This window comes from Haemaphysalis longicornis, unplaced genomic scaffold, assembly GCF_048455015.1.
Source record: "Haemaphysalis longicornis isolate Haplotype H1 unplaced genomic scaffold, Haemaphysalis longicornis Haplotype H1 scaffold_6, whole genome shotgun sequence".
Classification (NCBI taxonomy): Eukaryota; Metazoa; Arthropoda; class Arachnida; order Ixodida; family Ixodidae; genus Haemaphysalis; species Haemaphysalis longicornis.
Window position 1 is genome coordinate 208,199,078 of NW_027526407.1, and position 144,179 is coordinate 208,343,256.

Here is a 144,179-nt window from a genome sequence, read left to right on the forward strand (position 1 = left end):
CAAGCCGCTGCTGCCGTTTTGCCTTGTACACGGGACCGTGGACCCTGTCAAGCGCGTTTGGTGGCTTTTTGTTCACGGTCCCCAACACAGATGTAGTTGAAATAAAAAGATTGATTGATTGATTGATTGATTGATTGATTGATTGATTGATTGATTGAGTTTGAGTGAGTAACCCTTGAAGGAAAATAATTGATTGAGTTTGAGGGTGTTCTTTCTGTTTTGCGGAGCTACGGCTTAGCCGTACCCAAAAATAACGTCTATGTTCACGATGAGAGCTGTAGTCGCTTCTCCAGGCCTCTTGATCTATGCCATTCTGTCGGTAATTTGCCTCCTTCGTTCAATCCAAGCTTAGACAGCGGGTTACCGATCTGTTCACAAAATGTGCGCAGTACTTCTCCCCGCTGCTTGGGCACTCATGCGGCATTTCGCCATGCAATCGTTTGAAAGGGTTTCTCTGGAAAATTCTTTCCCAGAAACAGTAGAAAGAAACGAACCCTTTGCCGGGAAGGCGCCGTCCTCACCACGAAGTGTGCTTTTTCTGCGTCCGTTTTTGTGAAGCATTGCCTATCAAACCATGTTCCAGAACCAGCCCTTACGAAATTTTCGGTACGCTAGAAAAAGAAAGCTATCGTTTTTTAACACATCTAGTATGAGTATTATTTTCAGTACAGACCAAGAGAATGACGACCTGCATAGGACGAATAATATGGCTTTTTATATTTCACTAGTATCATGTATTTCACCAAAGAAAAGATCACCACCTGCGTAACGTCGCGCTCTACGTTACTTCGTCGCAGAGAGGATCTTTTGACAGCCTAAACTCTCCACATGTGAAAAGGCCAGTCTGTCAGACGAGTTGTCCGGTTCACACAATGAACGACGGTTATTTTTGTTTAGCTTCGTCTGGAGCACCACCGAAAGAGGCTTCAAAACCAGTGCTCCCAGCTCATAGACAGTGTCCTTTATGTCGTCGCTGAAGAAAACATGTGTATATTGGGAGAAACCTTACTGCTTCTCTTTTTAATGGTAAGTATCAATGAGTGGCTCCGGTGCTCGAGCGTGCTGGTCTGCCAGGACTTTCCTGGGGAATGTTTTGCTTGTACACTCGCGTTTACCCCGCAAGAAAAGGTTACCGTCGAGTGTTAGCAAAAGGGCCGTTGAAAACTGTCAAGCTTAGATGTAATTGGTTACAAAGCAAAACATTTATTTTTGCGGTTACTTGTCAGATAGGTGATCATCAAACCAATGAAAATAGATGGCCAGTGTCGCGTGCCTGCTTTTCCTGTCATCGCTCATTTTACGCGATGTTTTCGAGATATTACAACTATTTTTACCTGCAGTCCGAGAGGGGTGGAAGCGTTTTCTAAACACAGTCTTTATCACCCTAAGAGCACCCCCCCAGGAATAGGGCTGTTTCTATCAATCGACTTCATTGTTCCCATGTTTAAAAGTAATAAAATTCTTTCGTTTTTAACACTCCTCCACTTCAATACGGTGCTGTCCCCCATTTTTAAAACGCTATGTGGTTCATATAAAATCAACTTCGAGTAGCGAATTTGACAAAAATGACAAGTTAACAAGCTTTATTTTTAATCCAATCGAAAGGGTCCCACAACAGCGAACCACCACCAATTCCTAATACGGCGCATCAAGACCTGCTCTAAAATGTTACGCTTCTCTAGTGAATCATGACATATGCTCTTACCAGATGTCTATATAAAGCCATGAATAGGGGTCCGGCAACTGAGTAGCGCCAGCAAGCCGGTCGCGACCTGCAATGCGTGTAATGGTGGACATCATAACTGTGACCTCCTTCTCGCCTTCCCTTATCTGCTAACGACATCTCAGGCACGCCTGCTCTTTCTCAATAAAGGTGTGGCTCCGTCTGGTATTCCATCTGGTATTCACCCTTACTAGCATTACGTATGGTGCCTGTTAAAAACTAGCAAGGACATCCCACTTTTATGTGATTGGTACATCTTTATCGTGCTAGCAGCGATAGTGGTATTGGCGTGGATTTTTGGTGCTTAATATCGTATTTACGAAACCCTATCCACTGCGAGAGTGTGCCTGATGTTTAAGCACTCACCAAAGGTAAGCAAAATCCGACCTGGAACACATCCACCCAATCTCTCTTATCTCGTGTCTTGGTAAGACCATGGGACGTATGGTTCTTCGTCGCCCGTCTTTTGGATTTCTTTCCCTCTCAACAAATTGGCTTCCGCAAGGATGCGTCTACCCAGGACCTTCATTTTCGTCATAGAACATGACTTTTACTCTCCTCATTCTTCCTCGATCCAAGCCATGGTTGCCCGTGATGTGCGTAAAGCCTTCGATAACCTTGCCTACTATCCTGCAGTAAATATCCTTGTCGCTACCGGCTGTGAACCAAAGATCACTACATCACTGCATTACCCGCTGCGGTGGCTCAGTGGCTAGGGCATTGCGCTGCTGAGCACGAGGTCGCGAGTTCAATGCCCAGCCGCGGCAGCCGCTTTTCTGATGAAGGCGAAAAGCAAAAACGCCCTGTGTACGAGATTTCGGCGCCCGTTAAATATCCCCAGGTGGTCAAAATTTATCCGGAGCCCTCCACTACGGCGCGCCTCATCGCCTGCGTTGAGTCAAATCAATCAATTACATCACTGCATTTCTACGCGAGCGCACGGCCCCATCCCGTCTTTTTGATTCGGTTTCCGATAATTCTCCCGTCACGCGTGGTACACCGCACGGTGCTATTCTCTCACCCACCCTTTTAAACCTCGGAATAATTCCCCTATTTCGTGTTTAAGCATCGATCGGAAACCTCAAATATACATCCTGAGCAAAAGACGTTACTCTTTGGTGCACCTCTGGGTCTCCCTGGTCCGTGCGAGGTACTTTGAAGCATGGTATCGATTCAGTCACTAGTTTTTAATACAGTAGGTCTACCTCCCGAACCAGGAAAACCTGAATTGCTGCTCATTGCGATAACTAGCAATCAGCACCAACACAACAATCTCATCAATCTCATCTCATCGTGCTATTCCGCGTCGAGTTTTCGGTTTCCATGACCCATTATTCAGGCCGACGTGGCAAACTTCGTTAAAGGGTGTAACCAGCTTGCGCATTTAGTGCGCCGCATTGACAACAAGAAAGGCAGGCTGCGCGGTGATAGTCAGGCAGCTCCTACACGCCTAGTTCTGAGTAAAGTTATTTATACCGTTCCTTATGTCGCTTTGACTTCATCTCAATCTCAACATTCGTGTCGTTCACAAATAGATGGGACCGACGCCGTCTTTCGGCGACGCCCCTCAACAGGACACTAAACAGCCATGCCCTCGATCCCACGTCGTCAATTCGAGTGCTGAGAGGTGAACTCGATGTTTGTAGGTCCGCGGCCTTTTGTATCTTTTCCCTGCGTGGAAAAGCTGCCGAGACGCTACACGTATTGCGACAGATCTTCAAGAAGATCTTCGGTGCATGCAGGGACCGATTATCCATGATTCAAAGGGTTCACATGAACCGGGCCCTCCGGGCTTAGGCGGCCACCCGAGGGCTGGAAAAGAATGGCAGACTTCGTGGTTTGGTTGGAAAAAGTTTAAACGTCCTTCTGATCTCCTTTGACTCAAACAGCGATTATCCATTTTAATGGTGAATGCTTCGAAGAGGGTGTTTGTCGAATAATGTGCATAATCCTCAAGTCAGCTCACAGTTCTACAGTCTGAGGCATGCTGTGGATTCTTGTGGGCAAGCCGTGAGTTTTTTCGGGCTTGTACAGCGTATATAAGTTTTCTCTGCTGCGTCCACTCATAGCTGGGCTGTAACTACAAGCTCAGTTGAAACAAAATGCGACTGCGGTAATCCCAAGTCTCAGGCACGCGGGGATCAGCACGAGAGTATGCAGCCAAGGATATCGTAGCAGGTTCTAAAGAAATCAAAGGCGGCATGATAGAATCATCCGGGGTAATGATGAACGAGCAGAAACGAAACACAAGGGAAATTCTTTGCTGAAGGCAATGACAACGTTGCAAACCGCGCTGATTTCTGGGGTTTGGGATACAGCAGCGCTTCAACGCCACCATCAAGGCACTTCAGAGCCAAATACTGCCATTGAATGCTACCGTAAGCCTGATGAAATCGTTGTGCGGTTATGTATGCGGCTTAAAGGGACACTGAAGTGATATGTAAACATTGCGGGATTACTAGCGCAAATTCTGGTCCGGAGTCCCCAGGCCATGTTTCGACCACTCTGGTCGCGTTTACGCGATTTTATTTAGTAGAAAAATCAATTGGAAAACGCTGTCTTCATCTCTTTGCGCTCGCCCATTTTCTGTGGCGTTTTCGTGTGACGTCGGGAGGAGCCGAGCTCGCAATTGGCTGCGCTACTGCACGGCTCCCCGGCCTTCAGGCAGAGTCAGTCGGGCCAGCGTTTCGTCCGCCGGCCGCCGAAAGGTCGTCGCAATTCCTTCGCTCAGTTGAAACGAAGCCAGGACACGTTTGTGAATGGAAGAATGTGCCTTTCTTTACTTGGTTAGTTTGTACACTGTATCTAGCTCCAAGTCAAGGTCGCTTCACACAACCGCTGCCCAAGCGCACATGCGACGCTTCACTGACTGGTACGCCAGTACGAAAATATATAAGGCCTCTTGAAGGCGGGAGAAGAGACAGCGAAGTCAATATAGGTACTAAGGAAATAAAATCAACTGATATTTTTACCGTACAGCGTAAAACTAGGGTGCGGGAAGCACTTTTTTGCGCTGGGCGAACAAGCACAGCGGTCAGCAGCACGACTACGCATCTGCCAACGCTTTTCCGTCTAAGAAATGCAATTGCTAGACGTGATATATTGTGGAAACTTGGCGGATGCTTACTGCACGAGCGCAAAACAACAAATAGTCACCTAAGCTGCTTGAAATGACCAAACTAAATAAAAGTGTAAACTGGATATACAAGTGTAAACTTGTATTACCAAGGTCAGCACAGCCCGCCCCGTGGTCTAGTGGTCTAGAGCGCTGGGTATGTCATTGCAAGTGTTTTGCAATTCGCGAGTTCGAATCCCCGCGCGTGCGGGCTTCTTTTTTTATAAGTTAACTTTTTCGTTTTCCGCCGATGTTTTCTATGCTGATTTCACCTTTTTTTGGGCCCGCAACGTTCATTGCTCCACGAACTAGTTCACAGAACGCGCGCAGGCTGGCACTGGCGCGCTAGCGAGTTCTCGTTGGCGTGCTGTTGCCATCAGCACCGACTGCTTGCGGGCAGTGGGCACAGGCCAGAATCAACAGACCCTTCGCCTGGTGCGAACACGCTTTTTACGATACAGGCATGAGTGAGGCAAGCTCCAAATATGGGGGAAAAGCGCATGGCATTTGAGCGTCTGCGGGGACGCGGAGGGCGTTCATGCACTGCGTAGGACTCGGCTAGTGAATGCTACGATTCCAAGCCGTCCTGGGAGGCTTATCTTACACATTTTACAGCCTACAACATGGCAGAAGCGCGGTACGATGATTACTGAGATATTGACAATGCCCATTTAAAAACGCCATCGGTTGTGTTTTACAGAACCGAAACCGAAACCGAAACTTGTGGGCATCGTCCAATCACGGTGCTTCCTCCTCCCAACGTCACAGCTGTAGTTGGTGCGGCAGCCGCAAACCGCGCATAGTAGTTTTTCTTCTTTCACGCCGTGTAAAATAATTACCTATTTGTCAACCGGATAAACGGTGAAAAGTGGGCTAATTTGAGCCAGTCTACGCAGTGCAAGCAAAAACGGGAGCTGGACAAATCCACTTCAGTGTCCCTTTAAAAAAGAAGTTCAATGAAATTGAAAAGCTTCCGAAGAAAGCGTGGGTAAATGCTTTGTACAAAGCATGCACCCAGAGGAAGCGAAAACAATCGACACGATATAATAGCACTGAAGGCACAAACACGTCAGAGCCACAAGACGCTTCAACTAATTTCCGCAGTGAAACCTTCTTAAATTCGCAATGATTGATAATCTCCTGCACCCTCTCACAGCTCGCTTGTGCGCGTACACTTAAGTGTGCTCGCAGTTTGCTTTATTACAGATTGGAACTGCTTTAACCAAGCGCAGAGGGGTCTGCAGGCAATGTACCTTGTGAAAGGTACCCTTTTGATCTGGCTGGCACATTTCCCAACGAGCTTGTACAGTTTATTTCATTGGCGAACAATGAAGGCTGTCCTTCTGTGGCCGATATGTTGAACTTCTAATTTGCAAAAAAACTTGAAGGTTCATCCAGAGATTCTCATGCTGCCGTTAGGTTTTTTTGTGCTTGATGGTCACAAATTGCACTGGCGAACGATCATTCAGTAATCTTAAATATTAAGAATAGAATTCGACCAACGGTGACTGACAGCAGCCTCAGGGATTTGTCGCTTCTGAGCGCGGAGACGGAGATTCTTAGGAAGGTCAATGATAAAGATCTCATTAACTGTCCCAGCCAAAAGCCCAAAAACGCTTGCAGAAACGCGCATACCTTTCTTTTTTTCTTAAAGGATCAATAAAGGAGAAAACATCTTAATACCTACACACACCCCATTTAAAGGTTGAATTTCGGCGAAACGCATAAGCTATTTTCTACACTGTTTTGAAGTAGAAAATTTTCGGCACGTGTAAATTTATTCCGCAATTTATTAATAGAAAAGGCGTGTAGAATATCAATATCTTTTCTGATCTTATAAAAAACGATATTGCCAGCACAAATGTTACTGAATTGCCTGTTTAAAAGTGAACGATATGTGCATAAATGAAAATATTGTCACAAGTCGAACATAAGTCGAACACCGTTGTCATAAGTCGAACATAAGTCGCACACAAGTCGAACACCGTTGTCCTAAAGTTGAAGAAGATAATGAGAGCGCAGCCGGCGCGCGTTCTGTCTTGGCTGACTTGTAAATAGTGTGAAAATACATCGCTCCCCATCTACCGTAGTTCCTGCAGTCATTTCTCTCCTGCCTCCACGTAACAATATGTATGGTTTTCATTCGAGAGGGTTATTAACAATTTTTTTAAAATTTCGGTATCGATCTCATTTTCTACAGAAGACACATTTTCGAAAATATTTAGCTCTCGAGTGATGCAAACATTTTAATAAAACACATTTAAAATATTTGTTGTGCCTAACCAGCATATACAACAAACATAAGCCCTCTTTTTACGGAAACACTGCCGTGGGAGAGCGTAAATTTGTGTAACTGGATTAAATCACAAAATTGCCAAACGATTGCGTTTTGTTTGGTAGCGTATAGTTTCGGCGTACAGTTTCTGAAAAAGAACCACCTGTCTACTTCGGCGGTTCTCACACGCCGTAAACCAAAGCGCGCGCTGCCGAATTAGTGTAGCAAATAGAGGAAGCCACTTTTCACGAATGCGTTTCTTATTTTAGAGGGAAGACGTTGTCTAGTGAAACAGTGGTAAACTGCGCTAAGGGTTAAGACGAATGGACGAAACGCATACGGCACTTATACATAAGTGTGGTATGTATTTCTTCCTTCCGCCTTCACTTGCTGCGCAGTTTACCGTTCAGTTAGTATGAAACAACTAGCCTAACAAGTGTTAACGCCATGCCTCTTCGTCTACTGGTACAGTTCAACTCCGGTGACAATCTCTCAACGTGCTCTGCTAGAACGTAGACCCTCAGGCGGTGTTCATAAACACTCCGGAGATTCTTGGAGTAAATACGGCATTTGGTCGTTGTAGCGAATTTTAAAATGAGTGAAGTGTGAAGAATGATCAGAAGCTGGCCATCAGCACTGTTAATCCTAGTTCCATATACACTGAAATCCCGGCTGATTCTCATTTTCATTTATTTTCACTTACGCGCAGATCGTTCGCTTTTAAACAGGCAATACATTCTTGCAGGCAAAACCACTTTACAACAGAAGAAAACAAATTCACATTTCACACACTGCCATTAAATTATAGAATAAATTTACATTTTCCGAAAATTTTCTACTTCAACAAAATGTATAAAATAGGTTATACGTTCCGCAGAAATTCAATCTCGGAATGGGGCGTGTACACGTACTAAGATATTTTCTGCTTTTATTGATCTTTTAAGACAAGAAAGAAACGTATGTACGTTTCTGCTAGCGTTTTTGAGCGTTTGGCTGGGACAGTTGATGAGATCTTTATCATTGACCTTCCTAAGAATCTCCGTCGAAATCAGCAAAGCGCGATTCCAAATGGTACATTCATCATAAGCTTGAAGATAATTCTTGCAAGAACGTAACGAACATTTCTCAGTACTCACAGTCCCGCTAAATTGCAGAGCGGTACGTACAGGATGCTGATCAGGCAAGCCTTGTTCCCCTACTAGAGTACTCTCCGTAAATTCGCGGTGAACGAAAACAAAATCCAATACGGAACTGGATGTACCCAGTGGATTCTTTAGCTAATTGAACCAAAGCATGTGTAAGGATAATATCAAATGCAATATTTATTTGTTTGTTGGATTCCTAGTAACTCAGAAACCGCTCCCAGTTGGCGCCTGGGAAGTTAATGTCCTCAATAAGTAATATTTTGCTGTTTTTGAACTGCAACATGCGATCGTGTAATTTGGCAACGTAATCGATTCGGGTATCAGGTGGTCTATAAAGAGCATGCAGAATGAAGCTAAAGCCCCCAAAAATAATTTCAGACATGGGCGCACAAGCAGTGGAACGTTATTCATAAAAACTAGAATGGGGACAGAGGACCGGATGCTCTAGGATTACATCGTCGCCAATTCTGGACCCCCGCTACGCGACTAAGCTCGCGACATACTGGCAAGCCCTCCAGAGAAGGGCAATCACCGCCATTTGAGGACGGAACTTATCCGACGGCTTTCACCTCCGAACGACCTGCAAGTGCGTCAACTACTTTAGTACGAAGAGCTCGGTGACCGCAGGACGTCGCAGTTGCTGCGTCATATGCGTGCCCTCGCGGGAAACACGCGGGTCAACGACTTCGAGCCCTGCGGCTTCAGTGCCTACCGTCGCACACACAGGCCATCCTCCAGGTTCAGCACACTTCACCGGCAGACCACTTACACCAGAGAGAGGCTGGCTGTAGCTTCGAATCTTAATGAACAGCAGGAACTGGCGGCGCACATTATCAGAGCCCCCAGTGGCTGCCTGGACCGCGGCGGGTAGTTCATACCTGTTATCGTTTGACTTATAAAAGTTTATATCTATTTATCTCACCCCGGGGAACACTGACGCAGCTGCAAAACAATGTCAGCTAATTCCTACCTTGTCGCAGGAGTGAAGCCATGAGTTGAAACTTGGCATGCAAAGACCCGTATTCCAATTCGTGTGAAATTCATTCTATAGTTTCCAAAAATTCAGTTGTCAATTAAACAGTCGAATTGATCCTGTGGAACCTTCCGCAAGCAAAGAAACCTATACAGCCTGCGTCTATTTTTCGGTGCTTTGTTAGAGAGGCAAACATTTCGCTGGTATGCGTCTTTCTTGCTTTCGATACAATCCGCTTAAATATGGAAGTTGCAAGATTGTAACTGATTCAGTTGGGTAGGCATTGGTTTTTATAATATTTTTCCACGCCGTTTGCGTCTCACTATACCCGCGAGAACATTATTCATTCCGCCATGGGCAGGAACCCCCATCTTTTTGCGCACAGGCAAGGAATTGTTTTTTTTTTAACAGATTCAGAAGGACTTCAACTGCCCTGCGTTCCTCTTCGCCCGATGGAATATCCCGAAGTGTTAACTTTACTTCTTTTGAATTCGGCGATTATCAATATGCTGAAGCATACGTGCCCGTGGTGACTTCTAGGGACACAGGACCTTAAACAATATCGGGGTGTCATCACCACTTGTAGCTTCGTCTCAAGTAGACCATGAAGACACATTCCCGTATTAGAGGAGGTCAACTAAGATGCTAACTAGTCTGCCCACAAAACGATGTCGCAGAGCCAGAGATAAAATAACACAAATCGTTGTCCCACATTCAGCCATAAAGACGTCGGCCACAGAAATCTGTGCGGAAACCCCAAGCGACGTGTAGCGAATGGAAGTCTCCGCAAAGAACAACACGCTTTTCAAACACCGACAAAAAACCATTGAGCGAAAAATGGAATTTTGCCCGTCCCGAAGTAGGTTTAGCGAAAGAAGACCAGCGACTGGCTTCCGATGTGGTGATCGAGTCGATTAGCGAGGCAGCGAGCGCCCCGATCCTCATCTTCGTCTTCTCCTACTGTCGCCCCCTGCCTGAACTTCTTTATTTCTCAACACACTCCCGCCCCCGCCAAGTTGGTTAGGAGCTAGCTGGCAGCTGCACAAGAAGTGGGGAAGTCCGCGCCCCACTACGACCAGTTATCCGGTTTCGGTAACGGCGCATGATTCCACAGTATCTATGCTTGTAGGCTGGCTGGAGGATCCCGTGGAGCATTTGGCTGGATGTCTCGGTGCTGTCGACTTCTGTAGACAGCGTTGTCATTCGCGCGCGGCAGTACAAGCCCATAGCCAGCGTCGCGGGCAGCGAGCGCTTCCGGAGTTCCTGGATAAAGTGACTTAGGGGATAAAAGCGAAGATTCCGAACGTTCATATGGTCAACCGGAAAGAGACCATGGTCCTGGTTTTCAGTCGCCAGGCAGCCGCCAGGATCAAACGGGAACAGTTGATGTATACTGCCAAATTTCCAGAAAGCGTCACGGTAGCGTGATGGCATTGCCGTCGCCTCCACGTCTGATACTGCCTCCACGAGGAAATACGTGTGTTCGATCGGCGTATCCGTTATCTCAGCGAACAATAGGACTTCGCCAAACAAGGTGCAAAGGCTCGTCCCGAATCGAGTTGCGCTTGCTGAAGAAGGGGTAGTCACCATAGAAGCATCTGTTCTGCTTCGCCACGAGGATACCTCCCCACCGGGCCTTGACGAGCGTGGCCGAAGCTCGCTTCCGGCGTCGAAGCTCGCTCATGGAGCGTCGGAGGAGCAGGCGCTTCGTTGTACCCAGACGCGAGTCAATCTTCTTCACGAACGGTGTTTTTGCTGCTGAACACAATGAAAACTTATTTGACTCGTACCCGGGTTGCTGAACTGCTGGCGAAAAGAGAGATGCATCGCCGACGTAAGGGTCGCAACAGGGAAACTCGGAGGTCTCCGAAACAAGAGTCGCATCATCGAATCTAGGGCCGTGGCAGAACGGGTACGACGTCTCCGTGGCGGTAGTCAAGTCGTGAATGCGAGGGTTGCGGAAGGGCTGTAATGACGCCTCTTGACGTGAGAGCCGTGTCGGTGACGCCAGCGCTGCGGCAAGGCCGGTCAGACGTCTCGGAAACGATGGTCGTGTCAGCGACGGCGAGGTCTCGGCAGGCTCCCTCAGATTTCTCCAACTCGGAAATCTCGGCAACACCAGGGTTGGGCGGTCACAGGAGCCACTCTCCCGGGCTGAGCCCATCGGGGTCTTGCTTGGAGTTCTGAAAGGCTGCAGCACCTCCGTCGTCGTTGTCCTGTTCTTCTACCGCCGCACCAGTTATTTCCCGGACGGGCGGCACGTCACCCAAGACCACTGTCCGCCAGGCCTCCTCGGGAAGCGAGCGAATATTCGAAGTTGCGATGCGGGTGGTAAACAGGGCCGCCTGAGGTTGAAGGACGGGGCTTGCGGAAGAGTCTTGGCTCGCGGAGAAGCGTACGCGCGTTCGCAGGGCGCAGATCCGTTCATCGTAGTCGATCGCGTTCAAAATGTCCGCTTCGAAGTCGTCATCCGTCAGGTTCGCTTAAATTTCGGCGTCGAGCTGGTGAAGGCTCACCTGGTCATGCAAGATGAGGTCGAGTACATTTTGCCTATCAAGGGCCGTTGCTGCCTGACTCCGCAGCAAGGCGTCGAGGACTGTCATGGTCCCGGAGACGGTCGCTCGCAGGACATCTCGCCGAATACGAAGAGCGTTCATGGCACCAGTCGATGAAGCAAGACGCTGAGGTTGCGAATAACAAGGGAACAAGAACGGGCTTGGGCACGAGCCGAAAGGGGCGGCGGCCGAGGGCAAGGCTTCCAGGATAAAGCAGTACGAAGGTATCCAAGCCTCGCGTGCCTCGGAGCCGCTGCGCCGTCAAACGTAGATTCGCTCGTGCGCCGGTTCCCGGGTTTCACGGCACCAGAAAATGTGTAGCGAAAGAAGACCAGCGTCTGGCTTCCGATGTGGTGGTGGTGGTGGTTCCAGTGAAATGGCGCGTACCCACTCAGGGGGATTGGCCAGGAAATGGGCGCCTTACCGAAAGAAATTAGGTAATTTTTGAAGGGAAAGAAAAATTTTTAATTATTAGGAGGGATTACCAGTAGATGAGCAGAGAAATAAAAGTATGGAGATTAGAGAAATAAAGAAAAAAAAGGTAAAAACGAACACCATTTAATGAAAATTGGAAGTAAGAAACACGAAGAAAGTGGTACAGACGAAGCAGTGAGCTTGGCGCGCATATTCTTGACAAGAAAATCCAGTTAAGCTAAATGCTGTCTAGCACGGCAGACGGCCTGATTCCAGGATGAATGAGTGTAACGCACTACAAAGATCCCCGTGGCAGAATCCCAGTTCCTTCGCCCCGAATGACAAAATGTGGTGATCGAGTAGATTAGCGAGGCAGCGAGCGCCCCTATCCTCATCTTCGTCTTCTCCTACTGTCGCCCCCTGCCTGCGCTTCTTTATTTCTCAACAGTAGGCGCGCACTAAGAAAGCCCACAAAACGATATCGCAGAGCCAGAGATAAAATAACACGAATCGTTGTCCCACATCCAGCCATAAAGACGTCGGCCACAGACATCTGTGCGGAAACCCCAAGCGACGTGTAGCGAATGGAAGTCTCCGCAAAGAACAACACGCTTTTCAAACGCCGACAAAAAACCATTGAGCGAAGAATGGAATTTTCCCCGTCCCGAAGTAGGTGCTAAAGAAAATAAAGAGCATCCTGGAAATTTAAACGTGGCTGGAAGAATTTCAGATTCTATAGACATTAAGTGAAGAAAAAAACGTCTTTACGAAAAATTGAAAATCTTGTACTAAAGTTAATAATCCCCCTTCTCTAGGTGGTCGGTCTAAACTGAAGACTCTATTTCTGAAATCGAAATGGCTGACCGGGAGCTAACCAAGTTTGTTTCAGGAAAATAAGGTCGTCTGGTCTGACTTTAGAGGCAATATGGTTAGCGCTGATAAGAAGGAACGATGATTCCATTGCAGGAACCGAAGAGACATTATGGGGAAGAGATGGCCACAACAGGCGGCTCCAAAATATCATTCATTTTTTGACCTGCTTTAACTTTCCTTTGTTTCGGACATGAAGCAGCTCAACCCAAAATCGGAGACCCACTTTTTTAAATACGATAGTCCTTCTTGGGCTACTTAAACCCAGAAATTTTGGTCTGTCTGTATGTCTGTCTGTCTGTCTGTCCGTCTGTCTGTCTGTGACTCGATTCAGCCACCCGGCCAAAGTAAAATGCTGACTTACTCACAGCCACATGTACTTACAGCCACATGTACTCACAGCCACATGTAAACGTCTAAGCCCGGTTTATATGTTCATACTTGTCAACTTTGTTGAACAAGAGCAAGACATTACTCAAATATAAGACAGGAAATTAGAGCACAGGGGATATTTACAGTGTTCCTTTATTAAAAAATTCGTGGATGCTTGCTTTTTCGATAGCAAATGATATTCTACATCTACTGCAGAAAACCGCCGCCTCCTGGCGGCATATGAAAAATCACGCGGCAACAGCAACAAAAGGTTCCACTAGCTAGGTTCCACGTTCTGCTTGGAACACACGTGGAGCACGGCCACAAGGCTCCATAAACCTTCTAGTCGGCCGCCTCCATTCACGCGCGTCTCCGCCGTACTGCAGCGCTGGCATCGAGGAACCCGGCCGGTAGCAGTGGAATGCGGTAAATTCGAATCGCCTTGCGCAAACCTTTAGTGTGTTTACCTTGGAAGGAGCACGACGGTACAGGAACAACATGAGAGGTGAGCGGGAAAGCAAAGGGGGGCATTTCCTTGGCAAACGTCTGCAGAGACTATCGTCTATTGACGACATTTGCAACGAAAGGAGCAGATACGCGGCCAATTTTTTAAACATGACCGATGGACACTCCATACAATCTGAAAGGTTCGCAGAACTGATCTTACACTTTTTAGTAATGCGAAGGTCGCCGTACGGACGAGAGGAGGGCAGGCCTGTTACGACTTTGGAGGCAGTTGAGGCGCCTCCACAATGGTACTGGGACGAAGGGAGCACCAAAGCAGAAGTTGGTGATGAGTGCTGGCTGGAAGAGTCAGAAGACTGAAGGGCCGCGCTGGTATAATGGTTGGAAGATTCAGCGAAATCAACTTAGGCGCGATAAACCCCGTATCGCGGGATCAACCCCATATAAACACACGCACACATACTTATTTAAGCCTATATTTATCAGTGTTTTCACTTGTTAACTGACGATGCGCACAAATAGGCGAAAGAGAAAGGTGGCAAATCAATCATTTCAGATGGATGTCCCAAGTATAAAGATGATAGTCTGCCTTGGGCTACCTCAACGTAAAAATTTTGGTCTTTGTCTGTCTGTCTGTCTGTCCTTGGAATGAGCCCCCTGTCCAGAATATATAAAAATTCTCAAACTGGAAGTTTATATAGGCACAACTGTTCAAACTATCGCTGAAGAGGAAGACGAAGCTGGCATCAAGCTCAGCAGACGAATAGGCGAGGAAGACGAAGACGACCAAGCGAGGCGACAAGATGGCTGTGCATTGATCAGTCCTCTGTAGATAATGTAAATATATTGGTTTTTCCCAGACGACGGCCTCCTACTATTCCTCCCTGGACGTTCTTCCACAACAACCGTTCTGAACCACTAGATCTGGTAACAGACTTCATACTTGTCAGAATTGAGCAAAACGAAAACAGGCCTATTTGAGGCAAAACATCAATACGTAACTGGTACTAGGCAGTGTTCTTCTAATCAAAAATTCACCTGCGATTGATATTTGATATAACTAATATAAAATACGCGTTCAAAACAATATTTTTTCCCAAAAACACACAGACGCCGTGGCGGCATTCCACGTCGAGCAGTACGAAAAGATTCCAATACATGGGGCACGAGCACTGGAACGGCGGAAAATTGATTGACCTGGGCAAACAGCTGCCGCGCTTATCGCAATTGGAGGAGCGAGACGGGAAGAGGGGCGACAGAGGTGGCCGACGACATTTTCAGACAAGTGAGCAGATAGGCGGCCATTTGTTTTTCTCCGGGATCAAGCATTCAAAATAAAAAAAAAGCGCGCGTCCCGGGTGGTGCACGTAGATATACACCAAAAGCTCGTTATTCGGAACTTCAGAAATTTGAAATTAGGGACAATTCGAAATCTACGATCTGGTCCGGCAGTCTCCGTAGAAGTCCGTGTACAAAGACGCCCGGTAATTAGAACCAGTGTAGGTTCGGCCACGGATAATTCCAACTACGGGTCACAACCCTGGCAAGTTGGCGCCTGTCACACGTCCAGAGAAACGCGCCCTGTCGCTACACACGCGGCTGCGGGAAACGCAGGAGGAAAAATAGGGTAAAATCAAGGAGGTTAAAAATATCGACCAGAAAATGCAGATTTTTCAGAAAAACAACATGAAACACTCAGATTCCAGTATTCTGATAATAGACATATTGGAGTGACAAAAAACCGACACACAAAAATTTCACGAGTATGACAGTAATCTTACACGGCGTAGTTTTGGAAAACGCATTCTTTTCGAACTGTATCGATGGGAACACGAGTACCGTGATGCGTGTGGAGCGACGGCCTACCGATGCCAATGACGAAAAGGACGAGAACGAATCATATCACGGCCGTCCGCTCAGAAGTCATGCCTGGGTGAAATGCCGCCCGGTTTTACGAAGGTGAACGTGAGGCTGTCCGCTGCATTTGTTCCATAGACTGTCGACTTTAGGGTCGGACAAAAGACAGGCCGCCATCACGGGTTTTTTTCAAGCGTCAACGCGCACTGACGTAGTGCGTCCAAATTGCCTTGTGCTGTTATTATTGTTCTCTTTCGTTATTTGGAACTTTCATTAATTCGAACTGAAATGGCGTCCCCTTGCGGTTTGAATAATCGAGCTTTAGCTGTAGACACATCGAGCAAAGGATTGAAAATTATTATCTTTCACAGTGTTTTTCCAGGCATAAGAAAAATTGCGGCTTTCTTTTCAGCCAGCGTAAATGTCGTTTCTTTTCTTAGCACCACGATGCAGCAGTGTACGTCTGACGTACACGTGTAAAAACGGGACGCTAAAATTGTTACTTCACCGACTTCGCGTTACTCAACCCTAACACAAGGAAAATATGTAATGGCAAGGGACTGTTCTCTGGCAAAACGTACCGATTGATGTAGGGAAATAAAAAAAGGTCTTACTTTTAGTCTGCTAAAAATAGGGGCCGCGCGACTACGGTTGCCTCAATTAGGGGTGTATCAGCCCGAGTCCTCCAGCACAGACACATTTCCGACACGCTAGAAGCAGTTAGGCTTTGGAGAAGGGTGCATGGAAGTGCAAAATTAAACAGCAAAATCATCCGGCCCTCCCTTTAACGACGACAATGGTTGAACGCGAAGCTTTGTTCGTGCGAAATCGAATGGCAAATGGTCAAAGTCAAAGACGCTGCGATCAAGAGATGAAGCTGCGTGCTGGTCAAATTCGAAGCTCAACTAGTCAAAGTTTAAATCCAGAAGGCAGCCAAGGGAACCCACACAAGAAAGCTTTGCGATAAACCGGCCGTCATCGTCTTTAGACGTTGTGGTGCATGATATTTAAAGCGTACACGTGACAGCTTGCAAAACGACCGCACCATTCAGTTGTGAAACTGAGTAGAAGCGTTCGGCAACCTCCTGTTTCTCGTCCTTCAGACACTCAGGAATTGTTTTTTGAAAAACCATAGCCAGCAATCATTGCAATTCTTGTAAAACACTGCTTTTCCACGACAAACAATAACTTTCTACTATCATGCGGTATTTATTCTGTAAACGATTACCAATTACTGTAGTAAGCGTTTTTTTGTAGATTAAACACGTTTATGCCATAGTTTATGCCATATGCCACACGTTTATGAAGTTACGGAAGCGTCGTCCATCACAACTTCTGTTTTGAGGTAAATCTTGGAAGGCACCCCAAACTTTGTCTTTTGCTTGTGCACGACGCCGTTTCGTCATCATCTGCCAAAGACCGGCGCGCAGCATTCCTGGATCGGCTGCATACACCGGCTTTGTAGTTGCATTTAGCTGCACTATACTCCGCGATACGCCAAACTGCATGCAGGGGAAGGGAAATTTGCACGAAGGAACTGAAGTGCACTTCCAGCTTGACTTCCAGCTTGGCGCATTCAGCGTCGTCTGCTATTTGTAATTACTGTGTATGGGCGTAAGTCACACACATGGCATGCCTCGTAAGGGTCACCTCCACGCTGAAGATTTAACCATCTGAAAAAAGTTTTTGCGGTTATCTACGCTTTTCAAGCCGCACCGCGGCAGACCGACAGAAAGCCACGCACAACAACGCTGCGCTGACCGCCACCGGCATTCCACTGATGAGCGTTTAGCCGCGGGCGGCGCTGTTCGCTGAAGCGACGGTGGTGCCATACAACGGCCGCTCGGTCCCTATAGTGCACGCCTACTCGGCGACACAAGCTACGGCAGTTGGGTCGGGACCGTGTTTCGCTTGCGGCTTGAGCTGTCAGAATCACGCGGACTTCACTTGTTCCCACCTCATTTTCCTCAAATAATCTCCAATTTACAATCCTGTTTTTGTTTTTTATTTCGCTCGAGTAGGCGCTAGCCAGGTGCATGTTTGTCAAACTCTTCCAGAGCGGCCGGCCGCTTTGAACGACGGACACGGTACGTCTCGGTACTGTCCTGCCAAGTCGCTCAGGATTACGGTAGGGCTCTGCGCGTGCGCCGTGGCGTCCAGACAGTCGACGGTACTGTACCGGAACTGTTTTTCCTATCTGGTATGCGTAAATAAAAAAAATAAGGTCTGTTTCAAACGAGAAAGCACCGATAATTCGGTCACCGACAAGTTTGCGCACCGAAATTTCCGTGCACCGAAACGTCCGTGCACCGATATGCCGTGCACCGAAATGTCCGTGCACCTATACGTCCGTGCAGCAAAATGTGCGTGCACCGAAATATCCGAGCACCGAATTGTCTGCACCGAAACGTCCTGCACCGAAATGTCCTAGACCTAAATTTGATGAGAGAGAGTGTTGGGTCATGTGACTACGGGTGGGGACATGTTAGTTAGTAAGTAGCATCAACATTGGTTAGTTTTTGTGGCCAATCTGTGGTCCATATGAATGATGTTGAAAAGGGTTTTCTTTCGCCCTTTCTTGAACGCCCCCTTGGAGGCCTGGTTTTAGGAATCAAAACCAGAGTGTAGGGCTTTGTCCGGGGTCGGTCGGTCGGTGGAGATGGAGCTAGTTCACCATAGATCATTGCCGAACAGGACGCTGCGGGCAGAGTGACAAAGTAACCGTCATTCTGTCCTGATGTAAATACTTCGAGTAATTAGTGCAAATAAACCTAATATCCAGCAAGAAAAGCAGTCCTCATCCCTCGCCTGCTTCAAGGATCGGACGTCGGTCATCGGAGCGAGTCGAGATCGTCCACTCGGCTCGAGCATAAAAAAAACCTCATTATTTTGTTTTCATCATTCACCAAGAAGATGGAGGGGCTAAATCTCACTGTGGCCATGAGTAGTTCCGTTTTTCTGCGGAGCAAGTGGGGCCCGGTATTTTTTTGGCTGCTTCTTGGGTTTTATTGAGCGTCTCTTGCAGTTCACTGTAAACGCAAACTAGCCGGAAATGGAGTTTTAATCAAGTAATGTGCCCTGAAAAGTACTTGTAGCAAACAATGTACTCCCTAGGCCTGGTCTAAAAATGTGGACGAACCTCCATGGTAGTACCGTTGCCCATCCGTGCAGCAAAAGGGAGGATTTAGAACCACATAACACCATTTGTGAGATGGCGTTCGGTTCCTTGTATAGTACCACGTCCAAAATAAACTCCCCATCTGGGATAATCATCTCAAGCGGGCGGTCGCCATGTTAGTCTTCTGTTGTTTCCGTGTATCAGCACTTCAACCGTGGCCTAATGCTAATTAGAACGAGTAAGCAGGACGCGACGGTTGCATGCAGCTACAAACCCCATACCGTACGTATACCCGTATAGATGCTTCAGCCAGCGCGATCACAGGCAGACAGCGCGGCCGTGTTGTTTCAATCTGTTTATTTTGGCGATAGGTGTTGTCAAACTCTGCTGATAACAAAGAGACAGTTCTCGCCGTTGCAAACAATTGCAATGCTCATCTGCTTCGCTTGCTTGCGCATATATAGACGATTGAAATTCTCGTGCCAGCGCGCCAACGCACCCGACTGCAGCGACTCAACTTGCCCTGGCGGCACGACTTGCTGCCCGGATGTAAACAACCTCTGTGCAATCAACGCAGCGCGGCCGGTGACTCGGTGCGGCCGGAGCTTCAAGCCTCGCCTTGGGCCATCGTTTTTTCTTATTTGAGAAGGACTAGTAGTGCCATTTGGTGGAAAGATTTTTATGTGCCCCTGTCACACGAGGAACGGCCGCTAACATCATTTGGATACGGCGACAGCTGTGGACAGCTCGCTGGTAAGTGGTCTGTTATCAGTCGATGCGTTTGTCAAACGTTTGGATAGGGTTAACTGCGAAATACCCGTGCCGCACACATCACGTACACGCACGGGCAAAGAAAAAAGCGCACACTCGTTTTATTGTACTTGTTTGTGGCTTTTGGGGTATGCATTCGCATTTTTTTGTAGGCCGGTTTGTAACAGCGCATTTGAGATGAAATCGTTTGTCGCGCGTGGAGTCGTTTCAATGCAACGTGACGGTTACTCAGGTAGCCGAATCGCCTCCGACAGCGGTGCATCGTCGGGCCCGGACGGTGAATATTGTGGGACTCTGTCTCTCATATGCATCGAACTGCTCGTGTTCTTTTTAGTTAACTGCTCTACTTTATAATATCTATTTGTTAACGCTCCTGATGGCTTGCCTGTCCAAATACAAGTCTTTGTGTCATTTTCGTTCAAGGCTCTGACTCATTCTTAGCGCTCTTTTCGGCGAAAGCCGCAGATCAGACGGCCACCCCCTTCGAAAACTGTGCTCTGTAGATTCGGTGGGGTTGTTTGCTCGCTTGAGTCGACTCTTCACATCTAACAGCGTACCCTATTAAGGAAACGGTGACATGCGTAAAAGATGCTATGAGCCTATCGAACGATTAAATGCATATAGTGTGGACCACGACGGCGACGTGGTTCGAAACCGAAATGTTTTTATTCCCTTTCGAATGATAATGAGGGGTCTGTATACAATCGGGGCCCGTCAGTCGCCAGCTAAGGCCACGTAATTAAAAACACAAATTCATGCCCTTATGGAAGAGAACCGAGTTTGCCGTAGCATGACACAAGTCTGCCGGGCATAAAAAAGGATATCATTTTTTAGAAGAACAATGCACACACTCTTCTTTTGTTAGTAATACCTTTGTCATAATCAATAGTAAGACCATACACAAAAATTACTCGATTCATCTGACAATCGATTTTGACATGGAGCTTGCAGCTCCAAAAAGTGCACTGTGGTTTTGCGTGACGGAAACTTCTACAATCACCGTAAATTAACTAAGGCAGGTGTGTGTGGCATGCAGCGTTGGTAAGTTTGCGAGAATAGCGTTTCCATTTCAGCTGTTTTTTTGGTTGCCATGCAATCACAAGTAATTTGGTGCCATGAACGAGGTTTACGTTAGCTAACAAGGCTGTAGTAAAGGTTGCGGCTACAAATGACCTTATGCACCAATCATGCTTGTCAGCTCGGTGACACAGAATATTAAGTTGTCAGAATACGGATGACTGAGTCGCCTAGTTTATCACTACTGTAAAAAAAGAAAGTGTTTTCTGACCCAGTGAAGGACTTTCCTGTATGACTAGCTGTGTTATGACAGATGACCATACTTGATGAGACAAGCCGTAACAAATTAGCTTTGGATGTAACACCAGGAGGGAAATAGGTGCAGGTATCTGCAAGTATAACTGAAACAGTGGGTGCCCGTCCGGCATGAATTCATTATTTGCTGACATGATTTTCTTCTGCAGATCCTGATACATGATCGAGTTGAATGACTTCATAGATCTTAAGGCAGGATAGGCAGGATAGGCTGTACAAGGCAAGGCTGCATTCGGAAACCAAGTTGGCCCCTTCAGCAGAAGTGAGTATTGCCACGGCTTGCAACAGCCGTCCAGCTGGAAAAAGCTGCACTTTTTCTATGAAAGTGAGCCACCATGGTAGGGGAGAGGCAGTGTAAGGGTTTGCATCTTTAACTGCGTGCCCATTCACTTGAATAGATGCAAGCTGGCATCTTAAAGCAAGAGACAGCAGTTAACAAAATCATGCAATACCAAAGTGTTTTTCAGTCAAAAACAAAAACTAATGTATCAACCTACATGGACTTGCATTTTATCTTCACTGTCATTTAAAGTTGTGCTCGAGTATATTGTGCGGAAGTAATATCTTTTTTTATTGCTGCCAAAGCCACGACGGTTAATGTACTGTCACTTGGTTTTATGAAGCCTTTGCATTCCTAATTTAGGTACTGGAATTCGCAGGGAACCTGGCCTTACAATTTTATTACTGTACCGAATTATTAAGTTCGTTTAACCATAGTGTCTGTTTTAAATTTTACGTGTGGGGCATTTTTTTTTCTTTTTTGCTTTTTCAGGCAGATGTTCCTCTGACTCCCTGCCTGCATTCTGTGAACGGGGAAGTTAGCCTCCACATCGATGGCCAGCGTGTCTTGACTGCATCATCTTTACTGGGAGCACTGTGTACTCTGTTTGCATCGTTCTGGGTTTTCAACATTCAATATCCCAAGAAGGCACACAGAGCTCTAACATTTGTGGAACATGCCTTTTTGGACCTTGCAAGCACCAAACCACGTGTGAAGGATTTAGAACTAATTAACTTTTATCGCATCAATATCGCTCACTAATATTTGTTTTCAATCCTGTAATCATTGGATAGTAGTCAAAAAGAATTCCGTATTATATTTCTGACTTTTTCTTTTTTTCTTTTTTTACTGAAAAGGGGATATTTGATGGGCCGTTCTGTATGCTGATAATACAGCTATCTTTCAGTGAAGCAATAATATTAACAAACTAATTTAACTTGAAACAATTATCTAAATAATATTGGCAACTGGTGCGAAATGAAGCAACTAAAATTATCCAGGAAACACGAATTTCATGGCTTTTTGTTCTCACTCTAAAAAGCTGTCGCGATACCACCCATTCTGTTCTATATCAATGCAATTAACCCGTCAGACTCGGTCACTTTTCTTGGCGCATTTGTGTCTTTATCAAAACGCACTGGTATTTTCCGCAGCATATTTTTCAGTTCTTTATATTACTCATTTATCCATAGCCATCACTGCAGTCTGCCTCCTACATCATTTATCTCTTGTGCCTTTACCACCTACAAAATGCTTGTTACCTTTCAATATCAAATCGTTGCACAGCTCTCGCTCATTTCACCACAAATTGAAAAATTGTTTTGTTGTTGTAAACCACTGGAACCATTTTTTCTTCACTTTGTGTACTTAGTACTAATGCGTACTGATAAGTTCTGATAAATACTGATGCGTTCTCGATCCTCTAGTATTATATAATGATTTCACTTACCATGCGGTTGTGTTTGTGCCTATCTGTTTTTCAAGTATTTCCAGTTCTTGTATTATTATTGTTTCTACAATTTGTTCAACTAGCACACAGCTCTCGCTCATTTCACCACCCATTGTTTTTTTTGTTGTTGTTGTAAACCACTGCAACCATTTTTTTTGACTGTGTACTGAGCGCTGATGCGTACTGATAAGTTCTGATAAGTAGTGACGCGTTCTCGATCCGATAGTATTCTATAATGATTTCACTTACCATGCGGTTGTGTTTGTGCCTATCTTTGTTTTTCGCGTATTTCCAGTTCTTGTAGTAATATTGTTTCTACGGTTTGTTCAACTAGCATCGTATTGCTGTCTTCAATTCCTAACTGGCGTGTTATTTAGCAATGTACCATTTGTGATTTCCAATATGAGGTCTCCATAAGTATTTATTTCGGAACCTCCTTGTGTACACCATGTAGCATGTAAACTTGTCTGCGAAAGTTCGTTTGAAATAAACCTGAAATCAAGAAAAACCGTGTGAAATCAGTACTCCCGCAGGGAACTATAAATTCTCCCTTGTGGCCTTGAAAACCTCCTTTCAGAAGGCCTACAAAACTCCCCAAGCTTTCGTCAAACTCCATTCAAAAGAAGTAAATGCTTCCCTTGAACCTCCTAAAAACGCCCCTAAACTAACATAAGTACTTCCAAAGGGAGCCATAATAGGCTCCTATTCAACCGCCTAAAAATTCAATAAACATCACTTAAAAGCGCCCTTCAGGAAGTAAAGAATACTCCATTTTGACCTCCTCAAATTCTCCCGAACATTTCTTAACACTCCCTAAATACCTCCTTTCTATAACCTAAAAACGCCCTGTTTTGAGGAGGTAAACAAAACCTCCCTGTTCCATGTAGTAAAAAAACTCCTACAAGGAGGACCACTAGAGGACAGGCGAAAAAGAACCTCTAGGGAGTATATGGGAGGAAAAAAAGTTTAGAGTGTTGCGTTGCCGTGATAATGTGTTTCCACTTTGTATCGTCAGACATTCTCCTAACAGACATGTAAAACAGAACTGACTGCGCGCGCTCAGTGACCGTTGGCGCCGACGTGCTGCATGGCGTGTGCACCTGAAATGTAACACGAAGAACAGACCCGCGCTCGATTCCCATTGGCTGCAAGCGTGCATCCTAATAAAACACGACACGGTCCCACCGAAGTAGCATCTACAAAGAATGCGCACTCTCGACAGCAGTCTCTGCTGGTATTCAACTTCTTATTGGGTAACGTCACTTCAGCTTGGAATAGGGGTTCGCAACAAGTATCTGCAATAAGTACGATGTCTAGTTTACAATTTGTCGAGCGTCGACATGGAACAAGTTTCGACCCTTCGAGGTAACGTACCCGACAAAAATGATTTTACGTCCTTATCTCATACGAATAGGATTAGGCATTGTCTGCAACTTCTTGTAACATGGTTTTGTTCCCCATACTGGCCGAAAATGCGAACGAGTAAATGCATACTTTGAAATGTGGCGCAATTTTTTTACTTAATTTGAAGCATTCTGGTGATTTTTTTTTTTTTTTTGAGGCAGCCTTGGTAGCATATGACTTATACTCGATTCTTTCCTTTCAGGTCTTTTCACCAAAAGGTAAGCCCTATCAACGACGGTTGCCCACCCGCCCTTACTACTTGTATAAATCATTCGGTAAACCATTGTCTTTCACTGGGAACGCTGAGTAGATGCGGGGAATCGCGGGGTTCCGTCGTGTTTCCGTTGTGTTCGTAGTCGAATTTGAGGGAAATGCCAACCCACTAACTGACGGGACTGTTGCTTCCGTCACACTTCATCGGAAGAACGGAGTGAAGTGGAGTCAACCGCAGCAAGCGCTGAACTGAACGCGCGCTACCCGATTTAGATTCAAGGTTGAAGGAGAGGAAACGAGGGGAGGAGAGATGCGCAAGCGCCGAGCATGCGCCGCGAAAGCAGAAGTGCGAACGCGGGAGAAGCGAAAGCGGCGTGCACGCAGCTGGTACTAGAGAAGAAGTGGCGGGAGTATCGCGCAGCTGTGGGAAAGAGGGAAGGAGGAGAGTTGCGCATGCGCAGTGTGAGTGCGGACGCCGACGCGGGACATACCCAGACTATAAGATGGTCCGCGTCTAAAAAGCTTGTTTAAGCTGTTTTGTTTACGTTTTTTCCCCGTCGTTACGCTTTTTCATGGCGAGAATGCGTCTAAGCATAGGGGGAAAGGATCTGATATCAGGAGGAACGCCGACTTTTCCCAGGAAGTCAAATGAAAGGTTGTTGATTGGGCACCAGGTCACGCTTTTTCGAAGCCCAAGTAGACCGAAATAGTTTTCAGTTTTATCCGATTGGCAGACTATTTGGGGTCTTTTATTCTCTAGGTAACTAGAGGCTTCCGAGGAAATTTTTGTAAGACAGCGAATGAGACTCTTACATAAATTGCGCGAGGTCTGCGAACTAGCCTGTGTCGATCAGTCTTACAAGTACAGAGACATACGGTGATTTTTTTCGACATCCATGGGACGGGACTTCTTTTGCCGATGCATGCGGCGCGAGCGAGTGTGTTGAACATGTTTTAAGCAAACGTTATTTAGGTGCAAACCCAGGAAACACCTGGTAGCGCCCATAGGACCTTCAAGCTCAGCCAAGGCCAAGCAAGCACCTCGCGCTGTTTCGCGGTACCCACGGAAGCCCACCGACCGCGTTTTTCTCGCCGGCTGAAGCAAAATTGAAGACAGTGCTTTGATCGCGAAACAGACTTGACATGCGTTATCTTCCTACCCAGAGGAGAACGGCGTACCGCACGGTCCCCTATCGCATCTGGGCCTACACAGTATACTTGCAGGGCATGTATGGCTTCACGGTATGGCTTCACTTGCATTCACGGCAATCTGGATGCTGGGCTGGCGCGGCAGATGTTTCGTAATCTGGTTTTTTATTGAAAAGATGAGTCAGTGCTTGATTGTTCTTCACGTGTCAAGCCACTGACTAAGCTGAAGTAATTTTACAAAAACAATGCCAACCTGGAAATCCAGATGGTGGCACTGTTGTCCTGTGTTCTGATGTATTGCTTTCATTATTAAGTGCAGAGCACTTTATGGGCTCGCCTTGTCGTCTCATCCCGCTAACGGTCGATGTGACTGCCGGAATCAGGCGGCACGTAGCGAGATAACAGACCCAAGTAGAGCTTTCTGTACCAGGGTCAGGGAGTCACGCTGACGCGTCAAACACCACGCCGTTTAAATAGTCATAACCGTTCCAACCTCGCGAACCACTGGCGTTTTGGTCATACATCTCCCCGTTATTAAGCGCAAAGAAAGCTGCAGGTACTATTACGAGCAATATGAAAGGGAACACAGGAACGCGCAGAAAATACCCTCAGACCCAGCTGTGAGTGACACGCAGCGGTAGCCGTCGGAAACAAAGTGGAAAGGGGGACACTGTTCTAACAACTGTTCCCATTCCCGCCGTTCGTCTTATCGGCTGTCCGACGATACCATTTATCAGCGAACTGACGTAAGCTGCTGCTTTGTAGAAATGCCAGTGGGGCGGGAGTGCCAACAGTTATTTGAAGAGCGCCCTCCTTCCCCCCTTTGGTTTTCACAGCGCCATCCGCGTATCGCTCCGACTCTGTTGCGAGGCTGTTTGCCACGCGTTCCCGTGTTCCCTTTCATATTGCTCATAACAGTACATTTCAGGCACAATCTGTATATATAACCGGCAGCCCCGGCGTTTATATAGTTAGGAACGCTCGTTGGGTTGGTTTTTACGATAGTAAGCGAAAAAGCGGCCGCGCCAGAAAGAAATGCCGCGTTCGAAAAGACACAGAAAGGCTCCAGACGCACAAAAAAAAAGGCGCGTTCGAAATTCCTCAGAAAGGCTTCAGCCGCGCAAGAAAAAAAATGGCGCGTTCGAAATGACCCGAAACAGCTCCAGCATACGAAATTAAAGCAAGCGCAAAACCAACAGAACTCCCGCTGCCGACGGCGAAGTTGAAAAGGGCGAGGGTAGAATGACCCCTGCACTCAGCCGGCGGCGACGTCGCTAATACGCGTCTTCCACAAAGGCGCACTGTCGCAAAGCCGGAGAGAAAGGAAAAGCCCCGTCTCGCGGGGGCCGCTTGCGTTGGGGTGCCGGGCGGCCTCCGCTACACTATAAAGCGCAGCCCCCTCGCTGTTCGCTAATCCGCGCCGATACGAGTCATACTTTTTAAGGCGAAAGCTTCAGATGCTTCGGGGAGTGAAACCGAGGCGTCGGCATGACCTCCATATTGCCCGAAAAGTGGCCGCACTAGGCCTGGGCTTCGAACCTCGGTCCTGCAGGACGTTAACCAAATGCGCGCCCTGAGTGCCATCTCCGAGCCTGGCTTGAGCCACGAAGCAAGATAGTAGCAGAGTCCTTCAGTGCTTTTCTCGTCATGAAACTCCCTGCCAAGTTTCGTTTGGGGACGAAGGCTACCGCGAGGGGCGAAACCGCATATCGGAGAGCACCGGGAGCGTGCAGCGCGGCTGAAGAACCTGCACCCGCCTTTGGCAGCCCTTTCTTTTTGAAAGCGCGTTTTTGGTAATTACACTCTCAGTTGTTGCTGCAAAACGAAACCGGCAGGAGAGTCTTATAGTTGCAGCCCTCACGCGGAATCCGTATCAGCCAGAATGCAAGCTCAGAACTGTCGACTGATGTCTGGATTTGATTCTGAGATATTTCTCAGAAGTTCGCGCTCTTGGGAGATGTTAATTCTTTTTTTACCTTTGACCGCGCTCCTCATAGCCTTGCCTAGCTGCTGCGTTCAACCTTGAAAATAGATTTCACAGCACGATCATCGAATCTCTCGAAACGGCGCTGTTCGCTTGAATGGAATATTCAAAGCCTAAATGGCTTGGCCATGGTGCTCCGTGCTTGCATGCCGTAGGCGCCCAGGTTCCAGACATTTTCTTTGAACATGCAATGAGGTGGATACCTGCAGTGACGTGTGGAACTAATTCCTGGCACCGTGTGAAAAGCAGGGGAGACATATCGACGCGGTGCGAAAGGGCAAGTTTGCACGGGTGTACAATTATTTTTTTCCAGCTCCCTTCGGACACAGCTTCTTGAATGCTCTCCCTTTACGCATAATTGAGGTGCAGTGCAGTGTCATGGTGCGTTTATTTAAATGCCGAAAGCGGGCTTGGCATTATTGAGAGTGTTAGAAAATTGAACATGAGAGCGCGCAAGAACATTCGGTTCTTGCGCACATCAACAAGAACGAGGCACAAATAAAAAGCCTGAAAGAGCGAGTACAGAGCGTGGAAGCCGATTCCAGACCACAGCAAATCACAGAGATAAAATACGGTCTCGTTAGAGTCATACAGACACCAGTTTTAACGTAAACTTCGCTCAAATAAGCTATATAATTAGTCAAAATAATAATATTTCCTTTATTTTCCATCCTTGGAGATGGGGGAGGCAAGGAAAAAAAGCTGTATAATCATCCACGGCCAGGCCAGAGCGGCGGCGCGCGCTGTGTTGACACCAACGCGTGCGCGCACGCCTCCTCTCCAGCCGGGCCATGAATCAGCTTGACTTGCTCCCGCCCCCCCAACATAAAATACAGTATAACATGTTCAATTTTTCAGCAGTGTACAGCGTACAATAAACACACCGACAAAAAGAAAGGAGAAAACAAAAAAAATCGCGCCAATCCACCCCGTGAATGTGGTTGGAAAGCAAAGCTGTAAACGGCACCCATAACGATTACCCATGCGACGTCACTTATATTCACTCACATCGCTCTAGAAATAGCAAAACCAGAGAGAAATGAAATCCACTTAACCACACCATTTATTACTCCAAACAGATATTCTTGTTAAGGTTAAATCAATGCATGAAGCATGAACGGTGTTACGTTGAGTTATATTGGTGTAGCACAAGAGTGGAAAATTTTTTATAATATTAAAGTAAGCTCCAAACCGGTGTTAGACGATCTGTCTTCTCCGTCTCTGCGGCGCGGACGGAGGCGACAATATTTGCGGCAGAGAAAGAGGAGGAGGAAGAAATAATTCTGTTGAGATTTCTGAACGGCCCAGAGTGCAGCCCTGGGGAATGATTCCTTCTTCTGTGGGGCCCATATGCAGTCCGCGCTGCCTGTGTTCTCTCCACCCGCTGAAGCTGGGTAAGTAGAGAGGGCCTGGACAGCATCATCTCCCATTGCTCTTGTTGGGTAGTTGACGGAAAGAGAGGAGGGTGCTCAGGTCTAAAGTCTCACACCCCGGTTACGGGGCGGAGTGTTCCTACTTCTGAGCAAAATTTACATTCAGCGTCGTAGCGATTCAGATACATTAAGTGAAGACGCGTAGGCTGTGGGAAGGAGCCCGGATAGTATGAGCCGTAAGGTAGTTTTTTGTCCTCTGGAAAGCTCAGGGTAAGGCGAAGGTACGGTCTGCATCAGAAGGCGATAATGCTGGGTTATCTCCCTGAACGTGACAAGCGGGTCACTGTCCTCGTGCAGCTCCATAGCACGGGAGGTAAAAGCTCAGGCTTGTTGGGTGGGCGTATTTGTTGCCCTCCATTAAAGCGTGAGAGGGTGTCCAGATGAGCTGAATGGAACCGCTTGGGGAGTGGTTTTTTAGCACGCGCAGTGCAGGTCACGACACCCAAGCCCTCTGGTAATTCCAGTAGACTTGATGGGAATCGATGACTATACTCCGAACCCCTGATTGAGCGAGAGCCAAGATGATGGCTGCCTCTTCTGCTGCCGTCATTTCTTGGGTCCTAAGCGAGGTACACGCAAGGAGGTTGTTTCTGGAGGTAGCCACGATGATGCCGTATTGCTGCCTTCGATGTTTGGAGGCGTCTGTGTAGATAACTGCATGATCCCCACCGAGGGTGGTGTTTAGCGCTTGATCCCGTTCTTTTCGTTGACCCTCGTCATGTGAGGGGTTCATATTTCTAAGCAAAAGGAGCATGTTTAGTTTTAGTCGCCAAGAGTATGGGAGTACGTCAAGCGGAGTGACATTCTGGGCTGCCCAGCCAATCTGGTGAAGCATGCGGTTACCCATCGCAATTCTGAGTCGGACCTTCTGGTTAGAAAGATGGCCTTCTATCAGCTCTTCCACCGTGTTGAGGAGCACCGTGCTAAGCAGCCTCTGTGTGGACGCACTCATGAGAAGACCAGTGGACTGCTCGACCGCCTTTCTAATCATTATATAAAGCATCTCTATGTCTTCCTTGTCGAGAAGAAGACAGGGGGTTGACGTAAGTAACTCTCGAGAGGACAAAAGCTTCGATTGATCGAAAGGTACCGGATTCCTTTAGGCCTCGCGTCTTGGTGGCAACTCGCCTGATCATGTGTATGATTTGATTAATGGTGTTTTTGAGGTGCTGCAAGGAGACATCACTCTTGGTGTTAGCCTCGAGATGTAGGCCCAGGGTCTTGATGCTGGGGCTTGGAGTGATGGCCTGGCCATCAAGGAGTATTTGAATGTATTCCTTGCTTTGGCGTGAGGGCGGACGACAAGGTGCTGTGATTGTTTACGTGAACACTGGAGGCCACAGGCTTTAGCACATTGGCGTACTAGAAGTGAGATGTCATGCATTGGTGTGAGGTTACTTTAATTTTTGTAACTCTTAGCACATGAGCAAGGTGCGCACAGGGCCGCTAGATGCACGTTGTGGTCGCGTAACGCTTTTACGTGGAATTCAGCAAAAACGCAGGGGGTAAACCCGTAGATGTGCTTGGTGAGTACACCACCTGTCTTCCCAGTCTTCGCATGGGCTCGTAGCTAAATCGGTAACACAACGGGATCTCGCTTTGTTAGTCTATTAGTTCTAGGTTCGATTCCCGGCGGTGCCAGTAAATTCTTTTATTTGTTCGCTGGAGTTTTCTGGTGACACCAACGGTCGCGAAAGAACCCTTGGGGGGTATAGAGGTAAAAAGCTTTGCTTTAAAAAGGTGAAATGAACAATCAGCAGTCTTTGCGATAACATAAAGCGCGAAACAATCCCTGTTGCACGCGTTTTTTTTGCACAATACGAAATAAAAGAACAGTTGACTACAGAAAGAATAATATATACTATTACAATATAGGTAAGCACAGGAAAATACATGAAATGAAATAGGTAGCAATCACTTCGTTTGTAGGTTAAAGAAGGCACGCAATTCCTTGACCGTTGCCCTTTCGATAACAATGGTGTTCGTATGGCAAAAATTTAGCAATTCCGGAAGTTTCTGTTTCAACATTTGGGTTCCATAGTTTGTTCTGCAGACGTCAATTTTCCAGATTTCATTTGTTCGAGTGAGATATGGGTTAATTTTTACGGTGAGAGATGACAACTGTGTGAGAAAGTTTCTTTGTTGTTTAAGTTCTTTTTTATAAATTAAGGCTAAGCGATAGGAATAAAAGTGATATATTTTCATTATATTATGCTTAAAAAAAAGCTCGGCGAAGGGATGGTCAAAAGAGACATTAGAGATATTTCTCAAAATCTTTTTTTGCAAGACATGAATTGTTTGTAGATTTGCGATTGTAGTATTGCCCCACACAAGATGGCAATAGTTAATATGCGAGTAAAACAACGAATTATACAAAATGTTTTTTAACTTCAGTTGGCAGTATGGCCGTGTAAATGTAAGTCAATCCGACTATTCGCGATAATTTTGATTTTATATGGTTTATATGCTCTTCCCAAGTCATTTTTTCCGTGAAGATAACCCCGAGTGTTTTATAAGCAGTAACTAACTGTATGGCTGCATTGTTGTACTTAATACTATGGAAAGTAGATACATTTTTGTTTTTTGGGCGAAAAAGAATAGCTTCAGTCTTATTTGTGTTTACTTTAAGGGCATTGTACTGGGTCCATTTGCTAAGTTCAGCAAGGGTGTTGTTTGCTCTTGTAGCAAGACTAACAGGTTATGTATCAGAAAACCGTAATGTGGTGTCGTCGGCATATATAATAAATTTTGTGGTTTTGTCTATGTTAACAATGTCGTTAATGTATAAGTTGAAGAGTAATGGGCCAAGAATACCACCGTGCGGGACGCCAGATGATAAAGGTTTAACTTCTGATGAATAGCCATTAGGGCTTACGTATTGACGTCGGCTTTCAAGGTAAGATTTTAGTAACGTTAAACCAATACCGCGGAAACCGTACAATTCTAATTTCTTCGATAGTAGCGCGTGATCTAAGTAGTCAAATGCCTTTGTGTAATCTATATATATTCCTAGAGACACCTGTTCGTCTTCAAATGATTTTAGAATGAATTCCTTGTGTTCTGGTAAGGCTAACTCTGTAGAGCAGTTTTTCCGAAAGCCAAACTGTGCGAAGCTAAGTATGCTATATTTATCGCAAAAATTTTCCATTCTAGAAAGAATTACTTTCTCAAGTCCCTTTGAAAAGACGGGTAATATTGATACTGGTCTGTAATTTCCCATATCATTTTTACTTCCTTTTTTATGTACGACTGCTACTTTAGCAATTTGCATTCGTTTCGGAAACACTCCTTCTGATAGGCATAAGTTAAATATATGGGTTATAAATGGGGTTATTATTTCTAGAACGTATTTAATGGGTTTGATAGTTATCCCATCCGCATCGCCATCTTCCACCGTCTTCCCTGAGGGGAACACCATCTTCCCGGAGGGGAACCCTGAGTAGTATGCGAAGCAGCCGTGGGGTCGACTGAAGTTCCCGTTAGTTTTCAGTTCGTCGTTTCCGTTGACGTTCAGCTTCGCGTGTGCCAAACGTTCAGCTTGACGTTCAGCTTCGCGTGTCTTCGTTGTATCAGTAGCTTCTTGACGTAATTTGAATGAGTGAAGGACACAAGGCGTGTTCGTAGCACGTGCTCCCGTCTCGGTTTGTAGCGCAGTGGGAAGAGCGCCACGTACCTCCCGAGAGAGAGAGAGAGAGAGAGAGAGAGAGAGAGAGAGAGAGAAAGACTTTATTTATGGCCAGCAGGGAGTGGGAGGTCGGGATGCGCAAAGCCTCCACATCCCACCCACGTTCACGACGTCTTCGGGACTAGGCCCCGCCGGCGTCGGCGTGAGCGGTGCGCGAAAGGTACTCGGCAGATCGTCCCTTTCCCCCCGGTCTGCGACTCGCTCCGCTTCTGCCTGGCGAGAGCAGCCTCGAGCTGCTGGACGGCTAGAGTTTGTGCGGCCAGGTCCGTTGAATATACGGCACTCGTTATGGTGTCCGGCAGCCGGCCGTAGAGGTCGGCAGCTTCCACGGGGTGCACTGAACATTCCCACAGGATGTGGGCCAGAGTTGCGCGATGTTGCCCTCACACACTACACACGTCACTGGCGTACACGTCCGGGCACACGTGACGCGCGAGCGCCGGCGTGATCACTGGCTGTGTTTGTAGTTGGCGTAGTAGCACTGCCTGCTGTCGTGTTAGTTCCGGGTGGGGCGCCGGAGCGGTGCGCCGGCCAAGCCGGTACCACTCGAGCACCTCCCCGTACGTGAGGAGGGGCTCCGGGTCCCACTCCACGTCGTCGTTGTCGTCTTCGTAGTCGTTGTCTTCGCGTTGGCCTCCCTCTGTCGCGGAGCTCGGAAGTGGGGAAGAGACCGCCGCCGCGCGGTTGGTCAGACCTCGCGCGGCTGCGTCCGCCGTGACTCCCGGTCGGCCATCGCGAACTACGCCAAGAACAACGCATGTGAAAGTGCCGTGCGCGCGGTGAAGTGCAGTGCGGTGATCAGTGGAGCGGTGCCGGCCACCCACCTTCGGTGGTTCCCGGCGCACACCAACATCAGAGGCAACGTGGGCGACGGTCTCCCCAACCGTACCTCCCGTGGACGCCGCCCTGTACGTGGACGCCGCCCGGTACACCGACCGACTCGACGCCTACGTAGCGGTGGTGGTCCGCGCGGCCACGGGAGAAATATACAGCGCCTGCAGCGTCCGCGTGACGTCCGCCAGGCAGGCGGAGGAGACGGCGATCGCGCTGGCGCTGACGGATCCGCAGTGCACTACAGTGCTTAGTTACTCCCGGTCGGCCATCGCGAACTACGCCAAGAACAACGTATGTGAAAGTGCCGTGCGCGCGATGAAGTGCAGTGCGGTGATCAGTGGAGCGGTGCCGGCCACCCACCTTCGGTGGTTCCCGGCGCACACCAACATCAGAGGCAACGTGGGCGACGGTCTCCCCAACCGTACCTCCCGTTGCGGCCAGAGAGTCGTGGGATCGAAACCGGGCGCCACGTAACTATTTCTTTTTATACTGGGCTGCGCTGATGTCAGCCCAAACGCCGACGGGGATGAAGAGACGCGCATGCGCAGTAGAGTGCGGACTGCGGACAACGACAACGAGGGAGGGAGGGACACAGCCCCGAGCATGAGATGCTTCGCATCTAAAACACGACGTAAATGAGCTTGAATCGCAAAACAGGAAGCTAAACCTTGAATTTAATGGTATACCCAAGACCGATAAAGAAGACTTGGTCAGTAAAATAAACGAGATCGCCGCGCAACTCGAGGTCCCCGAACTCAGTGACAATAACCTCACTGCTGCTCACCGTTTGCCTTCAAAGCCGGACAAGATACCAGCTATCACTTTCCGTTTTTCAAGGCAATCTGTCAGACACGATTCGAAATGACGCCCGTAAGAAGCAGAGTCACTTGTCTACATTCGGGAAAACCTAACCAAACAAAGTCGGACCCTTCTGTGGGAAACCAAGCAATGGGCCCACGAAAACCACTTCCGATTTGTTTAGCACAGGAAAGGAAAGATTCGAATCAGACGACAAGAAGGCCACAATGCTATCAGCATCAAGTGCAAAGCTGACCTCACAGCGCTTGCATAACTGTTGCTGCTTACTAAGACCTTGCATACTTACAAGCTACGTGCAGCACACCGAATGATTCGCGACTGCACCTAGGGAACGGTATGTGCGGAACCATCGCCAATGTACCGGTGGGTATGTGCTACAGACCTGCAACAGTCATCATCAGTGCCTGTCTGTGCGTCTAGCAAGGTTATCTCCGGCTTGACCATTTTTTTGAAGAGACTGCTCTTCCGCGCCTCTCGCTTGGACAACTAATTGAATTAAACACCATTGGAAGTGTTAAAGGTGCGGTTTAAACGTCAACCTGCTCGAATCCTGGAGCTTCGAAGCCGCAGCCTCCCAATGCCCACCACCCCCGTTGACGCTGTTGATAAACAAGCACCACCGATACCACAGATCGTCTGCGCTGGTTCAATCCGTCAGCGCGATCCCCCATTCTTCAATGGCGAGGGTGATCATGATGCTGAGGATTGGCTGGCGACATACGAGCGGGTGAGTGCTCACAACAAGTGGGATGATCCCAAGTTAAGCAACGTCGAGTTCTATCTCCCGCAATTGGCTCACACGTGGTTTTTGAACAACGCACGTGCCTTCAAAATATGAAGCGATTTTAAAACCCGGTTCTTTGAAGCGTTTGGCAGCCCGGCTGTACACAGACTATACGCAGACTGCCCGGCTGTACGCCTCCGCGGAAGAGCTCAGACGCAGGGGGAGAATTTCATCAGCTACATCGAAGACGTTGCAGATCTGTGCCGGCGCGTCGACGTGGCCATGTCTGAAGCAGATAGGGTAAAGCATTTTTCAAAACGGCATCGATGATCACGCGTTCACTGTGTTGCTTGCCAAGGACCCGAAGGCCGTGACGGAGTTCGTGAGCCTCTGCCCAAGCTTTGATGAGCTGCGCAAGCAACGAGTCCTGGTCCGGCAATCACTGGGGACAAGTGAAGAACTCTCCGGTTCGACTTTCACTTCCGAGCAGCCTTCACTTGAGAAGAAGATAAAGGACTTCGTCCGCGAGGAGCGGCTCTGGTCGTGATGCTGTTTCTGGTGACCCTGGTCATTTGCCAGGGTCGCAAGCTGTCGGAATTCCTCGGAATGATGCCTGACTTGGGAAAGATGGGGGCGTTCGGAAGCGTCAGGGCTATATGGTAGGATAGTGTTCATGTTACAAGAAGGTTCGCGGCCGTAAAGTAAAAAGAAATGTGCAAAACGCGTTGTGCTCTCTACGGCCGTGTTGTATGTGTATATCACAAAGGGGAGTACCACGTCCCAGTTCGAATGGTCGGAAGCGATGTACATCACAAGCATGTCCCCCAACGTACGGTTGAACCTTTCAATGAGCCAGTTCATTTGGGGATGATAAGCGTTCGTGGTGCGATGCACAATGTTGCATTCGGTCAGAAGGGCTTGAACAACCTCAGAGAGGAATACACACCCCCGGTCGCTAAGCAGTTCTCTGGTGAACCGTGGCGTAGAACAAGGAAACGAAGGATAAATCCCCCGACGTCGCGCGCAACGGCAGAAGGCAACGCGGCTTTTTCGGCATAGCGCGTGAGGTGGTCCAGTGATTGCCAGAAGAAAGGGCCGTAGAGGTCAATACCGACTCGCTCGAATGGACGAGTGGGGCACGGCAAGGGCTGCAGCGTGCCAGCTGGCTTCGGAGCAGGTGTCTTGCGTTGCTGACACCCGGGGTATGCGCGAATGTACTTGCGCACGAAGGCGTACATTCCCCTACAGTAATAACTGTGGCGCAGCCCAGTATAGGTCTTCAGGACTCCTGCATGGGCGCTCTGGGGATCCGCATGGTGGGCGAAACACACCTCTTTTCGTAAGCTACGTGGCACCACTAGCAACCACATCCGGCGGTCTGATATGTAGTTACGGCGGTAGAGAGGTTGTCCCGAACAGAGAAGTGGGTAGCTTGGCGACGGATGGATCAAGACGGAATTAGTTTTGAAGGTGGCGACAAGAAGTCAACGATTGCATCAATCCATGGATCCTTCCTTTGTTGGAAGGCCACGTCGGTGAGGGTCAGCGATGACAATACGGGATCCGTTGCGTCAATGCATGTAGCATCAACAGGCACAGGGGAGTGCGAGAGTGCGTCGACATCAGAATGCTTGCGTCCGGACCGATAGATAACACGAATGTTATATTCTTGTAAATGGAGGGCCCAACGCGCCAGTCGTCCCTTGGGATGCTTTAGGGACGACAACAACACAGGGCGTGATGGTCGGTGACAACTTCAAAGGGTAGGCAATAAAGGTAGGGGCGAAACTTTGTAAGGGCCCAAATTTTCGCCGGGCATTCTTTTTTAGTAACCGTATAGTTGCGCACAGCCTTAGTGAGAGTTCTGATCGCATACGCAGCGACATTTTCGTCGCAGTTGGGCTTGCGCTGAACGAGCACGGCACCGATACCAACACCACTGGCGTCCGTGTGCACTGCAGTAGGAGCGCTGGGATCGTAGTGGCGGAGAATAGGTGATAAGGTTAGTAGACGTCGCAGGGATGTGAAGGTGTCGTCACACTCAGAAGACCACGCGGATAGACTGTTGTCGCCATTGAGCAGCCTCGTGAGTGGGGCGACGATGGAAGCAAAATTGCGAACCAAGCGCCGGAAATAAGAGCATACCATAGCCCTATGAAGCTGCGGAGGGCCTTCATTGAATTAGGCTAGGGAACGTCGGCAACGGCACGCAGTTTTTCGGGATCGGGTGACACGACGTCTTTCGAAACAACGTGGCCCAGGATGGTTTGTTTACGTGCACCAAAACGACACTTCTTGAAATTGAGCTGTAGTCCCACTGCAGTGAGACAGGTTAGTACTTGGCGCAAACGAGCAAGATGTGTTTCGAAGTCAGGAGAGAACACAACGACGTCATCTAAGTAGCAGAGGCAGATATGTCATTTGAGCCCGCGCAAGATGTTGTCCATCATTCTTGCAAACGTAGTTGGCGCGTTGCATGGTACAAAGAGCCTTGTGGATACGGTGTAGATCCTTGTGGAGACGGTGAACGGAAGAGGTAAATTCTTTCGACGAACAAAAAGGTCGGATGGCGTAAATAGAACTGGGCCATTCGGCAGGGTATCGCAAGAGGGAGCCACTAAAACTGAACTTCGCGGCGGAATATCGACATCTTCCGAAAGTACGAGTTTTGTGTCACCTGGGACGTGGCAATCCAGTCGCTTCGAAGCAGACTGACAGGGTTGTCCGTGAGGTAAGTAATGGACATCGTGGTGTGTCCAGCACGCAACGTAAGGGCGGTGAACGGAAGTGGTAAATTCTTTCGGCGAACAAAAAGGTCGGATGGCGTAAATAGAACAGGGCCATCCGTAAATCGAACAGGGTCATTTTAAATTTCCCGCGTTCCGCCCTACTGAAACGTTCCATATATACGGAATTATGGGAATACGGAGTTCATACGGATTATGCCGCCCCCAAGCACACCGAAAGTAGATTTTAGTATAAAAAACAGGGAATCATATTAGTGTGCGCTATAAAAACGTTTGGCACAGGTTTAGTGTTTTTATCTTCAATAATAAGCAAAATGACGCTCCGTATGTTTTCCGTATACTCCGTATATACGGAATTCATACGGACAATGATTTGGCGGTTCTAGTAAACTTACAGACATAAAATCGGTGTCAAATTTTTGGATAAGTATGCACTAGTTCGTTCACGTGTGTTTCTAAAAAAATATTCCGTGTTTTGTTGCGGCTTTGCGTCATTCTAGGAAAGTACTCCATATTCCCATATTTCCGTATATACGGAACTTTTCAGGAGGGCGCTGCTCCAAACCGGGTGTCTCGATGCCAACGCTGCCGTACGGCGAAGACGCGCGTGAATCGGGGTGGCCTACTTCAATATTTATAGAACCGCGTTTCCCTACTCCACGTGCGTTGCAAGCAGAACGTGAAACCTATCTAGTGGAACCTTTCGTAACTGTTGCCGTTTGATTTCTCAAAATGGCGCCAGAAGCTATCGTGGCGCGGGCGACAGCAGGCGACGGCGGAGTGAATTTTTTTTTCTGCAGTTGATGAAGTATTTAATTTCGCAAAAGTCAAGCATGTATGATTTTTTATAAAGGAAGACTGCAAATGTCACTTCTGTATTAATTTGTTGACTTATATTTTCTTAATGTCTTGTGCTTCTTCAACAACGTTGACACCGGTCTTAGACGGGTAGATTTAGCTGCGACTATATAAGACTATTGCGCAAGCATTGTTTTACTTTGGCCGGGTGGCTGAATCGAGTCACAGACAGACATATAGACAAACAGACAGACCAAAATTTCTGGGTTTAAGTAGCCCAAGAAAGACTATCGTCCTTAAAACAAGTTCATTGGAGCGAACTTGTGCTCCCCTAACAGCTCAAAGAATACGCAGGCTGTGAAGTGACATGTGCAGGCGAGTGTCGGGCAATCGAATACCACGGCATCTGCTCTGCGGACATTTATCTGTCGGCGCGAGTGATTTTCGTACCGTCGATTTACATCGGGAACATTGTAGGTCAAAGACGCTCTCCTTATCAGAATTGCGTCACGAAGTGCGGCATAAAATAAAGAATAGAACATGCGCTTCGTTTGACCCCAGATAACACAGCCGGGCGCGGCCGCGCAGTAAAAACAAAGGGTAAGGTAGCGAGATGTCCATTACACATGCCGAATTAAAGTAGAATTTTAAAATTTTAGAAAATAGGATTGTCTTCCTTTTGTGCATCGAGGTTCACAATAAAATTCAAAACGCCTGTATGAACGATAGTTACAATCAGAAATTTGGCTGACATGTAAAGGACAGTTAAAGCATTTTGAAACCGTCAGAAAGCGCAACACTGAAACAATGCCACACGAACAAAGGAAGGTTTCTTTGTCATTCTCGGCGACAGAATGTTTTCCGAGAAAGCGTTTAAGGTTCTAAACAAAAATTTCAGGCAGGTCTCGGAAAAGCCGAAGATAAAGAAGCAGGCCAGGTACCTTTTGTTGGATATGAACCTTCAGAAGCTTGCTTCGCAGGTGAAGAAAGCTAAGGGCATGGTTCTTCTCCGTGAATTGTTCTTCTCCGTGAAGACGAAGAAAGTTGACCCGCCTTTTAGAGTGATCTTTTCAGAAACGAGGAGCTGGCAAATGCTTGTGTCTTCCTACCTGCAAACGCACCTCGGAAAACTAAATGTCAACGGTTCGTTTAGGGTAAGGAATTCAGCCAGTCATCGACTACTTAAAGGTCCAGCCTGGCGGTTTTCGAGGGGCGTTGAGTATAGACGTTGAAGATCTATACTACTCCACGTACCGATCAGGTACACAATCAGGTCTTATCCTCGGTGAAGGAGCGTATAAGTGAGCATAATGACGAACAAGTCTTTAGAAATGCTTGTGGCATCTCTGTAGAAGCTTTCTTGGAACTGTTGGCCTTTTATTTGAAAGCTACTGTTGTGTCTTGGGGGTGGGGGGGGGGGGGCGGGTCAGTCGTAAGTACAACGGTCAGAGGTTTGCATAGGGTCATTTGTAGCCCCCGCATTGAGGGACATTTTCTTAGCTCGGGTGGACAGACGGTTTGGAGAGTAAGCTTACTAGTTCAGGGTTCGGTACGTGGGTTCGGTACTAGTTCAGGGTGTGGTATTTCGGTACGTGGATGATTTTTTGGTCGAATCTAACCAAAAAGTATCCCCTTCCGTGGTCAATGGTTCTGTAGACCTCTTTTAGAAGGTTGGGCTAGGCCTGAAATTCACCCTTGGGAAAACAGACTTCAGTACCTGGATTTGAATTTGAAACTTGAGAATGAATGTGTGCTGGTGTTATCAGCCGAGGTCCGTAAAGCCAATTGTGAGTTAGGCGTCGGGGCATTCCAAGTTTGTAAAACGAGGAATTACAAAGCTTGTGTTGGGTGCTGCTTTTTATGGGTCATGTGGGGATTTCTTAGCACAGGCTTTTGATGGTCAAGTGTGTCACCTCCCAGATGCCGGTTTCCCAAGCAATGTTTTAAGGTCAGTGTATGAAAAAAATGATTAGAGAAATAAAAAGAACGATGACGTTGGTACCGTTGCAGTGTTTGACGGTAGAAATCAGAGGCCGGCAGTTTTTCCCTACTTGCACAAGATGTCACATTCGTTGAAAAAAGTTGGTTCTGGGTAGAATGTGAAGGTTCTATTTACAGCACGAAACAAAGTTGGCAGGGTTTGTTCTTTGGTTTAAAAACGATTGTCCGGTGGCCATCGCGCAGGCAGGAATGAATGCAGTGTGAAACATGAAACGCAATATGTCAAGTACAATGTTGGCTCTGTTTATGTGCTTCCACGGTCTTGCGGTAAGGAGTACGTCGGATTAACGGGCAGAGGCGTAAACGTGCGCCTTAGAGAACATGAACTGTCCCTGAAAGGGGCTGTATCGTCACATCTTCCCGAACATTGCAGCAAATGCCGGCACCATGGTGGTTGCATGCCGCTTTTATGAAATACAAAGATTGTGTTCAGGCATGTGCGGCAGTTGAGAAGGGAAGTAGCTGAGGCTTTCGAATAACCCAGAGATGGGATGATGGTGTCAGTCAGGCATCTGTTGCTTTACGCGAGAAAGAGATTGCGTATCTTGGTGGTCATTGAGTTGTGCGTCCTGTGGCAGTTGATGATGTAGGCGTTTGGTTTTGTTTTTGTGGGGATTTTATGGTTGTTTGTGCTTTTTGGGTTGTTCCCATCTGATTGTAGGAGACGCATGCGTGGTCTGGTGACTGGGAGGGTATACGTTCTTTGTCTTTTCTGATTAAACTTATATGTGAGTAAGCGCTCGCCCTGTGTTCCCTTTGCTCGTGTCGCGTTTTATAGCAGCTTTTTACCTCTACCCCCAAGAGTTATTTCGCGACCGTTGGTGTCATCAGAAAACTCCGGCGAACAAATAAAACGAATTTACTTCACCGCCAGGAACCAAACCTGGAACTAACAGAGTAACAAAGCAAGAGCCCGTTGTCTTACCGATTTAGCTACGAGCCCACACGGAGACGGGGAAGACAAGTGGTGCACTCACCAAGCACAACTACGGGTTTAACCCCTGCATTCTCACTAGACGCCACGCGACAGCGATTAAAGGAAGCTCACACCAACCCATGACATCTCACTTGTAGTATGCCAATGGGCCTGTGGTTTCCAGTGCTCACGTAAAAACGTTTGAGCTCCTTGTCGTCCACCCTCACGCCAGACGATACCTCAAGGAAGACATTCAAATACTCCTTGATGGCCAGGCCATCACTCTAATAAGCCCAAGCATCAAGATCCTGGGACTACATTTTCAGGCCAACACCGAGAGTGACGTATCCTTGCAGCGCCTCAAACATAGCATCAATAAATCATACACATGATCAGGCGAGTTGCCAACAAGCAGCGAGGCCTCAAGGAATCCTATACCTTTCGATTAGCTCAAGCTTTTGTCCTCTAGAGAATCACTTACGTCAACCCCCTCTCTTCTTCTCGGCAAGGCGGACACAAAGATGCTTTATATAATGATTAGAAAGGCGGTTGAGCAGGCCATTGGTCTGCCCATGAGTTCGTCCACAGAGAGGATGCTTAGCACGGGGCTCCACAACACGGTAGAAGAGCTGATAGAAGGCCATCTTTCTATCCAGAAGCTCTGAATGAGCAGAACTGCGGCGGGTCGCCGCATCTTTCATAAGATTGGCTGGGCAGCACAGAATGTCACTCCGCTTGATGCACTCCTGGCCGTTTGGCGACAAGAAATAGAGATGCTTCTTTTGCTTATAAATATGAACCCCTCAGACGACGAGGGTCGCCGACAAGCACGGACTCAAGCGCTTAACACCACCCTCAGTAGGGATCATGCAGTTATCTACACAGACGCCTCCCAACATCGAGGGCAGCAGTACGCCATTATCGTGGCTAACTCCAGAACCAACTCCTTGGTTGTGCATCACTTAAGACCGACGACATGATGGCGGCAGAAGAGGCAGCCATCGCCTTGGCTCTGACTCAACCAGGGGTCCGTAAGGTAGTCACCAATTCCCAACAAGCCTACCTTTCGGGTTTTGTGTCCCGACCTGCACTCTGTGTGCTAAAAAACCACTCCCCGAATGGTTCCATTCAGCTCATCTGGACACCCGCTCACGCTTCCTTGGAGGGCAACGAATACGCCCACCAAGCCTGCACTTTTACCCCCGTGCTATGGAGCTGCACGAGGACAGTCACCTACTTGTCTCGTTTAGGCACATAACCCAGACAGACCCTTCTGAGACAGACTCTACCTTCGCCTTACCCTGACCTTTTCATAGAACAACAAACTACCCTACGGCTCATACAATCCCGCTCTTTCCCACGCCCGACGCGTCTTCACTTAATGCACCGGAATCGCTACGACGCTGAATGGAGATCTTGCTCAGAAGTAGGAACACTCTGCCACATAATCGGGGTGTGCGACTTTAGCCCTGAGTACCCTCCTCTTTTTCCATCAACTACCGAGCAAGAGCAATGGGATATGCTGCTTCCCAGCCCCTGTCTGCCTACCCAGCTTCATCTGGTGGACAGAGCACAGGCAGCGCGGGCTTTATATGGGCTACAGTGAAGGAACCCCACCCCTGGACCGCACTCTGGGCCGTTCATAAATCTGAATAGAAGTATTTCCTCCTCCTGTACCTCCTCGTCATCCTCCTGCTCTTGCTCCGTCTCTGCCGCCGAATTCGTCGCCTCCGTCCGCGACGGCAGAGACGGAGAAGTGAGATCGCCTAACACCACGTTTCAGCTTTAATTTTATAAAAAATGTTTCCACTCATGTGCTACACTAATACAACTCAACCAACCACCGTTCATGCATCATGCATTAATTTAACCTTACCAAGAATACCTCTTTGAAGTAATAGAGGGCGTGGTTAAGTGCACCAATCTTTGCCCCATAATCGAGTTTGTTTGTACGGTATGGGATCCACGTATCAATTCTGATATCGAGGAACTAGAAAGAGTTCAAATCTTGGCTACTCTTTTGCTTCTTAAAGATTACTCAAGGAATTTCAGTGTATCTACAGCTAAGCGCAGCCTAGGTAAGTATTCGCTTCGGCCTCCTAAGAGAGTACTCAGACTAATATTTGTTTACAATATATTTCATAAGAAAAGAGGGTATAGACAAAAGTTGTTATTTAATGCGTCCAGACTACGTTTCACTAAGGACAGATCAGTGCTGTAAAATAAAAGAAATAAGTTGTAGAACCGAATTGTTTAAGCATTTTTTCCCCAAAACTATTAGTGAACGGAATAAGTTACCCAAAAATGTTGTGACAATTATGTCTAATGATGTATTTTTGTGTTCTTTGTAGTGTGTCTTCGTTGAACATGGGGGTTTGGCTTGTCATTGTGCTTTAAGTGATATTTCTGTTCTGCCTGTATTTTTGTATGAATTTCTACTTTCTCCCCCCTCCCCCCCCCCACTATAATGCCTTGAAAAGGCGTTGAGGGTTCTATGATAAATAAATAAATAAATTTCACTTCTCTCTGGTTTCACTATTTTTAGAGAGACGTGAGTGAATTTAAGTGACGTCGCATGGGAAATCGTTGTGGGTGCTGTTTACAGCTTTGCTTTCCAAACACATTCACAGAGTGGATTGGCGCTAATGTTTTTTTAGTGTTGCGCTTTCTGAAGGTTTCAAAATGCAATTTCACGAACTAGCCCAACTCGCAATTCTGCTACATTTAAAGGCAGGGGTAACATGATTATCAACAGAGTGGAAGTAAGTATTATACGCATGGGTGATTTTCTCGTCATCGCTAATGGTTTCACCGTTATTGAATAATGAGGAGGAAGACAAGTTACTATGGAGAACGGAAGTCCAGAATTTACGAGGATTACTTTTTTGTAATGAGTGTAATTGCATACCAAAGAAAAATCCCTTGCAGAAGCCAGTATTGCCGCAAGTAAGTTGTTTTTTGGCTATCTGGAACTTGTTTACACTATCGGCATTGTCAGGGTTCTTCGTACGCCTCAGCGTACACGACAAGATAACTGAAGAATACCTCTGTTCATCCAAGGAAGTTCCTTATTTGTTCTAATATTGTTCTTATTGGAACAAATGCAAGAATTTACAACGTTTTAAAAGTACGTCACAAGAGTATGAACGTCGCCGTTGAAGTATCGTTAGCACGATTAGAATCCGGGAATGTTGTGAACGAGTGCGAGGTTTTGAGCACAGGATTGGAAAGCGTCACCCTTATGATCCGATATACCTTCTGTAGTTTCACATAAAAATCCTGCTTTTATAATATTAGAACTTACAAACATTAGGTCGAGAAGTGCGTCCAGTCGGGTGGCGTCACTTCATAGCTCTCGGCCTGTGCCAGGTTCACGACCGGATGGTGTCAGAGAAGGCCAATGAATTCCGGATGCATCTCCATACAGATCTCACATACAGATAATGTCAGATGAATCTATATTGTGATTATGAATATAACTATTGAGACTGCGCATTGGATCGACGGAGGTGCCAGGTGGGCGGTAGCAGACACGAACCATGAGATGAGCTTGTTTAAGTAAAGCTTGCACCATACCGATTCAACACCTACAGCCGCAGGCAAAACAGAGAACTCCGAGAGAGAGAGAGAAACACAGAAGTCTGACGGAAAGACTAAAGCCACACCCCCGCCTTTCCCATTCTCTCGATCATTGGAACTCGGAACGTACCCGGGTGGAGTTAACTAAGAGTCATCAACGCCTTCGTGTATCCAAGATTCGGTTATACCTACTATGTGCGGGGAAAACATTGATACTAGGGAGACAAAGCTAGAAACGTTATTGCGTAGGCTTCTTAAATTAACATTCTAAATTATGGGGTGATTAGATGGGCGGAGGGGCAGTCAGGGAGGAGAAGAAGATTCAGGAGGGGATGCATGGTGGCGTGAAGATTGACTGGAGGGCCCTTTAACAAGAATCTTTGATGTGGCGTATAGGATATACTTAATGTTACCAATAAACAGTTTATCGAAGCGCAAATACTTCAGACCCGCTGTTACGAAATGAAGTACAAGCATTCCAAATCTTTTTTCGTACCACTGGGAATAATATTCCGTAACGTTCCATTGGGATCCTTTAAACTTGGAGACGTTCTTAATAACTTTCATCTCATCGCGATAGCCTAGAAGCTTCATAATAACGGGCCGAACATGGTTATCTCGGGACCACACCAGCCTATGGCAATGTTTAATGGCAGGATAGTCTATGAGCCAGTTATGACTAAGTACTTGTGATACTTTAGCCCGGAGACTGTCACTGTTTTCGTCTTCATCTTCATTCAAGCTATGCAAGATTAAGTTGTTTTGTCCCGTGCGATTTTGGAGATCATCATTTTCTCATCTTAGTTCATTGACCATCTTGGACAGGCCTGCAAACTCGCTGCCAGATGACACCGAGGAAGCAACCGATGCAGAGATAACACAGGAGGATTGAATGAGTGGGAGGCTTAGCACAAAAAAGACGAGGACGGTGGCACACGTGACAGGTGCTACTAACAACTGAGTTCATTTCGAAAAGCACAAACATATACAGGGTGTCCCAGCTATCATGCACCAAGATTTAAAAAAAGAGCAATGGCGTTACTCGAAGAAAACCTAGTGTGTAATGTTTGCAGTACTGTGGAGAACCGTACAGTAATTTTTTCGTTAATGATATGTAACTAATTAACTGTAATTAATTATCTAACTCGAGAATTACTGTCCTAATCACTGATGTGTCAATGAGGCACTTGGAGGTACACACGAGGGGCATCTAACTGCGGTATTTTCAGCGTCGAACTAATTGCGTACTCATTTATTCTGGCTAATAAAGAAAACCCCCGAAATATGAAAGATACCACGTGACGGCGCTTCCGCGCGCATTGTACAGCAGCGTCCCCACATAGGCTGATTGAAAGCAACAGCTTCGCCTGTCACCCGCCCGATGAGACAGCGCCTCACCTTGATAATGGCATGCATTGAAGGAGCAGCAACAGCAAGATTCGGGGGGCGCGTGTCCAGATAAGGCACAAACTAGATCGCGATTTCTTCTTTCTTTCTTTTGTTTATTTCATTCTGGCTAACTCAGAGGCAGCCTGTTTGAGGGCATTGCTTTACGGTGCGCGTTTACGCACGCGGAGGCGCCGTCACGTGGTATTTTTCGTATTTCGCGGGTTTTCTTTATCAGCCAGAATAAACGAGTACGCAATTAGTTCGTCTCTAAAAATACCGCAGTTAGATGCCCCTCGTGGTTACCTACAAGTGCCTCATTGACACTTTAGTGATTAGGACAGTACTTCTCAAGTTAGATAATTAATTACCATTAATTAGTTAAGTCTCATTAACGAAAAAAATACTGCCCGCTTCTCCACAGTACTGCAAACATTATGCACTAGGTTTTCTTCGAGTTACGCCATTACTCTTTTTTTAAATCCTGGTGCATGATAGCTGGGACACCCTGTATATAACAGGCATGCACTTAAGAAAAAACAAAACGGGAAAAAGTAACATAACGGGCATCTAGCGAACATCAGAAAAAAGCATAGGAAATGCACTTTCCTTATCATCAATAGATAGCGACGCTACGCTTACGCACATGGGCCCTTTTCTTTTTATGAAAAAGGCCTCGGCAACCTCACGTGCGGTAGCATATCTGCTCCTTTCAATTATTTTTGTTTTGTCCAGATCGGGTTTACAGACTGAATCACAATCTTTACAATGGTGTGGCAAGTGCGAACCAGTTCCATTTTTCATCGACAGGGCATGTTCTCCGAGGCGGTCAATAATGCATCGGCCGGTTTGGCCGATATACACTTTACCACCAATCAGAGGGATCTCGTACACAGCGCCAATCACACACTTAATAAAAAAGGCGTGACATGCTTCTCGCATTTGTAGATGCAAAGCATCTCTTAGTCGACCCTCCATCGTCCGGCGTCAGCACCTCTCCTCCTCTCCACAACAGCTGTGATAACGCCGCTCTCTCTCTCGTCTCCTCTCCACACCACCTGTGCGCTAGCGGGCACTGCTCCTCCTCTCCACACCACCTGTGCCCTACGCGCGCTGCTCCTCCACTCCCTCTGCTCTGCAAATAAACCCCGTCCGCGCTCCGCTCAGTTGCTTCTTCGGTACTGCGCCGTCAGATGACTGGAAATGGACGCCAACGATTCCGTCAGCGAACTGGCTGGCACACCTTCAACTAGCGTCAGCCAGCACACTGTCAGGACCGCAAGCCCCTCCGAAGACAAGGCTACACAGAGGAGAGCTCACGACGCCGAACGTAAACGGCAGCGTCGAGCAGCGGATTCCTTGCTTCGAGAACGAGAAGCCGCTTTGAAACGCCAGCGGCGAGTAGCTGATCCAGATGGCGTTCGGGAACGTGACAACGCTTCGAAACGAGAACGTCGAACAGCGGATTCCTCGCTGTTAAAACGAGAAGCCGCAAAACGTTCCCCACTACTCGATAAATAAAGACGACATTTAATACGCTACTACATGTGTCTTTACTCTAGCAACCAATTAACACGCTACTACTCCAGGGCTTTGCATATCCTTAGGGTTCCCACGTGGGAAGATGGTGTAATTTTTTTTTGTGTCTCAGCTTCGGCGCTATTCTTGACCACAGCGTGGCAAGTTTCAGGGGCGCTGAAAACACAACCGGTACGTTCTAGGAAGCGACCTTTTTAAGGTTGTGTGCAACTCGGTGCGCGTACCGTGTGACTGCAGGCTTTCGCTCATTTTGCAAGTGCTCAGCATTAGCCCTTTGAGGAGCACCTTTCATTTTCTTTAGCAAACCCTCCGCCCTGGCGGTAAGGGTTGAGCACGGAAAGCCAGCAGCTTGAAGCCTGGCCATCTGATGGTCAAAATTGCTTCCCATAGCATGATCACACGATTTGTACAGGGCAGACGAAAGGCACATAGTTTCCCTCGGATTTGTGGTAAAGTGTATATCGCCCAAACCGGCCGATGCATAATGTCCGCCTCAGAGAACATGCCCTGTAGATGAAAAATGGAACTGGTTCGCACTTGCCACAACATTGTAAAGATTGTGATTTAGTCTGTAAACCCGATCTGGATAAAACAAAAATAATCGAAAAGAGCAGAGATGCAACCGGACGTGAGGCTGCCGAGGCGTTTTTCATAAAAAGAAAAGGGCCCATGTGCGTAAGTGTACCGTCGCTATCTATTTATGATATGGAAAGTGCACGTCTTCATGCTTTTTTCTGATGTTCCGCCAGATGCCCGTGATGTTACTTTTTCCCCTCCTTTCTTTTTTCTTCAGTGCATGCCTGTTATATATATGTTTGTGCTTTTTGAAGTAAACTCAGTTGTTAGTAGCGTCTCTCACGTTTCCCACCGTCCTCTTCTTTTTTGCGCTAAGCATCCCGTTCAGTATGTACCAACTAGCCCAACAGCACGTTCTGGTGATGGGATGATTCAAGTGTCGGAACACTGTGAATCCAGAGAATCCAATCTATAGCGTCGACAGTATGGTGAAAAATTTTCAATATCGAGGATATTTTTCGCCATTTGATTTTGCCCGTCAAGTAGTTTAAAAGGCATTTGCTCCACAGAGGAGTTACCATCCACCAAAGCAGCGTTTGCTTCATTCTTAGAACGCGTCGTGGCTCCCTGAGCATTCCAATCATTGCTGCTTGAAGCCTTGATTTAGTGGGAGCAGGTTTAGGGGTTCCAGGATTTAGTTCGGCATCCCCGCTCAGGAGAAGGCGACGTAAACTATATATGGCGCGAGAGCAAACAGACAAAATCGTGTGGGCAGGACAGCAGCAGCCAACACCGATTGTCTTAGCGAAAACACTTGGCATGATCAAGATAAAATACCTGCCGAATAAAAGAAAAGTGGTTACGCATACTGCCGGGGCTGCTGCAGCCTAGCCCACTGACGAGGAAGATCACATCCGGAGGTTTTATACTTTTCCTCGATGACGTAACAGAATAGTGCCGGTCGATAATTGGCTGGTCGAGGTGGTCTTCCGCATATAACACTCCGGCCAAGCAGCTGCAGGGCACACCACGGTAAGCACGCACGTGACAGAGCAGTCCGTGCGGCAATGGTTGGTGATGGGCGTGAATTTCTCAATGAACGCAGCAGTGGCCTGCACATGATCGGAGCGGGTCGATACACAGGAGTAATGATTCAGAGCCGTCAGGAATCCGAAAACCTGCAGAATAATGGGAACTGAAAGCGCAAATTAGACACAGACAAAGAAAGGAGACAACAGGACGAGCGCTGCTACCAACAAAATATATATTAAAAAAACTCACAATTTATACATGTCACGCTTTCCACTTGCATACCATCACACATGCGCAGAGACACTCATAGGTCTGAGATAGGGATAGGTCTGAGATAACATAGTTCTTTTCGAGGAAGGGTTAATCGGCAAGAATAAAGATAGGTTAACCAGAGAAATTATGGAAGCTGAAAAAATAGATAGGTTGCAGTCTCAATGCGTGAGCACACCATCTGTATTCCTTTTACAAAAAGAACTATGTATCTCAGACGATTATTAGTGTCTCTGCGCATGTGTGGCGGTATGCAAGTGGAAAGCATGACATAAATTGTGGGTTTTTTCCAAATATATTTTGTTGGCAGTAGCGCTGGTCCTGTTGTCTCGTTTCTTTGTCTGTGTCTAATTTGCGCTTTCAGTTCCATTATGCATCACCAACAGGCCCAAACCATGACCCTTTTGGACTGCATAATAAAGTCGAAGCGGTTAAGCATAGAGGTGGCGCTGCTGCAGCCTACCCAAGTTGACGCAAAGTCACGGAGCAAGAATATATCTTATTCTTGCTCCGTACGTAAAGGCCAAGGCAGCACGCCCCGGCCATTCCGGAACGGGTCGTGTGCAAAGCGGCTCCAGAGGGGAGGTGTTCGGATGCTGAAGACGACTGCACTGAGTGCCTCGAGAGTGAATTTAGAGAGCTGTCATCTTTCCGATGCGCCATCCCGCATGACACAACGGCACACGCAACGATGTGCAAGCTGTGGCGGACATCACGGATGCCGAGGATGCGGGGCGCGGCCTTACTGGCCCTGAAAACGTTCCCAACCGCCTACTGCAGCCGAGCATGCATCAGCGTTATTTGCCGCTGTAGTCTAACAGTGTACAGTGTCGGATTTTTTTTCATTTGCGCCGTGTTCGTAATATTGAAGACGGTTAAGGCTGAAAGTTGGGTTAGTGGTTTTCGTTGGTAAAATTGGTCTATTGAAGACGGTTTGGTGAAATTTATGACGCAGAAGAATAAGCAAGCGAAGCACACAGACGCTTTTCATTCTAAATGAAGTGCGGTGGTAATCAAGCTGGGGTTCGAATTTCCCGTGCTTTGGGGGACAAGTCAGTAAGCCACCATTTCCTCCCATTTCGAAAACCTCTCAGTGAAGTGCGGAGTTGTCCGATAATCTTCAGATAGCCGTTTTTTATATATCAAATTATCGATGCATCGAAATATTTCGTTATCCCCTTGGAGTTAGATATATTCGTGTTATACTTTATACCGAAAAAGAAATCTGTGAAGCTTTCACTCACGCGCAAGACTTGCATGGCGAAGCTGTTGTAGGTGATCCATGACGGACACAAAGTTGAGTTTTAGTATCGTTGTGGTGTCGTGGTTTACTTCGGCGGCATGCCACTTCAATAACGTTATGTTGAGCACGGCCGGAGTGAGTTCGTCCTTTCAGTAGGCGTATTCGTACGGCAGCCTGCAAGCGCGACTTATAGTCTTTTGCGGATACTTTTTACGCCGAGCCTCTCGAAGTACGGCATCTTCCTCGGCCGGGCGAACTATCTGCGGCTGAGCTTTGTGGAGTGAATGATCAACTACAGCAGCTTGGACATTGAAGTCGCGGCCCTTCTACGGTAGAGAGCGCACGCGCATGACGATAAGAGGACAAACGAAGGATGGGCGTACGCTATGACGCATCTTCCTCGTTCTGAGCAAGTTTTGCCACGGCACGGCGGACGCTGGAGTGTTTTTGTGGCCAATATTGCCCAATATCCCTAAGTGGGTGTGCTTGGCTTGACCAACGTGCGCTGGAGACAGACGGCCAAGGCTGGAGCTTTTTTTGTGACCACTCTCTCTAAGTGGGTATGCTTGGCTTGACGAACGTGCGCTGGAGGCAGACGGCCACGGCTGGAGCTTTTTTGGCCAATAGTGGCCAATCACCCTAAGTGGGTATGCTTAGCTTGACCAAGGAGGTTGTATAAACTTCTGGAGTGGAGATGGCTCTCTCGAAAACTGACGCCGACAGCCGCCATCTTGCCTTGGGCAAAAAGCTCGCTCCGTCGTAGCAGGCGCACCGCATCCGTCGCGTTCTGCCTGCTCCTCGCTGCACGTATGGCGATGTTGAACGCTTGCACGTGGGCATTTATGACTTAGTTTGTCATGGATGTTGCCTGGACGCTACAAAGATGTAGATATCAGCAATGATGCGCTTGCGCGTCACTTTATTCGGCTGCGCTAACCGCGGAAAGAAGACGCCGGGGATCACCTTGTGTTCTGTTCGCTTTGTGTCTCGCGGGTACTACAGCGTTATAAGTGTACACTTGCCCACTATTTGTACCGGCTGGTACTTGTACCAGCCGATAATACGCCGAATTTTCCTCAAGGAAAATTCGGCGTAGCTTTGGTCTTTCGTCTACTTGTTGACGCAGTTTTTTACGCAGATATGCAAATGTTTTCACTCGTAGCTGCGGTGGTTATAGTAGTCATTTGAGTGCGTGAAATCGCGTTTATATTATATGTGTGCGGCAATTTATCCTTCCGCACTAATTTAAATGCAGTGTTTGCCCAGATAGCTACTGACATTTGCCAAGGCAGTTTCGTTTAATATTTCATTTTCGCTCAAGCGGCCTATGGCGAGTACTCGCACGGTTTTCATGAGTTCAATGGTAAAGACGAGGTTAGCTGAGCCATTTCGCTTAGCTTTGCAGAAGTCCTTAAGGCAATGCTTTCCCGCATTCTTCGTCTTTCTGGTTTTCTAATCACAGCAGGTGGTACTTGCGCGCAAACATACGCGGATAGCGAGGTTGTCAACGGCATTAGTAACCTAATGGATGTAGTTTTGATATCAATAACAGGTTACGCCGTGCTGATGTGAGTGGTTAACGAGCTGGAGAATGCAAGTTATGCAACTGAGTAACCTCCTGAAAATGTGAAACAAAAAAAACAGCGGGAGTGAGACACGGAAATGAAATGAACACGTCAAGCGCCGGAAATATCGCGCTTTTGTATCCATGCGTAGCATGCACGTTTTTTTTATTTATTTTATTTTATTTACACAATACTGTCAATCCCCAAGGGGGATTATTACAGGAGTGAGCATACAGGTTCAAAGTTACAGAAAAGATGCGCAACTTGCGCAGGATTATTGCAGTACTACAGTGCACATTCACATCAGGCACAATCAAAAATAATACAGTAAGAAAAAAACAAGTATGCATACTCAAACAATGCACACACCAAGATGCATATAAGCATCACATTACATAGATTTTAAGGTATTCAGGCAATTCACATCACGTAGTAATGACGCACACTAATAGTATACGGTAAGTATGAACACCATACATCAAGATACACAACCTAGTACACTTTTTTCAGCAAGTTCCGAAAATTTTTCAATGGTTGGTTGTTGAGTAATAACAGGCCCTAATGCATTCCATTCCCGAATAGTGCGTGGAAAAAAAGAATAGCTGAAAGTGTTGTTATTAAATGAATACTCTTCGAATTCCCAAGAATGGCGTTGCCTTGTTGGTCTAACGTCGCGAAAGGTCAAGAAGGAATCAGGGTTTATTTTCAATGATTTGTGGATTATTTGATATAGGAACTTCAGTCGAAGAAGATGTGCGCGGCTGGAAAGGGTGGGTAGCCCTGCCCGACGTAATAGTTCAGTTGGCGAGTCAGTGCGTCCATATCTGTTGTAGATAAAGCGCACTGCTTTGCGTTGAACCCTCTCCAGAGTTCTAATGTTAGACGTGGTGTGAGGGAACCAGACAACAGTTGCATATTCAAAGAGAGGCCGTATGAACGTGACGTATGCGAGAAGTTTGGTTTCGTGGGTGGAAAAATAAAGTGCCCTTTTGATAAAAAATAATTTGTTTAATGCTTTCTTTGTGACGTAGCGGACATGGTCCGTCCAGCCAAGATCGGAAGATATCGTCACGCCTAGGTATTTATAGTGGTTTACACTTCGAATTTCCATATTGTTAAACTGTACGAGAAATTTAATTTGGAAGTTTTCTTAGTAATGGACATGCACACTGTTTTGTCGATGTTGATCTGCATTTGCCAGTCGTCGCACCACTGAGCTATCTTTTTTAACGAGTTATTTAGTTTCAACTGGTCTTCACGGTGCTTTACTTGGTTATAGAGAATGCAGTCGTCTGCAAAGAGCCTTATTGGAACGTCGACTTGGTAAGCTAGGTCGTTGATGAAGATCAAAAACAACAAAGGTGCTAACACAGATCCTTGGGGTACTCCTGACACAACTGGAGCCAGATCGGAACGATGGTTGCCGCACTGTACAAATTGGTGGCGATCCGTTAAAAAATTGCGTATCCAACGGAGAACCGGCCCATCCCCCAGTAAATTATTAAGTTTGAAAAGTAATTTAACGTGAGAGACACGGTCAAACGCCTTAGAGAAATCAATGAAAATTACATCAGTTTGTGAACGCTCATTTATTCCTAGGGCTAAATCATGCATTGTTTCGACAAGCTGAGTAACTGTGGATAATCCGGACCTAAAACCATGCTGATTTGGGTGGAGAATGTGGTTTGATTCAACAAAATGTGTTAGAAACTTTAGCACAATGTGTTCAAGAATTTTGCTGCAGGTAGAGGTAATCGAAATAGGGCGATAATTAGCAGGGATCGATTTATCGCCTGATTTGTGTATTGCAGTTATTTTAGCTATTTTCCAGTCAGATGGAAGGCAAGAATCCTTGATTGATTTGGAATATACAAGACATAAGTATTTACTAACAGGTTCGGCGTACCGTTTAAGGAAACCATTTGGAATAGCATCTGGACCGCAGCTTTTCCTTGCGTTTATGCTCAGAAGGAGTGAAAGTACTCCCGCTTCTGATATGACAGGCGCGTTTGGTAGCGTTACATCTTCAATGTACCTGACAGTGCATGGCCTGATGACACTGTTATCAGTAGTGAACACTGAGTAAAAATAAGCATTGAAGTCCGCTGCCCTGACTTTGTCCTCTAGACCATCTGATAAAACTGGTGAAGTGCTCATTGAATTAATATATTGCCAAAATTTATGTGGTGATTCTGTCATAAACGTCTGTAGTGTATGTTTGCAGAAATGTTGCTTAGCGGAACGAACTTTATTTTTGAGGGATTTAGTCAGAGCGTTTATTTGGGAACGGTAGCCTGGAGCATTCAGGTGTTTATTAGTTTTTCTAAGCCGTTTAAGTTTACGTTTAATATGGATTATTTCTCGCGTAATCCAAGGGTTACACTTTTTTGTTGTTTTGCTCACAGTAGGAACAAAGTTTTCCATACAATACGCAACATGACACTTGAATTTTAACCAAACCTCGTACAGGTACAGGTTTCCTAAAACCTGTACCTGTAACCAAACCTCGCCCAATTGTACAGGTTTCCTAAAAATGAAGCTCTTCGTTTTGCGTGAGAACATGCTGTTAGATGTTAGACGAGATAACTGGGAGGGAGAGAGAGAGAGAGAGAGAGAGAGAGAGAGAGAGAGAGAGAGAGAGAGAGAGAGAGAACTCTTTATTAGCTGAAAGCAGAGAGGTTTGCCGGCATGTTCCCGCCTACATGCTACTCTGCGGGGATCAGGAGAAGGCCCTAAAAGAAGTAGGGCAGAAGAAAGGGGCAAAAGAAGATGTTAAAAGAAAAAGTGAACACGAAGCTTTGCGTGGTGAGGTAAAAGTCCATACGATCTCACAGGTAAAGTTCTAAATAGTCTCTGCGATGCCGATTCCGCGTAAATAGTCAAATAAGACAACCAACACTTTCCTCTGGGACGATGGAGAAGGCCAGGGTCCAAGGATACCTTTCAAAGATATAGATGCGTTGTTGAGGCACTCAAATTGGAAGCCGAGAGACAGCGACCGACTGTGTTCAATTCGTTTTCAAGCAAAATGTCTTAAATTTGTCTCATGCTTTCTGTGAAAAAGATCAATGATATTGACTGTGGACCCTGACTAAACAAACGCCTTTAACTAGCTTCAGTGTACGCCTTATGCGTTTTGTAACACGCAGGTAAAACCTATAAATGGCAGAATTGAGCTGAGAGACGAAATTATAATGTGTGGGCCGCAAGTAACTCAGCATGCTACCTAATTTGGACTTGTGCATGTGCAATGAGTGGGATGTAGTATAAACCGGAAAAGTTGCATGCGAAAAACATACAAACACTTCAATATCCTCATTACTTGCAGCACTGCCTAAAAACAAGTAGCCTGGATACACTGCTCCGACAAAGCTTGCTTGGGTGTGAGAGTTGCATAACTAACATTAACAAATTCCGGCACTCCTGCTAGAAGCCAACCTCAACTAATTACGCTGGAACAGGGGTGTCCCGCACTTTGCAGCGCGAAATGCGGGCATTAGTAGCCGTTTTCAGGAGGGATATCCTGCCCTGCAAGCAACATGACGTAATTTCAATGCTTAAGAGGCAGCTTATAACCTTAGAGACACTGAATAAACCTTTATCGAAATGAAAGCATGAGGGGCTTTTTAGCACACAACTATAGGATATTTCCCTCGATTACGCCTCTTGAGCGCGGCTCTTCACCACGGCTCTTAACCAAAAGCTTCACCACTTACAGAGATATAAAACGCTAACTCGCTGCTTAAATCATGTCACCAGCTTACGCGTCAGGCGAACTTAAGGCTGCCGTCAAATATCGTAATCGACAAAGCCAACTTCGCTATCGGTATCTCCTGTGTAAACCCAAAGAAACACGCAAACACTTCAGCGCCCCTGCCAGCTCGGTGCCCTTTCTTCCCATGGCAATATGGCCGCCAACCGGTTTGCCCGGCTTCACCTCCCCGCGTTGGCGGGTGTGGGAGGCCTCCACTCCAGAAGTTTTATACAACCTCCTTTAGCTTGACGAACGTGCTCTAGAGGTACGCGTGCATGCGCGCTCGGCCTTTCATCGGAGAGTTTTCGGCGCGCACCAACCCCAAACTTACGGCCAGTGACAACAGGTCCGCTGTTAATTGTAGCAGTTCTCTATATCCGTGTTCGACTGCATACCGAAACAGAAGCACGCACACACGCTTACACACCCGCTCGCTTACGCCGGCAAACTGGCTAACCAAACGGTTTGCGGAAACGACGGAGTCCCGGTTGCATCAGTCCACTTGGGCGTACACTTTGGAAACCACTTTGTTTTGACAGCTTTTGCTTCTCAAGCGTCTTAATAATCCTATGCCTAGAATGAAGTGGCGCGCTGCCGCGAGCTTCCGAAGCCTGTCGACGAGGAGGTCATGTTTTTTTTTGAAGAGAACCACTGCGACGCCAGTGGCGACAGTCGAAACCAAAAAATGCGAAAATCCACAAAATAATGCTCTCTCTTTCATATATTCTGGACAGTAATTTAGTGGCATTATCAATCCAAGGCTAAAACATTGCTTAGGTTGCAACCAGCCAATTATGTTCGTTGGTGCGCAGCCAAACAGCGTGGTTCGGCTTTGTATCCTTGACTGCATTCCCACAGAAAGTTGTCCCCGAGTATGCTTGTAAGTTTGTACCCTTACATCAGTGTAGAAAACTCTCGCACTGTAGAAAACTCTGGCTGCCCTTGTTGGCATCGAAAACTTCGTTTTGAACTCTCATGCAAAGGCAAAGCAATCATCCATTCGTAATTTTTTCAGTAGCACGTCAGTATTGTGTATGAATGTTGCATTATTATTATATCTGAATTTTTGCCCCGAACCATATTTATTAGAACCTGTGATAATCGAACTTCAGATAATTCAAACAGAACCCTGTGGTTCCTTAGAGTTTGAATCATCACGAGACTTCTGTTCAAGAGTGCTTTTAGTTTTTGATCTGGGGCTTGAATCAAAGGAGAGACAGAGACAGACAGACAGACAGACAGACAGACAGACAGACAGACAGACAGACAGACAGACAGACAGACAGACACGAAATTTTCGAGCCTAAGTGGCCCAACAGATGCTATCTTTATTAAGCAACCACCAATTCCCGATATGCTTGCTGGTCTCATTTGAAATATTCGCAGGTTGCTCCAGCATGGAGAGATACCTCGAACATGCTATTAACGAATTTGGCCGAGAAGAAGCAGAGAGGGAAGAAAGCACCCTTGTTTGGATTGACTTCAAACACGAACGCCTACCAGAAACGCTACAATATCGCAGGTATGCAAAGTGCAGTTTAAATTGCAACCCTGCTGTCGCCGCGAACCAGTTCTAATAGATTTTATGGCATTCAAACAACACACCCGTATATATCGTGATGACCCTGTTCGTGGTGATGATATCATGTATGATGTTTTTGTCCGATTTTTAGTAGGAAGAAAAGGTGCAATTCACACACTTTTGTTGCTTTATGTGTGTGTTTGTTTAGGGTTAGGTAGAGGGAGAAAATGCAAGATTATCTGTTGAAAGCAACTCTGTGACCAGCTTTAACTGCAAAAGGTGCTGCTCATAGTTCGAGGATGATATGAAGGATACGTTACGGAGACAATGAGCAGCTTAACGTAACCGTTGCCTGTGCACAAAAACTGCTGTAAACAGATACTATGAGCACTGCGAATGAAGCGTAAACAAAGAATTGGTCCTCAGTCTCGCATAGATTTCAGTACGATTCCGATAGAGTTAGTTTTTTTGTATGGTGTTGATCAAGTTACTCGGTGGGTGTACTACCTTCATTCAGTTCGGCTCGCATGTATTCTTTGCTGTCAATCGAAAGGAGATACGGCTACGTAACTCATTTCTGAATTTGGCAGCGCCACGGAACACTTAAAGGGCGAAATTCTTCTTCTATATACTCACGCCGCTCCTCGAACATGTGGTACAGCCCCATCGAAACCTTCATGAAATTGTTACCTTGCTTTTGGGACGCCGAGAGATGGAGGACTTCGACTCAGGTTTTCTCTGCCGCGACAACGAAAGCAAGTTTTAGTAGTGCTGAGAAACGACCAGCTCTGCCACTGTGTTTTCACACAACGCAGCGGCTGCTCAGATGCAGACAAAACCTGTGTTACATTCCCACTCTGTTATAACACAGTGTTATAACGCAGTGTCAACATGCAAGCGCGCTGCGGTTCCGTACACTTGAGGTGGAAGTGAAGCCCTTCCTCGCGACTCCAGAAGACGTTGTGTGTAGATCGCGCATGTGCCAGCAAGCAAGCTCAAGGTTGACTTGCCTAATGTGAAGGATCCTCTCCCTCGGCAACGTTTTCCTGGTGTGGTCTACAAAATCCCATGCACCGACTGCGAATCGGTATACATTGGTGAAAGTGGAAATTCTGCAGGCGTCTTAAACAGCACAAGAATGACGTCACCAAGGGCCACACCGTGACGAATGCACTTGCAGAGCATGCCGAGAAGATAGACCACAAGATAGACTGGGAACACGCGTGCATCATTACACGGAAAAGAATTTCGCAACCAGGCTCAATCTGGAATCACTAATAATTCAGACAACAAGCAACACAATCAACAGATCATCTGGCACTCTGAACAACGTGTACTCCCGAACATTACGTCATGCGTTGAACGCTACTAGGAGCCTGCTGCTAAGCCATCATTCCATTGTGAACAAGGGATCCGTATGAATCCCAAAACGTCAATTTTATTGCAACATTGATCAGTGTACTGCCTTTTATACAAATGCCTTTACCTGACCAGACGGTTTTCCGTCGAACCTCCTGACTAGAACTTTATGCACCACTTGTAGGACTTTATGCGCTTTGTGCACCCGTTACTCCAAAATGATACCTTAATGGGCTACTCGCGAAATGTAAAAGTGAAGCTGTGAGGATCTAGAGAGGCTGCTTATGCATTTTGGAAATGGAATCCAGGGGACGAACGACAAGTAGCGATTTAGGTATGGGGCTATCTACCATCGGCATGCCAAAGAGTTTCGAAAGGATTGGCCACTTACTTTGCGGCACGTCGAAAAGAGCCAGATCATCCTCCATGTGAAGTGCACCGGAGCTGGTTGCGAAGCACCGTTAACGGAAGTTATTTATTTATTTATTTATTTATTTATTTATTTATTTATTTATTTATTTATTTAGGTACCCTCAGGGCCAGAGCCATTAGAGAGGCGAGTGGGTTGCAATATTTACAAACATATTTACAAAAGTTCATGCACGAGAAATAAGCGTGCATGAACTTTTATTCGCCTCATTGTGAACAAGGCTTCAGTAACGAAGCCGAAACGTCTTGTTGTTGTTTTAAAGTTTTTAAGTTTCTTTTGGTCGGTGTCTCCGCTTCTACTCCAACATATTACAAAACAGAGCACAAAAATGAAAAGCAGGACAAAACCAGGAAAGTACAGCAGTTTTAAAAAGTTGGTGGCCGCAAATTGATGCCTTCAGTGCAGGTAGGTGTTCCATTCTTCTGATGTACGCGGTATGAGTGACTGAGAAGAAGTGTTAGTTCTACAGGGCGGCAAGCCGACTTTATGGACATGATTAATGCGAGCTGCAATCTACCGAGGAGGCAGAATGAGTTCAGCGCGTAGCTGGCTGTGATAGAAAAGCTTATGAAAGAGACAAAGGCGGAGGATGTTTCTACGAGATGCTAAGGAAGGTAAGCCGAGGCTTGATTTCATAGGGCTTATGCTAGCAGCCCGGTGGTAGTGGGAAAGTATAAAACTAACAGAACGCTGTTAGTGCTTGAACCATTTCAAGCGAGTGTGTTAGATTTTCGTGGCTAGGATTCCAAACGGATGCGGCATATTCCAGTTTAGAGCGGATAAGTGTTCTTTAAAGCGTGAGTTTTAATGTTAAGGGAGCCTGTGAGAAATTTCGACGTACGTAACCAAGCATGCGTTCAGCGTAATTAATTACGTACGCAGTATGCACGGACCAAGTGAGGTCGGCAGAAATATGTATTCCAAGATATTTGTAAGTGCTGACAGATTCCAACGGAGCATTTTTAAGATAATAAGTGGACAATAAACGGTTAGTTCTAGATACGCGAAGAAACTAGCATTTGCTGGTGTTAAGTTCTATTCCCCATGTTTCATTGAAGTCTAAGGTTTGACGAAATCTCGTCTGGTCGGGTAAAAGGTTCATAGTTAAACGCTTCCGGTCACCGACAACAGGTTTATTAAAAGCGTGAAAAAGACGTTTCGGCTTCCGCACGGAAGCCTTGTTCACTGAGCCTAAGAAAAGGGAGATTGCCTGCATTGTGGTTCAGGGTTTTCTCTGTCGTTTGGATAATCAGAGACTGGAGATATCGGCGTGACAGCCATTTCTTCTCTTTGGCGATTACTGATGCGGCTTCCCAGTCTATTTTGTGAGTTGTGGCTTCCACGTGTTCCGCCTGCACGTTCGAAGCTATGTTCTTGTTTCTGACGTCGTTCTTACGCTCCAGCAATCGTCTTTCAAAATTTCCGCTTTCCCCAATGTAGCAGTAATCGCAGTCTGCGCACGGAACTCTGTATACTACTCCAGGAAACTTCTCTTTGTTGATCCTGTCTTTGCCGGCCACCAGCTGCTGCCTCAGCTTGCGCCCAGGGACATGAGCGACGTGAACATCGTAGCAGCGCAAAGCATGAGCCAAAGATTCGCTCACACCAGGCACGTACGGGATGGCTGCTCGGGCTCGGCAAGGAGGACCAACGGGTTCTGAAGGGCGTGATGACCGTCATAGAACTGAATCCACGAAGTGCTTGGGGTAGCCGCAATGGCCGAGTTCTCGGCACACTTGGCGTAGATCAGCAGCCCCATCTTGTGGCCGTGAGCAGAACTTTTTGGCGCGTTGGGTGAGGGTAGCCACAACAGAACGTTTGTGACAGGCCGGGTGAACGGAATTAAAATGAAGGTACCATCGTGTGTGAGTTTCTTTTCTGTAAACTTTAAACCCAAGGCAATCAGACGTTAAACCAGAACGTCCAAGAAAGGTAGACGGCCTGCAGCCGTGAATTGGATGGCTTCTTCCATTCCATTCAAATGTTCTGTAAAGGCACCTAATTAGTCCCTTTTATAATGCAAAATCAATCAGCCACGTACCGTAGAAAGACTTTGGAACGTGGTTCGAACGAGGCCAGGGCTCGAGTTTCTAGTGTTTCCATGGTCAGGTTGGCGGTTGTTACCGAAATGGACGCCCCCCCCCCCTGGCTGTGCCTTGGACCTGCTTGTAGATTGCCCCCCAGAAAAGGAAATACACGTTGTCTAGGCAAAACTGCAGCAGCTTCAAAAGATCGGATGCTTCGATAAGGGTTCTTTCACCCAGACACTCATCGTGTTCCAGCGCAGTCCGGCAAAGCTGCACCGCCAAGTCCACCGGAATGCTTGTGAACAGCGACTTCACATCAAAGGACACCATGGTTTCTTCGCTCACCGTTACGTCACGCACCTTTTCAATAAAATCCAAGGAGTTCGTATGAACGTAGAGCCCTTTCCAGCGAGCGGTGCAAGAACTTTCTGCAAATAGCCGGACAGGCGGAATAAGGGTGAACGTGTGAAATCTACTATCGGTCGCATCGGGACGTTTGGCTTGTGGATCTTTGGGAGGCCATATAAAGCAGGTGCCAAGACGTTGTGACAAAGGAGCTTAAAGTACAACGACTTGTGTTGCGGGGGAACTATTCGAAATACGTGAGCCAGGAGTGATTGGAAATTTCTTTCGATTTTTAGAGTGGGGTCCCATTTTAACGCCACGTACGTACTGTCGTCCGTTAGAAGATCGGTCATTTTTTCAACTTAGTCGTTGCTATTTAGATGACGGTGGCGTTTTCTTTGTCAGCGGGGAGTACTACAATGTCAGCGTTGCTACGCAGGCGCTTGATCGCATTACGTTCCTCGACAAGAAGCGGGGTCGAAGGATTTCCTGGTAGCTTAGCAAGAATGCCGACTGCGCGTGTTCGAGCCTCATCACGGCAGTTGCTCTCCACCTGTCCAATAGCCTGTTCGACCGCGCAGGTGAGTTTTTTGGCGTCCGGCGCAGGGCCCGTGTTAAAGTTCAACCAGAGCTCACGCACAGCGAGTTCTGCCGGAGTTGGACTGTACGAAGACAGGTTGTGAACTGCCGAAGTGGGTCGGTCGGACGTAACCACTCGTTCGCGAGGTAACAGCCTTATTAACTTGTTTTGATGCGACAACCCTTGCTGGCTGGAGTGGAGGCACACCTTGTAGTTAGCATGTAACTGGATGCTGGGAAAGTCTTCCGAACACTGATGCTCGAGGTGGCGCCGAGCGAAGAAGACTTAATATTGCAGTTGTCTGACGGAGTCCCCGCAATTCAGGATCCTAGCTTGAAGCAGTTGCCGTTCCGCTCTCGAAACCACGCTGTGACCAAAACCCGTATTCACGGGACGCAGCAGACGGAGGGATCTCGGGATGAGGTTCCTGGCTTTGTAGACGAAGTTAAAATCCAAATGGGCTTAGAACGCTGAGAGACGCATGGATAGCGAACATCGGCGCACTTCGGTGATGAATGGTTGGCCATAGGACCTTCGTAAGGTAATGAAATCTAAGGTTTGGCGAAATCTCGTCTGGTCGGGTAAACGGTTCATAGTTAAAAACTTGCGGTCACCGACCAAAGGTTTATTAAAAGCGTAAAAAAGACGTTTCGGCTTCCGTACGGAAGCGTCTCCAGAGCTTGCAAACGTGTGCCAGCTGGAGGCGTTCGAGGGCCGGAACTTCAGTCTGCCGGCCTGCTTGACCTCGATCACTATAGTCGCCTCTCCAGGCTACTGAGAGTTACGGCGTGGGTTATGAGGCTCCACCGTAATTCCTCCCCAAGCAAGCCGTCAGTTTCTGGCCCGCTCCAAGCAACGGCAATTAACGAGGCAGAACTGCACTGGTTGCGACTCGTTCAACACACTGCCTTTTCCTCCGAGCTCGCAGCACGTCGTGGAGGCCAGCCACTTCCATCGAGCTCCAGGGGGCTCACTCTACAACCCGGTATCGACAAAGATGGTCTACGTTTACACGAACTAGATAGCCCGGAGGATCTGAAACATCCAGTCTTGTTACCTGATGATCACCGATTCACCGGACTGTTGATCAATGCAACGCATGTCCGCCTTCTACACGCTGGTGTTCAGACTACACTGGTCGACCTCCGTTCACGATTCTCGATTTTGAAGGGACGTCGGAGTGTCCGTAATGTGCTGATGTCTTGTCTACCGTGCCGCCGCAGGCGCCTACGTCCCGAGTCAGCACCTATGGCACCATTGCACCTAGCAGACACTTCACCCATCGACGTCGTAGGCGTGAACTTCTGTGGGCTCCTCTACTCACGCACTAGCTCCCATTAATCTACGAAGTTGTTCATCACTGTGTTTTCTTGTGCAGTCACGCGTGCGGTGCACTTAGAGCTAACCTCGGATTTGAGCACACGAGCCTTCCTTCTCGCATTCCGGCGTTTTACATCGAGACACGGAATACCATTGACTGTGTATTCGAACAACGCCAAGACCTTCCAGTGCTGCGCAAGACAGCTTCGAGTGTTGTCTAAACGAGAGATACAAGATCATGCCAGCTCCAAGGGAATTGAGTGGAAATTTATTGCTGAGCGTGCTCATGGTGGGGCAGTTTTTGGGAGCGCGTCATCCTTACCATCAAAGACTCGCTCAAACGTTGTCTGGGATGCAGCTGTCTTGATTATGAAGAGTTGCTTACTGTGCTGCTGGAGGTTGAGGCGGGTGTGAACTGCCGTCCCCTCACTCCAGTTAGCGATGACAGTACCGAAATTGGAGCGCTCACACCTGATTTCCTCATCGGAAAGCGCGCGGTCAGTTTGCCATTGAAAACAGAGTGCACCATGCCAACCTCCGTTGCACCCGATCTGCCCTGACGTGCTAAGCACAGAGAGGAAACAGTACGTCGACTGTGGAGCAGGTGGAAGAAAGAATGTCTGCTTCTTCTGCGATCAGCGCATCACGGCACGTCAACGCTCCCGTCAAGACTTCACGTGGGGGACCTGGTCGTGGTTCAGGATGACAACGTGGCCGCACTGAGCTGGAAGATCGGCCGTGTGGTCCAGTCATTTCCGGGAAGAGATGGCGTCCAGAGCTACCACGAGATTCTCCTACCTGGTGGACAGCGAATCCGACGCGCCATTCAGCGGCTTTGTCTTTTGGAATCAACCGCGGCCGCGGGGAGAGTGCGTGCGCGGTCACCTGGAAAAAGAGAAGAAAGAAGCGCGGGGCTTTGGCTCGCGCTCGTGCCTAATCGGAAGAAATAAAAGTTCGAGGTGTTCCGAACGGAACACCAAGGCTTCCGTACGGAAGCCGAAACATCTTTTTTGCGCTTTTAAAAAACCTTTGGTCGGTGACCGCAAGTTTCTAACTATGAACCCATGTTCCATTACCCATTACACAGAAATAGCGTTAAGATCGGATTGAAGGATTAGTAGGTCGTTGTCGTTACATACCTCACGAAAGAGAACGCAATCATCGCCAAACAAGTTAATGTGAGAAGTAACGGATAAAGGTAGGTTATTAGTGTAGACAACAAAAAGCAGGGCAGCCAGAACAGATCCTTTAGGGACGTTAGAAGACACGCTCGTTCATAGTGAGGCGTTACCGTTAGTTGAAAAAAATGAGAATGGTTAAAAAGAAAACATTTAATCCAAAATAAGAGTTTCGCATCGACATTAAGATCGCGCAGTTTGTGAAGTAACAGCTTTATTTATTCATTTATTATTTCCCAATACTGCAGGCCAATGTGTGGGCCCAAGTAGGAGTGCGTACCTGAAAACATAATTCTAAAAAAAACAACAGACAACAATATGGAAGAAACAAAAGTTTATTTACCGAGTACCCACAGCGCCTGAGGCATTACAGTGGGGGGGGGGGTAGTACAACTTAGATCAGAAAAATAGAGGTAAGGCAACTCTCGGTGGATCATTTAAAACTATGTGATGGGCCATTTTTTGTTTTCCTGTGGAAACACAATTGCCAGAGAATACTGGCGCGTTCAATGCTCCGAAGTTATGCCTGTGTTATAAAGCGCACCGGATACTGCCGGGCGTCAGGAAAAGTTTGGTCACCGGGGAATCTTTAAAGGGACACTGAAGTGATATGTAAACATTGCGGGATTACTTGCGCAAATTGTAGTCCGGAGTCCCCAGGCCATGTTTCGACCCCCCTGGTCGCGTTTACGCGATTTTATTTAGTAGAAAAATTAATTCGAAAATGCTGTCCTCCTCTCTTTACGCTCGCCCATTTTCTGCGGTGTTTTCGTGTGACGTCGCGAGGAGCCGAGCTCGCAATTGGCTGCGCTACTGCACGGCTCCCCAGCCTTCAGACAGAGTCAGTCGGCCCAGCGTTTCGTCCGCCGGCCGCCGACGGGTCGTCGCAATTCGTTCGCTCAGTTGAAACGAAGCCAGGACACGTTTGTGAATGGAAGAATCTGCCTTTCTTTACTTGGTTAGTTAGTACACTATATCTAGCTCCAAGTCAAGGTCGCTTCACACAAGCGCTGCACAAGCGCACATGCGACGCTTCGCTGACTGGTACGCCAGTAGGAAAATATAAGGCCTCTTGAAGGCGAGAGAAGAGTCAGCGAAGTCAATATAGGTACTAAGGAAATAAAATCAACTGATATTTTTACCGTACAGCGTAAAACTAGGGTGCGGGAAGCACTTTTTTGCGCTGGGCGAACAAGCACAGCGGTCAGGAGCACGACTACGCATCTGCGAACGCTTTTCCGTCTACGAAATGCGATTGCTAGACGTGAGCTATTGTGGAAACTCGGGGGACGCTTACTGCACGAGCGCAATACAACAAATAGTCACCTAAGCTGCTTGAAACGCCAAAACTAAATAAAAGTGTAAACTGGTTGTGCAATATACCCCATATTACCTAGGCCAGCGGAGCCCATCCCGTGGCCGAGTGGTCTGGGGCGCTAGGTATGTCACCGGAAGTGTTGTGCAAGTCACGAGTTCGAATCCCCGCGGGTACGTGCTTTTTTTTCTTGTAAGTTAACTTTTTCGTTTTCCGCCGATGTTTTCTATATTGAGTTCACCTTTTTTTGTGCGGCAACGTTCATGGCTCCACGAACTAGTTCACAAAACGCGCGCAGGCTGCCACTGGCGCGCTAGCGAGTTCTCGTTGGCGTGCTGTTGCCATAAGCACCGACTGCTTGCAGGCAGTGGGCACAGGCCAGAATGAACAGACCCTTGGCCTGGTGCGAACACGCTTTTTACGATACAGGCATGAGGAAGGCAAGCTCCAAATATGGGGGAAAAGCGCATGACATTTGGGCGTCTGCGAGTACGCGGAGGGCGTCCATGCACTGCGTAGGCCTCGGCTAGTGAATGCTACGATTCCAAGCCGTCCTGGGAGGCTTATCTTTATGCATTTTTACAGCTGACAACATGGCAGAAGCGCGGTACGATGATTACTGAGTTATTGAGAATGCCATCCAACAACGCCACCGGTTGTGTTTTACAGAACCGAAACCGAAACCGAAACTTGTTTGGTTGCTCACCTTGGGCATCGTCCAATCACGGTGCCCGCTCCTCCCCACGTCACAGCTTTAGTTGGTGCGGCCGCCGCAAACCGCGCATGGTGGTTTTTCTTCTTTCGCGCTTTGTAAAATAATTACCGATTTGTCAACCGGATAAACGATGAAAAGTGTGCTAATTTGAGCCAGTCTACGCAGTGCAAGCAAAAACGGGAGCTTGACAAATTCACTTCAGTGTCCCTTTAAAGACCATCAAAATATTTGCTTGATATTAGGGGTGTGCGAATATTCGAAAATTTTGAAAAAAATCTCGAATATTAAATATGTTATATTCGTATTTGCTTCGAAAGCTATGTATTCGAGACATTTCGAATATTTGACCGGGTTCGAATAATCGGCTATTATCGATAATTGGTAGTTATTAGTTTAAGGGGGGACGCGGATTTAAACTTCGAAAAAATGACCAAAACATTGTTTTTGTTTTTTTTTGAAAGCCACATATTCGGATTCTCTATGTTTTCTATCCTGTGCATGTGCAAAGTTTTCCGGGAGAAAACAGTCGCAAAGTGGCATAAAAAATACTTTTGCCAGCCGCGGTGACAAAAGGTCAGCACAAAAGGGCGAAAAAACGGCAACTTCTGGAGCGCTGTATTTCCGCAACGGCGCCACCGGGCGTGGCCATTTTGGTACCATTGGATCGGCCGAGCGATCCTCTGTCCGGTCCTGGCCGTCTCATTTCTCTTCGCTCATTCACAAACTCACGAATGGCAGAAAAGGAAATACGCACAAACGAAGCCAGATATAGGTTCTGAAGCGCCTTTGGCCTTTCGGTCGGCTCGCGTTGAAACGGCCCTCATGATTGGGTGTCACTGCGGCAATGCAAGATGGCGGCCACCTGAACAGCGTAGAGGGCGTTCCTGAGATCATTTTCGCTGCTTCGCTCCGCCAAGTTCCTGTTCAGCCATTTTATCTGTTATGGTATTAACACGGACAATATCGCGATGGTATGCCTGAGATCACAAGCCCGATTACGGGAAGTTGCGTGGCTCGAAAGGCGGAGGTCATCGAACGCTTTGTTGTGCGCGTTAGTTTACCCCCGAGGGTGAAACGCGGTGTGCGCGAAGGTGATAACGGTTCGAAAAGGGAACTTTTCGTCTGATTTGTGATGCTTTCACGCTTAGTTATTGCTAAGCTTGACAGTAGGCTTTCTGAAAGTCTTGGGGAAAAAAAACGGCCGACGCGTCAAAAGCTGTGGCGCGCATGGCGTAGCCACTGCGCGTTGGAGCATCGCCTGACTGCGCAACCGGGTACGAGTGAACGCCAGTAGTTGTAATTAATGCCTGTGACGTTAAATGTCACTTTAAGAGCGACCTGACTACCCATGCCAGGGATAATGAAAGTACGACGTTGCGGTATACGAGCGCCGTGATGCGGGCGAGCCATATCGCTTTCTTGCGCAACGTTTCCATGCATGCACTTCAAGTAAACATGCAAACAGGTCTGAGGTCGGAATAAAAACGTGTATTGACGGCGATAAAAATGTACTTTACTGTCAGAATTGAACAAATTGAATTTTAAGGGAAATTATTAATACCAATGCCTACATCTATAGTTTAGTGCATATTGGCTGTGCGGCGGGGAACATTGGATGCCTTCAATTTAATGAGTACTACAAAATGTGCTTAAGTGCATGCGCTTAAGTTGGAGTTATACAGAATAATATACCAAGGTTCAAAGCAGCTCGTTTGTATTCTTGTGGTACGTAAACTTTTGGCAATAATTATCTGCAGGTACGAGTACGAAGTTGCTGTTGTAAAGCATGAAAGAATGAAAACTCAGTTTTCAAATGTAAGTAAAAAAAGAGTCCTTCCCTTGTTGCCTTGGTCACAACACTGCGGAGGGAAGCTTTCCAGTGCAATACAAGCAACCGGCTAACCTAATTTGCATTGAAAGCCGTCTCCTGGTCTGCAAACTGGGCAATTTACTCATCACAGAGGAGCTGAAAAGGGTGTTTGATAAAACGAAAAAGGCTCCAAAAGGCACTCCAATTTCAAGGCAAGGCATTCCAGAAGCCTGCGTTCAAAAGGACACGAAAGGATACAACCCTAGCAACTTTTAATGAATGAAATCTATGTTGCAACATCCGTTGCCGTTCGTTACCTACATCGCTTGTTCCAGTGATTTCTTTGTGACCGTTAGGTCTATTTTGATTCCGTTCTTTGTGTTACGTTACTTTAACAGTTCTGGTCGTGGCACTCTCGGTTTTGCAGGTTTACTTTTCGTGAATTTGTTATTCAAATAGTCGTTCATGGTCTACGAGTATATGCCTGTTGTACATTCACCTCTAAAAATCTGCAAACTAAGAATAACTGTGTTCTCATAAAAAAAAATTCTAGGACTGTCCCGACCTCGTCCTTTCATTTGGGAATGTAAAGCACTTCAAACAAGTTTTCTATCATGTTTTATAGGCTGCTCAAGCGTGGTACAATGTGAACAGATAAAAAATTTCATAAATGAAAAAGTTTTCAATTTATTTCTTTGAACTTTTTGTGGTGTGATCACATATTCGTATCCGATTGATATTCGAAAAAAATTATATTCGCACAGGCCTACTTAAGATATTTTCTGACTCTGTTAGCTACATGTTTAGGGCATATTCTAGTTTTATTATCGATGAATCAATTTTAAACATAAAGGGAAGGTATAAGGACTGAATGCTAGACCAAAAAGTAACGTAGAGGTTATTTTCAAAACGCCATTATGGTGGTTTTTGACTGTCCATTCGATCGTGTTTAAATTTCTGTACAGACAGCAGCATCATCAGCATCGGGAAAAGTAATTGATGCACGATAACAGGCTCGATCACGCAGATATTTCTGTATTTCGCTGCTGTGTTTCGCTAAAACAAATGTCAAAGAAAACAGTTCACAAGGCAGTAAAGTAGTTAATCTACGGGACTAACAAGTACATAGCTACTCAAATAAATCCACGAAACCTGTGGTTTCATGCTTCGAACGAACGTGCTTCGAAAGTAAGTAATTGTCACTCATTTTGAACACGCTGCCTGGAGTTTCTGTAGAAAAAGCACTGAAGTAATGTACAATATATCCTTATTTCCTCGTGAAGGGTGAAGGTGTATTGGAAGCAAGACGACGTTCACTACGGCCCTCGGATCAAGGTCAAAGAAAAACTTGTAGTGGCATACAGTACGAAAGTCGACCAACGCAGGAGGAAAATCGGGAGCAAATTGAGGTTGCAGCGAGACGTGACCCATACAAACGTGTTCGATGTGTGGAGTTTGGACGCCAAGGAAGCGATCTCTGAAAAGCTCTTTACTGCCGGTCTCAAAGGTGTAATAGAAACAAAAATATACAGCGAGGAAAGCTACGCCCATGAGGTTGAGACCACCATACGCATCACGCAAACCGAGACGCTCAGTGTTCGCACCGAGGTGCCTCTTGCTGCTCGATCTGTCACTAAAATATCCTGGATCATCAAAGAAGATGAAGCGGTAAGCATTCCTTGCTATTTTGCCGAAAAAAACGCAACAAATGATGCCAAAGGGCATGGTGTAGCAATTAGAAAAATATCGCCCACAATCCACACGCGGAGTGCATGGCGTCCGTTGACTTGCTGATAAAGTGCACGAACGTCTTGGTGACTCACAGCAATCATGTAGCTTGTAATTTAGAAGTCGCGTTTTTCCGTAACCCTGTGAAATGAACTCGCTGTTGTTAGTTCAGCGCCCCGTCTCCTCTGGCCTTCTTGCCGTCGTAGCGCTGTTTTATCAAGCGTAGTCACGTACCAACAAGACCTTATTAACACTTTTTCTACTAAAGCACTAAGCTGGGCGAGTTGGTTCATCGTACTAGCGAACATTAAAGGAGTACTGACACGGAAATTTTATGTTCCACTTTTATCGATGCCTAATGGCCTGGTGAACCCGAAAGAGCACTTTAAATACTTCAGCACGCAATAAATTACATTGAATGGCCTGAAAATCTTTTTTTTTTCAAATTCCCGCACTTTCATCCTGAAAGGTGCATATGACAGAATCCCGGCATGACCTCACCGCTTTGTGCGGACGTCAAAACACTGCGGAGGCCGGTGGGGCGTTGTTTCGACCGCGCCGCCGCCGGAGTTGACCGCGCGCCCGTTCGCGAGGCCTCACGCGTGAAGTGACGTCACGAGCTTTTGACGAGCGCTATCGCGTCACTTCTTTTGGCTTTCACGGGATGATGTCACGCTGATGTCCATTTGCTGAGAGCCGCTCCGCGCGCTGCTCCGTTGGCGCGATAAATGAGGTCCAATTGAAGTATGTTCTTCGTGTCGCAGGCCGCTCATATTTCACCCAGGGTATTCTGTTGAGAAAAGGAAGCGAACTGTGCAATAATATTAACGCCGAATATTGGTGTCAGTACTCCTATAAGACAGGGACAAGGCCAAAGAGGGGAGGAAGCACACGTTAAAGAATACGGAGATGTTTACTCGTTATTGACCATTTCGGAAGTACCAATTCTGTAATTGTGATTCTTCCGCTAATGTAGAAAGCAAACCATAGGTTTTTTTCACACACAGGTTTGTTTTCATATATTTCCGGTAAATAGCTTGATTGCATAACTAGGTTCGACGTTTGGCTAGTTGGCAGAGCATAAATAATACAGCACCTTCACAGGATCTCTCACAATCTTAAAAAGATTGTAATGCGCGCCAAAGTCAACGTTTTCTTTTCTACGCCGACTAAGGTATATGCTAAGTACCGATCAGTGAAACTCTTAAATCGAGGAGAAAGTAGGACAACACACGAGCTGGGAATATCAACAGTTTAATGAATAAGATTTCGAAGGAAAACAAGGTCAGAGAATGCGCCGTAAAAACTGAACTAAAGAACAAGCTGATGATGCAATTTAATATCTGCTAATATTCAGCTTCTTTCCATGATACCGTTACTGGGGGCACACTCACACACTCATCAAAACCGTGCTTTCGCATTTGGTAACCTTTAATCAGCTCCCTTTCACACTTTGTGTCTCCCCTGCCAATTATTCCAGTTTTGTCGATAGGGGGGGTTGCATCCACAACCTCGGCAATGGTTTGCCCCTCCGCCTGATGGGACCGAAGTTTCATGTTCTTTTAAACGAACATTCAGACAGCATCCCGTCGGCCCTATATACACTTTCTCGCACATCAGCGAAATGCGGTATATGACATTTGTCGTGCATTTCATGGATTTTTTGGCATGGCCGGTTGTGCACGTGTTCGTCGGTTTGCGTTTTTGAATTTTGGGAAGAAAGCTTGCCAGCTTACACTGTGCGGAAAACACTACGTCTGGTGGCCACTTTTTTAATATTGTCACGCTCGAAACTGTACAGCGCTAGACTACTCGCGACCAATCCCCAAGCGGGGTATGCGTCAAGGGGTGGAGCAGAAGAGGAAGTAGAGGACGAACCGCACTCGCACTCGCACCGCACGGAGCATCGGCTGACGTGTCTGTCTGCGTGGTCGCTTGCTTCTAAGCTGCTTGGTTTTTCGCTTTCCTGGTTAAGGTGATCGGCCAACCTTCAGGCGGATTAGCGGTTGTTTCCCGCCATTCTTTTGGTCTTTTCTTTTCTTCGAGGTTGCTGGTTTCCGCGCCTGGATGTCTTTTGAGTCTCCTGGCCGGGGGAGTTCCCCCTGGGCGGCCTCGATTCGTCCGCAGGACATGCAATTGGAAGCCCTAAAGCGCAGTGGGGTGGGCAGCATCCCCGTGGCCTTGGTGCCAGTAAGTGGCGGATTCATCCGGCTGAAAAACCCGCGGGCTGTACAGGCGGCACTTCGAGCGGCTACTGAGAAGTTCGAGCACATTACGGAGGTCCGCCCGTTTGGCAAAGGTGGCGTCTTGTGCCGATCGTCAGACGAGACCTGTGTCGCTGCCCTCTTGAAATGTACAATGTTTACCTCTGTTCAGGTGAGTGCATTTATCCCCCCTCACCTTGCTTGCGTGAAGGGCATCGTTCGAGGTGTTGATGTTCAGATGACACCTCAGGAGGTACTAGAGCAGTTTTCGGTAGCGGGAGTCACCTCAGTTTACCGTTGCAGCCGTGTTGTAGAGAAAAACAGGGTGCCAACAGAATCTGTCATTGCTACATTTGTTGGGACGCAATGTCCATCGGAGATTAAAGTACGGCCTCTCATTTACCGTGTGGAACCTCTCTCTCCCCGGCCTCTTCAGTGCCACAACTGTTGGCGTTTTGGCCACACATCCAAGGCATGCAAATCGTCTCCCCGGTGTCGCGCATGCGGTGAGAGCCATTCTGTCGAGCTATGTACTGCCCAAGATGCCAAATGTTGTTTGTGTGGAGCGGCACACCCAGCTGACTATTCTAATTGCCCTGCTAGAGCTCAAGAAGTCCAAGTTGTCGAGGTCATGGGTAAGCGTCGCTGCTCGCGCGGGGATGCTGTTACAATTGTCAAAGAAAGGACACATGGTTATGCTGGAGTTACGGCCAAACACTCTCCATCACTCGCTGATGCAGCCGTAGTGAATACCATTGTTGCAGCGGTTGAACAAGCCGTTGCCAAGCTCCAACAGTCTTCCCTCGCTGACCCAGCTTTCGCTTCCGTTGTAGCAGCGGCTGTTGAGAAGGGTGTCTCTTCAGTAATCACCCAGTTAACTTCCACCATAATCGAGTGCGTGTCTCGCACAGTGGTGACTCAGCTGGCGCCACATTTGCAGCCCGCTCCCCTTTTGTGTACCTCCTCTCCCCAAGTGATCCAGCAAGTTTCCACCGTCCCTGAAGGTCCGCTGCTCTCAGCAGCTAATCTTGCCTCGGATTCTGTTAAAGTCTCGTCTACTCTCGCTACTTCGGTGCGTGGTTCGGAAAATCCTACTTACGCTGAGGCTGGTACTTCGTCTGTTCGTGGTCCTACGGCCGACAACGAGTATATTCCTCCCCTTTCGCCCTCTTCAGACTCGGACATGGAGCTTCAGGCTTGGCCTATGGAGACTGTTCTTCAGTCTAGTAAACGTTCCGGATCACCTAGTACCGAAACCCTGGAAGTGCAGCCAAAAGCAAAATCCAAGAAAGGTAAATCTGTTTCAAAGCCCAAGAATCAGATATTACAAGCTGCAGTTGCTGCAGCCGGTCTCTCTGAATCATAGGGGTTCTAAAAGTCGTTCAGTGGAATTCTCGCTCCGTTTCGGCAGGCTTTGCGGATTTACTTTGTTTGTGCTCCCAATTTTCCCCAGACGTAATTTTGCTACAGGAAACCTGGCTTAGTAGCAACCAAAAATTTGGACTTTATAATTACCGCACTTTTCGACTAGACAGGCCAACCCGAGGTGGCGGTCTGTTAAGTTTGATATCTACAAAGTTTGCCCACACCGCGAAGGTGTCCTTCCAACTTCAACGCCCAGACTGTGAAATTTTAGTGCTGGAATTAAAGCTACCTGGTTGCCTCCCCTTCTCATTGGCCAACGTGTACTTTCCTAGTGGCGTCGTTGATTCCGATCCACTTGATTTGGCTATTGCTTCGGCTGTACCTCCCATTATCTTTGCAGGAGACTTTAATTCCCACCACGTTACTTGGGGCTTCCGGACGGATTCTTGCGGTAATCGCTTGTTGGATTGGATTACAGATAACAACTTAACATGCATAAATTCGGATTCTCCAACCTACCATAAGGGACAAACGCAATCTGTTTTGGATTTAACTATATCTTCTCGAGGTGTTTCAGTGCCTTCTTGGTCGACCGTTGATGGCGGGTCGAGTAGTGACCACATCCCAATAGTTTTTGACATTGGGTGTCCCATCCGTTCCGTTAACCGCCAGAGCCGTTCTTTTGTTAACTATAAAATGTTTCAAACCTCTCTGAAGGAGTCCCTGTCCTCTCTGGTCACACAAAATGAAGCTGAATGTGCGACAGGCCTTTGTTCCGCCCTTTCCTCTTCAGCTCAGTCGTCATTATTTGAAGTGATGTCGAAGAAGTCAGTATTGCCGAGTCCCTGGTGGGACGAAGAATGTTCGCGCTGCTTTAGACGTAGAAAGGCGGCCTGGAAGAAACTTTGCCATAACCTATCCCCGCTTAACTGGTGCAACTACAAATATTTTTCAGCGGTATTCAAACGCGCTGTTTCTAATGCTAAACAGACTTATGACACAGATCGATCTCTGTGTCTCTCCAAGCCTAACAATAAGCGTGCGCTTTTTCGCTTTCTTCGATCGCGGAAAGCAGTACCCTCTCCAGATAATACAGACTCCGTGGTGCTATCGTCAGGTGAACTCTCAGAGTCCCTAGAGTCGATAGCTGATGGGCTTCAAGCTCATTTTTCATCCTTCTTAGCGATGTCATTTACTCCGCCAGACGTGGTAGACGACTTCATAGAGGTAACGCTATCAGAGCTCGCTGACGTCATGACTAAATTGACTGCTGCAGCTCCTGGCCCAGATGGCATTACAACTGAAATGCTGAAGTTATTATTTGACGAGGCTCCCAATCATTTACTTAACATGATCAATTATTCTATTCGACATGCATGGATCCCCGATGTCTGGCGTCTCGCCAAAATACTTCCGGTACTTAAGAATGCTGGTCAGGGCCTCTCGATTGAAAACGTCAGGCCTATTGCGTTGACATCTAATGTGGTTAAATTAATCGAGCGGATTTTGCAGCAGCGCATAATGCAATTGGTGTCCAGTTCTAGAATCTTTAGCCCAAGACAAATTGGTTTCCGCCCTGGGTGTTCGATTTGGAGTGCGCATATGGACCTTGAAAGCCGGATTAAACTTGCCCGTCGCACTAACCAGTTTTCGGCCCTAGTAACCCTAGATGTAGCAAAAGCTTTTGATAGCGTCGAATACCCTGTGTTGTTGTCCCGGTTACAAGTCTTAAACTTCCCAAGGTATATCATAGCTTGGATTTGTGAATTTCTGAGAGACAGGCAGTTCAGTTGTGTAAAATTTAATGTTACCTCCTCACAGCGGCCACAGTCTAGGGGCGTACCGCAAGGGGCGGTCCTTTCCCCTGTTCTTTTTAACATCCTTGTAAGCGCTATTCCGGTGGTTTCTGGTGTTTCTACATATGTATATGCCGACGATATTGCGTTTTTTGCATCAGCACCTGACATTCAATCTCTTCACAAATTATTGCAGTCTTATCTGAATATTATTGCCTCGTGGTTGGACAGTATTTGTCTCTCTATCAATGTGAACAAATGTTCCTTATTAGTTTTTCCAATCTCAGGTCCTGTTAACATTACTCTCAGTTACCGACAGTGCATAATTCCTCAGGTTCCTTCTTTAAAGTACCTCGGGATTATTTACACCAGTGAACTTGACTGGACCCCACATATAGCCCTCATTGAGGCCAAAGGTGCACGTGCTGTTGGGATGTTGAGAAGTCTCAGTCATAGGAAGAAGGGCATGCGCAGAGAGACCCTTCTTATGATATATAGAATGTACGTTCGCCCCATTTTAGAGTTTGGGTGCGTGTTATTCTCTGGGTGCGCCGCGTATAAGCTTCATCGTCTGGTTATTCTGGAGCGCCAGGCTCTTCGCTGCTGTTTAGGGTTGCCTAAGAATGCAGCAAATGCAGTAGTTTACTTGGAAGCGCGCGTTCCTCCTCTGCTTAATAGGTTCCGGATTCTGACGGTTGAAACTTTTCTGAGAGCTTATAGCTCTGAGGTGAACAGGGAGCAGTTTATTTTTATTGCAGAACCAAGTGCGTTTATGGTGCACCAATGGCCCAGGTCCTTATGTCCACAAAGCACTTTGATACAGAGCTTCCTTTCTCCATTGGGTGTCGCAATAAATCAGATTATTCCATATACTGACAGGAGTTCACCTCTTTCTATCAATTTCCGGAACATTTTCCCCAAAAATGCTAAACTTTTACCAGCCCGGCTACTCAATCGCCTTCTCGAAGATTATTTGGCCTCTATGCAGCCAGGTGCTATAATTTATACAGATGCCTCTCAACGAGAAGAAAAATCCGGTATCGGAATATTTTCCCTTTCCCTTAACTGGACCTTTCAGTTCGTCTGCGTGATTTTATCCCCATATTCTTTGCGGAATTCCTGGCAATTGTCCTGACGCTACAAAAGCTGGATGTGTCAATTACATCTCCAATGATAATTTCCGATTCTTTTTCTGTATGCCTAGCCCTTTCTTCCCCTAAAGACACTCCCCTTTTGCGGACGTTTCGGTCACTCCTGCCACCTCACTTCACTGAAATTCACCTTCTTTGGGTTCCTGGTCATGCAGGGATCACATACAACGAGACTGCCGACTCTCTAGCAAGGGTAGCACTTTCTGGGCCTGTAGTAGACGTCGTAGAGCCGACACCTTTAATAACAGCAGCTAGGTACCGTAGGATGCTGAAACTCCAAGTACAGCAAGAATCGGTTTTATTATCATTAAGGGATTTCAATCATCTTAAATTTTCATGGAAACCTGAATGGTGCCCTTCACGCAACTTAGAGGTGATTATTACAGCCTTACGTTGTCGAGTACCCAAGTTAAACAGGTATTTGCACAGGTCTCGTCTGGCGCCAACAGCTCTGTGCAGCTATTGCAACGAAGACGAGTCTGTCGACCACTTCCTTTTGACATGCCGACGTTTTTCCCGAGTCAGACGTCAGTCCCTGGAGGTGCCGCTTAACAGTTTGGGGATATCCCTAACAGTGCCGGCTATTCTATCGTTCGGGGCATCCGAAACGGGGTTCTGCCGCCGGGATGTATGCTCTGCCCTCCTGCGCTACATTGAAAATTCAAAACGATTCTCTTTATGATTGCGATTGGTCACCCTCGCTTTGATTTTTCAGGGTTTTTTTTTTCCTTTTTCCTCAAAAATTTTTCAAACCGGTCTAAATTATCGTTCCTAAAAGTCACGTGATTACAAAATATTTCCATTCATTTTAACCATCCTCTGTTGATTGGCCGATCCCCTGATTGGGTATGTGCCATACCTAAAGGCGCAACAACAACAACAACAACTCGTACTGACCGCAGGATCGCTGGCCGCCTCCTTCAACGCTCTTATTCCTATTCACGGCTTTAATTAAACCCTTTGCACCGTAACAGTTTGTGGTGGAGGTGCTGGGTAACCGTGGAAGGAAGACGGAGCCACTGGAGCTTCGCCGAAGCCGCCGAGTCGCCGGTCTCCCCCCGCTGCGTGTACCTCTGACTGGGGCTGCAAAAACAGTCCAAGCCATGCCGATGGCCAACTGGCAGCCGTACAGGGAGCCACGTTCGTTCTCTGGGAACGAAGGGGACGACGTCGACGAATGGCTCGTGCACTACGACCGGGTGAGCAAGTTTAACCACTGGGATGCGGCCGCCAAGCGGGCAAACATCGAGGTATTCTTGACGGGCACCGCGCTGACGTGGTTTGAAAACCACGAGGCGAAGCTAACCACTTGGGACCGGCTAGTGGAGGATATGAAGAAGCGCTTTGGGGATTCGTTGGCAAAAAAGAAGCTAGCAGAGCAGACGCTACATCAGCGAGCACAAGTGGCTGGGGAGTCTTGCATGACTTACATCGAAGAAGTATTGAAATTGTGCCGGATTGTGAATCCCGCAATGTCTGAGGAAGACCGAGTTGGCCACATTCTTAAGGGTATCGCTGAAGACGTGTATGCTTTCCTCATCAGTAAGGAGAGCCTGGACACAGTAGACAACGTCATACGACATTGTCAGGCATTCGCAGCCCTGAAGACCCGTCGCATAGCACCAAAGTTTGGTCGCTTGCCAAACGTCACCACTATAGCCAGCGTAGACGACACCCAGGCCATGGACTTGTCATCGACGATAAGGCAAATAGTTCGGGAAGAACTGCGCCGACATGACGAATCGGTGCATCGCATCAACACTACTTGCGACTGCCATCCGCCATGCGATGCCCTGATGCGACGTGTACCGGTCGGCTACTACGCTCCGCGAAATGACGCTCCCCGACGTTCATGGGCCCCTACAGAATTTCATCCGTCCGTGAACACTGCTAGCTTTGACGATCACCGTGTCCACCCTTCCCGGAACTCTGATAACTGCGACAGCCATCGTTACTCATTTGAAGCAGCTGAAACGAATACCTGGTCCTCACCACGCGGTGTGTACTCACGCCGTGATGACGAATATTACGGTGAAGGTCGACGGGCCTACAGACCTCACACACAGCCCACTACGTTCATGCAGCCCGACAGGATTCGCCGCCCGCAGCCTGCCTGCTACTGGTGTGGGATTCCTGGCCACATTGCAAGGTTTTGCCGTCGTCGTCGCGAAGAGCAAGCACAGAATTCCCGGTATGCTGCTTCAGGACCTAACCACACTGTCGAAAGTCACTGGTCTCAGTTCCCGCTTTCCGCTAACAATTTTCGGACCAGTTCGCAGCGCAATGCTTCTCCGGCCACCTCCGATCGCAGCATAACACCACCCGCTGGACGACAGCGCCGATCCCCATCGCCTGGTCGCCGCGCTGCATCCCCTTCGCCGGGAAACTAGCCGGCGCGACCGATGGAGGTGAGGTCGCCGGACAGCCTTCGATAGATAAACAACCTCTGCCAGTATTTATGATGACAAACAAAGTTCAAGTGCTCGTGGACGGTGTTTCTACAGTGGCTTTAGTTGACACTGGTGCAACGGTTTCAATTATGAGTAATGCGTTTAAAGATCGCCTGGGACGTAAAGTGATGTTCAAGTGGGACAAGGGAACCTCGTTTCGTGGAGTCGGTGGGGAGCCGCTGCACCCTCTTGGTGTGTGTACAGTCAATGTTTGTATCGGAGGACGGACGTTCAAAGCGGAATTCGCAATTCTTGCCAAGTCAACCCATGACGTAATTTTGGGCATCGACTTTTTGAGGGATTGCGGTGCCACTGTCGATTGCGCGACGGGCGAACTTTCTGTTAGCAGCTTATGGTTCTCTGCACTCGATGACCCGCATATCAATGAAAATACTGATACTCTGCGTGTTTCTGAGGACACAGTTATACCTGCGTGGTCCCTGGCGATCGTACCAGTGAGTGCTATAAGTGACGCCGGCATATTTGACGCTGTAGTGGAGCCACTCTCCCCGAACTGTGCAAAGAAAGACCTTCTGGTGCCCCGTTGTGTTGTATCTGTTGAACGGGGACGTAGCTATGTGTGCGCTCTCAACTGTTCTTCGCAGAGCGTGGTGTTACCGCAGGATATGAAAGTGGCCGAGTACGAGACAAACGACCACATTTCAGTCGCCGCTTTGTGTGCTGGTGATGAGGCTGCTCCTGCTGACATTATTTTCCCGAACTCGAAGCTTCTCAGCATGGTTAATAAGTCGCTCTCCTCGGATGAGCGAAACGCGTTGGTCGACATCCTTTCTCGACATGCCTCTGTCTTCGACTTCGCTGCGGATGTCTCTCAGGCGGCACTTCCAACCTCCCGCACTCGTCACACTATAGATACCGGGTCGGCGCACCCCGTTCGACAGAAACCTTACAGGGTGGCACCATCTGAACGAAAGGTAATCTCTGAGCAAGTCACAGAGATGTTACAAAAAGGTGTCATACGTGAGTCGGCCAGCCCCTGGGCAGCGCCTGTGATCCTCGTACAAAAGAAAGATGGTACCTGGAGGTTTTGTGTGGACTACCGATGTTTGAACGCCATCACCAATAAAGACGTCTATCCGCTGCCCAGAATTGATGATGTCATAGATTGCCTGCACTCTGCATCTTATTTTTCGTCAATAGATTTAAAATCCGGCTATTGGCAGATCCCCATGGACCCAGACCACCGAGAAAAAACAGCCTTCGTCACTCCGGACGGTCTTTTTGAATTTAACGTGATGCCATTCGGTCTCTGCAATGCGCCAGCGACATTTGAACGGTTCATGGACACAATTCTGCGCGGCCTGAAATGGGACATATGTTTGTGCTACCTCGACGACATAGTAGTCTTCGGACGAACTTTTCACGAGCACAACGCACGACTCGAGACAGTCCTCAGCTGCTTAAAAGGCGCCGGATTGGTGTTGAACTCCAAGAAATGTCATTTTGGTGAGCGTCAAACCCTGGTTTTAGGACACCTTGTTGATAAGGATGGCGTGAGACCGGACCCTCAAAAGATCGCCGCTGTTGAGAGATTTAAACCACCCCAATCAGTGCGAGAGCTCCGTAGCTTCTTGGGGCTTTGTTCATACTTCCGTCGTTTTGTGCCCCGCTTTGCAGATTTGGCGTCTCCCCTCACTAGCCTCTTGCACAAAGATACTGCCTTTACCTGGACCGCCGAGTGTGAAGCTTCGTTCTCCCACCTTAAATATCTCCTCACGTCGGGCCCTATCCTTCGCCACTTTGACCCTGGCGCTCCCACCGAAATACATGCGGACGCTAGTGGTGTTGGACTTGGTGCAGTGCTCATCCAGCGGCATAACAGTGCTGAGCATGTGATCGCTTACGCCAGTCGTTGCCTCAGCAAAGCTGAGCGCAATTACACAGTCACCGAGCAAGAATGCCTGGCTGTGATCTTCGCGATCAGCAAATTTCGTTCGTACGTGTACGGCCGTCCCTTTACAGTCATCACCGACCACCACGCGCTGTGCTGGTTGACCGGCCTCCGTGACCCTAACGGCCGACTAGCAAGGTGGGCCTTAAAGCTCCAAGAGTACGACTTTGTTATTGCCTACAAGAGTGGTCGTCGGCACGCAGACGCTGATTGTCTTTCCCGGCTGCCAAATGCGTGCACTGATCGGGAAGAAGACCATTTCGACGACTGTTTGGCAGCTGTAGACACAGAATTCCCCGATGTTGCTACATTCCGTTCAGAACAGCAGAAAGACCCAAGCATCCAGCACCTCTTCGCTGCTGCTGCTGATCCTACGACTCCCCGGCGCTACTCATTGCATGATGGGCTACTCTACAAGATTAACTACATGCCTACGGGAGCGCGTTTTCTTCTTGTCGTGCCAAAACCTTTGCGTGCTACAGTTCTACGCACCATGCATGACGATGTTACAGCCGGTCACATGGGTTACGTAAGAACATTACACCGTACCCAAGAAAGATTCTTCTGGCCGAAAATGCGCCGTGAAGTTCAACAATATGTCTCGAGTTGCCTCCGATGTCAGCACTACAAGCGCCCTACGAGCATTCCATCTGGGCTACTCCAACCTATAACACCTTCTTGTTTCCCCTTTGACCAAGTCGGCATTGATTTAATCGGACCGTTTCCACGCTCTTCGACTGGTAATCGCTACATCATTGTCTGCGTCGACCACCTGACGCGTTACGCAGAAACTGCGGCTGTCGCAGCCGCGAAGGCAGACATCGTTTCGACATTCCTGCTCCGGTTCGTCATCCTTAGGCATGGTGCTCCCCGCGTGATTATCAGCGACCGTGGACGCCAGTTCGTCGCTGATGTTGTGGAAGACTTGCTGCGTCTTTGTTCAACTCACTTTCGTCACTCGACACCCTATCACCCCCAGACAAACGGCTTGACCGAGCGTACCAACAGGACTCTCACCAACATGATTGCGATGTATGTTGACTCTCGCCACAAAAACTGGGATGAGAGTTTGCCATTCATCACATACGCTTATAACACGGCCCAACATGAGACCACTGGCTACAGCCCGTTCTATTTGCTCTACGCCCGTACACCTCCTAACACCCTGGATACAATATTGCCCTTCTCTTTAGGTCACGACCCATCCGTTTCGCGCACCCTCTGTCTCGCTGAAGAAGCTCGTCGCCTCGCTCGTTTACGTACCCTGGCCTCCCAGGGCCGCTCAAAACGCCTTTACGACAGTCGGCACCGTGCGGTTTCGTACGCTAAAGGCGACATGGTATTGTTGTGGACGCCTGTACGCAAACGGGGACTGTACAGCAAGTTCTTGTCGCATTACACGGGACCATACGTTGTCGTCGGTCGGTTGAGTGATGTCACCTACGTTATCTCGCGCGTAACGACACCTGGACGGAGAAGCTGCAAGACTGAACTCGCCCACGTCGCCCGGTTGAAGACATTCCACCCTCGCCTCTGACTTCCTCGTGCCTCGCCCGACGGGCTTCGTCTGCGAAGGGGGAAATGTCACGCTCGAAACTGTACAGCGCTAGACTAGTCGCGACCAATCCCCAAGCGGGGTATGCGTCAAGGGGTGGAGCAGAAGAGGAAGTAGAGGACGAACCGCACTCGTACTGACCGCAGGATCGGTGGCCGCCTCCTTCAACGCTCTTATTCCTATTCACGGCTTTAATTAAACCCTTTGCACCGTAACAATATTGTGCGATATCTTGTGAATGCACGGGATTACTTGCACTTTCTTACGTCCTCAAAATCACGTGCCTGTACTCCCCCGCCCGATTCGTTTTTCATTTTGTTGAACTTTGTTTCAGCTACCAACTTCAAGCAGTATCAAGGAAACCAGCCGCCTTTAAACGCTGAACGTGTTCTACAAAACTTTGTTCGATTGAATAGTGAAAGCTTTTTCTAAGGGCGTTGCTAAAAATTAACAGGGTTACCAGCGCACGGAAGGAAGAAAAGACAGGGCAAGGCGGTGAACTACAACTGATTTTTTTTATTCAGAAAAGAGACATATAAACCCGGCACGTCCAATAGCATGGCCAGCACAACCTGACGTCAACACTTATCTTCTCGCCTTCAGCATGTTACAAACGTTGCACAAGATAATAATTTTCTTTTTGCGAGAGGGCAACACCAGGCATGCTCATACACGTTTCTTTAAGCCGCTCAATTTTAAGCGCTTCGACAACCTCGCGTGCGTGCCTATCCTTCTCTCTGGTGATGACTTCGCACTCACCGAACAACGGGACGCAAGCACAATTACTACAGAGCGAAGCGCAATGCCCCGAAACAACAGTCTTTCCCACGACGTTCTTATGCTCCCTGAGCCTCTCGTTGACGCATCTACCATCTACCCGTGTGGCCAATATTAGTGTTGCCACAGTTTAAGGGGAGAGAGTAAACAACGCCTTCGTTACACTGGACAAACTGCTTGACAAGGGTACAGGGTGACCCTTGACCGAACGGAGAACTAATGGCATACACAGGCTGAAGACGCATGCTGCCTATTTCTTTGCGAACAACTGCCTGGATGACAGATATGGTGTGTAGCTCGTTCCGATCGAGCGCGTATGACACCGCAGTAGTCGGAGCCATAGCCTCCACAACGTGTGGCTTCGAGCTAGTTGGTAATCCATTATAAGATTTTCAAGCGCGAAATATTCAGAGAGGGGACGAAAGGGACAGAGAGACATAGCCTCCAGTTTTAGGGGCACGATTGTGGTTAGATTCGCGGATGACGAAATTAAATTTTACTTGAGTGGAAAACGTGCCGGTAGGCCTGCATCTTCACACAAAAATGTCGTCGGTGCTGTGTTCGGTAGCCAGGTGAACTTGTGCGCTATGCGGCTTCCTTTGGCCTCAGTCCTTGCAAATAAGGTACAAGGCATCATCCGCAATGCCCTTCAGTACAGACGTCCTCGATGTAGGCAGTTGCGAAACTCCGCATCAAAAAACGGCCCGCACTTCGACTTTGGGTCGTGCGTACGGTGGCGCTACCGTGGCCGCCGCAAGCACTATGGAAAAACACACTAAATATTCGAACTGACAATTTAACGTTAAACTTTAATTTCAAAGGTGCATGATTCTTTATTTTCGTACTTGCATAAGTTATCCATTGTTTTTGTAACTCTGGTTTCTGTGTTGCGATTGCTTCTGCGTCTGCGCAACTTCCTCTACCATTGGCACTTGGAGTTGGCCGGGCACTCGGGCACAACATGGATCTGACCTGGCGCACTACATTTTCAGTTGCCGCTCGGCCTACAACAAACTGTATGCCAAAACTAATCCAGTAGCTGATCAAGTGGCCCTAAATAATGCTTTCAAGCTTGCGTTAAGCCGTCGAAGCGCATATAATACTAGGTATTCAATTGACGTCATCAGCGCGGGCCGTGCGCATCGTCCGGAGCTGCCGCCATATCGTTGGTCGTCAAGAGAGCGAGAGAGACGCGCGGGCGGCGTGGGTGCTCGGGTGCACTCCGCATTTTGTGTCTCCGCCACACGTTGCGAGCGTGCACGTTTCTGTGGTTGTACGGACGTTGGTGCTCGGGAAAAATGCGCTTGAGCGAGTGCGGCCGCCGACTGAAGCAGCCGGAGAAATCGGCTTACATGCGGAAAGTGCAGCTGTGTGGTGATATCGATCCTTTCGACTTGGGCAGTGACGAGGTGCAGCAAGACATCAGCGTGCTTCCTCGTGTCGATATAGCTGATATCAGTGACTATCTTGTCTACGCCACAAACTTCGTGACAAAGGAGCAGTTAAAGGCTATGAAGGGACTCGAAGCGCATAACTATGTCACCAGCGGATGGGTTCAGCAGCCGTTCACAAGAGCCCTCGCCGACGGACGCATCGTTGTGATTGGCAAGGCAAGTACAATTTCATTACAGCCGGCACATGCCGTACGCATCTGTTATTTAATGACTCCACTTTGCGCGAAGCGCAACCTGCGCATGCTATTTCCGTGTGTCCCTAGATAATGCGCGTTTTATCTATCTGCATCCTCACCCCCTTTATGTGACGTGGCCCAAAACTTCTGTTGCTTGTACAAGTTTTGTTTTGTACCCTAAGATTCTTTTCTGCCTGCTCCTGTAACGCAGGTGCGGCACTCCCAGTCACTCAACGTAAAGCCGCTGAACCCCTGGCTTCTCATCAAAGAAGATGGCGAGGTGCAGACTGCGCACTGCGACTGCATGGCGGGATTAGGGGCAGCCTGCTCTCATATTGCGGCTGTATTGTTTTACGTTGAAGCAGTTGTCAGGAGGAGGGATTTGCAAGTTGGCACTGACCGGGAGAACAGTTGGCTACCTCCACATGTGCGCTTTTTGGAAGGGAAGCCAGCTTCACAAGTTGACTTTTCATCAACAGAAATGAAGCAAAGACTTAAAATGGGTGAACAGAGACTACGTAAACAGCAGAAGAGGCAGAATGTTGAGGCCGCAACAGCAGATGAATGGTCGGCTTTTCTCTCAGCTTGCCACGCAAGTGGGATTAGGCCTGCAATGCTATCCCTGGAAGCAGATTACGCAGACGACTTCATACCAGTTGCCATGAAGTTCCCCAGTGCCATGCTGAGCAACATGCAACAAGATGAGGTACCTGCCACGTGGAACGCTGTAGCAGACTACTGCAACCAGGCCGCCAACAACATTTCAGTTGAACCAGAGGTACAGTGCTTCAACAACTTTTTATTTCAACTTCATTACATATCTGCTGCATGCTTTCGCTGAACAGCAGTGTGAAGCAAGGTTGAGAAGCTCAGTTAGAATGCTACTGCACAATGTAATACATTTTCACGTTTATTTACAGGTTGCTGCGCTGGTGGAGGAGACCACAAGAGAACAAGCGAAGTGTGGAAAATGGTTTTCATTCAGGGCTGGCCGAATAACTGCATCAAATGCAAAGGCAGTGTCGCGAACATCTACAACTAACCCTTCAAAGTCGCTCATTGTAAGAATCTGCTATCCTGAGGAAAATCAGTTCTGGTCTCCACAAACCGCATGGGGAAAGCAGCACGAGAAGCATACAAGTTGGCATCACGAACCATCCACACAAATTTTCCGTGTAGAGAGTCTGGCTTGCACATTTCAGTGGACCACCCATTCCTTGCGGCCTCTCCCGATGGCGTAGTAAGTTGCACATGTTGTGGCGACGGAGTGTTGGAGATAAAATGCTCTTACAATGGCCGCGAAGGACCAACCAGGCAACTTGCTGCTGCAAAGTCCTCCTGCATCACACTTGTGGATGGGAAGTTGGAACTCAAGACAGACCACGCGTACTATTATCAAGTACAAATGCAAATGCTGGTTTGCGAGGCGTCGTACTGCGATTTTGTACTGTGGACGCTTCAAGACTTCGTCAAGTTTCGAGTACACAAAGACACAGAATTCTGCAAGAACATGGTGGAACGCTGTGAAAGGTACTTTCGACTAGTCGCACTGCCCGAACTGTGTTTTCTATACTGGACCAACACACAAGACAAGGAAAAACAAGAACACCCAGCAAGCACACCCGGCACCCAGCCAGATGAGAACACCCAGCCAAGTGAAGACGACGAGTTGTACTGCTTGTGCGAAGGGCCAGAGTCAGGCAAAATGATTATGTGTGATAGCAAAACTTGCAAACGCACATGGTTCCATTACAAGTGTGTCAACATAAAAAGAGCACCAAAAAAAAAGTGATACTGCCCAGAGTGCATGGAAGCAGGCAAAAAGGCGTAAAAGTAGAAAATGGTTCATTCACATGCAGGTGCTCAACCTTGAAATAAACAAGAATGTTAGAAAGAACGTTGGCATCTCCAGTGTTCACTTACGCATGCTTCAGTTTACCCTGATGGCACTAGCGAGTTGTTCATGTTGCACAGTGCAGCACATATAAAGACAATTTTGTCCAACAGGGTGGGTCCGTCCTCTTCACTAGCTAGAACTTCAACAGGCAGCGTGTACTTCAGTATTCTATACTTATTGCGCAGAAGTCCTATCACTCTTTCTACGTGTATTCTGACATTAGCCAGCTTGCGAGTTTTTCCAACCTCATGGGCCGAAAGCTGCGGCTTCCCTTTGGTGAATGCTGGAATGACAAGTTTAGCACAGTGAAGGCCAACTTCATCAGCGATGGTGAAGCCGCGGTCTGCCAGAACTAAATCACCAGGCAGGAGGTTGTCCAGCACACCGCAACGCTCCGTGATAACTTTGTCGCTTGTGCGACCACACCACCCTTGTGAAATGAATGTCACCACGCCTTGTGGTGCAATGCCAATCAGGTACTTGAGCGTATTGTGGTGTTTATATGCTGACCAGGTCTGTGCACGTGGGAGAAAAGATGAAGATCTCTCAACAAACACTTCAAAACAATCTAGGATGACTGCCACGTGTGTGCCGAATGACTTTCGGAAAGCCATGGGCATGGTTGCTCTTAAAACATGGCGCTCTGGCCACCTGATTGCCATGGACAGGCGCACGTAGGCCACGTCAAGCCACTTGTTTACGATTCTGGACACTGTGGGTTGCGAGACCAGGAACCTGCAACTGTAACCGCAGATTAGTAAGCAACCTGTGAAATAAAACAACAATTACCTGTAGGCTATGTCTTGAAGGGGCAAGTTCAGCCGTAGTCTCATGAGGAATATTACCATCTCTTGGAACTTCGTAAGGCAGTTACGACTTGTGTGCGACACACTCGGCTCCAACAACTGGAAAAGGGCAAGCACAAGGGCAAAGTTGGGAAGGCCGGTGTAAAACTGAGCCATATCCTCATGCTCTTCCATTGCTTCCTGTGTCAAAGTGTGCACTACGAGCTTCTTCCTGGTGTCGCAAAGCTCAAAAAGTAGTCTGATGTTTTCTTCCTCAAGGCGGGTAATGTCCTCCATTGTCATCTCTGTCTGTGTGCTGACAGTTCCTAGAAGGAAGAAAATAAATAAGTTGAAGTAATGACGTGCTCAAAATTTCTTTTTCCTAAATCTCATCGACAAGATAACTTATCGCACTCATGGCATGTTCTCCAGGCGGCAGACTACTTTTCATGTGACTTAGTTGTACACATTTCTGTATGACGTACCACTGGCACAGCAGCTCTGCGTCGAGGCATCCCTTGTCAAAGCCTCCTCTGCCACCACCTCTTGTGTTGTACCTTCAGGTTCATCAGTAGTTTCCTGTCGGTTGGCTACAGCGGCTTCTGTTGACTCTCCTTGCTTTCTTGAACGTTCCAGCTTTCTCTTGTGCCTGCAAGTTTTTTTGTTATCCTTGGAATGTTAGCAGAAATTATGATCACTAAAAACATAGAACAGGACTGTGACCGCGCAAATGTAATCTGTAATCGCCCCAGCCATAATGTATGCAGGTGGTGCCAGCTCATCTCATCTGAAAAGCTAGTTCGATGAACCCCGAATACGATTTCATCACAAAATATTTCCGCTCGGGAGCGAAAAACACTGCAGTAGAAACGGCCCCAACATTTCTGATGAAAACTAAGCTGGTGGCCGTAACGAAAACAAACCTTACCGCGAGGCTGAAGCGTCACCGTTCGTTTCCGCTCCGTGCCCGAGGTGCAGGGAAGGCGCCCAATCTGGGTCGGACTCGGCCAGCATGTACGCCGGACGGCCTGCAAATGAATTCATTTAACGACGGCTACGTTAAACATGTTACTGTGGCGAGAAATAACGCGGTGTCGCAGTCTTAGCGTGACACACGCGCGCGCACACGTCCCAAACCGGACGCGTTTTCCTACACACACACGTCGAGAACAGTGAGTGATACACGCTGCTAGTGGCAGTGATGTTCACTCTAAGATGGAAGAAGAAAAGCAGTAAGATTGCGAAGTGTTGCAAGTCAAGGTGGATTAAATGCACTTGCCTGTAACGAAGTGTTTCCCGCACACTTTGTAGTGTGTTGCGCTCGGGTTCACGTCCTTGCGATTGATCCGCCGCAACCATTCTGCCCTCCTTCGAGCGGTGACTTCTTCCGTCCTCTTGCACTGGTTCTTCACAACCCGGGGTAAGGCGAAAAATCCAACTGAGGCAGCGGTGTCATCCCCCGGCTTCTTTTTAGAATGGTTGTTGCATCCGAACACAGCGCAGTTCACCATGGTCGTACGGCGACACGACGCCGCAAGCAGAGGCCGTAATGACGGCACAAAATGATACAACACCCACGTGTGACACCAATCTGATGTAATAACAACTGAAATTATCAGTAATCACAATCACACAGTCTGAATCCAAAACAATACCGATACCGCACGTCGCAACCGAGCTGTCGTCGCCGATGCGGCAGCAGGAGGGCAGTACGGGGCGACCCGGGCGACCAACCGACCGACAGGTGAATCGGCGAGATCGGCGACCAACGACATGGCGGATGAGCGGTGCAGGGGGGTAAAGCGAGCTCCGAGACCGTACGAATCGTGGGCGCTGACATGATACAATTCCCATGGTTGCCAGATCAATTGTAATCAGCCTTCTAAAAAGTTGTTTCGTAATTACTAAACTAAAACAAATAACTGAAGCAAAATAGTTACAAATAATTGCCTCAGTAATTAAAACTAGCTCTATAAAATAGTTTTATTGTATTTAAGCTCTAATTAGCGAATAAAGAGTAAGTGCGTAGTTCAGTTTTGGTTTCGATTTTTTTTAAGTGTGCTAAAGTCCCTCGACCGGCGTTTACAGATGAAGGGACTTTAAAGTGTGCTAGGAAGTGGCGAGGCCCTTGCGCCTGACTTGCGCAGTGCGTGCGTGCAAAACGTGTACAACTGGTACTACTCGGATGCACGCGCTGAGCAAGTGCCTCCCCGGCTGCTTGCGAGGCTGTCATTCGTTTCTTCACGTTAAGCACCGTAGCTATTCCCCCTGAACTGACGCCGGAACAGCGATTCCGATCTGACCTTGACCAACGCAAGTTCACTACAGGCTACGGAGTGGCAGCCAGCGATCGTTTCCGTTGGAAGAGAAATAAAAGGAGCTTTTATAACCGTTCGGTTCCAGTTGTTTTATTCATGGAACTTCTTACAGCTCTCCGTGCTTCGAACTTTCGCGTAAACGTTCGTGAAGGTAGAACAAAAAATAGTTAACGAAATGCGGTTTCTTTTTTAATCAGTCACAATAACTCAACGTTCTCTCCTCGCGCGCTCTGTTCGGAATATTACTGCCCATTCAGTCCCGCAAGCTTTCCTTTGAAGTGGTGGAAAGTAGCTAGAACTTGACAAATACAGACACGCCGCTGACTGTATTTCGCATACTCCCTTGGCATGCATTCTGCCACTCCGTTGGCCTGCGATCAACCGCGCTCTTTCGTTCCTTTGCTTCAAAGGGTCGCGACTCACCGGCAACATCAGCGTTGGCCCATGCGATGACGTTTTTTTTTTTTTGGTGTCAATAAAGGTTTTACATTTAGCTAAAGCCACAGTTCACTTCACTTCGTTTGAAAAGCATTGAGCGACTCGCAAAATGTCACAGAATGGCAGTTAACGCGGCACAGCGCAAAAATGCACGGAGATCATGACGGAGATTCATTTTTCTGTGCGCCCCAGTACGGATCAGCCGATTCCTTGGCGTCCTCGCGCATGCGATCAGTCGCATTCGAGCGTGCGCGCAAGTGTTGTGTGAGCGTTGCCACATCTTGCTCAAATAGTCTCGGTACATATAAGTCACACGCTAAACCGAAAACACGTCGGTTACCTACCCACAGGAGATAAACTACGCAATGCCGTCGACGCCACCTGCACAGAAAAAACGTCGCACAGAATCCGCCTGGCCAGCGGTCCGCCATGTTACAATTAATCCCGGCATGCTTCGCTAGCCGGATGCGGAAACGCCACAGTAGCACGTTGCCAGATTACAACCCATCGCTTTCGCCGTTTTCAGTAAGCAAAAGCTCAGCTGGCAACCTTCAAATCGTTGTATCATGTCTGCCCCTGTGTGTCGTGCGGTTCCAATGCATTGGCTCAGCGGCGCGCTTTCCCTCTAGAGTCAGTATATTATCTGTATGGAGCGGTGAGACGGGTGGCGCCATCTCGGAGCGGAGGTTCAATGAATAGCTCCTATACTCTTACGTTTACTGTCAGAAGACCGCAGATGACGCGCAGCAGACGACAATGCGCAAGCGCCGACACATCTCGCTCAACACTCGGTCACTTTTTTTTACTGCTCTTGCTTCGAATGCATATAAAAACTTTGCATGGTAGAACACATTAGCCTGCTTCGGCACAACAAATTTAGGTAAGCACCTAAATACCAATTTTCGCCCAGGTGGTCGAGCAACGAAGCACGTTGTATGGTTTATTTTGTCACCAACAGATGGCACCACTGCACGGCAAATCCAAAAAAGCGGACTAATCGTAGGGCCGGTTTTAATGAATGGACCCAAGGGAGTTTCGCAACTCCTATATAAAGTAACTCTGCTTCAATATGCGGCGCACATTATCGGACTCCGCCATGTTGCTGTCAGCCGTCGAGCAAATTGCCAGAACGTCCTAGACGTATGCGCCGTAATATTCTGCCGATGCCTGGGGACGCGATGCAATCCCCTGGCGAGCAGCATGCTGGCAACCCAGTGGCTATCTGACGAAGTCCTTCAACTTGCCTCTGCACACTCTCCAGCTCGTGCGTCTCGAAGCATTGGCCTGCCGTGCCGTGCCCTTCAGGTCAAAGATCACATTCGCCACCATGACAGTAGGATCCCACCTGTTGTGTGTGCTGACACGCTCAAAAAGACCGAGGCATCTGTGCCGAACGCTATGCCAGGGTCCCGGGGATGAGACACAATGACGGGGGGGGCATCGATTCGGTCTATTTATCAGCAGGCATCGTTGCACAAGGTCTACTCCTAAGCTCCGTGTTGGATGGAGGGCGAGCGGTACGGGATGAGGCGTTCCACAACCTCAACCAAGACTGTTAAGAGACTGCGCCTCAGAGCCAAGACATACATCTCCGCGTCTCCGCCTCGGAGACGCAGAGATGTATGTACAAATTCGGAAACCGATGGGAGACTACACGGTAGTGTCGCAGCACTGCTGGCCTAACCGAGCTCCGAGCGAACTCGACGCTTCGTGACAACATATAGGACTGTTTTGATGCACCCAGAATGTTCTTCATTTTCAGCTGCCAAACAGCTGCATTGTATGCGGGCCGGCAGACACCTTTGAAGTAGTCCCTGGACAATTTTTCGTCTGGAGTACCCCAGGTAAACTTCAAAGGTTATGGATCGGTCGCGGACGCTCGATCGATCGATGCGGTGATCCGATGAAACGACGACTCACTGGCTTCTTGGCCGATGGCACATAGCCGACGGCGGTCTACTCCAAGCAAACTCAAAATGTACAATATGTACACTTTATTTACATTACATGTTTACAACTCATAGCTCCTGATCGCAATCAACAGGTCGGGCAAGGAACGCATCGAGCGGGAGCTCGCCGCTCTCCACCTCTCCGTTTCCTCTCTTCTCCCGTTCTTGACACATCAGACTCCTCGGTTTTACCGCTAAAACCCTGCCCATAAGCGGGACGTCCCCATTTGAGAGTAAGAATGGCTCATTCATTAGCCCACACTAGGCCACTGATTGGCCACTGTGACAAACAAAGCTAGGTGAGTTCAAAATAGTCACGTGACCCACCTCTTCAACTCTCTTACAGAAACCCAAAAATAATCCGCAAAACACAATTATGACAGAAATGAAAACCAACCACTAAAAGCAGACCTAACCATGCAAGCCTATGTTGGTGCTCCGCGCCGCCAAAATTCCTTTCCTTTGTAGACACGTCCAGCGCGTAACAAAGCATGGTCGCCTATACCTAATGAGGCATCCCAGCCGCCACGTCACCAGGCTCAGACGTGTGACGAATGGCAACTGCGCCCACTAACTTTGAGCAGTGCAACTGTCATAGACTGAACGTCTGGTGACCAAGGTTTGACCCCTTGACCGACCTTGAGCTCCCGTCCGGTTCGGGGATTCTCGGGGCGGTAATCGCGGTAGTTAAAATATCAGCGGTCCCCCTCCGCCGGCTTCTGAGACGAACGGACGGAAATCCTCCTTTGGAAAGCTGACATCGCTTTCAGCTATTATGGAGTGGCCGACGCGTTTGTATGCGTCGTCTCCGGGCCCGCTCGTCGGGTGGACACAAAGGCGCGGCTAATAACAAAGAAGCCTCCGTAGCCCCATGTACATGGACCCGACGAGGGGGGCTCGAGTCGACTGGCGGGTTCAGCCAACTCGACCCCTCACGCGTATACGTGAGCTCCATTCAAAGAGTCGAGGCGAGGGGGCCGGGGGATTGCCGGAGAAGGAGCTACCGTATTTTTACGATTCCAGCGCGCTCCTTCTTTTGCTAAAAGCTAGCATTAAGATTTGTGTGCGCGTTACAATCAGGCTCAAAACCTAAACAGGTTTTAAATCGGCCAGCAACGTTGCCACAGGCACGAGGTCCTCCCAAACTCCAACTCAATCCAATAAAAAAATCCGTCAATATCACGTGAGTGAATGTTGGCGCACTAATTCCTGAATGACACATCTTGGTCAGCTGTTAAACATTTTTCTATTGCTGCAATTAGCCCGTCACACGTAGAATTATGAAATTCAAGACACTTGAAATCGCAAACAGCTTCAATGTTCCCCGCTATAGTTTTATTTACTGCAGCAGCGGGATAAGCAAGTTTACGAAGCACAATTTATTTTTGGCTGCCACAGTTTCACGCGCAAAATAAAATCTCCTGCTTGTATTGTAATGTATTGTAATTGTATTGTATTGTAATATATTTGTAATGTATTGTAATAAGTATATGTATAAGTATTGTAATGTATTTGTAATAAGTATTGTAATGTATTTCACACCAGCGCGGTAAAGCCGACGTCCAATTATTTTTTCGGATTTTCCTGCGCGAACCTACCCGTGCGGTACAATCGGTGGCGCGTTATAATCGTGCAAATACGGTATTCAGCTCCCCACCGCCCGCCGACTCAGCCCGACGAGCGCGTCAATCCACCCCCTGCCTGCCAGTCGAACGGACTCGCCCCGACGGCTTTTCGACTCACCGCGTCCGCTTATACATGAGTGCGTCGACTCCAAAAAACCTGTTTATTTCAACTCAACGCGCCCTCGTCGGGTCAATGTAAACGGGGCTCGTGGTTTCTCCCTACACCCGTCGCGCCTAACTCAGCTCGGCCGGCGTAAAAACCAAGAGAATACAGGTAAACTTAGCTAACCCCAGCGGAAGATATCTAGTTGCCTGGTGGTTTTAATTAATAAGTGAGGGGCCCGAACTTAACAACCTCCAACACCCGTATGTCGGAAATAAGCCGCTGACTTGACGCCTGCACAACAACTTCTGTCCTACCACTGGCAGCGTACTCAGATAGCACCGTGCTACGGAACTGGGCTGCTGCTGCTGTGGATAACCCAGTTCAAAGCCGGTCGGGTCGTACACACGTGTTTCATTCATTTACTCTTTACAGCGGCGGCCGGCTTCTTAGCCGCAGAACAGGGAACTTACGACTTTCGCTTTAAAAACGAAATCCCGTAGCTCGTATACGGGGAATACCAGTGTGTTGCAGCATCTTGAAAACGCGTAATTTGCTTCTTTTCATCTTAGACGATCACTGCGCCCTCAAAACCGCACATCTTAACGAGCTGTCCACCGCATTTCTATAAACTATTTCCGTAGTGTAGTGCCATAGATGCCCCAGCAGCTGGACAAACCATGTTGACCAATACGTATTTCATCTTTCAGGAAATGAAGTGGACCGTCGCTACCCACATTTCCGGATACTTCGCCATCTGCCTGAAGGATTCGAGTCAAAAGGAACAGATTCTTGTGTTTTCTGTCGCTGCCCTCTCTAGTGTGGACTATCGCCTGGACGTTCTTGGCAGAACCGAAGTAGTGCGTGTGTGCCACGGAACTATTAAATCCGTAAAGGCAACAGGTTCATATATTCGAGTTAATGAAACATTTCCCAACTCAAGAAAGCAAGTTCTACCTGAGTGATTTCGCTTACCTGCAAGCATGTCCCATGCGTACAAATGAAGAATACCAGCCCGATTCATGGCTTATGAAAATATGGGCAATAAAACCACATACGTGAGGGAACGTTTATATTTTATTTTACGTAATTTAAATTTTCAATACTGCTCCGTGAATAATTAAAACGTGAATCATTAAAACTTGGCGGATCGCAGTCAGAGGTGGGAATCGATGCTTTCGTCGTGGCACACCTTGGGTGAAAGGAAATGGCGTGTTTGTGTGTGACTGTGTGCGCTTGTTGAGGTGCTTGGCGTAATGGTGGGCGTAGGCCAGTGCGCCGGCAAATGGGAGACGGAAGGAGAAACGCTCAATGTCACAAACTCCCTGGTCGCCAGCTCCAAGCGCAGGAACTAGGGCTTCCACTCTCCCGCAAGGCGCTTCCCGGCCGCGGTCTCAAAAATCCAGCCTTGTCTCGCGTAACTTCGCCAGGGGCCTCTCGCGAGTGCTAAACCCGAGGTCAGCTAGGCTATCTGGTGTAAGGTAAAGCCCAGCGGCGCACCAGGCCAGAAAGCAGCAACAGCAGCCCCCTCAACACCTTTTCCAAGAGCGAAAGAAAGCTTTGCCTAAAATGTAGTCGAATGTTCAGCGGCCCATGAATCTAATGGCTGCCTGTCCAAATCTGCTGGCCGTTATTTCTCAGCAGATCGAAATTGAAATTCCGCGATGGACGAATGACGTCACATCCGGCAGTGCAACAGGAGAAGCCGAAGCTCCGTTATCAGACTCGTTGGAGATCCAAAAGTGTTATTCATTACCTAACCATAAACGTACGAGCAGTCAGCCATAAACTGATTTGCGTTCTTACCGTGGAGTCATTCATGTGCCCAGAACATTTCGATGGAGCGCACTGATGGCCTTTTTACGTGGAGGGGCATTGGTGGGGCTTGCACTTATGACCTTTTTACGTGGAGGGGCATTGGTGGGGCTTGCACTTATGACCTTTTTATGGGGATGGGCATTCGAGGGGCTTGCATATCCCCCTTTTCACTTTCAGTGCTGGTTGCTTTTCATGCTTATTACCTTTTGATACGTGCAATAGCGTGAAGAAGCAGATCAAGATTCAATGGTTCGCTGAAGCTTTTTGGATGAACGTGCACGATATGCAACCAGCGGCCAGGGCGTCCGAAAACGATTCAATAAGCAGCGCCAAGCATACAGGACTGCCTTACGTTCCAGGACTTTAACGAAGAATTTGTTGCAACTTGAAATAAGGAACACTTGGGAAGGGATACTAAAGGCAAAAAAAAAGTTCCTGCGTTTTGGCAGCCGCCCCTTTCCATAGGGGCGATTTCCCGTGCAAGCCGAGTGAACTTCCCAAGCGTTGTAGTCCCACACTAGGGCCGAGCGCCAGGCCGGGGAGTCGCTTGTACCTAGTTTACCGGTAGGTGCCCGGCGCCACCAAGGAACACGAATTCACATGGTGCCTTCCACAGCCACGGTGGACGCTCAACTAGCAACCGCCTGTGGCAGGACTTGCCGCTAGATTCTTTCACCCCCGGCAATGGCGCAATGCGGCATGATGAGGGGGGAGGTGCCCTTGGCTGAACTCCCCCCCCCCCCCCTCCCGGTGGAGCCACCCTGCAAAGGCCCGGCGCTCTCTCACGCCGAAGAACGCCTATGGCGAGCACCCTTCCTTGCCTCTCCCGCCTACAACGCATGTACCCCGCTCTGTACTCATCCAACTGCGCCGCTTGTAGGGTGGTCCAAGCCATGGATCACCTCCTCTGGAAATTCCCCAACCACCCATTCCCCCACTATCGATACGGCGAGCACTGGACAAGGGCGTTGGATAGCTCGTATTCGGCGGTGCAGAATCCATCGCCGCTCGGCCTGCCAAAGTCACCGGGGACCTTCATTCCTCGGTCACCACCCCTCCTCAGAATAAGCCCTTGGGGCAATAACATTTCGTCTCACTCTCTCTCTCTCACTTGCTGCTTCAAAGATCCACCAACTGATTAAGTTTGGCGGCATTCTTTCCCACCACCGTCTCAGCCGAGAAAAATATCGGCACCGCATCCGAGACTATGGACAGGTGAAGCCACCGCACTTCGACGACTGCAGTCTTCTTAACGCCATTTAACACCATCAATTCCCGCCATTTCCGTCCTCCCGACACTGTGTACCATTCTGTGTAAATACCTCAAGAAACCCCGGAGCTCACCAATCCAGCCTAATTTACGAACCTCTCTATCCCGGCCCCCGAGATCCAGCGAGACCAGGTGACGATCGCCAGGGCAGCCGGCCGCAACCGCCTGCCCTGGCGATCCCGTACTAAAGGTACCCTTCACGGGACGCCTGCCCTGACATGAATGAACTCTTACCACTCACGTTCGTGCACACTTCTGACGCCGCTGTTCAACCCCCTTCCCACCATGCATTGGGGGAATTTTTTTCAAAACACGTATAAGTTCACTCTTTCTTTGTGACTAGGGAGAGAGGAAAAACTTTACTGAATCAGAGCTCTACGGGAGCGCCGGAGCGCGGGGCGACCTTTGTAGCCAGTATGTAGACAGGTTTCAGGTGTCTGCATACCTTCCTATGTAGATCCTCATGGTGCGAAGGACATTCGTTGTCGCTGTAGTTGTTGTCCAATTTCGAAAATGGACATCGCTGTCGGGAGAGATATAAATGCATGCCATTTGTAGCTATGCGTCCACAGCTCCCAGTTACCAGAGCAAGGCGCTATGTGAGCAGGTTGCCGAAGTTTGAACAAAATTTAGACCCCAATCGTAAAATTAGACGAACTTATACAAGGTGCCTTTCTCGTACAGAGGAGAATCGTCAGCAGAACCGTTTTATTGTTTCTTATTCGTTACAAAACGCACAGAGTGGCGAAGGGGCCCGGATAACAGTGGTGCAAGGTTAATAAAGGGGACTTGGCAAGCTCGCGACTGACTAATCCGGTACTTCGATACTGGAGGTGCTCCAGCTTGGAAATGACTCAGCCGTGCATTGTAGCAGGCAAAATCTGCGAAAACGTGCCGAAGTAGTGAAATTTATGGGCGGTAAATATCTCGAGGGGCATCCCATGCAATTCCCGACACTGCGTCTGCCAGTTCATTCAGCCAGATACCAGCCAGGCGCCCATACCAAACCAGCGAGATCGTAAGGATCGAGGCAGTAAATAATTAAAGGCTCGACGTAGCGGAGATGTGTTCGGGAACGAAAGGACGACTGAGCATGGTCTAAAAGACCTGGATCGACAAATCCCGGCACAGTACATACCCTACGAGGCTACAACGGGTCCCCAGCCCAAGGACTCCCACCCCAAGTCCGCGAATGTCCGCACGTTGGAGTCCCATGCTGGCACCCACACGTTTACACTTGGAATACACGCCGTTCCAAAGTTCGACACGACGCCGGAGTGGACAGCACGCGCACGGGCCGTCTAGATGCCTCGCCACGACACCAGAGAGCAACCGCCATGCCGCGGGGCAGGTTTACGCCGGCTTCTTCTCGAGCAGCAGGCTCGAGGGTGGAAGCTGTCAGGCGCAGCTCGACGACCTGCAGCAGGAGAGTACCACCAGATGTTGAAGTAGCCGCAGCGTGCCGTACCGGCTGACGGTCCCGAAGGAGCACCAGGGAGCAGCAGCAGGGAGCGACGCCACGCGAGCCATCGTGATGGAGTGCCCCGAGAAAGCACCGGAGTTGCAGGGGTGTACAATGGAGACGTTGAAGCCGCCGGTCGACGCATGCAGTGTGCGGTGCGGCAACGGAAGCTGAAGAAAACCGGGCTCCGGACCGAGTCAAGTGCTGCAAATGGGAGAAGAAAGGCGAAACCCAAACTATCTGGCGCGAACAGCAACAAGGGCGCGCAAAGGCTCGGGCCTAAGCGTGGCCGTATCGCCGGTGCATCGAAAAACTGGGGAAAACTTACGGTTTCGCAGTGCGTAACGGATATCGCACGCAAGGTAGCCGGTATTCCTCGTTTCGCTTTCGTCGGTGCCCCCTCCCCCCCCCCCCTTCGAAACCGTCGCGATCGGCGACGAAGACACAGGGAAAGAATACTGGAACGAAGAGCGTGAGGCCCGCGTCGTTCCGTAGGCCGCCCATAGGCCTCCTGCGCTGGAGTTTTGGCGACATGCAGCGCCCCTAGCGGCCGACGCCTCTGGGTAGTACAAAAGCAGACGACCCTCGCCGCCCTCCATGCGTTTTCAATTACTAGTCAGAGTGAAACTTGGTTGTACATAGTTTACTTGCTTTATGGCGCGTTCATATGACTGCATACTGTATGAAATAGCACTTAAAGTAGTTCTAGAGGCTAAACAAAATATTATCCGCTCAAACAAGCCGACTTATCGGCTTTCTTTTGAGCGAGCTGTCGCGGTCGTCGCGGCGTGGGACAGTACCGCCAGGTCGGGTGGTATAACTTCCTGACGACGATTACTGTTCTTTCTTCTTGCGTACGGTCGACAAATGAAAGTTCACGAGTAGCATAAACACGGAACGCTGCTGGTAACTGCAAAAGGTTGCTTCAGCGGAAACAGGCAAGCGAACGCAAGAATTGCGCAGCCGACTCAGCTGACACTGCTGGCCAGGCACCGCCTGAAAAACGAGTAGAAATTTTGTTTGCTATTTTCGCAACCTAAATGACTCTTGCGTAACGTTTTACGCTGCACGATTTACGAACGGCAGGGCACATGTATAACTGCGAGTAGGTGAGGCAATAGCTTCAAATAAAAAAATTAAGCGCTATTACAGGACGCTATACCAGGCGGCTTCTTATCACTGAATGAGGGCTGGCAGAGAAATCTCGGACAGATCCGTGTGCCGTCCGAGTAGAAGAGCGAGCAGTACTTGGGGCCGTCTGGCATGAAGTGCGATCGCCAGCTCAACAAAGGCCGGCAGTTCGCAAAATGCCTTTAAGCGCTGGACACATGTACGATTGGTACACGCGATTCGCATGCGACTGATCGTTACGACTGTCGCCCCGACTAGTCGTACGTGTGAATTTGAGACGACCCGATGCGCGCATGAGATACGTCGTCGGCGTCGCTCCGCCCACTGCTTTTGATGATCGCTGAGCTGAATTTGTAGATTCTGCGCGTTTGTTCGCAAGAAATGGATAAAGCAAGCAATCGTGAAGCGTTTTCTGCATTCGGAAACAGTCCGCGCACACGCCGGCCGCGCCTGCCAGCTCGGCACACTCAGCGGCTCGAACCGGCGCAGACCACGGTAGCAACCGCGCTTGTCGCTGCTCTTCTGAATCAATCTGATTGCTAAAAAGATTGATTGATTGTGGATTTTAACGTGCCGACGCAACGCAGGCGATGAGGCGCGCCGTAGTGGAGGGCTCCGGAATAATTTTGACCACCTGGGGATCTTTAACGTGCGCCGAAATCTCGAACACACGGGCGTTTTTGCTTTCCGCCTCCATCAGAAAAGCGGCCGCCGCGGCCGGGAATGCTAAAAAGAAGTTCCACATGCGAGAAAGTAGGTGTTAGTGTGGTGAAAAATTGTGCTAAGGATTGTTGTCAGGGCTTATTTTAAAAGCGGCGATCAGACATCTGCCGCGATGCAAGCCTACGCTGAGCGGTAGCTGCGGCGCGCTGTGCGCCGAGCGGCCCAGAGATGGCGATACCTGCGCGGAAGCATCGAAACAGGCTACGCAGATGTCTCGGTCACCGATCGCTCAAACGGCAGTTATAGCTTAAATAGAGTTCCTCATGCCAGAAAGGGGATGATAGTGTAGTGAAAAGTTGTGTTGCGGATTGTCATTCGCAGTTGCACAGATAGCGGCTATCAAATATCCGCCACGATGCTAAGCCCAAAGTTCCCATCACCCGAGCCGACGCGAGCGACGCAAGCCGCCGTAGCCGCTCGCGTGCGGCCGACGGGAAGCGATAGAAGCCGACACCGTTCCCTTTTCGGCACTCCGAGTTAGAGCGGAACGCAGCACAAGTTGTGGGCATTGTTCCGCGCACAACGAGCACACACGAAAAATCAAACGATGTAAATACAACCACGACCCCTTCCCGCTTGTGCGGGAGCTGTGGGGAATGTCGTCTGCTGCCCCTACCGGACTGCTTAGGGACTTGGCCGCTAGGGGATTGCGCATGCGCAGTGAGGTTGTGAAAGAGGCGGATTGCGCAGCCGACTCAGCTGACACTGTGCAGTGTCATTTCCAAGGCGGTGACAGGCCAGCACTAGCCTGGCACCGCCTTAGAAACGAGTGGAAATTTTGTTTCGTATTTTCGCAAACTAAATGATACTTGCGTAACGTTTTGCGCCGCACGATTTACGAACGGCAGGGTACATGTATACTAGCGAGTAGGTGAGGCAATAGCGCCAAATAAATAATGTAAGCGCTATTAAAGGTCGCAAAACAAGCACCAAATCACAGGCCCGCTGCCTGCAGAGATGTGTGCTCCTATAACATAACATAACACAGCCGCATGCACGGCGCGGGGCTCCGAATATTTATATACGAGAATCACTGACTGTGTTGGTTATCTTCTGGTGCAGGGGTCGTCGCTAACACTCTGAACGACGACACGCCAGTTTTGACCTCAAATGGAGTTAGACAGCGAGACAAGAACAGAGAATTGGTCTCTTCCAGTTGTATTGCCCCCATCTTCACTCTTCGCCAGATTATTGTCAAATATTATTGGAAATTCGCTGAATTTCTTCTCTTCGCATTCAAAGCCCCCCTCCTTCTCCCACCCGATTGGCCGTCCAGCCCTGCGCCGTGTCGGCTGCATGGAACTCTCCCGTTGCTGACCATCATTGTAGCCTATCAAGTGCTAACTGGAAATGTATGCTGCAAGAGCGCAGTTTGGTAAAGTGAGAGCAAACGAGGAAAGCGAGCGGCCTCTCAGTTCGCCCGACCCCTTTGTTTTACAGCCACTAATTTGGGAATCGCAAAACAGATTTCACGCTTCTGACGTTCGCGGCATTTTGTCACTGAGACACGTAACAAAAGGACAAGCTAACGCTGCACCATGTATTTTTAACGGCGACGCAAAAGTGCACTGTTCAAGGAAAGTGCACGCATAGTGCGCAGGTACGCAAAAGAGCGGCGCACCGCAGCAGCCGAGTTTGCGGTCCGCCGGAATCGCTGGCTTTTGTAGCGTAAGCTACACTGGCCGAGGTTGAGCAGTTTCGCGTGTGCCGTGAAGGGCCGTTCTGCGCAAGCGCGAGGGGCATTGGATTGGATTGGGCTGAATTGACTTGGCTTGGCTTGGATCGGATTGGATTTGGATTGGATTGGATTAAAGTGGATTGTGTAGGATTGTGTTGCGTCATTGCCCCTTGTGTTGCCCCTACAATAATGCCCGTGAGGGCGATGTAGGTACCTGTATAAATAAATAAATAAAATAGCCGCAGCAGACGCACTGGAGCCGGCGCGCTCCCAGGTGTGCGCCTCAATTGCGCAGTAGCAAAGTCTGGCGCTGCACCGGAGCCGCTTGATAGCCGCTTCGCGCGGCTCGTGAACAGCCGTACTAAGCATGCGCGAGGAGCAGTGACTGTACAGAACTGGACTGGACTGGACTGGACTGCACTGGGCTAGACTGAATTGGACTGGACTGGACTGAACTGGATTAGACTGAACTGGACTGGATTGGACTGGATTCCTGAACCTCAGCTCACGCTACGTATATCCTGGCATAGCAGAGCTAAGTCACTAATAATTTTTTTAAAGTGCGATCATCGCCGATTGCGTCACTCTTCTTTTTTGATCGGCTGTTTTTGAGAAGTTTTTGTCACCTAGAGTATTCGTATAACTAGAAGTTTCACTTCCAATTTCACTTCATACGACCATCGATGAACCTGCGAGTGGTAGACGCCGTCACGGTCCCAGCACTTTCGTCGGCGCTGTAAACGTGTTTAGCGCTGCAAAGCTTTTCCCCCTAATGTCATGTTGATCGCCGAAATAGATCGGACGCGTCGGGGATGGGCTGGTGACCATGTCGCAAAACAATCAGGGGCATCGAACTCATTTTGCTCGGTCAACACGGGATCCTATGGGACCCGCGCAGCTTTGTACTTCCCGGAAGTACTGCCCGGAAGCCGCTTCGCAGTGCCCCCTGGGCAGCGCAGGAGGCATATTGACTGGCTTGCCTTTCTCCCGCGGGGTCTCTCCGTCATCCGCCATGAGAGAGGGCTACCTGCCGTGTCACGTGGGCTTATTGACGGCTGCACCCATAGCGTTTCTAAGTATACTAGAAAGGAAACTGCGCCTGTTAAGCCATGTCGTCGTGGGGGTTCACGGGAAGACCTCCTTTTTGGCTTGGGCTTGGCATGACAATTGGAATGTTAAGCGATTTTGGGAATTTCCTTTCTTCACTATGCATTAACACATTTACGAGCTACAAGGAAGCCGAAATCCAGCCGTGTTCAGTGAAACAGCAGGCAATGCGTGATCGCACCTGACTTTGCTCATGCTCCAGTCGAAGGACGCATGACTGAGCGGGTAATATGCCGCCGCAAAATTTGTAGCCGACAAAAAAAACAAACAAAACGTAATTCGACGAAGACAAGATACGATTACGGGGATACGACAGATACGGGCGCTTGCGGGTTTCCGATCTTGTCACCGTGCACGACTGTTTAACGCCACGTTTTCTTTTTTCTTGTTAAACTAGCTGACGGTCGGTGCACCGGTTCACCACGAAGGCAAAGTTTTCATAGGCAGGCTCAAAAAAACTTTCCAAACTCTTCAAACAACCTATTATTTCAAATAATGGTAACATTAATAAAATCAGAGTCTCTAATGAGTTCCCCCTCCAAAATTGTTCGTAACTACAACCTTGGCCTGCGGAATAGCAGGCACAACGGTCCCGGCAGAAATATGCTTAACTTCCTTTTTCCTTAGTTTAAAACAGCGTGTTTTTATTTTCCACATGCATAATTGCACACCATTCTTCGCGTTTTTGTGGCACTTTGTTTAAATTTACGGTCACTAAAACGTTTCAATCCAAGCTAATGATGAAACTAAGGCGAGCGCGGTGTATAATGGCGGTCCATGACGACGATGGAGGAAAGAAAAGGTTAGGAGAGACCCTGACGTCACATTTGTGAAGCCGAGTCCCGCCATGACTTGAGCCCACTGAGCCCAGCACTATATCCCATCATCCTTTGCTGTTTCCGATTCGATTTGACTAACATGGCGTCGCCCTGCCATCCCACTTCGCAGCGAAAACAGCTTCGTCGCTAATTCCTCGGTGCGATTTCATGTTCTAAGCTGTTGATTTCGCCTTCAATTTGCCCATTCTAACCCTCACCCAAAGTTTCAATCGAAAAACGGCCTTCGTTTTTGAGATAGAAGGATTGGATTGGAAAAACATTTATTGTGCCTGCGGTTGAAGTCCAACTTAGGACTTCAGACTTGGCCAGTGTCGTCCTCGCTGTCGCCACCAGGGTTAGAGGGCCCCCGCCCGTTACCGGGCTGCGAAGTCTCCTGCCTGGCCAGCGCCACGATGACCCGCTGGACGGCCTCGAGTTGGAGGTCTTGGTTGCCAGATCGCTTAGCCTCTTCAAAGGCGGGCGGAAGCCTTCCTGATGTAGAATCTTCTGGGAAGTTCAGACAGTCCCAGACGATGTGCTCAAGAGTCGCGAGGGCGTTGCGACACACCCTGCACGTACCGTCGGGGTGTGCCGCCAGGAAAATCTTGTGCATGAAAGCCGGGCTCATGACCGTTCGTGTTTGGAGCTGCCTATATATGACTGCCCGCTCACTGCTCAGCCCTTTACAGGGCGGCGGGAGCGTGCGTCTGGCGAGCCGATAGGCCTTGCTTATCTCGTTGAAGCTCGTCATTCGGTCTCTTGTCATCATCATCATCATCATCATCATCACCAGCCTATCTACGCCCACTGCAGGGCAAAGGCCTCTCCCATTATTCTCCAATTACCTCGGTCATGTGCCAACTGTGACCAATTTATCCCCGCAAACTTCTTGATCTCATCTGCCCATCTAACTTTCTGCCGCCCCCTGCAACGCTTGCCTTCTCTAGGGATCCACTCTGTTACTCTTAATGACCAGCGGTTATCTTGCCTTCGCCTTACATGCCCTGCCCACGTCCATTTCTTCTTCTTAATTTCTACTAATATGTCTTTAAAACCAGTTTGCTCTCTGACCCACTCCGCTCTCTTCTTGTCCCTTAATGTTACACCTATCATTTTCCGCTCCATTGCCCGCTGAGTCGTTCTCAATTTAAGTTGAACCCTTTTAGTGAGCCTCCAAGTTTCTGCCCCGTAGGTGAGTACCGGTAAGATGCAGCTGTCATACACTTTCTTCTTCAGCGACAATGGTAGGCTGCTATTCATTATCTGAGAATGTCTGCCGTATGCACCCCACCCCATTCTGATCCTTCTAATTATCTCTGCCTCATGGTTGGGATCCGGGGTCACAACTTGGCCTAAGTAGATATATTCGCTCACCACTTCCACTGCCTCGCCACCTATCTCAAACTGCTGTGCTGTCCCGATGTTATTGATCATTACTTTAGTTTTCTGCATATTAATTTTCAGGCCCACGGTTCTACTCTGTTCGCCCAGTGCGGAAGGCATGCTTTGCAATTCGTCCCCCGAGTTACTTAGCAAGGCAATATCATCAGCAAATCAGGTTACTGAGGTATTCTTCATTAACCCTTACTCCCACCTGTTCCCGATCCAACGTTCTGAATACTTCTTGTAAGCATGCTGTGAATAACATTGGAGAGATTGTGTCTCCTTGTCTGACACCCTTCCTTATAGGTATTTTACTGCTCTCCCTATGGATGATGATGGTAGCTGTAGACCCACTGTAGATATCCTCTAGTATTCTTACATAATGCTCATCTACCCCCTGGTTCCGTAATGCCTGAATGACTGCTAGGGTTTCGACCGAGTCAAATGCTTTCTCATAATCTATGAAGGCTATATATAGGGGTTCAGTATACTCAGCGCACTTCTCTATCACCTGATTGATCGTGTGAATATGGTCCATTGTTGAATAACCTTTACGGAACCCTGCTTGTTCTTTAGGTTGACTGAAATCTAAGGTTGCAGAGATTCGGTTAGCGATTACCTTGGTAAATACCTTGTAGACGACTGACAGTAAGCTGATCGGCCTGTAATTTTTCAAGTCCTTCATGTCGCCTTTCTTATGAATTAGGATGATGTTCGCGTTCTTCCAAGATTCCGGTACCATTGCGGTCATTAGGCATTGCGTATACAGGTTTGCCAGTTTTTCAAGTACAATTTCTCCGCCATCCTTCAAGAGGTCTGCTGTTATCTGATCCTCACCAGGTGCTTTGCCCCCTTTCATTTCTTTCAAAGCCTTCCTTACTTCTTCGGTCGTTACTGGTGGGATGTCTATCTCCTCTGAACTGCTGTCTCGTTCGGCATTATCCTGTATGTCCCGGCTACTGTACAGATCCCTAAACTACTCCTCAGCCACTGTGACTATTTTAACCCTACACTGTAAACGCAAACTAGCCGGAAATGGAGTGTTAATCAAGTAATGTGCCCTGAAAAGTACTTATAGCAAAAAATGTACTCCCTAGGCATGGTCTAAAAAAGTGGACGAACCTCCATGGTAGTACCGTTGCCCATCCGGGTAGCAAAAGGGAGGATTTAGAACGACTTAACACCATTTGTGAGATGGCGTTCGGTTCCTTGTATACAACCACGTCCACAATAAACTCCCCATCTGGTGTAATCATCTCAAGCGGGCGGTCGCCATGTTAGTCTTGTGTTGTTTCCGTGTGTCAGCACTTCAACCGTGGACAAATGCTACTTAGAACGAGAATGCAGGACGCGACGGTTGCATGCAGCTACAAAACCGATACCGTACGTATACCCGTATAGATGCTTCAGCCAGCGCGATCACAAGCAGACAGCGCGGCCCTGTTGTTTCAATCTGTTTATTTTGGCGGTAGGTGTTGTCAAACTCTGCTGCTAACAAAGAGACAGTTCTCGCCGTTGCAAACAATTGCAATGTTCATCTGCTTTGTTTGATTGCGCATATATAGACAATTTAAATTCTCGTGTCAGCGCGCCAACGCACCCGACTGCAGCGACTCAACTTGCCCTGGCGGCACGACTTGCTGCCCGGATGTAAACAACCTCCGTGCTATCAATGCAGCGCGGCCGGTGACTTGGTGCAGCCGGAGCTTGAAGCGCCTCGCCTTGGGCCATCATTTTTTCTTATTTGAGAAGGACTAGTAGTGCCATTTGGTGGAAAGATTTTTATGTGCCCCTGTCACACGACGAACGGCCGCTAACAACATTTGGATACGGCGACAGCTGTGGACAGCTCGCTGGTAAGTGGTCTGTCATCAGTCGATGCGTTTGTCAAACGTTTGGATAGGGTTAACTGCGAAGTACCCGTGCCGCACACAGCACGTACACGCACGGGCAAAGAAAAAAGCGCACACTCGTTTTATTGTACTTGTTTGTGGCTTTTGTGGTATGCATTCGCATTCTTTTGTAGGCCGGTTTCTAACAGGGCATTCGAGATGAAATCGTTTGTCGCGCGCGGCGTCGTTTCAAAGCAACGTGACGGTTACTCAGGTAGCCGAATCGCGTCCGACAGCGGTGCATCGTCGGGCCCGGTCGGTGAATATTGTGGGACTGTGTCTCTCATATGCATCGAACTGTTCGTGTTCTTTTTAGTTAACTGCTCTACTTTGTAATATCTATTTGTTAACGCTCCAGATGGCTTGCCTGTCCAAATATAAGTCTTTGTGTTGTTTTCGTTCAAGGCTCTGACTCATTCTTAGCGCTCTGGTCGGCGAAAGCCGCAGATCAGACGGCCACCCCCTTCTAAAACTGTGCCCTGTAGATTCGGTGGGGTTGTTTGCTCGCTTGGGTCGACTCTTCACATCTAACAGCGTACCCTATTAAGGAAACGGTGACATGCGTAAACGATGCTATGAGCCTATCGAACGATTAAATGCATATAGTGTGGACCACGACGGCGACGTGGTTCGAAACCGAAATGTTTTTATTCCCTTTCGGATGATAATGAGGGGTCTGTATACAATCGGGGCCCGTCAGTCGCCAGCTAAGGCCACGTAATTAAAAACACAAATCCATGCCCTTATGGAAGAGAACCGAGTTTGCCGTAGCATGACACAAGTCTGCCGGGCATAAAAAAGGATATCATTTTTTTAGAAGAACAATGTACACACTCTTCTTTTGTTGGTAATAACTTTATCATACTCAATAGTAAGACCATACACAAAAATTACTCGATTCATCTGACACTTGATTTTTACACGGAGCTTGCAGCTCCAAAAAGTGCACTAGCTGTGGTTTTGCGTGATGGAAACTTCTACAATCACGGTAAATTAACTAAGGCAGGTGTGGGTGACATGCAGCGTTGTTAAGTTTGCGAGAATAGCGTTTCCATTTCAGCTGTTTTTTTTTTGTTGCCATGCAATCACAAGTAATTTGGTGCCATGAACGAGGTTTACGTTAGCTAACAAGGCTGTAGTAACGGTTGCGGCTACAAATGACCTTATGCACCAATAATGCTTGTCAGCTCGGTGACACAGAATATTAAGGTGTGAGAATACGGATGACTGAGTCGCCTAGTTTATTACTACTGTAAAAAAAGAAAGTGTTTTCTGACCCAGTGAAGGACTTTCCTGTATGACTAGCTGTGTTATGACAGATGACCATACTTGATGAGACAAGCCGTAACAAATTAGCTTTGGGTGTAACACCAGGAGGGAAATAGGTGGAGGTATCTGCAAGTATAACTGAAACAGTGGGTGCCTGTCCGGCATGAATTCATTATTTGCTGACACGATTTTCTTCTGCAGATCCTGATACATGATCGAGTTGAATGACTTCATAGATCTTAAGGCAGGATAGGCTGTGCTGTACAAGGCGAGGCTGCATTCGGAAACCAAGTTTGCCCCTCCAGCAGAAGTTAGTATTGCCACGGCTTGCAACAGCCGTCCAACTCGCAAAAGCTGCACTTTTTCTATGAAAGTGAGCCACCATGGTAGGGGAGGCAGTGTAAGGGTTTGCATCTTTAACTGTGTGCCCACTTACTTGAATAGATGCAAGCTGGCATCTTAAAGCAAGAAACAGCAGTTAACAAAATCATGCAATACCAAAGTGTTTTTCAGTCAAAAACAAAAACAAATCTATCAACCTACAGAGACTTGCATTTTATCTTCACTGTCATTTAAAGTTGTGCTCGAGTATATTGTGCGGAAGTAATATCTTTTTTTTGCTGCAAAAGCCACGACGGTTAATGTACTGGCACTTGGTTTTATGAAGCCTTTGCATTCCTAATTTAGGTACTGGAATTCGCAGGGAACCTGGCCTTACAATTTTATTACTGTACCGAATTATTAAGTTCATTTAACCATAGTGTCTGTTTTGAATTTTACGTGTGGGGCATTTTTTTTCTTTTTTGCTTTTTCAGGCAGATGTTCCTCTGACTCCCTGCCTGCATTCCGTGAACGGGGAAGTTAGCCTCCACATCGATGGCCAGCGTGTCTTGACTGCATCATCTTTACTGGGAAGACTGTGTAGTCTGTTTGCATGGTTCTGGGTTTTCAACATTCAATATCCCAAGAAGGCACACAGAGCTCTAACGTTTGTGGAACATGCCTTTTTGGACCTTGCCTGCACCAAACCAGGTGTGAGGGATTTAGAACTAATTAACTTTTATCGCATCAATATCGCTCACTAATATTTGTTTTCAATCCTGTAATCATTGGATAGTAATCAAAAAGAATTCCGTATTATATTTCTGACTTTTTCTTTTTTCTTTTTTTACAGAAAAGGGGATATTTGATGGACCGTTCTGTATGCTGATAATACAGCTATCTTTCAGTGAAGCAATAATATTAACAAACTAATTTAACTTGAAACAATTATCTAAATAATATTGGCAACTGGTGCGAAATGAATCAACTAAAAATTATCCGAAAAACACGAATTTCATGGCTTTTTGTTCTCACTCTAAAGAAGCTATCGCGATACCACCCATTCTGTTCTATATCATTGCAATCAACCCGTCAGACTCAGTCACTTTTCTTGGCGCATTTGTGTCTTTATCAAAACGCACTGGTATTTTCCGCAGCATATTTTTCGTTCTTTATATTACTCATTTATCCATAGCCATCTCACTGCAGTCTGTCTCCTACATCATTTATCTCTTGTGCCTTTACCACCTACAAAATGCTTGTTACCTTTCAATATCAAATCGTTGCACAGCTCTCGCTCATTTCACCACAAATTGAAAAATTGTTTTGTTGTTGTAAACCACTGCAAGCATTTTTTCTTCACTTTGTGTACTTAGTACTGATGCGTACTGATAAGTTCTGATAAATACTGATGCGTTCTCGATCCTCTAGTATGATATAATGATTTCACTTACCATGCGGTTGTGTTTGTGCCTATCTGTTTTTCAAGTATTTCCAGTTCTTGTATTATTATTGTTTCTACAATTTGTTCAACTAGCAGACAGCTCTCGCTCATTTCACCACCTACTGAATTTTTTTGTTGTTGTAAACCACTGCAGCCATTTTTTTCACTGTGTACTGAGCGCTGATGCGTACTGATAAGTTCTGATAAGTACTGACGCGTTCTAGATCCGCCAGTATTCTTTAATGATTTCACTTACCATGCGGTTGTGTTTGTGCCTATCTTTGTTTTTCGTGTATTTCCAGTTCTTGTAGTAATATTGTTTCTACGGTTTGTTCAACTAGCATCGTATTGCTGTCTTCAATTCCTAACTGGCGTGTTATTTAGCAATGTACCATTTGTGATTTCTAATATGAGGTCGCCATAAGTATTTATTTCGGAACCTCCTTGTGTACACCATGTACCATGTAAACGTGTCTGCGAAAGTTCGTTTGAAATAAACCTGAAATCGAGAAAAACCGCGTGAAATCAGTACTCCCGCAGGGAACTAGCAATTTTCCCTTGTGGCCTTGAAAACCTCCTTTCGGAAGGCCTAAAAAAACTCCCCAAGCTTTCGTCAAACTCCATTCAAAAGAAGTAAATGCTTCCCTTGAACCTCCTAAAAACGCCCCTAAACTAACATAAGTACTTCCAAAGGGAGCCATAATAGGCTCCTATTCAACCGCCTAAAAATTCCATAAACATCACTTAAAAACGCTCTTCAGGAAGTAAAGAACACTCCATTTTGACCTCCTTAAGTTCTCCCGAACATTTCTTAACACTCCCTAAATACCTCCTTTCTATAACCTCAAAACGCCCTGTTTTGAGGAGGTAAACAAAACCTCCCTGTTCCATATAGTAAAAAAACTCCTACAAAGAGGACCACTAGAGGACAGGCGAAAAAGAACCTCTAGGGAGTGTATGGGAGGAAAAAAAGGTTAGGGTGTATTTGTGATGACATTGCCTTGCTTATCCTTAAGTGCATACATCTGATTTTTCCCCACGCCAAGACGTCTCTTCACTGCTTTCAGGCTACCTCCGTACTTTACAGCGTATTCGATCCTCTCCATATTATACTTCCGTATGTCAGCTGTCTTACGCTTATTGATTAACTTCGAGAGCTCGGCTAGTTCTATTTTGTCAGCTGCGGTAGAGATTCTCATGGTTTGCCGTTTCCTGATTAGATCTTTCGTCTCCTGTGAAAGTTTACCAGTATCCTGTCTAGCCATAGTGCCCCCGACTTCTATTGCACACTCCGTGATGATGCGTGAAAGGTTGTCGCTGGCTTCCTGGGTCGTAGGCTCGGCTTCCTCGTTAAGGGCGGAATATCGGTTCTGCAGCGCGATCCTGAATTCTTCTACTTTACGTCTTACTGTTAGTTCGTTTATCGGCTTCTTTCGTACTAGCTTATTGCGGTCCCTCCTCAAATCTAGCCTAATTCGAGATCTTACCATACGGTGGTCACTACACCTTACCCTTCCGAGCACTTCCACATCCTGCACGACGCCAGGGTTATCGCATAATATGAAGTCTATTTCATTTTTGTGCTCCCCATTCGGGCTCCTCCAGGTCCACTTCCGACTCTCCCGTTTACAGAAGAAGGTATTCATTATGCGGAGGTTATTCCGTTCTGCAAACTGAACTAGTAGGTCCCCCCTGCTCTCTTGTCTCTTGTACTGTACTGCTCTTGTACTGAACCACAAGTGATCACCGCTTGACCAGGCGCGGTCCGTTAGTTGGCGCGCGCGGGCGTATGCGGTTTCATTATGGTTGGCGTTGGTGTCCGACACTTCCCCTGCGTGCACACTAAACTTTTTTACGCCCTTTTGGCCAAAAAAGGTGTAAAATAATGTAAAAAAGGGTGTTGGGAGGCCCTCACACCCTTTTTCTTGAATCTCAACACCCTTTTTCATTGCTTTCCACCCTTTTATCGTGAAAAAAAGGGTGTTGACCAACCTCAACACCCTGTTTTGAGGGAGGGTGTTGAAAGGGTGTGGGAAAGGTGTTCAGCTCTTCATTGATTGAGGCCATGCATGCAGTATAATTTCAAAAAGACATCCCATTGCACCATCCTCCCAACCTCGTCAAAAATGTTCAAAAGAAAAAAAAAAGCTGCCAAATTCAATAAAAAGCATCGGCAGCACCGACGTTGAAACAGGAAAAAATATCAGCCCTTGCTTGTTACGACTTCGACAGAATAACACTCCCCCTCCCACTTTTTGTTTTCTACAGCCTTGCACGGAGCACAGCACAGCCTTGAACTGTGACATCTGTATCATCATTCCGTCGTTCCCTGTTCCTCTCCTGCCCCACCAGCACAATCATAGCCCTCTCTGACAACAGTCATTCTCGTCACTCAGTGGAGTTATAACGTACTAGCAATCACAATTTTATTCCATTCTTATTGTTAGCGACCGTAAATATTGTGTACAAATGCAATAAACAGACCACATAGTTTCTCCTGCAGAAACAACGTTGGAGAACAAGGCAGATATCAAAAGAAAACAAAAGTTGGGGAGGTAGGGGCATGAAATCGGGCGCTAAATAAACAGACGCCAAATAATAATACGATTACTTACACTAGAACACTGCCAAATTTCATTTCGCAGTGTTATCTTACTATCTGCTGCTTTTTTTAACGTTCAAATCGAGCGCCAAAAGCTTCAGTTCGCGTTTTGTGTTTGTAAACTTTATATATCTAAGCTTCTTTATTATAATACACACAATAAATAATAAACCTAAAGATTATGTTATATTCAGTAAAAGAGGCAATTATTTATTGTTGTTTTAATTTGTTTACGCAACTCCCTGCCAACGGCCGATTCCCTGAGTACGGCGCGCGGCGGCGTGGCCGGATTCCGGAACAGATACCCCGTGACCCGTCTTTCATCGATTGTTTACGTGTTTACTGTGGTGTGCGGTTAAACAAGCACAGTTATTATGATTAATTGGGCACCTCGTCGTCTTCGGTTATGTCTGTCGTGTTCGACTTCGCGATGAAGTATTTGAGAACAACTTTGCCACCTGAAGACGGCTAATTTCGTTGGCGCTTGCCTCTGAACGTTGCTCGCTCTTCTGCGTCGGCTCCTCTCGGTAAGCTGTCTCGTCACATTTGCCGCCTTTCTTGTCACTGGATGTCGTTTGTAGCTGTCATCGCCGCTTTAAGGATTCGTTAACAGGAGCCCGCGTGTGTGAATTGTTTAACTGAACTGGCGAGGTTGAACCTAGAGGGCTCGTCTCCAGATAGGCGATGTGCGAAAGATTGTGGTGCTTGCATTGAGCGCTCAACGCACTGGCGCTCAGTAACGCCGTGGCGCTCAGTAACTCAGTAACGTTTCCCATTCCGCAGCACTATATTGAACAGCTTCAGAGTTCACCACTGCGAACCACGTCTTACGCGTAGTTTATCAGAACACGGGAGGCTACTCCTCGCGAGCAGTGATTTTGGCTGAATGTTGTGTGCCCGAGACGTAACATTCGTGCACCTAATCATTTCCATTCTTGCATGTGTGGTAATCATGTGTCATCCCGTTTTAGACCTCTGGACGGTCTGAGCGCATCACGTCCCTCCATTCAACCGGAAAAGAGCCACAAGCATTGTCAACAGTGTTTGGCCTCCAGAACGTAAGTTTTCAAACACAGTTTTGGTAGCACAGTGGGCTATCATACTTGAATATTGTTCGATCACTTGTATGTACAAGTTCTCTCCCCCGTAACAATTATTGGTGTTTCATGCATAACCTAACATGTAGGCGGTCAATGGCAACCTTTATTGTTAATTTCGGAAAACTCAAAGTTTCACCCAAAATCATAATGTGGGCGTAGCAGTTAATCACCATGTATAAGAACTTCCTGGTGTTAGTCATGTTTACGGTGAAGCCATATTTCTTAGGTGGTGACACAAAAATGTTATTACCTTTGTAGTTTAGTCTTCGATAAAGCCTTACCAGTTCTGTTTTCAGCGATTTTTTGGATGTTTATCATGTGAATTGACAGTCCTTGCAGTCCACTTTTTCAAATAGTTATGTAACTGCCTGTACCATTTAAACAGGCCTGATTGGGGTTCTGAAGGCTGCGATTTACGCACGCTAGTGCTGTACCGCCAATAAAGAAACATCCTTCCACAAAGAAAGAGATTTGAAAAATGTAAAGTATCCGCAGCATTATTCTTAACTAGAACATGCTAATTGTTAGGCCTGGGGCTTTTCCTGAAAGCACTGTGGATGTTATGAGAGAGGAAAACCACTCAAACACATCTGCCAAGGCCGTTGCTGCTCCAAGATGCGTGCAAGCATTGAGTCTTCTGAGCAATACATTACACCCTTTTTTTTAAACAACCGAAGTGCATGCTGAACGTACTCCTGATTGGGCGTTTGCCAGGCGCAAGGAATTTTTTTTCGGGGGGGGGGGGGGGAGCCGTGGTCGACCAAAAGATGGGACGGGGAAATATGTTGGCAAGGCATCTTGCGCGTTGTTTTGCAAACGATGCTTGAAATAACTAACTTTAACATGCGATTTGTGTATGCTCAACGGTAACTGTAAAGCCCACCTTAAAGGAGCCATGAAGAGAAAATGCAAGTTGGTTTTATTCGAAAGATTTCGTGTTTTATAGTGCCCCCAGCGCTTGTCTGGATACAAACGGTGCTTAATTCACTGAGAAATTAAACAATTTAGGTTAAAATTTTGATTTTCCCGCTCAATCGTGCGTTTTCGTGGTCCCAAATGACATCACAGGAACCGACCGCTCTGCAGCCTAGAGTACCTTCATTCACGCATCCGCCGTACAGGGCAGAGACACGTATACGCTGGTGCCGCCATTTTCGGTTGCTCGCTCGCCGCCGAAGCAAGTCATTGTGTCAAAACCGCGCTAAAAATATCGCCGCAACGCGGTTTACTGAAGAAGTTTGAATCATATTGTCTGTTTCGCGTTGCTAGGTCTCGTGGGAAACGAAAAGAATAACGCGTTGAGCCTGTTGGCCCAATTGCGGCGGCACGGGACCGTTCAAAGGTTGTCTCCACCCTGTACAGCGGTGTTGGTTTGTTCCCGCGTTTTTTTTTACGTTCTGTAACCTAGATGGCGCCACCATACCGTGGCAAGCGTTTCGTTTGTTTTTGCCCGCATTTAAATCTGGCTTGTTTTTGTTCTGGGAGAAAATATTCGTTCCCTGAAACAGTGCTCGCTCGACAAATGGGGTCACGTAAGACACCGTTGCTTGCGTCAATCGGCCAGTGTCGTCTGAGACAACCCCAAGCCCCGCAGTGCTGTGCAGCTAAACCAAGCAGTACGAACAGCAGAACGCATCAGTACTTCTATGTTTACATGTGGTTTCGTAACTTCCACTGTTTGTCCCATCATTCTTATTGCTTTGTAAAGAATGTGCCCTAAATTTAAGCGCAAATCGCTCATTCGTCTAGTTTGTAAGCTCTACCTAATTGGCGTCTGCTTCTGCCAGCCCCGCCAATCGCAGAGCTTAGCTCATGTGACATTATAGGTTCTGTTGCGGGAAATGAGCTGGTGGGTCGCATGACCATTCCCGTTTTTCCTAATTATGTAGCTTATTTGAGCGAAGTTTGCGTTAAAAGTGGTGTCAGTATGATTCTAACGAGACAATCTTTTGAATGAACCAAACTTGTGTTTTCTCTTTATGGCTCCTTTAAGGAGCTTAGATGGTGATGATAATTAGGATCACCTAAATTCCCGTTCGCTGGTCTATGGGCAGACCACGGGCAAATCATTCGTCCGCAGCGCAGGTGGTTAGGCGGACCCGCGCTCGTGAGCGTGATCATGAGTGCGCTCGTGAGTGGCGCGCGGTCCCCGAAGTTCGTCGGGAGGAAGTGGAGGCCAACACTGAATGTTTGCTATCAAGATTCTCGTGTTTTAGATTTTCCTTTAGAAAAGGGACTATTAAGTTTTCTTGTCAGCTATGAAGTACAGTCGAGCGCGATTTGAAGGTTATCGCGCCAGCATTGAGCGGCCAAGCGTGCCACCAGCCCACGGTTTCGTTTCGGAACCATGAAAATCGAGATTTCGCACTCTTCGCTCCCTTGTTGGCTGTTCCATGATACAACAATGGCCCGCACGACTGACTTGCCACCCTTTGGGTTTCAAGCTGTACATTCGTTGTTATCAAGCACAGACTTGGACTTGGTTGCCCTTTATTACGCCGACGATAACGAAACTTGCATGGAATATTTGCTAAAGCTGGTGTTCTTTCTGCTTCGTTTGAAAGAGTAGCTTTCCCGCGACAACCATCGAATCGCAGTGGACTGTACATGCGGCGCATTCGTATATTATGGCGGTGAAGCTAGCAAACGTGCGTCTTCGTCCTTAAGTAATCGCCTTTTGTTATTTTTTGTGCTAGTAACGTGAGTAGTAAACTTGCGCTAAGCAGAACACCTTATTGCACTGCTGTTGAATGTTGAGCTTGTTGCACGTTTCTTAAATTTCATTATATTTCTATCTGTTAAATCGAAACAGACATGGCTTCAGTAAAATTCCGGTTAAGCAAATACAGAATGCTGATTCTAACCAAGAGGGAGGTCAAGGAAACAGTGGAATAGTGCCAAAAAAACAAAGCTCCGCAATAAGGAGAATTGTGTAGTTTTGTTGATGTGGAGGAAATACAACATGGGCAGAGCAATGCTTTTTATGCAGCAGAAATTATGGATCGGCAATAGTCAATGAAATGCGATGTCGGTAGAAAAATAAACATATCAAGGACTGATAGTTGACTGTACAAAATACAGCGACATGCTCTGTCATGTGATTATACTTTGTACCAGTGTAAAGACAAGGAATGACACGCTCCCGACCACATGTAAGCCTATATGAGGCTTTTCTTGCTGTTCTGCCATTCCCCGGCCGTGCTGTTCCGCCATTGAAACAGTGGGGCTGTTTTGATCGGCTCGCAGCAGGTTCCCGGCGCTTGTCGGTGTATCCGGCGCGAAATGCAGCCGGGCTGTATATATTGACAGGTACAGCATCTGGAGCGGGCGCAGGGATCAGACGTTGACATAGCCCTTGTTTTCAGCTTTATGTGAGCAAGAATGTCCTTAAAACTGCAGGTAACTTCAGGCGGTTTTTCAGGCTGCCTAAACCGCACCCCAGCCTTGGCATAAAACATTATGAAGAAGGGGGGGGGGGGGGGGGGGGGGGAGCACCTGGACCCCCCCCCCCCCGGCTACGCCCTTGGCGTGTGCTTATTCTTTCTTGCATCCACCACATTCGAGTCGTCACGTTGAATTGGGAATGCTGGAATCCAGCATGTGCTGGCAAGATACGAGAGCTTGAGCACAACCCACTTGCCCGCAATGAGTTTTCAAAGATCTCCACCACCTGAAGGTACTGAAGTGAGATGTAAGCATTGCCTGAAAACCATTCCAGATAAGGGTACGAAATTATAGTTATGGGCCTTTCTCGCCCATTTACGTGTTTTGAAGAAAAAAAGTGCCATTTAAAGGTAACACGTCGTTCCCTGCCGATTTCTGATGCCTGATTAAGTTTGTGGGCATAAATGTAGCAGCTTTCTCACATGTCTAACGTGTATGCGGGCTTGTTAGGAGTGAAGTAGGTAAAAATTGAAAGGTTTGATTGTAGTGGTGTATAGATTACCTACATTGTTTTCATTCCTAGAAAAGAAAAATTGAGGTAACCTGCCAATTGTTCTGCATTGCTGCATTTTATTATGCTTGTATGATTCGTAGAACCTGCAGGAGTTCAGCTGCTTGTTAAAGGAAAAATGAACAATGGTACAAAAAGAAGAGCATCTACTAAATAAAAATCTTCACAATCGCAGGATGCCAACGGTCCACCTACCAACTTGCGTCCTCCATTGTTTCTGCTGGCTGGAGCGGCGCATGGAGCATTTTTCAGCTTCTCGAAGTTTGTGATCAAGCGGTGCCCCAAGTGAAGGATGCCGCAGACGGATCTTCTGTTTTAATGCCACAATTTCATGTGCTGAGCACTTACTCGTAAGGCATTTTAAATATTCATCATCCCAGAGGGTATGTTGCCTTCGTCTTGGGTGGAATGTGGCTGCAATCAGGTTATTTGTGACAGAAACAAGTGAACCACGTGGGGAGAGTCATTGAGGCCTTGTTGGTTGCGCATGCTTCTGAAATAACGTTTTCATTCAGCTGAATACTTTCTAAATATTACAATTTGTGAACAAAATATGATAAAAGTCATGATTAGTTGTACTACAGTGCAGGAAAGAAATGCCAGCACATGTTTTAAGAGCCTCTTATATTTCAGGTCATTGGCTGGTGAGCAATAAAACAGAACTCAAAATTGTTTAAAGTGAAATCAAATATTTGTTGTCACCAGTGCATGACCCGTAGTAAAAGCTATCTGGTCTCCTAATTTCAAATGAGACAGGAAATGCCAAAAAAATAAGGAAATAAACAAGACAGCTTGCAACAACAAACCAATTCAAAGAATTGCTCAATGTCCATAAAGTGGTTGCTTGCTACAATAAACCAATTCAAAGAATTGCTCAATGTCTATAAAGTGGTGATTCAGGCAGGTTAGTTCGGTGTTGATGAAATACAAGCAGGCACTCGCCTGGTCAAAAACAAATAAACAAATAGAGACATTTTGGGGCCCCTACTGGTCCCTTGATCACAATGAAAGGGGGGTGAAAGGTCTTAATTATTTATAGGTTCGGTGGCGCAGAGTGCGCATGTGTATCTCGGGGAGATTACCCCGCGACCGGTTAATCGTGTTTTTAGTTGGTTGAATATGCACTGATTCTAAAAGTAGTCGTGTCGACAGGCGCTTCTCTGACGCGATTATGCTTGCGGAATCCCAATTGATGACGTCGTCAGTAGCCAGGTGATGATCCGCCAAGGCATTTCAGCTTACATTGCCCTTTTTGACATCGTTCTGGTGCTATTGAATTCTTCTTTTAAAAATTTCCAGTGAACTATGTAGGATGCATCGCTATCCTTGCATGGAATTTTGTAGGCAACTCCGGGGAATCTTGATTTTCTAAAGGGTCCTTCGCGCGTACCAGCGTCTGCTTAAGCCTGTTCGTTGGCACGTGTGCAGTTTTAACGCCATATGTGCCAAACACCCTTGCAAGAGCTTCACTGATGCCTTGCGTGTAGGGGACGGCAGCGCGTTTTTGCCTGTCTTCTTCGGGAACCCTTTCGGAGGAGGCAACTGAAGCCCGTAATTGTTGCGTCCTCACAAGCTTTGAAGGGTAGCCGTTACTGCGAAGGTCCTTCCTTACCACGGCTAGCTCTTGCTTGCGCAGACCAGGCTCAGAGCAGATTCGTGATGCGCGTGAGAAGAGTGCAGCGGCGACGGAGCGTTTTTGGCCTATAGGATGCGCAGAGTCGAACCCCAGGTATCTACCCGTGTGGGTCGGCTTTCGATACACAGTGGTTGTAAATCCTTTGGCCGACCGTCTCACAAGTACGTCGAGGAAGGCGATCTGTCCATTATTTTCCTGTTCCATGGTGAACTGGTTGCTTGGAACACAAGAGTTTAGATGCTCAATTAAAGGCATTACGTCTCGGCGGTGGATCACACAAAAACAGTCGTCTACGTAGCAGACAAAGATCTTGGGGCCGTCTTGTACGAGCATAGCGCAGAATGTTCTAGAGCCTCTAAGGCAATATTCGCACAGACTGCTGAAATGGAATCTCCCATCGCTGTTCCAAACCGCTGCTTGTAACATTATACGTTGAAAACAAAACGTGTTCTGCAGGCCAAATTCCCGGCAAAATTACGCGGTCCGGAGTTGCAAGGATCTACTCGAGAACGATGCATCTCTGCCTTCACGTTCGCCAATTGAGACGCAAGACTTATATTGTCTCCTGGAATTTGGCCTGCAGAACACATATATTTTGTTTTCAACGGACCAGCGGTTTCGAACAGGGATGGGAGCTTCCGTTTCAGTAGTCTGTGCGAATATTGTCCTAGAGGCTCTAGAAAATTCTGCGCTATACTCGTACAAGACGGCCCCAAGATGTTTGTCTGCTACGTAGACGACTGTTTTTGTGTGATCCACCGCCGAGACGTAATGCATTTATTTGAGCATCTAAACTCTTGTGTTCCAAGCATCCAGTTCACCATGGAACAGGAAAATAATGGACAGATCACCTTCTTCGACGTACTTGTGAGACGGTCGGCCAAAGAATTTACAACCAGTGTGTATCGAAAGCCGACCCACACGAGTAGATACCTGGGGTTCGACTCTGCGCATCCTATAGGCCAAAAACGCTCCGTCGCCGCTGCACTCTTCTCACGCGCATCACGAATCTGCTCTGAGCCTGGTCTGCGCAAGCAAGAGCTAGCCGTGGTGAGGAAGGACCTTCGCAGCAATGGCTACCCTTCAAAGCTTGTGAGGACGCAACAATTGCGGGCTTCAGTTGCCTCCCCCGAAAGGGTTCCTGAAAAATACAGGCAAAACCGCGCTGCCGTCCTCTACACGCAAGGCATCAGTGAAGCTCTTGCAAGGGTGTCTGGCACATATGGCGTTAAAATTGCACACGTGCCAACGAACAGGCTTAATCAGAAGCCGGTACGCGTGAAGGACCCTTTAGAAAAATCAAGATTCCCCGGTGTTGCCTACAAAATTCCATGCAAGGATTGCGACGCATCCTACATAGGTGAAATCGAGAGCATGATGGAATCCCGTCTGGCCGGGAGGGTACATTAGGAACGAAAAAGAGACGCCGACCAGTCCAAAAAAAACGTACTGACGTTTGGGCTTCCAGCACGGAAGCCTTGTTCACAATAAATGCATCACCAGAAGTGGGTCGTTTATGTGGGCTTCTATAATCGCTGCAAAGAGCGTGAGTAGATCGGGTTTAGATTTCCGTCGTTACGATTGACTGTGTTAGATGTGGTCTGAATGATTAGTGATTCCAGATGTAGCCGTGATGCTGTCACTTTTTCTGTAGCGACGATTCTTGCATTGTCCCAATCAATCTTGTGGTCATTCACGACGGCGTGTTCGGCTAAAGCATTGTTGCGGACGCTTTTATTCTTTACGTCACGTGCGTACTGCTGCAGACGATTCTTATAATTTCCTGATTCCCCGATATACACGCCACTGCAGTCTGCACAAGGTATCTCGTATACCACACCGGAGAAGCGCTCCTTGGGCAAGCGGTCCTTGACTCTCACGAGCTCATGGCGCATCTTTTTGGCTGGAACGTGGGCCACCTGCACGTCATATTCCCGTAGGATACGTGCCAAACATTCACTTGTTCCTGGAAGGTAGGGCACAGGAGCTCGCTTCATCGGGGCAGGAGGCACGTCCAGTTGTCCCCGTCGGGTCAGTTGGCGTTTCGTTGCGTTTTTAAAGTGCCTAGGGTAACCGCAGCTAGCCAGGTCGTCCCGTACCTTTGCCGTGTCCACCGCCGCATCCTCGGGATTCGAGCACAATCTTTTCGCACGCTGCAGTAGCGCGCTAACAACAGCCGTCTTGCGGGAAGCGGGGTGCACGGAGTTGAAGTTCAGGTAGCGGCCTCTGTGCGTTTCCTTGCGGTACACGCTGAAACGTAGCCTCCGGCCCTGCCGAGACACGAGGAAGTCCAGGAAGGGAAGTTTGCCATCGGCCCCCTCTTCTGACATGAACTGAATGGCACGTTCCATACTGTTGAGGTGGGCCAGCAAGCTGTTCGCCGCGTCTTTCTGAACGACGCCGAAACAATCGTCGACATAACGCAAGAACACTTTTGGTTGAGGGGCAAAGGAGGCTAGCGCGCGTGCTTCCAGCGCTTCCATAGTCAGGTTCGCCACCGTGACCGAAATAGCGGCACCCATTGGAGTCTCCTGCCTTTGCTTGTAAAAAATGGCCTATAAAGACGAAGTACGTATTGTTGAGGCAAAAATCTAGAAGCCTGCGTAGTTCTGGCTCATCCATCGGTGATATCTTGGGCAACGTCTGATCAGCCTCGAGAGCAGCGGTGCATAGGTTGACAGCCAGGTCAATCGGAATGCTCGTGAAAAGGGACTTCACGTCGAAGGACACCATCAAGTCGTCTTTCTCGATCACGGTGTTGCGAGTCTTCTCGACAAAATCGAAAGAATTACGAATGTGAGTGGTCCCTTTACCGACGAGCGGAGCCAGAACTTGGTGCAGGGCCACCTGTCGAAGTTCCTGCACCAAGTTCTGGCGCCGCTCGTCGGTAAAGGGACCACTCACATTCGTAATTCTTTCGATTTTGTCGAGAAGACTCGCAACACCGTGATCGAGAAAGACGACTTGATGGTGTCCTTCGACGTGAAGTCCCTTTTCACGAGCATTCCGATTGACCTGGCTGTCAGCCTATGCACCGCTGCTCTCAAGGCTGATCAGACGTTGCCCAAGAGATCACCGATGGATGTGCCAGAACTACGTAGGCTTCTAGATTTTTGCCTCAACAATACGTGCTTCGTCTTTATAGGCCATTTTTTACAAGCAAAGGCAGGAGACTCCAATGGGTGCCGCTATTTCGGTCACGGCGGCGAACCTGACTATGGAAGCGCTGAAAGCACGCGCGCTAGCCTCCTTTGCCCCTCAACCAAAAGTGTTCTTGCGTTATGTCGACGATTGTTTCGGCGTCGTTCAGAAAGACGCGGCGAACAGCTTGCTGGCCCACCTCAACAGTATAGAACGTGCCATTCAGTTCACGTCAGAAGAGGGGGCCGATGGCAAACTTCCCTTCCTGGACTTCCTCGTGTCTCGGCAGGGCCAGAGGCTACGTTTCAGCGTGTACCGCAAGGAAACGCACACAGGCCGCTACCTGAACTTCAACTCCGTGCACCCCGCTTCCCGCAAGACGGCTGTTGTTAGCACGCTACTGCAGCGTGCGAAAAGATTGTGCTCGAATCCCGAGGATGCGGCGGGGGACACGGCAAAGGTACGGGACGACCTGGCTAGCTGCGGTTACCCTAGGCACTTTAAAAACGCAACGAAACGCCAACTGACCCGACGGGGACAACTGGACGTGCCTCCTGCCCCGATGAAGCGAGCTCCTGTGCCCTACCTTCCAGGAACAAGTGAATGTTTGGCACGTATCCTACGGGAATATGACGTGCAGGTGGCCCACGTTCCAGCCAAAAAGATGCGCCATGAGCTCGTGAGAGTCAAGGACCGCTTGCCCAAGGAGCGCTTCTCCGGTGTGGTATACGAGATACCTTGTGCAGACTGCAGTGGCGTGTATATCGGGGAATCAGGAAATTATAAGAATCGTCTGCAGCAGTACGCACGTGACGTAAAGAATAAAAGCGTCCGCAACAATGCTTTAGCCGAACACGCCGTCGTGAATGACCACAAGATTGATTGGGACAATGCAAGAATCGTCGCTACAGAAAAAGTGACAGCATCACGGCTACATCTGGAATCACTAATCATTCAGACCACATCTAACACAGTCAATCGTAACGACGGAAATCTAAACCCGATCTACGCACGCTCTTTGCAGCGATTATTTAAGCCCACTTAAACGACCCACTTCTGGTGATGCATTTATTGTGAACAAGGCTTCCGTGCTGGAAGCCCAAACGTCAGTACGTTTTGTTTGGACTGGTCGGCGTCTCTTTTTCGTTCCTAATCCTACATAGGTGAAACTGGAAATTTTTAAAAGAATTCAATAGCACCAGAACGATGTCAAAAAAGGCAATGCAAGTTGAATTGCCTCGGCGGATCATCACCTGGCTACTGACCACTCCATCGATTAGGATTCCGCAAGCATAATCGCATCAGAGAAGCGCCTGTCAACACGACTACTTTTAGGATCAGAGCATATTCAACCAACTAAAAACACGATTAACCGGTAGCGGGGTAATCTCCCCGAGATATACATGCGCAATCTGCGCCACCGAACCTATAGATAGTCGCGACCTTTCACCCCCTCTTCATTGTGAACAAGGGGCCAGTAGGGGCCCCAAGGCGTCTTTATTTATTTGTTTTTGACCAGGCGAGTGCCTGCTTGTATTTCATCAATGAATCACCCTCCCCTGACGAGTTTTCGTCGAACCTTGGACTCTGTTAGGTGTCAGTGGGTTTACACAGCCAACCTGTGGGGACGCACATAAGCTCTTAACAAATGAGCTGCGTAGTGGCTATGCACTAGCCATGGTTTTTATTAGTTGCCTTGATGTATATGATCTTCTGTCGCAGTGTTTTAGGTAGCTCACTCGCACATTATTCCTTTGTTTTTGGACATTGTGGAGTGTCCGATGTATATTCGTTCTATTTCTGATTTTTATTGCAACTGTAAATATGTCAGGAGTCCTGTACTGTGTGCATGAAGGCAGCCTAAATAAAAAAAATTGGCTGCCTTGTCTTTGCTTAGAGGGGCCATGCAGACAACACACAAGTTTGATTCATTCGACAGATTGCCTCGTTAGAATCATACTGACACCATTTTTAGCTGCACTTCACTCGAATAAGCTATATAATTAGGAAAAAGGGAATGGCCATGCGACCCACTAGCTCATTTCCCACAGCAGTACCTATGATGTCATATGTCCCCAGCTGTGCGATTGGCTGAGGCCGGCAAAAGCAAACGCAAATTGGGCAGGCCTTGTAAGCATGCCGAATGAGCTATTTGCACTTAAATGTAATGCATATTCATTTTACAGCAGTAAAAATGGGGCAGTAAACAATCAAAGTTACGAAAATACGCGTACACATACAAGTACTGATGCGCACTGCTGTTGGTACGGCGTGCACTATGCTTGTTTTAGCTGCACAGCACTCCGCCGCTTTGGAGTTGGCTTGCACGGCCCTGGCCGATTGGTATAGGCGATGTTGTCTTACGTGACCCTGTTTGTCGAGGATACCTCATGTTTCACAAAACCATTACTTTCTACAGTAACGAAAACAAGCCAGGTGCAGACGCGGTCAAAAACAAAGCAATGGCAAACAACGGTTTGTGGATGAGTATGGTAGCTCCACCTGGGAGGACTGATGGCTAGCAAGGCTGCAGACTCGAGTGACGCAGTAGTTTGTTTGATTACATGCACTTATGGCTTCATTGCTGACATCCCAAAAACACACGATATGGTGGGAGAATCAGATTTTTAACCTAAATTAATTTCTCAGTGAATGCAGCATCATTTGCTGAAGCGGTGGGGCACTATAAAACAGGAAATATTTCGAACGAAGCGAACTTCTATGTTGTCCGAATGGCCCCTTTAATGCACTGTATTGTATTTTTGGTTCCTGTAGTGATGTTACCATGAAGGAACCGCAGTAGACAAAGTTAATGTTAGCGCTTTACCATGCATTTTTTTGTGTTTGATGGAAACAAATATAATACTCTAACCAAGGACTTTATCCGAAGCGTTCCCAACGTTTCGGAACCTACTTGGCTCCTTCATTAGAACTGTCTATGTTTGACCAAGAGCCATAGTTCTACATATAAACAATTTTTTTTGTTTGCTGCAGCGGATCAGAGGCTAGGGCACAAATAGGGGGTAGAACAGCTAGATATCTGTTCATCTTTCGCCGGCTTGCTTTGGTGTGACAACTGTATCTAGTTGTCAATTCCAATTTGTTGTGGTCAGTTTTCCCCAACTAAATTGTAGCTTTTTTAAAGATTATGGAAGGTTTTGTGGGCCTAAAGGGTTGCCGCATTGCATGTTTGGCCTATGTAGCGTTGAAAGCGGATATTTTGCTTCAAAGTTGTCCTAGCATCATGGTCCTGTGGTTGCTGCTCACTTTCATCCATGCCATTATTTTTTATATTATCACTTAAAATTAAAAGTTAACCAATCTGCTGTCATTTTAATTTTGTCACCTGCTTTATACTTTTTTTTTTCAACTGTCTGTAAGGAGTGACAATTCGTCTTTTTATGATACCAAGGCATCGAACTGTGCTAGTTGGTACATGTTTGAATGGATGAAAAACCAGTGGAAAACACAGGGTACGGAAGAGAACGACGGAATAAGCTTGTCCTGTTGTTCTCTTTTAACTGTGTCCTGTGTTTACCGCTGGTTTTTCATCCATTCAATTTTCATGAATTTGTTCAACAGTGATTAGTTTAAGTGCTCAAGCAATTTTTGGCTTGAAGGTTCCCTGTAGCATTTATATAAGTGCTCTCTGCTCTTTTTTTACCCAAGACCCCATTACCAGCCCTAATGAGATTGTCTTTTGTAGACATGAAGTTGAAATAAATATTTGTTTGCATTGCTTTGCATATTTTGAAAGAATTGCTTGCTCACTTTCTTTCAACCCTGTTTCTTAATCCTGCTTAAAGCATTTTTCCATGGTTATTTTTTTTCAGAACCAGGAAGGGTGCTCATCCTCGGTTCTTACTGAAGCACCAGTATCTGTACTTCACACGTGAGCTTTGAACACACAGTAATTATGGTATGAAACATTTTACCAGTATTAGCTTGCTTTGTAGATGTCAAAGCTCTCAACAGTGTAGTACATTGTCTGGTGTAGTGCACAATCTCTCTATAACAGCACCCGCTGGGTGCTGTTGTAGAGAATAATTTTGTGGCTATAATACTTGAGATTATTTTAAAATGTACATCAAATACTAGTAAGAATAGCTCTCTAAATTGGTGGCCATTTTCCTGGTGGAGGCAGAAAGTGAAAATGCCCATGTGTGGAGATTTAAGTCCACAATAAATATCCCAAAGTTGCCAAAGCTAATCCAGAGCCCTCCTCGCGGTTCACTTAATATCCCATGTGCCGCTTTGTGTAAAAACAGCCAGAAATGTATCATCAATTTAAATTGATTTTAATGTTTCTAAATGCAAGTATTCTAAGTTTAAGCTGCCTTATTTAGTAAAATATTTTCTAACAATTGCATAGCTACCAAAGGTTTACAGAAAAGCTTTCATTGGTTATGCACCTTCTCAGCGAAACAAAAATGTCATTAAGAAAAGCAGAAAAAACCTAAATATGGCAAGTAGCAACAGTAAAGCTGCTAATAAAAAAGATGCTAAACGTTTTATTGATAATATTGCTGATTTTACTTCTAGTCAACTCTTAAAAGGGCTATAGACGGGTTTGATGGTTCCCATGACGCACCTCGTAATACTAGACGAAACTAATGGGCACTGGCTGTTGGCTTTTCATTTGCAACATCGAAAAATGACCCCACATCCACCAGCAGGGACATAATACAAGGCACCATGCACAAGCTAGACTCATGATGAAATACTGCTATAACAACAATGTCATCACATTTCAACCAGGGAACTCATATGCATTGTTCTGTGATGTTTACAGTTCTTGATATTGCTATGTGGGGTCATTTTTAATGAAGCAAAAAGAATAATGTAAAATGAAATAAGTGGCAGTGGGGACCCAACTTTTATGGGTAGATAAAGCCACAGTACGTAGGGAAGTATACATATTGTATTTGGTCTGCCTTAATATTGAGCTTTTCTGCTCAGCTCAAGAATAAGGCGCTAAACATTGCGAGTAGCTACCGTGATTGGAAGTTTGATGAAATGCTGAGAAGCCAAAGGTTTTAAGGTTCGAAGAACTTTTGTGCAGTTGATTTGTTGCACGCCTTCTTGCTTTCACTGCATAACACGTTTATGCTGTGCAGTGAAGCTCGAAGGATGTGCGCTGCAGTTTAGCAAAATGAACATAAAATTGAATTTTTAACACCGTTTCGAATAATGAACATCCTCTAATGATACAACTTCTGTACTGCGATTTGGCTGTATTATTAGGCTTTAAAAATGGATGTTTCAAAAATCGGTGGGTCAGAAAGTTCAAGTATATTATCAGCTGACATTGAGCTTTAATGGAATGTCTCTTAGAACGGAGCTTGGAAAGCACGAATGTTTCATACCGTAATTGTGTGTCATACTGTGCCATATGTGGCTGCCCACCTGCAGCGCCATTTGTGAACTGAGGATGATGCACCCTTTTTGTACCCCTTTAGGTGGGTGCTTTTGCAGGAAAAGCTCCTACCTATGATATTTTGGGCAGAAAAGGGTGCTCCTGCGGCGAAAGAATCCAAGCACTCTAAAGGGTGTGCTTGGATTCTGGCGGTACTTGTCTGTGCTAAGCGCATGATATGGTTTGGACATTCCAAGCTCTAGCCCGCCGAACGCAAAGGAATGCCTTGACTCCAACGCAAGTGCTTTTAATAACAACTTTGATGACACCACTGTTGAGAATCGGTTGAAACGGAGCAGGCGACGCACGTCGGTGTTATATTTTTCTTCGGCGTGCGGCCGCAGTGGCACGAGCCGTGCGATCAGCCATGTTCGTGGCTATTTCAGTGTTGCCAAACGAAGAAATTGACAGCTAAACTTTTCAATGAATACCGGCTATAGGATGGGTCAAAGATAAATGTTCTTTATAGTTCAGACTGCTGTGTCCACCTCCTTGCATTCGGAGGGAAGGAAGTTCATAATTGCTTGTATCTTAATATTTGGTATGTGCTTGGCTGTAAAGTTTTAAGAGAAGTTGCCAAAATGTTTATTAATAGACACCTCAATCATAGTTTATGGTTGTGAATTAGTTTTAGTCTCAGGATTCATGCACAGAATTTTGCAAACATTCTTGTTTCTTTTTTTGTGTTGCAACATTTACTGTCGATTGTAAAAGTTTGTTCGGAAAACGTGGTTTCATTCGGCTTGAGTCTCAAGATTTTTGACACAAAAGAAATTGTGCAATTTATGGTCAATAGAACTTATAAATGTGGTTGTCTGCCTTTTAAAAAAGTTGTGACGACAAATACCAATACAAGTTCTCTACGGGTGCACATCACATGGGATATTGTTTTTGGAAGCTACCACCAGAAAACATGATTGGAATTGTAGTGGGGGTCCAGTTCTGACTAGTTGTATCACTTGAATGCTAATGTGTAGTGAGCACACTGATAACGGTTTTCAGTGGACCCTCTAGTGCACCAATGTTGTGATCGTCACGTGCATGAAATTGGGAAGTTCTATTATTTCTTCTTTTTTGGTTCAGACTACTACGTTTTTTTTGTGTGTCATGTCAAGTTAACCGATATTTCAAGATATCCGAGTTTGATGCCACGAGGGATCACTGTATATATAACTTAAAATTGTGCCATTAGTCATAAATTGTTGCATTTCATGTACTTACAGAGCCTCCAGACATACACCTGTCGCCATGAATTGCATTAGGACACCATGGTGATAGGTCGCAAGCCTCCAAGGCTATGGTGATGACATGCGCAACACCATGGTACTGCGCATGCCATCACCTTTAAAAAACAGTGTGAGGATGCTCAACACCCTTTATTTAGGGTGTTGAGCGTCCTCACCACTCTTTAAGGGTGTTGAGCATCCTCAACACCTTTTTTTTTGTTCTTACACCCTTTTTTCGTCCGTACACCCTTTTTTGGCGAAAACACCTTTTAAAGGTGTTAGCCATGGGACAAGGTTTTTACACCCTTTTCGGCCAAAAAGGGTGTAAAAAAGTTTAGTGTGTGTGCCGGAAACCACTTTATTCTTGCCCTTTCCCGGTTTCTCGGTATCTCGTTTAAAATCTTCGTCGCAGCAGCAGAGGCCCTGCCTCGGGCAAAGTTCCTGATTGCCTGCCGCGAATCCCTGAGGACAGTGCGGCAGCCCGGGTCTTTGATGGCCAGTGCTTCGGCCTCTTCGGATGTACTGCTCGCCGTGCTGGCCGCCGCTCTGATGCTACCCCAGCATCGATGACAACCACGGCGAATCCTCTTCTGCTCGCATATTCGGCAGCATCCACGTAACGGGCGCTTGCGTCGCCGGCGTGCAGGTCCGCCAGCGCCTTGGCCCTCGCCTTGCGTCTGCCTTCATTGTATTCGGGGTGCACGTTGCGCGGGATAGTGTCCACGCGAATTTTGCTCCTGATCTCGTCCGGGACGGGCGCCTTGGCTCCTTGTTGTTCGTGATATTGTATTCCAAGCTTCTCCAGGATTCTCCTACCGGGCTTGGTCATGGAAAGCCTCTCCAGCTGGGAAATCCTCTGAGCCTCGGCGATTTCATCGAGGGTGTTGTGGATGCCCAGGGTGTACAACCTCTCCGTGCTGGTGGATTCGGGAACTCCGATGGCCGTCTTGTATGCCCTTCGGATGACTACGTTGAGATTGTTCGTTTCGTCCCTCTTCTATTTGTGGAAGGCGGCCACGTATGTGAGGTGGCTGAGGACGAAAGAGTGCACGAGCCTCGTGAGGTTCTCCTCGCGAAGTGCCCTCCGTCTGTTCGACACTCTTCTCCTTAGTCTGATGGCGTTGGCCGCCTTGCCGACGACCCGTGTCACTGTTTTCCCGTTGCCTCCGTGCTCCTTAATAAGCATTCCCAGAATACGGATATCTGTGACTCTGGGTATGACGGTACCGTCTTTGGTGTTGACGGAGATTTCCTCGCGGTCGCTTCTCTTTTCAGTGCGGGGACCTTCCCTGGGCCTGTATAGCAGCACCTCGGACTTACTCGGTGAGCATCTGAGTCCGGTGCCCTCGAGGCCGTCCGTACCGCCCGCTGAAGCGCCTCTTCTACTCGAGCGTCGCTGCCGCCCTCGACCCACAGCGTGATGTCGTCGGCATATATGGTGTGCCCGACGTGCTCCACCTCTGCGAGTCTACTGGCGACCTCGATCATGACTAGGTTGAATAGGAGCGGCGAGATCACCGACCCTTGAGGGGTGCCTCGGCTGCCGTTCTCTTTAGCGTCCGTTGCGAGATCCCCCGCAATGATTTCTGCCGTTCGCCCCGTGAGAAAGCTCCCTATGTACTCGTGGGTCCGCTTGCCCATGTTCAAATTAGAGACTTGGCTCAGGATCGCCGAGTGGTTGACATTGTCGAAGGCCCCCTGTAGATCCAGGCCCATGACGGCCCTTGAGTCTCGGGTGTCCCTGTCGACAATGAGGTGCTTCAGTTGTATCATGGCGTCCTGCGTGCACAAGTGCTGCCGGAATCCGATCATACTGTCGGGGTAAAGGTCGTTGTTTTCGAGATATTCTTACCAGCGCGATAGTAGGACGCGCTCCAGTACCTTGCCCACGCAGGATGTGAGCGATATTGGACGGAGGTTGTCCGTGCTCAGCGGCTTTCCAGGCTTGGGTATCAGGATCATCTTAGAATGTTTCCACTCCTTCGGTACGACTCCCGACCTCCAGCACTCGTTTAAGTATTTCGTGAGGGCTACAATCGAGCGGTCATCGAGGTTCTTGAGTGCTCCGTTCGGCACGCGGTCGGGACCCGGAGCCAATCTGCTGTTAAGCTCTTGCAGAGCCGTCCGCACTTCCTCGACGTCGATGTCTCTGTCCAAACTGTCGTTTGGGCTTCCAAAGTAATCTCGGTGGGTGACTTTCGGCGTGGAGGGGATGTATTTCTCCAAAAGTTTCTTCTTCACGGCATCCTCGCCTCTTTCCTTGATTTCCGCGTGTAGGATCTTTGCAAGCCTATCCCTCTGATAAGACTTGGTTCTTCGTCTCATCCAGTAGGCGCCGGAACAGGTTCCAGGTTCTGCCTTTGTGGAGTTGGCCGTCAGCAGCGTTGCAGAGCTCGTTCCATTTCTGGTTGTTGAGCGCGTGGCAGTGCTCCTTGTTGCGACCGGGCGGGGGCACCCGATCATTACTCCGTGGCCTCCAACATACGATGGGTAGCGTGTATGAAGCGAGCGGCCAGCCGGTGTTGCAGTCGTGAAGAGAAGTCCAGAGCAGTAGGATAACGTAACTGTTTACTTCATAGCGAGAGGTGAGCCGAAGCCAAAAAAACATACAATGCCCCGACGGGCGAGGTTACAATACAGGACAGGAGCAGAGCGACCGCATGGATTCGCTGCTCAGACAGGAATGAATATCAGCGTTTGTGCTGCTTCTTTTATACCCAAAAAACGCCCCCAAGAGTAACACGCCACGAAATCACAGACACACACACGCACAGTCTTTCCAAGATCGCGAGTCATCTTCGCCCCTCGTGGCGTCCGGGAGAGGGGGGAGAGTGTCCTTGAAAGGTGCCGGGGTCGCGCTATCAACTGATCGCGCTGATAGGAAACGTCTAAGCCGGGAAGGTCAAGGCAGGTGCCTGAAGGGTGTGGCGCTGGCAGCTGCCGGAAGCACGTTGCAAAGCGAGGTGATTGACCCGGCATGGCGAGACACGAAGTACGATTCACCGACACGTGGGCGCACATGGTCGATTCCCACGTGGTCGCTGATGCGGAAAAACACGTGTTGCTGACGGATTCGTAACAGCTTCTCCGCCGGGGGTCCAATGTCCCGATGGATAAGGGTCTTCAACCGTTGTCCGGAGGGATGCTTTCGCAGGGAAGTGCTCAACAGACGCTCGACTCCAGGCCTGGGCTGTACGACACCGTGCTGGAGCTTCACAGGGCCGATCACTGGACGAGAAGTGGCTCCCCAATAACGTCTCTGGATTGGTCAGGCAAGCAACAGAACAGCACAGCAAGACACAACCGCATCACCGGCAAGTGCGAAGACAAATCCACACTGAAGATCTACCAGGCTTTTAGATGCGAAAAAATACGCTAATAACTAACTACACTTGTTATATTTTTAGCCCAGCAGTACTTTAGACAAGTGCACAAACTTGAAAGGTGACATTTCGCGTGATTGGAAATGTCCCATACACACACAAAAAAAACGTAATCATAAAGGCGAAGCCTGCTTCAGGAAAAACAAAGAAATTTGAGAAAGTCAGGCGTCTACAGGCCATTTCTTGCCTTAAGGACTCCGACTTAAGCCATCAGCATTGCCATTCAGTTTCCCCTTTTTGTACCGCACTTCAAACGTATACTGCTGCAGAGCCAGACTCCAGCGTAGGAGGCGACCGTTCTTTGAGGACATCGTGTGCAGCCACGTGAGAGGGCAGTGGTCGGTCTCTACTATAAACTTCGAGCCGGCGAGGTAACAGGCCAATTTTTGCACCGCCCAGACGAGACACGCACACTCTTTTTCGGAGGCGCTGTACGCTTCTTCGCGAATCGTCAGCTTACGACTTGCGTACAAGACTGGGTGTTCCTCATTGTCGTCAGCTTTCTGACACAACACAACCCCCATCCTACGGTCACTAGCATCACACTGGACCACGAAGGGCTCTGAGTAGTCTGGCGAGTTCAGCACAGGGTGGCTAGTTAGAGCATTTTTCAGGTCGGCGAACGCCTGCTCTTTTGTTTCGTCCCACGCGACTGTTAGCGGTTCGTTTTTCCGAAGCGCGTCGGTTAGAGGGCTAGCCAGCTCAGAGTACCTCGGAATGTACCTCTGATAGTAACCTGTGATTCCCAAGAACGACCTAATGTCTGTCTTGGTTCGGGGCTGCGGGAAGTCTTGGATTGCAGCTACCTTAACTTCCGAAGGTCGGCGATGACCCCTACCTATAACGTGACCAAGGTAAGTGACTTCCGCGCGTGCCATTTGATATTTAGGTGCCTTGATCGTTAAGCCCGCTTCGCGCAAACGTGAAAGCACGGAGCGCAGGTGTTCCAGATGCTCTGGCCACGAGGCGGAATAGATAGCCACGTCGTCTAAATAGGGCAACGCAAAGTCGTCGTACCCCCGTAACACTTTGTCCATGAGACTTGAAAAACAGTATGGCGCGTTTTTCAGCCTAAAACTCAAAACATTCGGTCGGAAGGTACCCATGGGTGAAATAAACGCCGCGTACCGGCTAGCTTCCTTCGTCAGCGGAACCTGCCAGTAGCCCCGCACCAAGTCAAAAGTGGAAATGAAGCAAGCGCTGCTTACTTTCTCGATACGTTCCTCGATGTTCGGTATCGGGTAGGTTTGGTCTCTGGTGATAAGGTTTAACTTCCTATAGTCTACACATGGTCGCGGATCCTTGCCAGGAACTTCAACCAGTATCAGGGGTGAAGTATAGTCGCTTTCGCAAGCCTCTATCACATCCAGAGCCAACATTTTCTGGATTTCAGTTTCCAGAATCTCGCGCTGTCGCGGCGACACTCGATACGCTTTTGAACGTACGGGCTGGGAAGACGTAAGCTCGATGTCATGCGTTAAGAGGGAAGTTCTGCCGGGCTTATCCGAAAACCGGTCGGAGAACTCTTCTAACAGTGCCTCCAACTCGCGTTTTTGGTCAGGCTCTAGCTCCGCCTTCGTTACTAGGTCGTTAACGAGGTTACTCGTGCTGTCATAGGTAAGCGGCCCCAATTCCGGAATATCGGGGGGAATCTCCTCGGGCATGTTAACTAGCATCTGCACCACCGCTTCCCGCTGCCTGTAGGGCTTTAGTAGGTTGCTGTGGTATACTTGCTGGAGCTTGCGCTTTCCAGGTACACTCACAACGTAGTTCGTTTCAGACAATTTTTGAAGGATTTTTGCCGGGCCTTCCCACTGAACCTCTAGTTTGTGGCGTTGAGATGGCCGCAAAATCATTACCTGTTCTCCCACCTCAAACTGACGTGCCCTGGCTCCTTTGTCGTAGTAGGGTTTTGACCTTTTCTGGGCTGTGCTCATTGCGGTGCCCGCTAGCTGCTGTGCCCTGTGCAAGCGGTCCATCAGCGAGAGTACGTATTCTACAACCATTGGGTCTTCGCCCCTACCTTCCCACGATTCCCGGAGGATGCGGAGGGGGGAACGTAACGACCGTCCGTAAACAAGTTCCGCTGGCGTGAACCCGGTCGTCTCGTGAGGAGCCGTTCTTAAAGCAAACATCACGGCCGGTAAACACAGCTCCCAGTCAGCCTTTCGCTCGTAGCACATGGCTCTGAGAACGCGCTTCATTACTGAGTGCAACTTCTCGACAGAGTTCGACTGAGGGTGGTACACGGAACTATGAATGAGTTTTACTCCGCACTTCTCGAGAAACGTTGTCGTTAGTGCGCTCGTAAAAACTGTGCCCTGGTCTGACTGTATCTCCGCCGGGAAGCCGACCCTCGCGAACACTGACAGTAGGGCGTTCACAATTTCCACTGAGCTCAACTCCTTCAAGGGTACGGCCTCGGGGAACTTAGTAGCAGGACAGAGCACTGTCAAGATGTGACGGTAGCCAGAGGTCGTCGCGGGCAGTGGGCCAACCGTGTCGATCACGAGACGGCGAAAGGGCTCCGTGATAACCGGCACAAGTTTCATGGGCGCTTTGGTTTTGTCTCCCGGCTTGCCCACTCTCTGGCACACATCACAAGTGCGCACAAAGTTTTCGACGTCGCGAAAGCATCCTGGCCAGTAGTACTCCTGCAATAGGCGGTCTTTCGTTTTTCGTATTTCTAGGTGCCCTGACCACGAGTTGCCGTGTGCGAGACGCAACAAATCCTGACGATAGACCTGTGGGACAACTAATTGGTCAAACTCCACCCCTCTCCGGTCTCGATACTTGCGATAAAGTATCTCCTCCCTCGTCTGGAACCTGACGTTCTTTTTTGCAACCCCTTCAGTTACATTGTCCAGTAACTTTTCCAGCGTGTGATCTTTCTTTTGCTCCGCGCCCAGTGCTTTACTATCGACGTGCAGCAACCGCTCTAAACTTTCCGACGTAGGTGCTACAAAAATCTCTGCCGGAGAATCATGTGTCTCGGTTGGATGCTGCTGCTGCTCGACACCCGCGATCTGAACCTGCAAGGAGGCAGACTGGCCGCGTTCGGAAGCAACGTCGGTGCTAGTCTCAGCAAGCTTCCCAACCTCCTCTTTTCGCGAATCCTTCCTGCTTTCAACCGCCACCTTTGCTCCGAGTTCGCGAGCCTTCGAGCGCGTCAGCGCGAACACTATCCCTTCCCCGAAAACGAGTCCCCTTTCGCGTAGTAGCTGATCGGACCTGTTCGAGAAAAGATACGGATACTGCGCCGGAAGGCTGGGAGAAACAGCGGCCTCGGTTTCGAGCTTTCCGAAGGGACCATCGATGGTTATCCTGGCGATCGGAAGACACACGCCTTGTGCCTCTACGGCCTGCTTTATCCACGCGCAATCGCCCCTGAATTGATGCGGTTCGACGTAGGACGGGTGGACCACGTCCATCGTTGCTGCGGAATCGCGAAGAACTCGGCACGGTTTGCCGTTAACTGCTAGCTCGCGTACGTAGGGCTCTAAAAGTTGCCTGCTATCCTCATCCGGATCTAGTGCGTGAAAGACTAGTTTCCCCTTTTTGCAACTCGCGGCGAAATGTCCAGTCTCGCCGCAGTTGTAACACGCAGCCTGTCTGCGCGCTTCAAAGGCTTTCTTTCTGCGCTGCTCCTCAGCGTCTGCTGCTCTCGTTTCGTTGTCGTGGCCAGTTTCTCTATCCCCGACAACGACTTTCCTTGCTCCACCGTCTACCTGGGGAGCTCTGCCTTTCGGCCCTGACTTATCAGGCCTCGGCCTGAACTCTTTGTGGCCGTCTCTCGGCCCCTGCGCACCTCGACGTGCGACGAACTCGTCGGCTAGTTGAGCTGCCTGATCCACAGTTTTTACCCCTGGCCTATCTTGCACCCAGAGTCTCAGGTTCTCCGGTAGTCGGCGATAAAACTGCTCAAGACCGAAGCACTCAACTACTTTGTCGTGCTCTCCGAAAGCTTCTGCCTCTTTGAGCCACTCTTCCATATTGGCCTTAAGCTTGTAGGCGAACTCCGAGTACGACTCGCCTCTAGCTTTTTCGGCTTCCCGGAACTTCTGGCGAAACGCCTCTGCTGACAGCCTGTACTTACGTAGGAGGCTCGACTTGACTTTTTGGTAGTCCTCTGCCTCCTCCTTTGGCAAGCGGGCCATCACGTCGGATGCCTCACCTGGCAAAAGCGTAAGCAGCTTTTGCGGCCATGAGTCTCGGCTAAACTGTGCCCTCTCACACGTACGCTCGAAGTTGACCAAAAAAAGACCGATGTCTTCTCCTACCTTGTAGGGTCGCATTAGGTCACACATTCGCAACGTAGGTCGCTCAGTCGCCGCAGACTGCACGCTGCTGCCACTCTGACGTCTAGGTCGAGACGCCTCGACGTCTAGACGCTTCATTTCTAGCTCATGCTGTCGCTCCCGTTCCTTCTCCTCGCGTTCTTCACGCTGGCGCTTAGCGGCCTCCCTGTCATTGATAAGCTCAATGCAATCTGACAGCTCGTCATCGTCAGCCCCAACAGCGAGTATAGCCTCTATCAGCTCTGGCTTTCTCAGCGCGTCTGTAACATCCAAGCGCAACTCTTTTGCAAGCTCCAACAACTGCGGTTTTTTCAACGCTTTCAAATTCATGGCCGGTCTAGAGTACTGCTTTCCCACTGTTCCAGAAAATGTTTTGCGCGAATAACCCACGCGACAAAAACAGACGCCCTACCAGCTATCCTCAGAAGCCTGGTAAAACTCAGTGAAGAAACGTCCCGCACTCACCCTTGACCGCCGTGAATTCTGCGAAGTCCGAAGCCGCCTTGACGTCCGTGGTGTTGGGTCTCGCACCGCTGGCTCCAGGTGTCACGTAGTTGTCATCCGACCGCTGCCAACCAGTTGTTGCGACCGGGCGGGGGCACCCGATCATTACTCCGTGGCCTCCAACATACGATGGGTAGCGTGTATGAAGCGAGCGGCCAGCCGGTGTTGCAGTCGTGAAGAGAAGTCCAGAGCAGTAGGATAACGTAACTGTTTACTTCATAGCGAGAGGTGAGCCGAAGCCAAAAAAACATACAATGCCCCGACGGGCGAGGTTACAATACAGGACAGGAGCAGAGCGACCGCATGGATTCGCTGCTCAGACAGGAATGAATATCAGCGTTTGTGCTGCTTCTTTTATACCCAAAAAACGCCCCCAAGAGTAACACGCCACGAAATCACAGACACACACACGCACAGTCTTTCCAAGATCGCGAGTCATCTTCGCCCCTCGTGGCGTCCGGGAGAGGGGGGAGAGTGTCCTTGAAAGGTGCCGGGGTCGCGCTATCAACTCTGATCGCGCTGATAGGAAACGTCTAAGCCGGGAAGGTCAAGGCAGGTGCCTGAAGGGTGTGGCGCTGGCAGCTGCCGGAAGCACGTTGCAAAGCGAGGTGATTGACCCGGCATGGCGAGACACGAAGTACGATTCACCGACACGTGGGCGCACATGGTCGATTCCCACGTGGTCGCTGATGCGGAAAAACACGTGTTGCTGGCGGATTCGTAACATCCTCAATCTTGCGATTCAGACCGGCGATCTTCTTCCGCAGCCCTCTGTTGAGCCTTTGCTTCTTCCATCGCTCTTGTAGAGATCGCTTCGCCTGGATTAGATGGACTAGCCTGATGTCCATGCTGTCGACTTGAACATCCGTCTCGATTTCTCTCGTGGCCATCTTCACGTCCCTGGTAACTTTTTTCATCCAGGCGGCGATGTCTTGGATGTGTTCGTTTTCGTCTGCGGCCTCGTTTCTTTGCCTTCTGAAGGCTCGATTTTCAGCTCTTAAGCCTGGCAAAGTAGCGTTTGTCGTCGTCATAGCAACAGGCTCGCGGGATGGCGAACGCAGACGACGGGAGCAGTGTCTGGGGTCGTACAGCACGGTGGTCTTTGCGCGGTACGTCTCAGCAGCAATGAATTTCACTTCAATTCACAACGGAGAAACACAAGTGAGCAAAGAACGAACTGTGGCTCTCGCCAACGCTGAGCGAAGGGAATTTTCCCGGCAGGTCGCCGGCGGCAGCGGCTGGCTCCGCCGATGTCGACGCGACGTAAGCGCCGCTGCGGCCGAGGTACGAGTTAAGGCTGCCTCCGACGGCGGAGTTTTCAAACTGGCCTAATATAAAAACGTTTGTCGTAGCGACTGCTCTGGTTTGCAAGCGTAGCGAGGCAGCCAGATACCAAGCGCCTTAAAGGGACCCTGCAACACTTGCCATCGACTACTAGTAATGTATTGTGGGTTAAAGTCTATTGTCCCAGAAATCTCCTCCCGCAAGAATTATGAACATCCGTTCACAATTAACGAAACTACGCGCGATGAGAAATCGCGTATAATCGTTCCCTCTCAACTCAACCGCGGGCAACGCGACGAAAGCTGCGCGATCTCTCCCGGAGAGGGGGGCGGCTCGCGGCGTTCTCTTCGGCAGCCTTCCATATATCACATGCCGGGTAGTTTTCTCCTTTTCTCCATAACGCGGAGGGGCCTATTTCCGGTCTGGTGCCACAAAAAAGCAGGCATGGGTGTCTGCTCGCAAGTGCCCGCTCGGGCTGATAGGGCGTTTTTGAAGCAATAAACGTTTGTAGTCGAGTGGTCCCGTTGAAAGGGAAGTATTGCTCTCATCACTCAAACTCCGCGCGCACTCAAAACACAAAAGAAACGGCAAAACTGTGCCTCCAGGTTCAGGCATAGAAGAGGTTCGTACACAGCGATGACGACGACGGAAATGGGAGAATCTAGCCGCGAAGTTGACCAGTGACAGCCGATCGGGCAGCCATGGCCTATATAACGTCCCTTAGGCCATGCCAGGGGTTGCATAATGAGGACAACTGAAGAGAGAGCGGTTGGTTTTTCCAAGTCTTTCACGTCGATTTGCGGGCTCACCGCTTCACGTGCACGTGTAATATTTGGCTCAGGTATTCCTGGCAGTGTAATCTAAACGTCGCGCAGGTTTACTTGCACTGCTCAAAGAGTGTTGCAGGGTCCTTTTAAAATTTGTCCGTTTATTTGCCCAGATTTGGCCACCGCAGTTGTAAAGAAAACAGCAATATTGTCCATGGGCTCAAGAAAAATGACGTCCCTTCCTCCACACTTTTTGCAATGCATTGGGATGCTGGGGGACTCTCCTGAGTATTCTTTCCTCCATGATGACGACACAGACGGCCTTGACGTGAGCCGCAATAACGCTAGCGCCAGATTCCTATCTAGTGTATATTGTAAGAAACTCTATGGCTGCACCTGCCGACACGCGTGACGTGCTTCTGCGAGCTTTTGAAAAGCGCGGGCAAGCTTGTTGCCGAGCCGGGAGTCGCGGAAACAGCGTCGCTAAGCCTAACCTCTCCATGCCTGCAGCGGTGGCACCCCCCCCCCCCCCGGGTTAGGTGTAGCGATCTGGCCTTCGATCTGGTCGGCCATAGGGCTCCTGCGCTGCAGTTTTGGCGACATGCAGCGCCCCTAGTGGCCGACACCTCTAGGTAGTACAAAAGCAGATGACCCTCGCCGCCCTCCATGTGTTTTCAATTACAAGGCAGAGTGAAACTTGGTTGTACTTAGTTTAATCACTTTTTGGCGCGTTTAAATGACTGCATACAGTATGAAATAGCCCTTAATAGCAGAGGCTAAACAAAATAATATCCCCTAAAACAAGCCGATTTATCGGCTTTCTTTTGAGCGAGCTGTCGCGGTCATCGCGGCGTGGGACAGTATCGCCAGGTCGGGTGGTCTAACTTCCTGACGACCATTACCGTTCTTTCTTCTTGCGTGTGGTCGACGAAGGAAAGCTCCCGAGTAGCATAAACACGGAACACTGCTGGTAACTGCAAAAGGTTGCTTCAGCGGAAACAGGCAAGCGAACGCAAGAATTGCGCAGCCGACTCAGCTGACACTGCTGGCCTGGCACCGCCTGAAAAACGAGTAGAAATTTTGTTTGCTATTTTCGCAACCTAAATGACTCTTGCGTAACATTTTACGCTGCTCGATTTACGAACGGCAGGGCACATGTATAACTGCGAGTAGGTGAGGCAATAGCTTCAAATAAAAAAATTAAGCGCTATTACAGGACGCAAGACAAGCACCAAATCGCATGCCCACTGCCTGCAGAGATGTGCACTTCTATATTTGCATAACATAACACACCCGCATACACGGCGCACGGCCCTGAATATTTACACACGATCATCACTGTCTCTGTTGGTTATATGCTAGTGCAAGGGTCTACGCTAACAATCTGAACGCCGACACGCCAGTTTTGTCCTCAAATGGAGTTAGACAACGAGACAAGAATAGAAAATTGGTCGCTTCAAGTTTAATTGTCCCCCATCTTCACACTTCGCCAGATTATCGCCAAATATTATTGGCGATTCGCTGAAGTTTTTCGCTTTGCATTCAAAGCTCGCCCTCCCACCCGATTTGCCGCCCAGCCCTCCGTCGTGTCGGCTGTTTGCAACTCGGCCCTACACTTCAAAACATTGCTGACCCTCATTCTAGCCTATTAAGTGCAAACTGGGCATATAGAACGCATGAGCGTAAGTAAGTAAAGTGGGAGCAAACAAGGAAAGCGAGCGGTCTCTCAGTTCGCCCGACCACCTTGTTTTAGAGCCACTAATTTCGGAATCGCAAAACAGATTTCACGCTTATTACGCTGGCTGCATTTTGTCACTGAGACACGCAACAAAAGGGCAAACTAACGCGCCCCATGTATTCGTAACGGCGACAAAAACGAGCACTCTTTATTGAAAGTGCACGCATAGTGCGCAGGTACTCAAAAGAGCGGCGCACCGCAGCAGGCGAGCAAGCGGTCCTCCGGACTCGCTGCCTTTTTAAACTGCGATCATCGCCGATTGCGTCACTCTTCTTTTTTGATCGGCTGTTGTTGAAAAGTCCTTGCCACAAAACAGAAATTTCGATCACTTCAAATGGTCAGTGAACCTGCGAGTGGGAGAGCGCCGTCACAGTCCCGGCACTTTCGTCGGCGCTGTAAACGTATTGAGCGCTGCAAAGCTTTTTCCGTTAAAAGCCAACTGTACTCAAAATTTTGACCGCGCGAAATCACTGTTCCTGCATAGTATGACTAAAAAGACCGCGATGTACGAAGTATGACGCCTAAAATGTGCGTAACTACGCCGCAAGCGACCAGCAAAAATCGACAATTTTGAAAACGAAACTGGGCAAAACGCAGCCATTACGGGCAGGCGGAAGTGACGTAGCAGCTGTCGGCGCGAGCGGCCAGACAGCCTGGCCTGACGGCGCGAGCTGTGCAGACCGGCCGACGCGGCCACGAGGCCGGCTCGGCCAGGCAGGAGGAGAGTGTTCGCGTGCGGTGCGGGGTGTGGGAGGCGCGCGGGAACGCGAGCGCTTGTCCCGCAAGCACGACACTAATCGTGCGCTCCGACAGCAGCACACTGCGTAGGCATGATGTCGCGACGACACTCGAAAACACTCGAAAAGGAGAGAACCGCACGGTTAACGAAGCCTCTTCGGAGCTACGAAAGCCAGGCGTACCGGCGCGAAATACGAGTTTTCTGGATTCTCCCGCTGCGAGACAGGCCGATCGGCCTAGACGGCTGGCATGTCATTTCCGCTAAATGGCTGTTTGCGCGACACGCCGGCAGGTGCTTTGTCGTCTGCAAGGGCGTTATTTTGAGTGCATCAAACCGAATAACCACGCATTGCACAGAGCTACCGGTCGCGTCGCAGTAGTTCTCATGGTACCTACTACACATTTCGAAGGCATTTAGCCAGGGCGAAACCTGAAGAGACGTACCGGACTCGTCAGTGATGGGCTGGTGACCATGTCGCAAAACAATCGGGATCATCGAGCTCATTTTGCTTCTGTCAACACGGGATCCTATGATACCCGCGCAGCATTGTACTACCCGGAAGTACTGCCCAGAAGCCGCTTGCGCAGCGCCCCCTGGGCAGCGCAGGAGGCCTCTGACGTCGCCCCGCGCCAACGCTCCGCTCAGACGTGAGGACGCGTGATCAAGCCCGCGGAAAATGCCAAACGGGTGAATATTGTAGTCCTTTGTCCTCGTCGCGCGGTCCTAAAGCTTCTGCAGGGCGAGAACGTCGCCCATTAGCGAAACCAACAGCGACAGCCAAACGGAACCAACTACAATACGGCTACTGGGATAGAGTCCCGAAGTGTAAACCGTAGTTTTGCCGCGGTCTGCGACTCTCGATTGGCTGTGTAAAGTCGGATATTTTGCGCATTCACGCTGTAGCACGTGCGGTACGGGCGATAGAAGAAAACCTTCCTCGCCCTGTGCTCGGCTTGATGACACACCTTAAGAGAAATCTCACGGTCGCTAGCCTGCCCGGCCCTTCGCGAGTCGGAGAAGCTCAACGCGGCTTCCCCGGACTGCAGTAAATTACCACCCTAGCTGAGCCTCGTGGGGCCTTATCGGCAGAACGCCATTAACTCCTAGCAGACACGGGTCGGAGGCCAAAAAATTCGCTTGCAGCAGCCGCGCTGCATAGAGCACGAGACCTACCGCAATGGCAGCGGTTATCAACCTCCGGAGGAGGAGCAGGAAGAGGAAAAACGTTATTAATGTACAAGACATAGTTAAAGAGAGGGAGAGGCGGTGAGGCCTCTCTTGCGTGGGTGGTACTCCTCAGTCCGGGATCCCATTGGTCGAGGCCGCCGCCCGTGCCCGCTGGACGAGAGCCCGCTGAAACTCTAGGTCCGAGCAGCCGGACAGGGCCGCCTCCCATCCCTCCCTCGTTGGCTTCGCGTCGCTCGCTCCATATCTGACCACGGCTCATACCCGAGCCAAACGCTACTTTCGTTCCCATTAAACAG

The 144,179-nt window shown here is 48.1% G+C and overlaps 2 protein-coding genes, 1 long non-coding RNA gene and 1 pseudogene across 3 annotated transcripts; 2 read left to right on the forward strand and 2 right to left on the reverse strand.

Annotated features, from left to right (window-relative positions):
• The first annotated feature begins 908 nt into the window (after positions 1-908).
• Positions 909-95,685, forward strand: LOC144142186 (uncharacterized). The gene is made up of 5 exons (XR_013316877.1): positions 909-1,026; positions 24,322-24,337; positions 57,693-57,828; positions 70,191-70,575; positions 95,301-95,685. It is a non-coding gene; the product is annotated as an uncharacterized LOC144142186 (long non-coding RNA).
• On the forward strand, positions 78,255-87,306 carry LOC144141697 (uncharacterized; annotated as a pseudogene).
• Positions 87,411-92,242, reverse strand: LOC144141698 (uncharacterized). Its single transcript, XM_077673213.1, has 3 exons — positions 92,158-92,242; positions 88,162-88,483; positions 87,411-88,107 (listed from the first exon to the last, which is right to left on the reverse strand). The coding sequence occupies exons 1-3, from the start codon at positions 92,240-92,242 to the stop codon at positions 87,411-87,413; spliced, it is 1,104 nt and encodes a 367-aa protein (XP_077529339.1).
• A 35,294-nt stretch (positions 95,686-130,979) lies between the features above and the next one.
• LOC144143456 (uncharacterized) lies at positions 130,980-138,217 on the reverse strand. Its single transcript, XM_077675208.1, has 3 exons — positions 136,224-138,217; positions 131,505-131,761; positions 130,980-131,277 (listed from the first exon to the last, which is right to left on the reverse strand). Exons 1-3 carry the CDS (start codon positions 137,991-137,993, stop codon positions 130,980-130,982), a joined length of 2,325 nt encoding a protein of 774 aa, XP_077531334.1. The 5' UTR covers positions 137,994-138,217.
• Between the last annotated feature and the right edge of the window lie 5,962 nt (positions 138,218-144,179).

Bases quoted from the DNA above. Each gene is read 5' to 3' on its own strand.
- LOC144141698 (XM_077673213.1), bottom strand. From the start codon at position 92,242: ATGGTGGCGAATGTGATCTTTGACCTGAAGGGCACGGCACGGCAGGCC. The intron at 88,484-92,157 runs GCAAGTTGAAGG...TCTTCCTTCTAG, and splicing joins GAGCTGGAGAGTGTGCAGAG to GAACTGTCAGCACACAGACA. The intron at 88,108-88,161 runs GTAATTGTTGTT...TTACAGTTGCAG, and splicing joins CTTCAAGACATAGCCTACAG to GTTCCTGGTCTCGCAACCCA.
- LOC144143456 (XM_077675208.1), bottom strand. From the start codon at position 137,993: ATGAATTTGAAAGCGTTGAAAAAACCGCAGTTGTTGGAGCTTGCAAAA. The intron at 131,762-136,223 runs GTAACTGAAGGG...TTGTGCACGCAG, and splicing joins TGGAAAAGTTACTGGACAAT to GACGCCATGATACAACTGAA. The intron at 131,278-131,504 runs GTCGGTGATCTC...GCTGCTATACAG, and splicing joins AGCCGAGGCACCCCTCAAGG to GCCCAGGGAAGGTCCCCGCA.